This window comes from Aphelocoma coerulescens, chromosome 8 (assembly GCF_041296385.1).
Source record: "Aphelocoma coerulescens isolate FSJ_1873_10779 chromosome 8, UR_Acoe_1.0, whole genome shotgun sequence".
Classification (NCBI taxonomy): Eukaryota; Metazoa; Chordata; class Aves; order Passeriformes; family Corvidae; genus Aphelocoma; species Aphelocoma coerulescens.
In genome coordinates this window covers 1,252,505-1,393,130 of record NC_091022.1, presented here as the reverse complement: position 1 = coordinate 1,393,130, position 140,626 = coordinate 1,252,505, and the positions used below count along the sequence as shown (strand labels likewise).

Here is a 140,626-nt window from a genome sequence, read left to right as displayed (position 1 = left end):
TCCCTCTTGCCATCCTGTCTGCATAAAAGTGGCCAGGGAAGATATGAGTAAAATAGTTTATTCAAATAAAACAGTAGGGAAAAATTATTTATTAGGTCCAAGTATAAAAGGGAAAGTATGCAACTCTCTTAATTCAGCCCCATATTCTGGTGCTTTCCAAGAGTAAAAGGAGGTCACAAATCCTGCAAGGCTTACACATTTATTATTTTCTTGAACTCAGTGCTTTGTGTTGCCATTTGATCCCTGAAGTGCTGAATACAGTGGGGTTTTTTCCCTCCTACCATGCATGTAGGAAGAACTTCCAAAGGAGGCTTTTGGGGTGCATCAGACTGGTTCACCTTGAGCTCATCCAGTCCTTCAGTTAAGCAAGGGTTCTTTAATACATTGTTCTGCCTGTCACTTCTAGTTAGACAATGACATTGAATGCTCTGATAATATCAACCCAACATTTGTTCCTTCAGTGTCAAGGATATGCAAGGAAAATATAATAGGCAGTTTGAGTAAAGTAAAAATATGCTGCTGGCAAGGAAATAACAATTGGATTAAGTCAGCGCTGTTTTGAATGTTGGTAACTAGATGAATTTTAATTTCTCATGGTTCTTTAAAAAGAGCAATTTAGACACACAACACTTCATATTTTAAGGTTATGTTACTGTTTTAAATCTACTTCCTAATTCACTTTAGTATTTCAAAAATGTATTATTCCCACATTGCGAAACTTGAAGCTGCTCTTTACGCATATCCTGGAACACAAGAAATGGAAAAGAAACATCTAAAATAAGAGAATACTGTCACATGAGTAAATGTGTATAATGTGGCTGTAGATGAAAGGTCTCACACCATCAAGGAGGGCGAGATTCTGTTACAGCTCCTCAAAGGAACAGTGGGGAGCAAACACATAAGTGTGGGGGTTTTTGTGGGGCTCAGTCAGGCCATGACAGAAATGCCACTGCTGGTTAAGTGTCTGCAGCACCACGAGGCACAGCTTGGCCGTGGGCTCTTCTGAACAGCCTCACACTGTTAAATATTGAAGCAAAATCAATCTTCTAAAGGTACTTTTAAAAATTGTGTATTAGTGTGTGGGTTTTTCCGCAGTACAAAATACTGACTCCAGTTGTACTGCAGGGCCAAAATGGTGCAACTCTGAAACCTGCTGCTTACTGAGAGTAGCCCAGAGTTTCCTTTGGTTACACCTTCTATCAGAATCTGAATTTGCAAGAGGAGAATTCACATTGCGATGCCTGAACATCAAAGAATCTGAGGTTTAAAATACCTCTGAGCCTTTGTCCTGATTTAAATCATGGGGCTCTCAGCTACTCTGAAAATACAAGTTTAACTGATAGAGTTTCTCCAGAGCTGGACTCTGGCTCCTTTGTTGGTATTAAAGATTAATCAGGACAATGGAAAACAGATATTTTGTACTATTAACTTCATATAATTAGTTACAAGCTACAGAAAAATGTTCTTTTAATTTTCCCTAAAAGATCAGGCTGAAGATTTGAAGTCATAACACAGTTCTTGTGGTAACCCAAATTGAAGTCATGTGAATCGAGAGCTGTAAGGGTTCCATTAGCACACATGGAAAATGGGATTGGATCTGTAAAAGTATTGACAGTATGTCCTGTCCCTGTATTATTTTTTAAATTAAAAATTAAACAAAGCTTTCAAGTGGTTTACAGTTAGTTGACAGTGCCAACACACTTTAATTTCCATTAAGCTGAAGCTGCCACGCTCTTCATTTTAAATGGAAATCGTATTTTGCTGGTGTGACTAGTGAGCTTTTTTCCTTCTGCCACTAAAATATGCTTGTATTAGAGTGACTTTTGACAGGAAGTCCCTGTGAATATGTTTGTCCTCCTGATGTGCTGCTGCTTTAGATGAAAATTGCTATACCAGTCAACTTGTGGGAGGATAAAGCTTCTCTATTTCTGTCAACTTAAATCCAGTGTATGCTGCTAGATACAGGAATAAATGTGGCTTGTTTCTGCTTGGAAGCCTGGGCTAGGAAGAGGTGTCTCATCCCAATGCACAAAGGCTGTTTCTCATTTTGTTGTGTTTTTTTAAAGCAATATCCATCTTTCCTGCTGAAATGTGTCCAATAATACATGTGCATAAACAAATTTGGGAAATCCTCACTAGTACCTCAGACTTGTGCTTCTCGCTTTCCTTCCCCAGCCCACAAGGAAGCCACCTGTCTGTGCCAGGCTTCCCTCAGGGCTGCTTTTGGGCATCCTTCTGGTTGTTGTCTTCCAGCCTGCTTCAAAACCTGTCCTTTCCATCTGCTCCATAGCAGCTTTTTAGGCAGAACCTGTTCAGACATCCAGGGAACAGAATAAAGTCTATTTTGCTGTTGCCACGAGAATTAACTGCTTCATCAGCCTGCAGCAGTCCTCAGGAGCACCGTTGTTACCTGTGTTTTCCAGCATTGTAAGAAATGTTACTGATTCTAACTGGGGAAAAAAAATCAAGTTTAGCTAATGTGGGAGCACTTAGTTGATCTCAGCAGTCTCAGACTCCTGAGAGTCTGACACTTGACTACATAATGATTATTTTTTTCCTTGATACACCTTTCATCCAAAAGAGATTGCCAAATGCTGTCTGGATCACACAGAAAAAAAGAGAAATTGTTTCTGGCACCTACTTGGTCAGCCAACAATAAGCAACCAGTTTACCCAAGTCATAAAATACAGAACCTTATTTTCTTCGGACAACATCAAACAAAAAGCCCTATCCAGTTTAACCTGCTGCTTACCAAGTTTGCTTCTCTTCTTCCACAAATGGCCAGTGGGTTTTTAGTTATTTCAATGGGCATGACTTAATCATTTGTGCTTCTAGTGGAAGGTGGTGGTGCCCGTGGTGTGCATTTCCACCCTGACTCTGTGTCGGTGATTTAGAAGGCACCTCGCTAGCAGAGTGTTTGGAGAAGCAGGACATGTGTGAGAAAATCTTCCCTCACCCTGGAAGGGCTGGAAAGAATGAACTCCAGAACTGTATTTTCATAAAAGCCACTTGGGGTGTGTGTCTAAATTGGTGTAGGATTAAAACTCACACATGCTTTTTCTAGAGCTGTGCTTCTGTGGCAGATGGCAAAATTACCTCCTTTCTTTTTAATTTGAACCCTAGGAAAAAGTAGTGACGTAGTTCCAAGCGGGGCTCGTGCCAGCGAGGCGCAGCTTCTGTGGGATCTGCTAGCTCTTCTCCAGGGAAGGTTTTCTTTCTGCCTTCTGTTTGAGCACCATTTCTCTCCCACTGGGAGTTCCTGGTGGCCAAGCACAGTCTGCCACGTGTGGGGGGTGTAGCTGGGGCAGGGCAGTTGCCCAGGGTGGGCTGTGATAGTGAAGACCCTGAAAGCCCAGGCCGAACACGCTTCTGTTCCGTTATCTTCTCCAAGTTTTCTTCCTGCTCTTTTCCTTCTTGTTGTTTTTTTGAGGCTGGTTTGATGTTGTATCATTTCAGATTGACACAATTAAGCAAAATTCCACTTCAGATTGCTGGTGATCCCCCCCTCTGTTTTATATTAACACTGAGAATATGAGAATATATCTGTTTTGTTAGTGGTCAAGAGACCTTTTTCTTCCCCCTCTCTCCTGCCTGAGATTGTTCAAGAAATGTTGAACAGAGTGCTTAATGATTTCCAGGGCCTTCTCTTGACGTTTTAGTTTTGGAGAATGAGTGATGCCTCCGCTGGGGACTTCCCTGGCAGATCCATGTCTGAACAGCTAGGGCTGGCTTCCAAGAACATTAAATTCCAGCTGCTTTTCCATCCAAGGCAAGGTTAGTTTAGTATCCCCCTTCCTCCTGTGTCTTTACAGCAGGAGATATTCTAGCCAACGTATTCGTCATGTTTCTGAGCCTCCCTGCTGCTTGATTTATGCAGAGAGGACTGGGGAGAGAGACTGCAGGGCTGAGTGTGGAGTCCCTGCAGGTGTGCGGTGGGGCGGCCCAAGCCGCGGTGGCCGGCTGGGCTCGGCCGTGCTGCCCCTTCCCACATGGACACAGAGCTGGGCTTGTGCCCTGCGCCTCAGGCACACAAACACGGCAGGGCCCGTGCCATCCCGCTCCTGTGGGCCAGCGTTGGGGAATGCTGGAGGCCTCGCTGCTGGGAGCAGCCAGGAAGGGCTGAGGCGGGGGGAGAGGTGCTGAGGCAGGGTTGGTTCTCCCATCCGAGGTCGCTCTCCGCGTTTATGAACAGCAGTGTAGGGAAATACTGAGTTACAGGTAGATAACAGCACGTGAGGCTTTAAGAAAATTCGCATTTTCAGTGCTGTAATGGACTGCTTGAGTCTCTCTTGTCAACGGGGAGTTTGAGTATGTGGCACATTTGGAATTCCAGCCCATTCTGACCTAACAGCTGACAAAGTCGAAACCCAGAGCCATCGGTTGCTGTTTAAACCTGGGGTTTCTGCTTGCCTGTGTCTCATCTGAGCAGGGCAAGGTGTACCTCGTGTGATCTCTCAGAGCTGGTTTCACGTGTGCAGCTGCCTGATAAAAGGCACCACAGTGTTTCTGGGAACCCCGAATGCAGCCAGTCTCCAGCTGGTAAAATTGTCATCGTCCACAGCCTAATTGAGCTGGAAATTTACCCAAGTGGAGGATCAGGTCCAGTGTACACAGCTGGGCACCAAGCTGAGCTCAGTAACTATCTGTGCTCAGTCCTCAGTCCAAGCCAGCTGGGCTGTGCACAGATATTTCTCCCAGGTAGCAGCACATGGATCAATGTCCTCTTGTTTACTTGTATTCGTGTTGTCCCCTGCTCTCCTGACCCTTCTAGCTCAGCAATGCTCACACCAAAAGGAAAAGGCATTGAAGGTGAAAACTGATCACCTTTTCCTGATGATTCAGAGGAAAACTTTACTGCCTTTACACATTAAGTTCTCCAACAGTGGTCATCATTTGCTGCAGACCTTTTTGGTATTTGCACAGAATCCCAGAATGGTTTGTGTTGGAAGGGACCTTAGAACTCCTCTCCTTCCACCCCCTGCCATGGGCAGGGATGCCTTCCACTAGACCAGGTTGCTCTAAGCCCCATCCAACATTTCCAGGGATGGGGCAGCCACAGCTTCTCTGGGTACCCTGTGCCAGGGCCTCCCCACCCTCACAGGAAAGAATTTCTTCCTGATATCTAATCTAAACCTGCCCTCTGGCAGTGTGAAGCCATTCTCCCTTGGTCCTGTCACTCCATGCTCTTGTAAATAGTCCCTCTTTTCCTTGTTTCAGAAAGGAGTATGAGTTAAGCTTGATGTGAGTTGGGGAGAGAACGACAGCAGTAGATATTTAGGGGTGGTTATTCCTCATTGCTTCATCAATAGCACCATTACAGACCAAAAAACCTAAAGAAAGTTTTGCTTAGGTCTGTTTTTCCTCTGTGACTTTGTGGTCGTAATTTTTCCCCACACTTGTCTACAGATCTGTACTAGGACCCAGACCACTAAAATGCTTTCATTTTGGTTCTTTTCTGCCCCTGTGCATTCAGCTAGTATGGTAAAATGTTTTGTTTTTCTTTTCTATTTTTTTCCCAGAGTCTATGAGATCATTCAAGTACGGAGACTTGGCAGCTTCTCCATATGTACAGAGACGGCTGTTTGAATGTCTGAGTGTCTTTCTGGCTAAGGATAAATTATTTGGTGTATTAAATTAGGATTTGTTGCTTTATCTGGCATGAATAAGGTTCATTTATTATCAGTGTTCCATCATGATTTACACTGGACTGCATCTTTGGGGTTTTGCTTTTTCACATTTTATTACATAAAAACATAAGTATTTCTTTTAAACAATTTGCTTATAGAAAGGGTTGCAGGAGCAAGTTAATGTGGTTGTAAGGCCAAGAAAAGGCATTGCAAGACAGCAGATAAACAGGAGTAAATGTAACAGTGATGGTGGGATTGGAAAAACAAGGTGGATGTTTGCTTGGGCTTAACTGGTCATTTACATAGGGGTCTGTGTAGAATTTAATGGTCACTGTAAACAGTGTAATCCATGGAAAAGATGTACAGGCAGTTTTATAAACATGAAGAATTCTTGGTGAAGGTACCATTTACAAAAAGAAGGAAAAAAGAAGAAAAATAATTAGTACTTTAAAAATTCCATTTTGGTTCCCAAAATGCCCTGTAACTCTCTGTTGAGAGGAAAAAAAATGTATTTGGTTCTAAAAAGATGTATCTTTATGGTGCAGTACTTGTAGCTGTTGTCGTCTTAGAAACTGGGTGCATTTTACACACAGCAGTGCCTCCCGTGGCAGAGAGACACTGGTCTGGGAGCCTCAGTCTTGGCTGGATGGGCCACTTGCAGAGAGCCACTGCTGGGACTGTGTTTCCTTGCCAGGGTGAAGCGTGCCATGTGCAATCCCTGCTTAGGGTGGGTGCTCTGCCCTGCTGGAATGCTGAAGGGATGGAATAAATGCTTTTATTGAAAATGTATTTAATGAGCATTACAGCTTGATTTACACCATCTGGGTTTAACTTGAAATAGTGTTACAAAAAGTAAAACATCTGTGTATACAAGCTAGAAAAGATTAATAGAGCTTTATTTGCCTCTAAATCCTCCAGCACAGATGAACAGCATAGACCACCTCTCTCTCCCCGTTTTTGTTTAAGTTACACAGGCAGCCAGTCCATCTCTACTGATGCTGTAACATGTAACTGCCCTGGCCTGGGCCTCTTTTATTTTCACACAGGGCAAACAAGTGCCAGTCAATATTCACTTATATTTCTTAATTTTTTGTCTCCCACAGTGATTGTACGCGTGCCAATCACAGTGCAAGTCTGAACTTCTATTTTGGGCAGTGTTTGAAAAATGCTAAAAGCGGGAGGATATGGTAAATATACATCATTTCCAACTCTGTTTGGTCTTCGTGTCAGAAGAATCAAGAAACCAAGATATTAGTGTTAATCACAAGGTGGGACGTGGCATTAAAGCCCTGTGCTTACCAAAGGAGAATCATCCATGTTCATCCTTTGGCCATGTTTCAAACCAGAAAATAGGAACCTCAAAATCGGTGCAAAAAAGCTTTCTGCCTTTACTGGTGGCTCATTTAAAAGAACTCCAGAACTCATCTTCTGTTTGCCCAACCAGTGTTGTGATAAAGTGCTGGAGTAGCATCCTGGCCTCTGTGTGTGTCAGGAACTCGACCTGCTGCCTTTTTTCTTCTCTATTTTTCTTTTTTAGCAGCTGAATTTCTTACGCATTTGTACGGATTAATTTCCAACATGAAACTGAGTTCATATTGGAGACTGGAAGATGAAAGGTAAGTGAGTGGGAGGAGGAAAGAAAAACAGAGCAATAGCCTAGAGGGTTGCCAATAAGAACTAAAGGAGCAACACCAAACAGTTGGCAAAGTAGCCTGTGGCTTCTTTGATAGTCCCTCATCACAAGTAATAAAACACCTCTGGAGTTGTTCTTTACCTACTGGTTGTAAATCCTAGTGTAAAGCTGCCTGTGTTTCCCGGAGTCCTGGGGACCTCACAAAAGCTTCTGCTCTCCCGTAGTCCAGCCTGCCCTGCACATGGAGAAGCAGAAATATCGAGGTGGGAAAGGTGGGAATCACTGAGTTTCTCACTCTCCTTCAGGTTTCGGTGTTGAAGAGATTTCTCTGAATGTGAAGCCCGTATTTTAAAACAAAACACTAGCACATTCAACCTTCCTGACTTTTGCTGCGAATCACTGCAGCTGTGGTATGTATGAAGCTGGTACTGTCCTATCCTTTTTCATGTGTTTTAAAATGTGCCTGGAGGCTTGGGGAATTTCTCATTTCTTTTATTTGTATTTTTTTAATTCCGGCTGAAATGCTCTGCTGTTTATATTTAAGCAAAACCTCCAGCAGGAATGAATAAAATCAAAGAGCATCATGATGTTGAAAGGCAGGTCAGAGGCTGACAGATAGGTCTGGCTGAAGGGGCCTTTTCACGAGGGATGGGGCAGGCAGCAGTTTGGGAACAGAGCAGCCCCTTTCCCCTCCTATCTCTCTCCGTGCTCTTTTTCCCCGTCATCTCTCCTGCCCCACATCTGTCTCCTCTGCCTGAAGCTCATGTCAAAGTCAGGGTTTCACCAACAGTGGCAAGTTTCAGCAGCATCCAGCAAAGTGAGTCTTGTTCAGCCGGGCAGGCCTGCCCAGCCCCTTGGCTGCTCGCTCCCTCCCGCGCTCCAGGAGCAGCAGCGCTGTCTCGCGCTTGGAGAAGCCGCTCCTTCTGTTTTCCACTGGAATATCTGATGAGATTTCAGTTTCCACACTATAATGCCCTTTAATTCGAGTGCAGTTTTTAGCAGTCTGTTTTCAGCCAAGAGCACGAGTAAACTCTGAGGGCTTTTTCCCTTTGTTCAGCTCCCTGTGTCAAGTGACCTGGTGTCACATCCTTGGCTGGGGGAACCTTCTGGCCACAAACGTGTGGGGTTTGGTAGGAACTCCTGCCTTTATCCAGGAAGGAATCCAGCAAAGCGAGGCTCACTTTTCACTATGCCTTCTCTATGCCACTCTCTTCCAGAAAAATGCAAGCCAGGCTGGGCAGCGGTGCTGCAGCAGGCCAGTCTCACAACACACCCGTGATGGAAACATGATGGGGAAAGAAGTTTCATTGCAAGGAAAAGCAGCTGGCAAAGAGGAAATAATGAATTTGTGGTTTATTTTGCTTCCTGTATTGTGCATCGAAGACCCATGAGCATTTTGCAGAGAGCAGAATAAAGGAAATTATAAGGGCTTTTTTTGCGGTGTAAGATGCCAGGCTTCCTTGCCTTTTTAATCCTGGAAAACTAGGCCCTTAGCAATCCAAGGGAATCTTGGAAAACTTTCCAGCCAGTGTTACCCCAGGTGAGGGGTGGTACCAGCAGCAGTGGGGAGCCTGTGCTTAGGTGAGACCGTCCGTTTCTGGCATGTATTTACCATCTTGACAAATAGTTTTAACTGATCATAGAAAAACCTCCTGGGAGCTGCTGGGGCCTCATTTAAGGTCATCTGCTGGTGCAGTCTACCAAGTGATTTTTACAATAGGTATTTTCTCAAATTGAGTCTGGTAAATGAGGTCTGTGGGTGATTTAATAAACTAGTATATAATTCAGGGACTGGAAAGGTGCCCCTTCAGTTTTTCAATCTGCAAAGCAAAGGGAAAAAAAAGAGCCTTGCAAGGACAGTGGAGAGAAGAAGTCTTGATAGTCCTGGGTTTGGATAGGGAGATGGGAAAAGGGAACACTTACCCACCACACACACTATGTTTCTACCATCAGCCTGCTTGTGGTCTCTGCTCCTGTCCCTGGCCAAGCTCAAAGTATCCACCTGAAATCCTCTCTGGAGGAGATTTTCATCCATGCCTCTTTTGGCCCAAAACCAAGCTGTTCCAGGCATGGCTCAGTGTTGGCTTTCAGGCAGGTGCACAGGCAGCAGACACTGCTGATTTACACCATCATCATGGCACGGCCACAAAACAGGATTTAGTTGCATGTTGAACCCCTCTTGCTGCCAGGAGATGGACCACAGCTGGAGTTGGATCTTTGAGTCTTCTCCGTGGTATTTACATCTGGTCATTGCAGCTGATGTAGTGCTGCCTATGAACTGCTGAGGGTCTGTACAGAAATACTTCCCCACCTGCAGAGCTGCCTCCAGCTCCGGGGTCCCAGCTCAGGAAGGACATGGACCTGCTGGAGCGAGTCCAGAGGAGGCTCCAGGATGAGAAGAGGGATGGAGCAGCTCTGCTGGGAGGAAAGGCTGAGAGAGATGGGAACGTTCAGCCCAGAGAAGAGAAGGCTTTGGGGTGACCTAATTGTGGATTTTCGGTACCTGAAGGGAACCTATGGGAAAGATGGGGAGAGACTGTTTACAAGGGTGTGGAGTGACAGGACAACGGGGAACGGACTCAAACTGACAGAGAGTAAACTGGATATTAGGAATAAATTCTTCCCTGTGAGGGTGGGGAGGCCCTTGCACAGGCTGCCCAGAGAAGCTGTGGCTGCCCCATCCCTGGAAGTGTTCAAGGCCAGGTTGGATGGGGCTTGGAGGAACCTGGGATAGTGGAAGGTGTCCACTAGGATTGGGATGGCTTAGATTAGATCTTTAAGGTCCCTTCCAATCCAAACCACTCTGTGATTCTATGTCAGAATGCCTTTTCTCTTTGCTCTCCATATTTCTGGACATTAGATTAAGCAAGATGTGTCCCTTAAGCTTCAGTTTTTTTCATTGATTTTGAAGGTTAAGTATTTATATGAACAGCTGGTTTTATTGGCCTGGAGTTCTAAGCTGCTGAGGAGCTTTCCTACTGGTTTTAACTCTTGCAAGCATTAGTTATTTCAGCTTATTTATGGTTGGGCTTCTGTGCTTGGCTTTTTTCAGATAAGAAAAGGAAAAAACCTCCAAAACTGTGGGCCTGCCATATCCCTTTTTGCTCAAGCAGCAAAACCAATTGGGAATGTCTGGGTTATTTCTGAACTCCACTAACGTGGCCCTCCTTCAAGGAAGCAGCAGCAGGGTGATGTCATGCTCAGCAGTTCAGGAGAGGATCAGTGCATGCTCCATCCAGCTCAGCGCACCCCAGAGGTAACACCATGGGCTGGTGCCCCAGAATAAGGCAAAGAACTACCTGATGTTTGCTTTTTTGGTATATAAAAATGTATGTATGTATTTGAAGAACTGCTTTTACAGATTCTGAGAAGACGAGGATTTTTGAAAGGAGTTTTGGTTCCTTGGGATTTTTTTTTTTTAATCTTTAACAACTTCCCTTCATGTTTTGCTGCAGAAGGTGAGGCTTTGGCCACAGGCTTGTTCAGAAGCTTCATACTTTGCTTTACTTGGTATTTCTACTGTTTCAGCAGATTAAAAAAAAAAAAGGCCAAAACTAATATTTGACCTTTCAAATCTGGTAATGTCTTTTTGTTGTTGTTTTTCCTTCCCTCTTACCCTTTTCATGGTGAAGAAATAGTGTAAAACATTCAGCATTTGTTTCCAGGTGATCTGTTCTTTTTCATCCTTCTCCTTCTCTCCCTGGAGAAGGAGGCCCCTGCCATCCTTGGAGACGTCAGGAATTTTAGGAGATGATTTATGCAGCAGCATAAAATGGCATTGGAGCATGTAGCAGGGGTCAGACATATGGTAGCAATGATCATATACAATATATACATGCCCAGTAAAGCAGCTTCCCTGCCCGTATTTGAACACGTTATGGCAATCTTTCCTGGGGAGCAAAATGCTTAAAAATTCATTGTGCATTCTGATCTTACTCAGGTTTGCAGCGTGCAAAACAGGAACAGGAACAAACAAATAACTATTTTCCACACCAAAATAAATCATGTACATTTTGGTGTGGAACTGAGATTACAGTCCTCATTTTCTTTTTGACTTGACTGTAGCTGTTGAGAATAGCAGCCCCTCAGATCTCTGGTAATGTAGTCTTCAGCTCAAATAGGGATTTAAAAATATTTAAGCGTCTCTCTCGTGAGGCTTCTTGTTTCCTATTTGTTTTGTGTTGCTAAGCAATGCATTTAAACCCCCAAAGTTAAAATTTACAACTCTCAAATTGTCCTTCAGCCTTATTCTCCAAACCTCACATCTGTAATGGGTTTTCCATCTGCCAGTTTTCCCAGGTCGCCCCATCCATCCTCAAGTCTGCAGAGGAAAAAGCCATGTGGTTGGGGGGGGGGGGGGGTTCCCTTTTTTTTTTTTTTTTTGCCTCCATCTGTAATTAATTTCTTGCAAAGCCGCATCTGTCCATTTTGGGGCAGGGGAAGTGGGGAAGGGAAGGTAAAGAGTGAAGTCACTCTCTCCCTTTCCCTGTAAAATGTGGGATTTGGCACGTGTGATTGTAGTTCCTCGGGGCATTTTAGCATCTCCCTTCCACCCTGCAGCCCTTGCCACCCGCAGCTCCAGTGCACGCCTGGCAGAGGGCAAAGTGCTGTGTGGAGCTTGTGGGCTTGGTCTGTGCTGCTGCCCACATCTGACTCCGCAGTGTTTCGACTACCGGGGTTGCTGCAAAAGCTGCTGGCATCCTTTGGAAAACTTCCTTCTGTCAATATTTGAATTTTCAAAAACCATACTAAATAGCTGCCATGATGTTTCGTTTTTAAAGACTTAAGAAACAGCCGCAGCGGTCCCAGTCAATATTCCTTCTCTGCCATCATCCAGTGCAGCTGTTCCAAAATATTTTTATGTTCTGCAGACCACCAGGTAGCTTTGAGCAGGAGCTGGGCTTGCTGTGAGGCTGGTCCCCTGCCTGGTGCCCTGCCCTCTGTGGTGGGGGAAAGCAGAAAGAAGCAGCTGTCTTAGAATCATGGAATTGCTAAGGTTGGAAAAGACCTCTAAGATCATCAAGTCCAACCATTCCCCCGGCACCACCACAGTGTTCACCTCTGAGCTGTGTCCTCAAGTGCCACGTACACATGGTTTCTGAACAGTTTCAGGGATGGTGGTTCCATCACTTCCCTGGGCAGCCTGGTCCATGGCTTGAGAACCCTTTCCATGAAGAAATTTTTCCTAATACCCGATGGAAACCTCCCCTAGGCAACTTGAGGCCGTTCTTCTTGTCCCATCACTTATTACCTGGGAGAAGAGCCTGACCCCCCCATGGCTGTAACCGCCTGTCAGGTGCCAGTAGAGAGTAATAGGGTCTCCCCTGAGCCTCCTTTTCTCCAGACTCACCAGCCCCAGCTCCCTCGTGCTCCAGCCTTTCCCCAGCTCTGTTGCCCTTCTCTGGACATGTTGCTGTTCATCGCCCTTCTTTGCTTATGCAGGACATAAACATGAAAATGTTAGAACATGAAAATCCTGAAGTCTGGGAAGAAATTCCTCCCTGTGAGGGTGGGCAGGCCCTGGCACAGGGTGCCCAGAGAAGCTGTGGCTGCCCCTGGATCTCTGGAAGTGTCCAAGGGGCTTGGAGCAACCTGGTCTAGTGGAAGGTGTCCCTGTCCATGGCAGGGGGATGGAATGAGAGGATCTTTAAGGTCCCTTCCAACCCAAACCATTTTGTGATCTATGGGAAGTTGAATTCTTAGGCAATTTTGGAGATCTGGGCTTTCATCTCTGTTACTTTAACCCAAGTCAAACTCCAGGGGTATAAATTGAACAGCACTGATTTAAACATCCAGCACCTCCTTCCCACCCAGTGCTCCTCCCACACTTGGTCCTGGTGGCACAGCTACTGGGCAGTTGGTGATTTAGATGGGATCATTAATCTGGATTAAATAGATACTGGCTTACTTCGATGCCAGACTATTTTAAATTTAGGTCGGTTCTGCAGTTCAACGTATTGCCCAGCCTCGCAGGCCATGGTGTTGGCACATCTGAAGGGCTGGCAGAGGGGAGGGAGGATAAATGGCGAGGAGTATGGCAGGGGCAACTTAAATTGATGGTCCGGCTGAAAAACACCCCCCTTTGTCAAACTGCTGCCTGGTACCTGAGGCAGAAGGTGTTCTGTGCAGGGCTAACACCATGTGCTGCCTGTTTGCTGCCTCTTACAGGCACGCTCTTGAGCATTGCTTTCAGGAGAAGTTCTTCAGGATGATGTCCTTAGCACTGATAAGAAATGGCACATTTTAGAATAATATGATAAAGAACTGAAATGCTGAGTAGTTAAGAGTGGTAGAAACGTCCTCACTCAGGATTCATCCCTGCTGGACATCCAACCATCCAATAACTCTCATAATTACAGGTGAGAAGCGGAGCTGTTACATGAGTATTGCAGAAGGCTGGAGCACTGGAAGCTGAAGGAAGCTGCTGGGAAGAGGACTGTTGGATCAGAGGGCATCCCAGCAGAGCCCTGCAGAGGAACTGGAGCTGGCTCGTGCGGTCACTCGGGGCGCCCACGCCGCTGGGGATATTGTGTGTCACAGCACACATCTGCCACGGCTGCCAGAGCACAGTGGGACCTTGTTTCAGCACAGCCATGGTAGTAACGTGTCTGGAAAATAATTTTTGGCAAGGGTCGACTTAGACAGCTTTGTTCTGCCTCAGAGTCAGCTCTCAAACAGCTTTCAAGCACTGAGTGGGTTGTGGCAGACTCTCGAAGTACCAGACATGCTCGTGGTGGCCACGTACCTGTCAGGGAAAGGACATGGAGCCCTTCCACAGGGTGGGTGCCTGTGGAAGGGCTCTGGATCCCCTGCTGGAAGATCATTGCCCAGCAGCAACTGAGGATCCCACCAGCAAACTGGGAGCAAACCCCGTTGCAGATCCCTCTGAAATCTCCCATTGTCCCCAAACCCCCGTGACTCTGTGTTTCCATCTCCCCATTTTAAGATTTTAAGACATTTTGTTTTAATTAAATGAATTTAATTTAATTTGAATGAAAAATACGGGCACAACTCTGTGGTGGCAGCTGCTCTCTGAGGAACTGACTCATAAAAATAATGTGGTGAGAAAATTTCTGCTGCTTCCAGTGTAAAATGACCCAAATTTGAAATAACACTGACACCCTGTGGAGATGTTTGGAGGGACCTTCTCCAGCTCTTGCTGATCCTTGTTTCTGATCCTACAGGCAAGCGATTAGATTTGTTCATGTCGTATTTTAGCAAAACTTTTCTTTTTTCCTATGAAGGTTTTGTTGTCTTCAAAGTCAGATTAAAAAACAAAAATCCTTTGTATCTTTTCTATTAGAAATATTTTTTAAATCCTGTAGCTAAATCACAAAAGTTCATTCACCAAAAAGAGGATGATGAGGAATATCCTACAAGATCTGAAGAATGTGCCTGCAACGGGTTGAGTTTCCTGAAGGACTTTCTTCTGCACAGCTGGAAGCATTGGAGGGAGCTGCTCCATGCCAAGGTGAAGTCAGGATGCTAATCATTTCCTTTCCAGTCTGGACTCTTGTTTAAAAATGTAAGAGCTGAAAGGTTTAATGGCAAATGTGCGCTGTGAATATGCAGAGCAGCAGCTTTGTGTTTGTTCTTGCTGCAAGTCACTCAGAGGATGGCCTGGCCCTTTGGAGCATGCCCTGCGTGCTTTACCGTGCTTGTGTTCTGGATTGACTCTGGGCAGAGAGCAGCCCGGTTAAAAAGGGATCTGTTTCCCTTTGCACTCCAGTTGGAGCACAGGATCCCCTTTACGTGCAGGATTAAAGATCAGAAGGAAGAGGGAGGTTACTGAGGAGGCTCCTGGTGCTGTGAGTGCATCCAGGCACTGCAGGGGAGGGCACGGCAGACTGGGAGCTGTCCCGTTCCTCACGTGCTGCCTGGAACACCTGCGTGCTGGGAGTGCACTATCCACCTTGAGAGTTGCCTGGTCTCATTGATTTCCTCCAAGGGTGATAGGATGTTTAATTCTCAGATGTTTACACTGTTTGCAGAAGGGGAAACAGACAAACTGGGCTTAGCAGAGCCAGAATATGCAGCAGAAATGAGTTGTCATATAAACTCAGTTTGTGAGAGCTGGAGTTGTTGATCTTTGTGGGTGAGCAAGGTTGGATATCATTGGTCTTACAGTTCAGGAATCATTTTCCCACTGCAGGAATGGTGCTGGTTGATCAGCCTCAGTGCTAGACCCAGAGGAATTTCGAGTTCCAGTGTATCAATAACTATAGAGATACCATCTTCCATCTCAAAATCACGGCTATTCCAGGGCTGTGGCCAGACTGTGGTAAGGTTTTCCTTCACTAACCAGCCATGTCACCCCTCCCTCAAGCTCTGTGCTTTCATCCTGCTGAGATCAGTGAGCAGAGCTGCTGCCCCAGGAGCAGTGAGCTGGCCAAGCCATCCCCTCGTTTCCAGGCGTGAGCCCATCCCAGTGAACAAGGAAGAGATTTCTGCACAGAGCCAGTGTGTCCATTCATAAAAACCTTTGAGATTAAAAGTATTTACAGACACTTAAAAATTTCTTAGGGACAGATTCAGCTTCCAAGACAGGAGATGTTCGTGGAGATAGAATTAGACTTGACATGTGAATAGTTTAGCCCCCCAAAGACTGGGCTTGCTCTCTCCTTGTCCTTACCCCACTGAAACCTCTCCTGGCTGTGCTCCAGATGCAATATCCACAGCTTTGCCAGCTGTGGATGGGGGTCACACAGGCTGCCCCTCTGCCAAACCAGCTGGGATCCTGAGGATTGCTGTTCACAGAGGGGCATTTCCTTTCCGTTGTCTCTGGAATTTAGTGCCACTGAATGACACCACAACCCTCTGAACAAAAGGGAAATTCACCCTGCATTCTGCAGCAGTTGCCTACAGGCCTGAAGAGAAACCATCACAGGGGTTATCTGTAAGGAAGTGTCAGTTGGTAGCCACATAGGACACTCAGTGCCAATTGCTCCTTTAGTAAGGTTGGGTAAATTTGAGTGATGTCTTGAATCACCAGAAGAAGAATTAGAAGCCTTTTCCGTGAAAGCAGTTCTCATTCTGTAGCTGTTGCGTAAGCAGCCAAGTCGGGGTCAAGGTTAAACGATTTAAAAGTTCTCCAGGTGAGTTCTCAAGGCTGTGTTTAGGATCCTTGCTGTGACCTCTCTCCTTCACAAGGCTCACATGAAGAAGGAAGGATTTTCATACCAGGAATCTGATAAAGGTCACACATTAAAAAAAAATCCCCGTGATCTGGTGACAGCCTGAGAAAGTGACAGGAAGAACCATAAGAGTCTCTGCACAACTTGCTTGGTTTGCTCTAAAGTCAGCTAGTTGTGATTTAAGTATCTTGAGTTATTTTGGGCTAATACACATGTACAAGAGAAGGTGCACAACAGCCTGGCTGGCGTGTTGTCACAGCACAGTGTGACTTGCTTCAACCCTTCAGCTGAACAGAGCTTGATTTGTTGTGAGAAGTTTGAGAATTGCTTTAATCCAGTATCTCCAACACTTCTATTATTTCTAGAGAAAAAGGTACAATCTTGGTACCGTAGGTACTGCCCCTATTCCTTGGCACCATCTGTCCCTGTGGAGTTTGTTTTCCCAGCAAGGCAGCCTCTCTTCTCCCTTTCTTTTCCTAATGCTGTGCTGAACCCTAATATTTTAGAGAAGGCTCAGAACAATGCCCACTGCTTTTATCCACAGAATCACTGAATAGTTTCAGTTGGAAAAGGACCTAAAGGATCCTCTAGTTCCAACCCCTTGCCATGGGCAGGGATTCTACCTTCCAAAAGTTGATTTTGGGCACTGATGCTTCATGAAATTGCCAAACCAGACTTGAAGTTCAACTGAAAATTACTCTGAATTTAAAAATGAGATTTTCAAATTTATTTATTATTTTATCCAATCTCAGTCAGTTTGAAATGGCCACTCCAGTGCCCTTGTCAGGTTTCCAGTGTGTGCAGCTCTGATGAGATGTTATAATGATCCCCACGTTCTCTGTCTTCTCCTGGCACAGCCCCTGGTGAAAGGATGCAGAGGGTAGGAGTTGTCCTCCATGGGACCCCAACAGACATCTGGGCTTTGTTTACCTGCTCTTGGTTTTCTTCTCCCAAGGGACCAGGACTCCTCCCCTTCTCCACGAGGAGATTTGGTCTGTAGTGAGCTGGTGGCTGCTCCACCAGGAGCTCATGCAGGAAAACAGATAGGAGCAGGCACAGGGCCATCAAAGGTACACGGAGGTGCTGATGAGGAGGCAAGGAGAATAAAATCAGCTTGTGCAATGCAAATAAATGTGTGTTACTGTTCCCTTGCAGCCTTTGTGCTCAGGTGGAGAGGTGGCATCTTCGTGCTGCTGTCAATTAGACTGAGAATAAACACTGTTTAATTTGTGGTGACATTTAAAAGCAATTAAGGAAATTTAAATGTTAAATGTGTGGTTTTGTCTTTCCAGTTAAACACAGTTTTGGAGGAAAAAATATCCCAAATATTTAATTACACATGTACAACTGTATAAATAAGCCTGACAGTGCTATAAAAAGATTTTTAATCCCTTGCATATCTGCTTTATGTTCAGGGTGTGGTGCTCCATTAAAATACTGACCCATGTAGTTTCTTATTGTAATGCCTGTATCCAGCATTGTCTGGGAGCAGCTGGGGTATGCATTTCCTAATCTGCTCCAGGCAAAATCACCCAGGTAGCTCAAAGCACCTATACAAACTAACCCTGTTGATTTTTCCCTGAAACAGATTAAGGAGTTATGAGGCAGAACTTTTCAGCAGCAGACAGTTGGCACTGGTGACTCCATGTGCTGGTGGTGACCAGCAGCTGGAGGGTGTAGCGTCTCAGGCTGGATGTGCAAAGGGAAGTCTGTTGCTGCCCTTCCCTCTGGACAGGTCCAGGAGAGAGGAGCCAGGCCTCCCTGGCCTGGCTGCTCCTGGGTGCCAGCAACCCTGCTGTCAGCTGATTGCGAGGTCACCTGGACTGAGCTGTCACATGCCACACTCGGGGTTTTGTGCTTGGGAGACTCCTGAGGCTTTACACATTGTCCAGACCTGGGTTCCATCCATCTAACCCCAGTACTAAGGATCTGCCCTTTTGGACCATATTCTGAGGGACCCCTTTGCCACTCTGTAGTCCCAGTGAAAGCCTTCTTGTGGCACCTTTCCACTGAACCTTGTGGCCCTTCCTTTTCCCTACAGGTCACACTGCAGGGTAGGCATGGGGTGGTGGGCACTAAGCTGAGGTCTAAGCTCAGTTGACCACCACTGGTATGAGAAGTCTTTGTGCACATTAAGTGCTCCTCAGCTCACCTGCCCTGTCCTTCCCTAGTCTGTCTCACGTCTCTTGCGTTCTTTCACTGTTCCCATTTCATGGTATCCAAGAACTCCTCTTCGTGGCTAAGTCAAGGCAACGATCCCTGTTAGTCTCTCCACTGCCTGGCAGAGAGGCAGAGAGTTGGGGGTGGCACCTCTTTAGCTGAAGAGTTTCCATCCAAGAGTCAGTGCTTGACACCTGACCTCAGAGGCACCCTGCCTCAAATTATTTCTGTACCTTCAGCTTAAAGACATGTGGTAGTATAATATTATATTACATTATATCACTATATTATATCATTATATGATACATAATATAAAACATTATATATTTTATATGTCTGTATATAAATATAAATATAAATATAAATATAAATATAAATATAAATATATAATTTTTATATATGTATCTTCTGCAAAGCAATGCTTAACATGCTTTTCTAGGTCTAAGTGGCATCCCTGACTCAGGAATTTCTTTCATATTGTACAAATCTGATTTTAGCGTGTTGCCAGGATCACACAGCTCTTTGAATAGGAAGATCTGTGCAGCATCTGGTGACAGCATGTATGTTGATTCAAAGCTTTCTCCTTTTGAGCATGCAGAGGTTTTCCTGGAGCAGATAGAATTATTTAACAGCCTCTATGGCTTCCTTGCCACACCAGCCCCAGCTTTTGAGATGGCTCTTTGCTGCTGTTCTTCCCCAGTCTGAGACAGTCCTTATTCCCACGACCTGCAGATTTTTATAGGCAGCCCCAGCTCCATCAGCTCTTGATCTTCCTGGGATCTGCTGCACCCTTGGCAAGGGATAACAAAGCTCTTCTGCCTGTCAGCTTTGGAAGACGATGGCCCTTCATGACCACCCTGTGTCCTGCTGGTCCCCCAGCCATCCAGCATCCCCAGCTGATGCACTTGGCCACTTCTTAGCTCTTAATGTTTCTGTAGCTGTAAACAATTGCTCGGCACTTAAATATTAACGTGCTAATTAATAATGAAAGCCGAGATTGTAGTTAGGTTTAAAACTTTATTGGGTGAGGAGCTAGCAGAGGAGCAGTCCATAACAATGAAACTGTGCTATTTATATATATATATATTTAAGTATACTTCCCTCTAGCAATAGGAGATGTTGCCTGTGCTGTGTGTGGATGTCTGCAAAGATGTTTGCTTGAAGCACTTGGAACCTTGCAGCAGGAGGTCATAAAGCACTAGGTATGACTTTTTTTTTTTTTTTTCCCTTCTTCAAAGGGGTTTTAAAAAGTCCCATTAAAAGTTTTCGTTCCAAGTCCTAAAAATGGAGGAGGGAAAAGGAAAATTCCCGGAAAGAAATATACTTATTTTCCACTTCAGGCCAGTCTGCAAGTGCAGTATTTGTTGCAGTCTTAAAGTGGCCCAAGGTACTGCAGTCAACTATGCTGGACTCAGTGATCTCAGAGGTCTTTTCCAACCTAAATGATTCTGTGAAGAGGGACTAAAAAAGATGAGGAGCAGCAAGTGGAGCAGAAACAGTGGAGAAGATGCTCTGGGTAGTGAGGAGCCGTGGAGGAAGGGGATGCAGAGGCTGTAGCTGTGGACTGGGGTATCTGTCACCGCCTGCTTTTCCTGCCGCGGTGTTTTTGCGGGCGCGTTGCGGGCTGTGGGGGGTGGCTCCTGCTGAGCCAGGCTGGCATTGCGCCGGCTGCGCATTCCCTGCCAAACTTCCAGCGCTGCCTGCGAGATGGAATTGACACTGGAGCGTTAATTTAAATTGGGAGTGTGTGAACATGGGGGGGGGGGGGGGGGGGTTAAATTAATATGTTATTTGTAGTAGCACGGGGAGAGATAAAATTCTATTGATGTTATGGTTGACTAGCATCTGATTTATTGGTGCTAGATGATAAAAGGAGGTGGATTGCTCAGGACTGCATATAGTCACAATATGCAGTATAATAGGGCTGTATAGTATAATAATACTGTTTAAGAGGGTTGTAATTCTAAATTATACTTCTATCATTCCAAAGTCAGAGGAGCCCAGTGCCTCTGACGGCGGTACGTGTTGTCACAGGACCCGTTGCCACAACATCCTGCTCCCGCGGAGCGCAGCCACAGCTAAGTATTTTCCACGTGCATTTGAAAAATGTGTATGACAAGTGTGTATTCCCTTGCTTGCCCCCAGGGCTCTTCCCCGCAGCCCTGGAGCGGCACCGGCGGGGCCGGTGTTAACGCCGCCGCCGCCCCATTGGCGGGCGCCCCCCCGCCGCTCCCATTGGAGGCGCCCGGCCGCGTCCCCTCGGCCCGGGCAGCTCTGGCGGCTGATTGGCGGGCGGGAGGCGCGCGGCGGGCGGGGCGGGCGCCCATTGGCTGGGGGGCGGGCGCGGGGCGCCGGGCGGCACCATGTTGTGGTGGTGGCGGGGGCCGGCGGCGGCCGGGCCATGGCGGGCGGGCGGCGGGCGCGGTGAGTGCGGCGGGCGCGGCAGCGGGGCCGGGCCGGGCCGGCGGCGCCCGAGGGACGGGAGCGGGACGGGACGCGGGGCTGCTGCGGCCCGGGGCGGGTACAGCAGGGGCGCCCGGGCCTGGCGGCGGGAGGGAGGGGGCGGAGGGGCGGTTGCGCCCCTCAGAGCGCCAGAGGGGCCCCTGCGGCCGGACCGGCGGCGGGAGAAGCACAGGATCAGGGAATTAGTGAGGTTGGAAAAGACCTCCGAGATCGTCGAGTCCAAACGGTGACCCAGCAGCACCTTGTCAGCCAGACCGCGGCACCAAGTGCCACGTCCAGGCTTTCCTTGAACACCTCCAGGGATGGTGACTCCTGCGCCTCCCTGGGCAGCCCATTCCAATACATAATCACCCTTTATCGTGAAAAAATTCCTCCCTATATCCAGCCCGAACCTCCACTGGCGCAGCTTGAGGCTCCGTACTCATGTCCTATCGGTTTTTACCTGAGAGAAGAGCCCAGCCTCAGCTGGCCACAATCTCCTGTCAGGGACTTGAGGAGAGCGAGAAGGTCCCGAGTCTCCCTTTTTCCAGGCTGAGCCTCCTCAGCTCCCTCAGCCTCTCCTCACCAGACTTGTGCTCCAGACCCTCCCCCAGCGCTGTTCCTTTCTCTGGACTCGCTCCAGCACCTCCACGTCCGTCCCGACGGGTCCGGCCTGAGCCGCGGGTCCGACCCCCGGGCACCCCCCGGCTTCGCCCGTGGTCGGCGGGAGCTGCACGGACGCAGCTCTGGCAGATGGGAATTTTCATCTGCACTCCTGCGGTTCATTCCTCTTCGGGATGCTCGCTTTGAGCTGGGGACGGAGCCCCGTACAGCTGTGAAGCCTCTCTGGCTATCTCTTAACCCTCGGGAACAGCCGTCTGCGCCGTGGGCTCTCGCCGAGTGCCAGTCGCAGCTTGGCGAAGGTCATTGTCCACTGGTGGCAAAATACGACGTGTGTTCATAGAAGCGCTGACTGTGGTTGTCAAAGCCATGGGTTTAACCCTTTTTAAAGGACATATGTCTTTGGATCCTTTCTGGATACAGATGTGCATAAGCACTGCGGCTCTTTCGTTGTACCTTCTGTGGCACTACAACATACATAGTGCTCTAGGGGCTGAGCAAACAGCATAAACTGTAAAATGTAGATCCTAGGCTTGCAGTGGATTCATTGTGAGTGGATCCCACCTGGTACTCACTACAGAAAAGATATTCTTGTGTCTTGTTTTAATTTGAAAATAACTCTGTGCACCCCTTGTGTCCTTAAGTCTGACCTGCACAGTCAGCACAAGACTTGCCTCCGTTTGTGGTACAAAGTTTATTTTGTTTCTTCATACAAAGTTGTCAGCTTGGCTCTGACACCAGAATGCCACTGCTTCTCCTCGGGAGTGGGGGAGGCTGATTGGCACCTTCCTACAGCAGAGACAGGCTCCTTGCTGCTAAAAGCCGGATGGGTACATGGACCCTCATTAAATATTTAGTACCGGTCTTACGTAGGAGCTGAATAAACATAAGAATGTCAAGTGGAGAAGGGAAACTGCCGAATTTTCTCACTGCCTTGGCTTCATTTCCAAGTGGAACAAGGCTCCCTAAAGCATTTCCAGCTGGCTTTATTGACCTGCAGTGGTCAGGTGGAATGTCAGTAACTGGGATGGGGACAAGGGAGAGTTGTTCCGGCTGTCGTCTTACCAGGTCCCAGCCCCCTCTGTATCAGTGCCCTCGGCTCCTCCTGCCCCTGTGCTGTGCCATTCTCCATTTCAGTGCTCCCAATCCCTCCCTGCCCACATGGCATTCCCAGCTCCATGCCAGTCCCAGCTGTACGCCCGTGGGTTGCCCACATGGCCAAGGCAAGCAGACAGCTGTTGAGCCAACACCCCGGCCCTTCCTGCAGCACCCCCGGCTGCCAGCTTCCAATAAACGCGTAAACCCTGTCTTCAAAACATCTACTGTTCTGTCAGATGTGTTTGGAATTAGCTGGTGGGTCCAAGTGAAAAGTGTGATTATATAAACTTTGTTTCCATAGGAAACGGTGCTCGGTGGAAAGTCATTCTGCAAGGAGGATTAATGCAGCCTGGTTTCCTGAGGAGTTGTTTGCCACATCCTACCCCAGCAGCTCCTGCCTGGCTCCTACCAGCCTCAGTGCCTGGTAGCTTCTCCTTCCTCAGGGCTGCACCCAGGTGCTGCCTGTATCCCACTGCCCAATCCTTATTTGTGCAGCCAGCTGAGTCAGGTGTTCGTGTTTGCTGTGCTGGCAGCTGGGAAAGATTCAGGATATTTACCCAGTTGTCATTGGCTTCTCAAGGCTTCTGTCCTCTGTCTGGCCTGCGGTTTTTGTAAAGCTCGTACAAAGCTCTCTGACAAATTTGGCAAAAATGCAGGTGACAGATTCTAAAGTTACTATGGGATATAACGGGCCCAGGTGGGCAGACAGATGGACAAAATGATTTTGTTTCTTTCCAGAGCTGTGTGAGAATATTTCAGGCAGTTACTGATTGTTGCAGCTGCAGGCAGTGATATTGCAGTGGTTAAAATGCTTGTGGTCTTTCATATTTATCTGTATTGTAGCTCTCAACTGGGGCTGCAGTTGTGTTTGTGGAAAGTTTGAGTGTAGACTGTCACAGATTTTGCCTGTAGATAATGAGGGTTTTAACAGGAAAGGAGATGGAGAAACAGCAGACAAGTAAATATGTGGGAAGCCTTGAGCACTAGATGACTAAACTCGTACACAAGGCAGGCAGCACGCAGAGAGTGGAAGTGACAGAATGAGCCTGAGAAATCCAAGGAAAGGTCTGTGGGGGCCTGCCTGCGGAAACAGGAATAACAAGGCTCACACAGAGAGGGGAGGCATGAGCCACCAAGGAGCTGGCCAGAGAGGGGAGGATGGGAAGGAAGATTGATCTGGTGAGACTGAAGTACGTTTTGGGAAGAGGAAAATGTCACGACTGTGTACGATGTTTCTTCAAGGCGTTTTCCAGGATTTACTGGAGGACTTCTAAAGGCCTTTTGATAGGTGATCCCAAAAGGTATAGTGTGTATAAGAAAAACTCCATGCATTAAACAGGAATCCATATCCATTTCAGATCAGTGTCTGTTTGAGCTATGATTTTTGTGTACTTGTGCTGCCAAATTAAACCTTTGCCTGCCCCCGGACCTGATTTGTGACTTGGAGCATAATGAAATCCTGGCAAATTGTACACACAAGTATTTTTGAGATAGCATCTAAAAGGCTTTATGATATAAAAATAAGATTGTGATATGAGGCACGGCATTGATTTTGTGATGCCAGTAAAAAATGTCTTATGGGATTTTCCTGCTAAGTTTCTGCTTATAGTAGCTGTGATTTTTGTAACAGGCAAATTTCATGCTGTTTTTTGAACTGGGAGTGATCTAATGTTGGTATTTAATGCCTGAAGATATGTTTGAGTTCATGTGTTTGGGTGCACAGTGACCTCACCACAATACTGAGGAGATGCTATTATTTGTGTATTGAGTTGGAAGACTCACACTTGCTGAGAATACAGACCTGGTTGTAATAAGAGAAAGAATTGATTGGGAAGTACCCCAAAGAGGCAGTGAAAAACAAGAAGCATTTCTTATGCAAACCTTGCAGTTGACTACAGCATTGAAAAGCTGGTAGGGATGTTTATTTCTGGCTGTTTTCTCTTTTTAGCTGCATTTACTTTTGTTATTGTCCAAGACCCTTTTGCCCTTTGTTCCACTGAGTTCTGCTCACAGCTCACCTTATTTTTTCCTTTCTAAAATTTTGGTGGTGTATTATTATTTCACTTTTCTCATCTCTGACCTCATTCCAGGACCAGCTTGACACTTCTGGAGTTCTCAGAATCTTCCTTTCCAATCCAGGACTTTGCCAAAGACTTGGCTTTTTCAAATTACTTTCTTCCAAAACCGCATAAATGTTTTCTTACATCGCCTCAATGCTGTCACCCTTGCCATCTTCAATTTAAAACAGTAAACTCAAGTTCTGGCTGTCCATAGTAAACTTGTTCATGAAAGGCTTCAATTCCCTTGGCTTGTAGAGCAGAGACTGTAATGTTGGCACCAAGGAGCAAAGTGCAGGCTGTGCATGGAGCACTGGGAAATTGGTGGCATGGCAACCTCGGGGTGCTTTGGCGTTTGTTGGAGGAAAGCAGCCGATGACTCATGTCCTCAGATGTCACTAAGAAGTGAGAGCCAACTCACCAGCAAATAGTTAAATATTTAATTTTATTTATTTTTGTAAATTCTGTTTGCCTTATTGGAGGGTTACAGCCAAAATTAGTTTCAAAGCCGTCACAAAAGATAAACTGAGTAAATGACCTTTAATTTAAGTGACTATAGTTGTATTCTCCTCTCCATTCCCAAGAAGAATATCCCTAGAGAAACTCAGCATTCCCGGAAATCAGTCTGGAAAAGTGAGTGCTCGTGTTGAGCTCCAGACGTGTGGAACACCCTGCCCTGTGCTTTAGTCAGCCATGGCTGGGCTGTGAGGCTTTCTTTAAATGTATGTGTACACGTACACGTATCTCACAGCGAGGAGTAACTGCTCTGAAGTTACCTGTGTTCTTCTGCCTAACTCCTTACAAACGCTAACAGATTTTAAAAATGAATGGAAGCACATTTTGATAACAGCAGTGCTCAAAATGATTCAGAATTGTTAAAGAGGTGAATTACGCAGTTACAATGAGAGGGTACAGGTGCAGCCGATCTGCTTTGCTTGTCTGTTTAAGTTTAAGAATAATATGATTATTATTTAAGGGTCTCTTACTGGGTGAGTCTGTATCTGCAGGAATGAGAGCTTTTGGGTCAGGTGCATCTTCCTTGTCTGTGCTTCTCATTCTCGTGCTTGCAGTGGGTAATGTGCAGGTGGCAGTGCTGTCTGGAGAAGAACAGGCTGCCAAAACAGAACTAGATGAAGAGTAATAATACGCTCTAATTTCCATATAAACATCTGATTTGTTCTCTTTCAGTATGAGCACAAGTGCCTATTTTCCAATAGATTAAAATCAGTATTACACAGTTAACAGGGGACCACAGTTCTAGTTTGAAGCATCCCTGAGGATGCTCTGCGCTTCTTGGGGCCTCTGTCCTGCTGTGAGTGCTAGCAGGGACATGGGAGAGCCGTGTAGCTGGATGTGTCTGCTCTGGACCTCATGTAAATTTGTTGAAGGTGCTGTGGAGTCCTCTGTGGGTTTGCGTGTCCTTTTATACTAATGCTCTTACACTGTGCCAGCCTGATTCTGCGCTGATGGCTTGCTCTGAAGATGGCTGTGACCTGTGTGTGTCTCACCAGGCATGGCCTGGCTGTCCTGTGGTTGCTGCTGGTAAATGAGCCTGTGCAGCTCGTTTTTTCCAGTGACATGATTGATAATGGCTGGTTTATACACTTATTGTTAAATCGCATGAGAGAGCTTTTCTGTGTCAGTCCTCCCCCAGCTCAGGGTGCTGTTCAGGGTTTGCCTGATCAGCGTGGCTGGTGCAGAGAGAAATTCCTGCTGGCTCCCAGCTCTCCTCAGAGGTGTGCCTCATGTCCCCTTTCCATTTGGCTTTTGACTACATTCAGCTAATACTAGGAAGGTAATTTCTGTTCTTGTAACTGAATACAGTTGATGGTGCTGGTCCTTACGTGCGAACAGTGCCTTGGCCAAGGCTTATTGAGGGGCCAGATATGTCTTGCAGCCCACTATAAATATAGAAACGGATGTGGCTTTACCTCTTGTAGGTGAGGCTACGGAGAACAGGCAAGGATTAGTGGTCCGGGATGTTTTTTCTAGTTAATTTGGTTGAGATTGCAGTCACTTTGTATATTTTCTGTGGTTATGGGTTTTACAGTTGAGTGCGGAAGGTACTTAGTTAACCGCAGGGAAGTAAAGATGTCATCCCCCACCCCAGCTCATTTGTTTTTAAGAATGGAAAAAAAGCTGAGTAAATTACAGTGGCAGCAAATGAAAGGCAATAAACAATTAAGTCTATTCTGTCCTTATGTCTTGTACTTTCAGGAAAGTAGGCTGTGCAGCTGTTCTCACTGTTGTGAGCTGTCTTAAAATCTACCTGGGGGCTTTTCTGGAGGGACAGGTCTTTAGGACACCAGCAATCATGGGATCTCGTACTAGTGGAAGAGTGTGTGTGAAATTGGAGCAATCACATTAAACTACAGTTCTCTGCAAAAGCCTTGCCCGTGGTGGTTGCAGCTGCTATGATTTCAGCTGTGCAGAGATGCTATCTGGCAATTTCCCCTTCCGTGCAGATCACAGAAAGGCTGCAGGAAAGCAGCAAACCCAGTGTGTTGTAACAGACATTCAGGCTTTAAGGATACAAGCTTCCACGAATGCAGGCTTGTGTTCCAAGCATAAACTTAATTTTGAGTTCAGTGGGATCTGCAGGATTGTAAGTTTGTGCTTTGTTTATTTTTAGGGGTACCAGGAGATGCTTCAGCGGTGAGACATCTTTTACAATGCAAGTTAGGCATGAAATTCATCAGCTAACATCCCCTTCCTCACCCTGATCTCCAACAGACTTCCTGTAACGCTTGGAAGAAAGGGTCAGGGGAGAAGGGCTGAAGGGCACCATGAAGCTGAAGCAGCGAGTTGTGCTGTTGGCCATCCTCCTCGTCATCTTCATTTTCACCAAGGTTTTCCTCATCGACAACCTGGACACCTCGGCTGCCAACCGGGAGGACCAGCGCGCCTTCCAGCGGATGCTGGCGGGGCTGCGCGTGGCGCTGGACCCGCGCCTGGAGCACACGCTGCAGTCGCCCTGGGAGATCGCGGCGCAGTGGGTGGTGCCCCGCGAGGTGTACCCCGAGGACACCCCCGAGCTGGGGGCTGTCATGCACGCCATGACTACCAAGAAGATCATCAAAGCTGATGTGGGGTACAAAGGGACACAACTGAAAGCTTTGCTGATACTTGAAGGAGGACAGAAGGTTGTCTTCAAACCCAAGAGGTAAATACTGCTTTCAATGACTGCATTAATAGCTGCTTTATTTATATAAACTTTTTTCTCCATGTTGTTACATTAATGTTTAAGTTACAAATTTTTCTGTGGATGGAAAGGCCATCTTGTTATTTTTGAGACAGGCAGGATAGAGGCTTGCTGGTGCTCTAGTAACGTTAGGTTGCTGTGCCAGCTGTCTCAGGTTGTGCAGCCTTGATGCTCAGTACAGCCGGTCTTTACATTAAAAGAGTAATCACTGTGTTCAGTCCTCAGGGAATGCTGGTTACACCTCATGTTTCTGAGCCGTGCCTTCCTGACTGTGGAAGTGCAGCTTCTGGCAGTTTGGAGACAAGCTTTGCTTCCTTGTCGTGTCAGACTGCCAGGAGAGGGTGCAGTTCAAGAACAGGGAAGGAAGGAAAGTTGGCAGTGGCCTTAAAAGTAAATCTGTCTGTCTGGTGTAGTTGAATGTAGGCTGTAAAAATGGTTAGGGTAGGTCAGAGTGAGAGCCCCTGGACCTCCTGTCTGCCAACGGTGAGTACTGGAGGAGCAATGTAAGAATGGGAGGGTAGTGATGCTTCCTTGGCATGGCCTTGCTTTACAGTGATCCTCCGAAAAATTTAACGTGATCAGAGGTCTCTGAAGAGTCTTGGCTGTAAAGCTTTTTGAACTGTTTGTCTTTGGGGAAAAGGAGAAGGAAGAGGTTAAAAAGTAAGGCAGGAGATTTCACTGCAAATGAAAAGTGTCATCACAGAAAAAGATTTTGGGTTAAGCAGGCATTAAGGTTTCCTGTCCTGTCCATGAGTGAGTGCAGAGGCCACAAAGATGCTCTGAGGGCTGGAGCACCTCTGCTTGGAAACAGGCTGAGAGAGCTGGGGCTGTTCACCTGGAAAAGAGAAGGCTCCAGAGAGACTTTAGAGTCCCTTCCTGTGCCCAAAGGGACTCAAGAGAGATGGAGAGGGACCTGGGACAAGGGCCTGCAGTGACAGGACCAAGGGGAATGGCTTCACAGTGACAGAGGACGGGGACAGATGAGATACTGGGAAGAAATTCTTCCCTATGAGGGTGGGGAGGCCCTGCCACAGGTTGTCCAGAGAAGCTGTGGCTGCCCCATCCCTGTAAGTGTTCAAAGGCCGAGCTGGACAGGGCTTGGAACAGCGTGGTCTACTGGAAGGTGTCCCTGCCCATGGCAGCAGAATTGGAATGAAATGTTCTCCAACCCAAACAAGTCTGTGATTCTGTGATTAGAGAGTGAGAAAAAATCTGCCCTGCGCTTGAGTTCACAGTCCAGCCAATTCCTGCCCTGTGGGCCCAGGCAGTGTGGGCCTTGCACGTGGAAGTCCTGGTGGTACAGCAGGCATCTCCTGCAGTGAAGGCACCGAGGAGGCGCAGCATTCCCACAGTGCCTTCTGTGTCAGTGAGTGCGATCAGGGCATTCCACCAAGCGTTAAATTGCAGCCTGTAAAGCCCTGTCTGTGCAGGCAGACACAGGCACTGTGCTCCAGCAAGGACACGTGCAGCTGGGAATGCTTGTAGGAGCACTAGAGAGGATGGCCTTGGCCATCCTGGTAGACCCATGTTCTGGTCGTGACTGCTGAATAGCCAGGCTTGTGGGCAGAGTCCTGTTCTGGCACTGCAAGAGAGTCTGTTTAACCAGCTTTGGACCTGCTTGCTCTGTCAAAGTTGCTGCTAAAAACAGCTCTGAGCTCTGAGCAAACTGGCCGGCTGGGGAAGAAGGAATTCCCTCATTACTTTTGCTCTAGAAAGGACTAGATGCCTACTGTGCATGGAAACAAAGAGTTTGGTTCCGATTTACTAATAAATTTTAGCTCTTCAGCTTTCAAGATGTGACCATGCTTCCAGAAGCCTGCTGTAAGTACGTACCAAAGACCTGCCTTCGAGGACATGTTCTGAGGATTAGCGGTCTCACTGCAAAATTACTTGAAATTCAGCCTAATTTTCTAACAAATAGTAGTTGCTATCGTCACATCTGGTGGTATATGTGACATAAGATGGTGGTTTGGTGAAAGCTCCCATTTGGCAGGAATCCTGCACTGGTGAATTCTCTTTTGAGCTGCCTTGCAGAGAAGCTGAAGCATGTACTCAGGCTGGGGAAGTGGACTGTCATCTCGCCCCACATCCTCCCTGAGCAAGGCTAAAACATCAAAGTAGAGCTCTGTGCCTTCTCTTACACTGTTGCTACTGCTTGAACACAAATTCTGCTGGAAATAATCCAGTCTACACAATTTGATACATAGATGGAAATGAGAAAATAGGTGACCTAATTTGGCCTTATTTGATTTGAAAACATGGTGCATTTCACCCATTTGCTCAGTATTGATTGTGGTATTTCACACTCAGCTGCAGCATGGTGCTAAAGCAGTATCTACACTGATCCGAATGTCAGGAAACTGAGAAATCAGTGTTTGCCTTGACTAAGTAACATCTATTAAAAGATTAAAAAGGGAGCAAAAAGCCTCCCACTTCACCAAAATACACCATTGTTGTTGCAATGAGTGCCTAATTTCTATTTTTTGCTGTTCATTATGTCTTTTCTCTGCCAGAATAAAGGCTCTGTTTTTACCCAGTATTGTCCTCAGGTTCACGCTTGCTGATTTTCTATCTACTAAAGATTGCATTTGCCATCTCTTCCTCAATATAAGATTGTATTTTCATGTTAATGTACAATCCTTTCTAACCCCAAAATCATCTGTGGAATTGCTGCTTTCCAGTATAAATAGGCCCCTGTTCCATAGCAGGGTCTGTGCTCTTTGTTCTAAGATGTGACTTGGCATATGGTAGGATTAAAATTTATTAGTTGGAGTGTGAACTGCTTCCCAAGCTCTGGAGAGCACTGTACATCACTGACCTTTCCTCCTTATTTACCACTTCAACAGTCTGGACACTTTAATCTCATTGATGTTTTTCCCCTGTCCCACAGGCAATCACTTGGAAAGCGACCCAGAGACTTTTTAAAGTAGCACTGTTATTAAATTGTTACTCTGAACAGCAGAATTGACGGGAATCCTGCATAGACTCACTTCATTTGACTTATTTCAATTACAGATATGCCAGGGATTATATAGTGGAAGGAGAACCCTACGCTGGCTACGACAGACACAACGCAGAGGTGGCAGCCTTTCACTTGGATAGGTATGGAATTACTGCTTTAGCTGGTTTTATTGTCTTTGGAAAATACCAGAAAAAAAACGGAGTTCTTTGAAGAGTACACCTCAGATGTGAGCTACCTCTAACCTGCCAATATACCACATTGAAGCAAAAATAAGAATTAGCTTATTCTGTGAAACTTCATTTCTAAGATCTGTTCAAGAGTGTAACATTTTAGATATTTGTGAAAAGTTTCAAAAGGAGAATGAGCCCTAAAACCACTCTAGTGAATATTATAGGGGAGAAGGAGCTTAGCCAGATGCCGTGGAAGAGTCTGAAATATTAAATGCATGTGCTAAGTTCATGTCTAGTTCACTAAAAAGTCAAGACTAATGTCTAGACTAACAGTTTAGTCTAAATTAAATATGAATCAGTGCATCCTAGAGGAAAACCAGCTATTCATACACTAATTGTGCTTGGGGTACCCAGGTGGTTTTGTGGACCTGTGCTGGAGGTGCAGTTACAGGACAAACCAAAAGTTATAGGATGTACAAAGAATGGGACAGAAAACACCAGACACTGAATGTCAATAGTTATGAAATGCTGCTAGGGCTGCAATTTCACACAGAATAAATGAGCACAGTCTCTGTTGCCTCATTATAGGAAGATCTGGAGGTGAAGAGAAAATCTTGAGAAAAGGAATAAGGAGGGACAAATAAAACAAAGGACAGAATGGTTGAACTTAAACTGAGGTTTCTCAGTACATGAATAAGAGCCTTATCACTGTGACTAAACTCATAGGTGGTGACAGAGATGTCTGTTAGTCCTGATTCACCTGCGGAACTCATTGCACAGGCAGTGGAAATCAGTAGTTCTAGGAAAGGCTGATGATAACTAGCTGAGTGACACCCATTGCTGCTACAGCCATCTTGTGCTGGTGGGCCAAAATCAGGGCATATTGAGACCAAAAAGAGATAATGTAGCCAGATGTCAGTCCATTTGTGCTTTCAGGAAGCATACAGGCTTCAGTTTCCCTGTAAAAGCAGTCATTGAACATTCAATCAAAGCCTCTTTACAGTGTCGAAATCCCACTTAACTCTTCTTTGCTGTCCTTTTGGTCATGATTATGTATTTTTTCTCTGGCCTTTCTCTGGGGCTCTGCACCTCTTTATTCTTCAGGACTACCTTGCAGAACCTACCCGGCACAGAACTTTGATCTGTACCTTTGTGTTGAATGGTGACAGTTCTGTATTTTGTCCTAGGATGCCATTGTTTCAAGAAGGATCCTGGATCACTTGGTGTGTTTACCACTGATGGTGAGGCTGTGCCTTCCAGGATCATGGCCTCTCAGCTGTGGCTCTGAAAATACAGGGGCAGGTTTTCCACATCTAAGCTCTATGCTTGTTTTCTTGGAACACCTGCTTTTGCTCAGGCTGTGTGTAGCTCGGGATTGGCTGTGAATTTCATCCTTATGCACATGACTTGTTCAGACAGATGTCTTGTGCTGCCCTTTCTTAGAGTTATTTTGTACTTACAACGGGGATTTACTCATTGAATATCTAAAGCAAACCCTTTGCAGTTTTCGGAGTGACTCTCCCAATACCTCTGCAGAATGTCAATTGTCCCTTTTCCAGAAGAGCCTTTTCAGGCTTTTTTTCTGACATGCAGAGACTATCAAAAGGGTGTCAAAAGTGCATTAGGAGGGTTGGGGCTGACACTCTTTTGATCTTTGTACTTCTTTAAGCACTTTTAAAATTCCACTACAAATACCCAAGTCATTTGTGGTCAAAGAGCAAAGGCTGTGGCAGGCATGGGAGTGGAACCTGGATCTTCTAACTGCAAGTTTTATGGTTGTTCTTCCCACCTCTGTTTTTCCAGGCACTTCTCAGGCATTCACTTTTGTTCTGCCTTTTCTATTCCCTTCTCCGTCCTCATGCCAAACAAAACAACTCTTCGATTGGTTTCTCTCAAGTGTAATTGAACTGGGCTTAAGCATAATTTTAATAGATAGTGGTTCCCACAAATCATAAATGATCTTTCCAGGTGACCAGCCCACGGGCCATCTGGTTTTACTGCTTCAGCCTGCTTCAGACACATGATGGATATTTCTGGTGTGAGGTCTGAGTTCTGAGAGTTGGAGCATGGTGCATCCTCTTGCTCTGCTGCAAATGCTTTAATAAAGGAGTGTCACTGATGGCCTATAAAGCAAGTTTAACATCCAGGCACATATGAAAAATTAGTTTCCTTACTTTGCCTTGGAGAAGAAAGGAGGTTTCTGCAGGGCTTCAACTTTACTCTTTGGTCTCTGTCATCTCTGACAGAGACTGGGGGTTTTTTTTGTTTTCATTTTGAACTGCTTCCTATGTTGCAAATTCTCAGGTCGTGTTTTTTCACCCCCCATCAGAATCCTGGGTTTCCGCCGAGCCCCGCTGGTGGTTGGCAGGTTTGTGAATCTGCGCACAGAGATCAAACCAGTGGCCACGGAGCAGCTCCTGGGCACCTTCATGACTGTGGGTAAGTGGATTCTGTGCACTGTGCTGCCCAGGAAAGGAAAAATGCTTAATGGGAAAAAAGAGCCGTGGGAACCTGACACAGCTACAGAACAGTCAACCATGATGCAGGAAGCTCTTTCTGTGCCAGGACAGATCTTGGATAACCCCATTTGGCGGGGGAGGAGGACTTGGTTTTCTTCAAGTAGTTTTCCCTCTGTAACTGCTCTGTGTTCCCTCATGCTGCTGTTTCAGATGGGATTTTTATTTTTTGAGTTAAGAATTTTCTCTCTGCTGTCAGGGATGGTTAGAAAAGTCTGTGATTAGATCTGAAAGGAAAAAAATTAAAATTGTATTTAATATGAAGAGAGTGGTGATTTGGGATAATTTATAGGGCTGACACACTGTTTGGTATTAGATGTTGTTTGTGCTGCATCAGAGCCTGCAGAGCATTTACAACCAAACACAGCAGAACTTCCCTGTGTTGTTTACAGTAATAATGCTGTGAAGGGCACATAATAGAAGCTATTAATGTGAACTCCTACCAGCTGGTCATTAAGCACCAAGAAATTATTTGTGCTGTAGACTTAACTCCTTCAGGCTTTCATAAACCATCCAATTACTACACTTTTGTTTGTTTCATTTTCTAATCAGAAGGCTCCAGAGATGATTGTTCCTTACAGCTGGTACCTCTCCTGTTAGCAGCACTGCTGGCAGTCTCACCTGCTGCCTGACACTGCCACTTACAAGGTGGAACTTCCAGATGAAAGTTTCAGCTCAGCCTCACCAGGCTCCCCTGGCATTCACAGGGGGTGCTTGCCTCAGGCAGGCTTTACATTTTCCAATTTCAGCCAAGATAACTAAGCTGTTTTCTAGCTGCAGTGCTGACTTGAGAAGTACGGCTCCAGAAATTTTCATTGTTCCTCCTTAGATTCCTTGGAACTGCTGTTCTGCAAAGCAGGAACTAAAGAGATGGGTGGATCTGTGGAGGAGGTTAGGATCTTCTGTCAGGCCAAACTTGACCAAGTTCCTAAAGCTTTGAAGAAGAGAGAATTTGTGCGTATTCAGTGCAGGTTTGCTGGAGTTGCAGCTAGAATCTCAAAGAATTCTGTCTCTTGCTAGACCTGCTGCAGGCCCTGGATGGGAGGAGAGATCTTGCAGGCTTTCCAAATAAGAGATCTGGTCTGCAAGCTCTGTGTTGGTAATGATCTCTGACATCCTCGGGTTGTCTGATGGGATACTGGGAGCACAGGAGCTGGGTCTTCATGGAGGGCTCCAAAGGAGTGCTGGCTGAGAGGCGGGGATGTGTAAGGATGGAGAGGGAAAAACACGGCTTTCGGAGAGCTGGGCCTGGTCTGGGGAGGATACTGGATGTAGAACCAAAGGGAGGCAGGGCAGAGAGTAACCACAACCAAGTGAGACATAGTTGAGTATTTTGGAAGAATATCTGTGAGCACGGAACTGGATTTAACTTGGCGAGGATCAAGTGAAGGCGGGTTAAGAAGGGGAAGATAGAAAAGGGTAAACTAACAGTATTACTGTGGGCTGCTCCAGATTGCTTGATGCTACAGGATGCATCGGCGTTAGTGGACTGAAGGCTGCAGGGTTTTGTTGCTCCTCTCCTGTCAGAAGGCACTGATGAAGCTTTCACAGATCTGCATTCCTAGATCATGTGAGAATGATACAGGTTTCTGTCTCCTCTGCTGAGTCAGCTCAAGTAGCTGAGATGTGTGCCAGGTCCCAGGGCACCAAATCCCTTTGGGTTCTGCTGTGTCTCTTTTCACTTACCTCTTCTTGGACACTTTTTCAAATAAGTGGGAGATCTGACACACAAAGTATGAAATGTGAAAAACAAGCAGTGTTAACATTGCAAAGTCAAGGTCCTGGGGACTAAGAAAGGATCACAAAACTTTTTGATTGTGCAGTGTTGTATTAATTCTCAGAGTGATAAAGTCATTAGAAAATATAATTGCTCTCTCCTTTTTGTATTAGTTGTTAATTGCTCTGAATGAATGGATGTCTGTGTAATCTCCTTTGAGCCTCTCCCTCTCAGAGACAGGAAGCACGAAGACAAGTGCAGTGAAATCCTATTGTGGGGAAGACTGCTGCAACAACACGCTCCTGAATTTCAGTTGGATTCCTTGGATTAAGTTCTGCTGTTTTGATACCTCTTTGTTTTTCTTTTTAAGGCAATAACACTTGCTTCTATGGGAAGTGCTACTATTGTCGGGAAACAGAGCCAGCCTGTGCAGACGGGGACGTCATGGAGGGCTCAGTGACCCTGTGGCTGCCGGACGTTTGGCCCCTGCAGAAGCACCGGCACCCCTGGGGCAGGACGTACCGGGAGGGCAAACTCGCCAGGTACGAGAGCGTGGCAGGGTTGTTCTTTGGAGATGATCATTTGCACTGACTCTTGCAAATGCAGTGGTTAATTAAAGAGCACTAAGGGCTATCAAAACCTACAGTTGTGCCGACGGCTTTCTTAGCGCAACAGTGGAAGCCAAGAAGTCCAGAATAAAATTTAAATTTAAATGAGGAAGAAAAAAAAATCTTTGTTGTTTTCCTCAATATTAAGCACCGTCCTTTTCCTGCCTCTTGGCTGGAACAGAACTCCACATTGCAGTCACTCCAAGCTCTGAAAATCTTGTCTGTGGGCAAACGAAGACTCTTTTCTGGTGCCACTGGACCTCCTGTCGATGCTGTGCCCCTCTGTGCCCCCTGAAATGTGGTACCACTGTGCCAGACCCAATGTCATGGTCCTTGCAGTTTGTTTCCAGAGTTGTGGAACTGGTTTAACTTAAGCTAAGCCTGGGAAGTCCTTTGCTTTGAATGCCATCAATAGTTGGTGACCATGCTCAGGGTGTAAAGAATGCTAAATCCCACATTTGTCCTTCTTTAAGCAGCATTCTACAATAGATGGAACACATCTGAGTTCCTGAGTTGGGGATGTTTTTACCATGACCAGAACACATGGGTTTGAGCTTCGTAAATTTTTCCAAATCTGTCTTGAACTTGAAAGAGATTAGAAGAGTCTTTTAGTCCTTGATCTAAAGTATCCATTGATATCCACTGATGTGATTGTTCTCAGAAAGAATCTCATCCAAAGGTGCTCTTGAATTGTTTTGAGTATAAAATGCACAGATTGAATTTTGAGCAGCAGATGTTTTCTCTTTCCCAGCAGGTCAAAATCAGCTGTGTTCAGTATATGGTACATTGCAGTAATGAATGGGATGAATTTCATGGAGGTGTTCCTCCTAGTGAGAGGCTGCTTTTCATCATACCCTGCCTGCTTACACAGGGGTTTACCTTGATTCCTGTGCTGATTTGATATTTGGTGTATTTAAACTCATGCTTGCCTCCTTCAGATGACGTTACAAGGGTCTGGTGGTTTTCACCTTGTCATGCTGCACATTTCACTTTGAGGGATCAGAATTAAACATTCTTGGTGTCATGCCCTCCTTTTTCTGTGCCTTGTAATTGTGGAAAAATAACTGTAAGAATTTTTTCCTGCTCTAGCTGCTGTTCTGAGTTGACCTTTGGAACATAATTCACACAGGCACATTAGTGTACATAATTTTTAATGGAGGTGTAATAGATAAAATCCCTGACCTTCCAAGGCCTGTGCTAATACAATATAAATGATCAGAAATGCGTGTTGGATAAAAGCTTCTCTTGAAAGACTGCATGGAAAATGAGGAGAGAGAGCATAGTAATCTGAAAAATTGGGGCAAGGAGATTGAGTACCGCTCTGAAGGAAAGTGAGAGGAAAAGAAACACTTGAGGGGGAGAGTGGGATGGAGCATAAGAAATTTATCCAGCACAAAGAGAAGAGGTTCTGAGACTGTTGCTGTGTGGATTTGTGCTACAAGCTGAGTGTGAGCTGGACCTTGGTGCAAAGATCCCTCTTCCTAGGGGGATTTAGGCACAGAGTTTGAGGAACATGTGTGACCTGTTATCAAAAGCATTGAGAAGATAAATTTTTAACCTCTCTGATTTGGATCCCTGGAGGAAAGATGGGATATTGGGACCTCTGGCTCCAGACTACTAGAAGATGAAGTGGGATATGTGGCAGTTAACAGTAATTAAATTCTGACCTTTGTACTTTCATGATTATCTGCAGTTTTGAGCATGTCAGCAAGTCTCTCCAGCGTGTGTTTCCTCCATCTCTGTTTCCAAATCACAGATGATTTAGGGCATTTCCAATTTACTGCTGTTTTGTGAAGAATTGTTTTAGTCCTTACGTGGAAGATGTCCTTGTTATTTAGCTTGACAGATGGAAAGGATATACACCAGAGATTTGGCTGTTTTGGTCGTGGTGTTGAATAGCTTTGAAAGCTGTAAAGAAGAAAATGGGAAAATTTAAAATCCTAGCTTTGGAGAATTGAGACATGACATCCGTGTTACAAGGTTACGTGTAGAAGTAGAAGGAGATAAGAGGGAAGCTTGAAATCTTGTCAGTGGAGAAGGTGGTGAGACACTCTGCAGAGGAAGTGGGGAGGAAAGAGACAGCTGGGAGTAAAGGAGAATGAACACAGAGAAGCCCTTCTCCTGAGGGCAGAGGGGCTCACTACTAACCACAATGGGGATATTTGCCCTGGAAAGGAAAAAGAGGATGGCTGGGAAGCCAGATGGAAACAGACACAGTAGTGAAGTTGTTCCTTGGGAAGCTGAGGGAGGCAAGGCATGGCAGTAGTCTTCCCATAAGGCAGCCCGGCCACTGTGGAGTTGTGAGGAAGCAAACTCTGACTTTGTTTTCCATAGGAGGATGATCTCTGTGTGTCTTTAAACTGAAACTACAGGTTGCTCCATATGCTGGGATGTTAATGCAGGATGTTCATGGTTCCTCTTTCCATGAAACACTGTTGGCAAGCCCTTCCTTCTTTCCCTAGCCTGGGCTGCTCCCCTTTTCTCGGTGCACTCGAAGGTGACTGAAGGGCAGCTGTCACTGCTGTTGCTGTGCAGTGGTGGTTCCCTGAAGGGCTGCTGTTGCTCTGTGGCTGCAGGTGGGAGTATGACGAGAGCTACTGCGACGCCGTGAAGAAAACGTCCCCGTACGACTCGGGCCCGCGCCTGCTGGACATCATCGACACGGCCATCTTCGACTACTTGATCGGCAACGCCGACCGGCACCACTACGAGAGCTTCCAGGACGATGAGGGAGCCAGTATGCTCATCCTGCTGGACAATGCCAAAAGGTGAGCCTGGGGAGGGCCCTTTTGGCCTGGCAGTGGCAAGCACAAGGGCACACACTTACCTGCTCTGTCTCTCTCTTTTTTCTCTCTCTCACGAATGTATTCTTTAATGTCTTTTGTAATGTCTTTTCCTTTTTAGCAGAAATTGCTCACCAAATCTTAGGGTCCTTCAAAAGCTGTGGTGCTGACAGGACAAGGGGGAATGGATTCAAGGTGAAAGAAAGTGGGTTTAGATGGGGCATTAGGAAGCAATTCTTCCATGTGTGGGTGCTGAGGCCCTGGCACAGGGTGCCCAGAGAAGCTGTGGCTGCCCCATCCCTGGAAGTGTCCAAGGCCACCAGGTTGAATGGGGCTTGGAGCAATCTGGTCTAGTGGAAGGTGTCCCTGCCCATGGCAGGGGGTGGAACAAGATGAGCTTAAACCCAACTCTTCCAAACCAAACCACTCTAGGACTCCATGATTCCACTCTCTGCTCTAGATACTCTTCTGTCTTGGCAAAGTCTTAACTCAATCTACAGAAACTCCCCAATTAACACAGTATTTCCCAAAGCAGCTTCCAAAGGTTTGCTCAAGTCTCTCCTCCTATTCCCTGGAAAGCCCTTTCCTTCTAGGCTTTTAATTAGTGGAACATTGAAAATTTATGCTTTTTTTATTAATCACCAGTCAGTATTAGTGAGTGCTGTAATAAAAGCAGATCTTTTCAAAATGTGTTTCTGAATAATTTGGCATTCCCTGCCTTCTGAATATGCCTACTCTGGCTTTGAAAGGTTAAAAGTATAAAATGGAGGTAGAAGTGGTACCAAAAGCAAAATACAGTGATGTTCTAAATGTGGACATTAACTCTTACCTGGAAAAAATGTTTCAAAAATGTGTTTAGAATGTGAGTTCTTCTGTCTTTGCTATAGTTTCTTTGCATGTTGTCTGCTATAGTTTAGGTTAAAAATTGTATTGAAGACACAGCCTTGTTTAAATCATAAGAATTTGATTAATTTTTCTTAAAAACATAAAGATCATCTACTTGTCTTTCTCATTATTTAGTCCAGCAATTCAGGATTATTTCTTTATCTGGTGAGCACTCCTATGTGCAGTGGCAGTGATTTTCCCCTTCTGTGAAGGACCAGCAGTTCCTGTGGCAGATGTGCTCTGCCTTTGCACACCACTTGTACCAAGTGTACCCAGCACTTGAGACCTTGGAGATCCTTGGAAGGCTTGGGGTTACCTTCCTTTTCCCATTTATCTGTCGTATAGTGGATTCCGTCCTTCCTTCCGTCCTTCCTTGCTGTCATCAGCCTGTTCAGTAATACTCCAGTATGACAGCAGGATGCATTCCACCTCGGGACTGCTTCATTACTGCTGCTTTAGGTGAATTTGGCAAAAATGCTCATTCTGTTCCCCACTGGCAGTGTGCTAGGAGGAAAGAAGGTAACGGATCAGTCACTGAAAGTGAGTAGTGTTTGAAGGTCAAGTCCCTTTGTTATGATATGCTCCTATAACATTATGAAAATATTTTTGGTGAGGCTTTGCAGGCTCACAGTAAATTGTTTTCTTGAAAATGTGATTTATTTAATCACTTAATAAAATTTAAAATTTCTTTCAGCTCCTTTGAAATAATGGGTAGGGGGCAGTTTTTCGTAGAACCGTGGTAGATCGCAATTTGGAAGGGACCCATAAGGATCATCAACCCCAACTCCTTGTTTCTTACAGGACTACCTAAAACTAAACCCTATACATAAGAGCAGGTGCTCCTTGGTGCCATGACCACTTCCCTGGGAGCTTATTCCAGTTTTAAAGCTACTAATAACAGAATTATTTGGGCAGCATAATGCCAGGCCCCTACAGCAACTTATCTTTGTTGGGGGGAAAGTTCTTTGTTGAAAACTGTATTATGAGGAAGGTGAAACTATGAAAAATAAATCCAGCATGTGTTTAGATAAAGCTTGAAATACTGTGGAAACTTTCTGGCTTCCTCAGGAAGTGTAGGCATTACATGTTTAAGTTGATCACCTTGTTAGTGAACTGTTGCTCTAATGGTTGCTGCTGTTTGGTTCCTTCCCTGCTCAGCTGTGTCAGACAAAGCTCCCATCCTCCATGCCCAGAATACCAGTTATTCCTTACCCCTGCATCAGTCCTAAACTCCTCTGAAATGCCTTTCTAAAGTACCTTGGTCTGATAAAGAACTGTGTATGCTGGTCCTGCTTCTGTCTACCTGCTTAGCTGATGCTGTGGAGAGTTATATCTGTGATTGGTCATGGCCTGTTTATATTTTAATTGAAATGATTTGATCTCTTGGAGCATGAAATTGCCTAGTATTGATTTCTTTGAATTCTTTGCGAAGCTCTTTATGTTGAGAACAACCATAGCAGTTCAGCTGGTTCACTTGGTTTTAATTTTGCTTTTCAGCTTTGGAAACCCTGCCCTGGATGAAAGAAGCATCTTGGCTCCTCTCTATCAGTGCTGCATGTAAGTGAAACACGGGTGCTGTTCACTTTGCCTCTGTAATTGGTGTCCTTTGGTTCGCAATATCATTAACTTGGGAGCCTTCTGGCAACCTGAAAATGTTTGCTCGGGTCCACAGTGCTGTACTTTTTTGAGATATTGTCTGCTTGATGGATTGTCAGTGCCCAAGAAGCTGAGGAATCCATTTTCATGAAGGCAGTACATCGGAGGCTTAGCTGCAGAAAGTGGGCTTGCCTCCAGGTCACTGGTTCAGATCTGTCCATAGTCAGTGACAGGCACTTTGCATCTGCAGCTATCCCCATCCAGCGCCTGACAAATCAAAGTCCACATCCCAGCTTGAGTTCTCCCTGACAGAAGTGAAGGATCCAATTTGTCTGGCATTTAATAATTTCAGAGATGGTTTCTGAAGAAAACTGCAGCCCTGCTCAGGGGGCTTCTCTCAAGTGAAGTTTGTAGTTTCTTTGCAGAGAAGAAGAAAATAACAATTGCAGGGGCAAATAAAATAATGATTAGACTGAAGAGTTGTGCCACCCCCCCCAGGCTGGGATGTTCTTCTGGCTGTCTGAGGGGTGGGAGAGGGGACCTCTGCTGCTCACTTCTGCTTTGGCCTGTAAGCTCTGGTTTTATTTTCAGAGGCTGTGACTTTTTGATTTCTGTGTCCACTCTCTTACCAGGCCATTGCTACTTCTCATTAGGAAACAGGTGCTCCAAGGGCTGGAGCACCCCTCCTCTGGGAACAGCCTGAGAGAGCTGGGGGTGTTCAACCTGGAGAAAAGAAGGCCCTGGGGAGAGCTCAGAGCCCCTTCCAGTGCCTGAAGGGGCTCTAAGAGAGCTGGAGAGGGACTTGGGACAAGGGCCTGCAGTGACAGTACAGGGGGAATGGCTTCCCATGGATAGTGGGCAGAGTTAGATGGGGTATTGGGAAGGAATTGTTCCCTGCGAGGGTGGGCAGGCCCTGGCACAGGGTGCCCAGAGCTGCTGGGGCTGCCCCTGGATCCCTGGCAGTGCCCAAGGCCAGGTTGGACACTGGGGCTTGGAGCAACCTGGTCTAGTGGAAGGTGTCCCTGCCCATGGCAGGGGGGTGGAATGAGATGTTCTTTAAGGTCCCTTCCAGTCCAAGCCATTCTGGGATTCTATGAAAATTTCCAGAAAGAAAAATACTGATGTATCCATTTCGACATTAACTCCTTGAAGCCTTCCAAATGGAGCTTGTCCTTGAAGCTTGTCCTTGAAAGGTTCTATCTTCCAAAATCCGTGGGACCTTTGAAACCTGGGAACTTCGCAGAAAGCCTAAGCTCTCATCCTGCTTGCACTAAGCACAGCTCCCTGCGTGCTGCAGTACACCTGGCCTATGTTCTGCAAGATCCTTTTAAAAGTCATATGGAGAAGAGTTAAAGAATGTTCAAATTCTTTAGTTTTCCTACATTAATTTTAAATATATATTTAATTTTCTGCTTTACTGGGATTTTTCGGGAGTCTTTGTCGTCTGGATTCTCCCAAATGCAACCAGAGGAGAAGTTTCTCTCTGTAAGAGACTTTGCAACTTCGTGCTTTTCAGATATCCCTTCTTTCTGGCACCGATCAAATGCCACATAAGAATTCATATGCATAATTGTTCTAACTGTAAGTTTTTGTTACAACACTTACTTATTTTGCTGGTTTTATTAGAGGCCATCAAACCCAAGAGTTTAGACCAGGGGTGCTAAAGATTCGGCCCTGAAAGATTTGGGGGAGAATCCCAAGAGACTTCGCAGAACATGAGAGTTGAGATGGGCTGACACAAACAAGTTCAGTGGCCAGTGGAGAGGAAAGGTCACTGCTGTGTTCTCTTTCTTGGAAGTTTGGTCAGCCTTTTGTCCTCTGTGATTCATTATTGGTCAGTGATGCTCTTCCTGAGGTGACCTGAGTTTTGTTTGAATTTGTTGATTTTCCTTCCTTTTCTTTCCTTTCCAAACTGTCTGGGAGGCCTCAGGACTGAAGACCTTCTGTGCTCGCAGCTGGAAGTGTTCCTGTGTAACAGGAGTTACATCACACTGGATTGATTCTTCATCACCTTTGGTTTTCAAGTTTCATTAGATCCTGTCTGTGATGCAGTTTCACCTGGACCCTGCCATCCCAAACTCTGCAATGAGTCTCCATTCCTGATGTGCCGGGCTCCCTCAGGAGGCTGGCTCCGGTATTCCCAGTGGGATGCAGCAGGACCGTGGGATGGTGATGTGTGTTTGTTTCTTTTGCAGCATCCGGGTTTCTACCTGGAACAGGCTGAATTACCTGAAGAACGGAGTCCTGAAGTCTGCCTTAAAAACTGCCATGTCGCATGACCCCATCTCACCTGTGCTCTCCGACCCTCACCTGGACGCCCTGGACCAGCGGCTCCTCAGCATCCTGGCTACAGTGAAGCAGTGCACAGACCAGTTTGGGCCAGATGCTGTGCTGGTGGAAGACAGGATGACTCTGTCTCACTTGTAATTGTAGCGGAACACGAGATGAAACTCCTTTTTTTAAAAACAAACAAACAAAAAAGCGATAGAAAAACAGCACAATCAGTTCAGAAGGGCTGTGGCCAAGATGGACTGACATGAACAGGAAAGCTCCCTAGCCAGAGGAAGGGAGGTGACACTGGCTTTTTCCTTGGGCTGGCACAGTGAGAGGTGGGAAGGGCCTCGGATGGCTCAGCCCGCAGTGGATGGTGGCCGCTGTGGCGTGTCCATTGCCGGCAGTGGGCATCGCGCTGGATACAAACGGCTGCCGGCGCTGGTGCGGGCGTGCGCGGCACACACACTCCTCTGGGGACTGAATCTGGAGGGGACACACAGACGAACAGGACAGTCCTCTCCCCTTCTCTTTCCCCTGCACTCTGGCGAGTTTGTCTGATTCAGGGTTGTACACAATCAGCTCTGAGCTGGTTGGGCATTTTATTGCTTCTCTAGAGAACGAGCAAGGGGCGGATAAAATAACAATTAGACTGAAGAGCTGTGCCACCACCCCCCAGGCTGGGATGTTCTTCTGGTTGTCTGAGGGGTGGGAGAGGGGACCTCTGCTGCTCACTTGGCTTTTCCTTGATAAAAGGCCGGGAAAGGGGGTTGCCTCATGTGTGATAATGCTTCAGTGTTTTTGCTGAAGTCCTATCAAAGATTTATCCACAGGGTTGGAGATTTAGGAGAGGACAGGGTGGTTATACAGCACTTGATAATTAAGGGGTGATAGTAAGTTTCCATGTGTCTTGTCACTTGTTTCTTAAGGAATCTGGCAAGTCTGCGTAGAGAAAATACCCTTGCAGTCCTGTGTCCATTATAACCAAATTTTCATTGTCTTGTAGCTGAGGAGGACAGGATGTGTCCTTGGAAGCAGTTCTGTGTAGCGAGATCAGGCTGCCTTACTGTGAGCCCTAAGTGCTGTGGAGCCTCTGGGCACATGGGACTGGGGGAAGAGATGTTTGCTGGACTTCCCCAGTTACCAGCAGTAACCTGACATGTGCAGACAACCCTGAGCTGTGGTCTGTCTTCTTCATCTCACCTGAGCTTCCTGCTGCTCCCCATGCCCACAGCTCAGCACTGCTGCTCTTGGAACTCCAGTGTTTGGGTCCCGCATTCACCTGGTCTGGCTGTGGCTGAGCTCAGAAGCTGTGCCCACTTCCAGGAGGTTTTCTGCCTTCCCCAGCTGCTTCCTGCAACCACCACGGCGGTGTTCTGCCTGGGATGGTCATCCTGGGCTCCTCACTAATGCTTTTGCTATGGATAGAGAAGAGTTGGCTTTTCAGGGCAGGCTTGCAGCGCTCATCTTGTGCTAGTCCTGTTGTCCTTCAGCACTGCAGCCTGTGCTGCCAATGAGCTTGTGTCATAAAACTGATCACCTTGGGGCAGGTCTCAGTTTGTGTCTCCAGAAGAGAAGCAGCTTCATCACTGTTTCCAAATTGAACAGCTTTGCATCAGCGTTCAGCCAGCATGGTCCTTAATGTAAGGAAAGAGCTCCCTTCCCGAAGTGGTTATAGGTTACTGGACTTCAGAGCAAGAGCACCAAAATGTCATTTTGAGCCTTTTGCCTTGGTTTTCCTGTCAGGATTTCTCTAACTGCAGTGTGGCAGGCAGGTAAAGCTGCTGTTGCACCTTGGCCACACCTGATCCAGAAGGTGTCAGGGAGAGTTTATCTGAAAAATGCAGGTATTGGTTTATTTTGGAAGTCTTTTTCTCATTGCATGAGCAGAGTATCTTGAAAGTAGAATGTGGCTGTTTACCTGAGACTGAATTTTATGTTACTCTTGCTCTCTTTTGGACTTGGCCACGTCACAGATGCGCCCCAGAGCAATGAGGTGATGGGATCTGGAGTTATTTACTGGAGTTCCTAGTCAGGATGGTGACACACAGGCAGCTTTGAGGACACTGTGGAGCTTGTGCCTCTATCACCTGATAACAGAACACGCTTTAGAAGCTGTGGGTGGTGCCTGTGGGGCAGGAGCAAGTGCTGGTTTAAACTGTTTCCCAGGAAATTTCAGATGATTTACCCAAAGGGGAGATGGTGAAGCACATGGTGGTGGCTTGTAGCATTTCTAAAAGCATATTCTTCTCTTTGAGCTTAATCATGAGCTCTCAATATTTTGGGAGGGATCTACCAAAATTTAATTTTTGATTTCTGTATGATTGCTCTTGATATTTACAGTTGATTTAATAATGAGTTCAAAAAAAGGTCTTTCAGTCTTTGAAATTAAATTAGTGTTGAGGACTTACATGTTGCTCTAAGTTAAAGCTTTTGCTGTCAGATGGGACTTGGGGATAAGTTTTTCCCCAGTATAAAGGTCAAAGATTTAAAGCAGGGTATTGGTTTATTTTGGTTTACTTGTGGACAAAGGGCATGAAGTCCAGCATTGTCAGTTCAAGGAAGCAAGAAATGGTCGTTTTTTGGAGTTGGTTTTTTATTTGTGATATTGATGCTTCTGGTTGCTGTAAACATTACTGGAGGTTGGTGTTCTGCAGCAGGAAAGCAAAATAAATTCCTCTCTTAAACCAAAATCAGGAAGATCTGGTTTTGGCCTTGTGACAATTTCTGCCCTTTTGGCAGTGATGGTTGTTTTGCTTGAATACAGAACCGTGAGAGATTTTAAATTGTAACCATTGCAAAGGAAATGAGGAGCAGCATCCACGTGCCAACAGGGTCTGCTTGAACCTCTGAAAAATAACACTGCTTGCAAGGCAGGTGCTCTGTCGAGGAGGCTTTTGTGACACCTTCTGATTCTTGTTCACTGTGCACGTGTCACCCGCTGGCCCCAGATGTTACACACTGGTTGTGTCGAGGTCATCAGTGAGATCAGAGCGCTGGAAGCACAGAAGTCAAGAACTAGTTAAAGAGAGCCTCATCAGCCATCTGCTATTTACCTCCTGCCCGAGTCAGCCATCAGGGGGAGGAGACACTCGAATCAGCTCCCCTTCCAGCAGCTGATGAACTGGAGTGTGTCTTGCCAAACAAACTTCAACTCAGAAGTACTAATTTATTAAGAAGGTAATTTATTTACAGCAGCAGCTGGAGCAAGATGCTGGAAACAGACCCCCCTCAGATCTGCCAGAGGAGGCCCCTGGGAGCTGCTGCACAAATGGAGTTGCTAATAAGCAAACAGAATGCAATCATGACTTTCTACTCCTATCCCCCGGGGTCAGATCCCACATAAAGCAACATTGTGTGAATAAAGATTTTAATAAAGCAGCATTGATGGATTGCTTAAGTCTCTCTCTCCCTCCCTTGTCTGTCTCTCTCGAGTTCCAACATGTGGTGGGCTGAACGTGTGAAGTGTTTTTCTGCTGCTGCTGTCTCCCAGTCACTCCTCTGCTAATGGTTGTCAGTGGCATTTACTCCGCTCGTGTATATCCAGAAACGGGGTCAAACGTGCAGCTGGTTTGCAAGAGCCTTGTTGGTAAGGAGAGTGTCCCAAAGGGATACAGAAATAAAACACACCTAGACTGAAGTGGGCTGCTGCCCGTGCACCCCACGGCCCTGCATGGGCTGAGCCCTTGGCAGTGTCCCGGAGCCGGTTCCGAGGAGCGAGGGATGGATACCGGGTTGCAGGAGGTGTCTGTAGAGCTGCCAGGTGTTTGTGGCTGCCTTTGCTAAGCTTTTACTGAGATGGGACAGGTCACTCTGCTCCCCCTGAGAGCAGAGCTTTACTCAGGCTGTAGCAGTGTTTTTCTTGATGCTCCAGCAGTGAGTGTTTCAGAGGCAGGAGGTGAAGCAGTTCTGAATTCAGGGATCTTGAACCTGCTCTGTAGCATCAGCTGGTGCTGTGAAACCTGCTTCAAGCTAGAGTTTCTCACTCGAAACTTTGGGTTTCAGCATTGTTGAATTCTGTAAGAACTGCTTTCTGGGGGTTATTTTGAGGGGTTTGTGGGGGAGGACGTTCTGGGGTTTTTTGTTTCCTAGCACTGTGTAGTGACAGTAACTTTTTCTTTCCTCCATCTCTATTTTTGAGGTGCCAATTTGCTCAGGTAGCGGGACAGGATTCCTGCTTGTGTATGAGCAGTTCAACAGCTACAGATGCTTTTAAATTCTGACAGGCAGAATGTGGCAGTTTGGAGAGCTGTTCCAAGCACTGTTGTGCTGCTGCTGTGTATTTTTGGAGTGGTTGGCCATAGTAACAGAGTGAGAAGTTGTATAACTGGGAGATTTTAGTGTTTCTGATTATGTAATGAATGTATTTTTACAAGAGAATGAACACAACTTTGAGCCAATGGAGAAACAAAAGGGGTGAGAAATAAGCACTTCCCCTAAAGTCCTCCAATCCTTTCCCTACAATTTTTTTTACTGAATCTAAAAATGAGAGATGAAAATAAGTCCTTAGTTCTTATATCCCAAGTGTGGGACTGGTGATTTATTCTTTGTAGAATCTCAATATTTTCAAGAGACTGGGGATAGATAGGACTTCATGGGGAAAAAAATGAAGGAAGGAGGGGAAAGGACTCCTCTCTTACCCTTTATTCTAGATCTTTCTTTTATTTAGCGATCTAATCCATAGCTGTATTATACTGAGCTCTGGAGAGAGGCTGTTATCCCCCTGCCTTCTGTCAGAGTGCAGGGATGGATGTGCAGAAGGAATTGCTGTATGGAAATGGGGATGAAAACTAAAAGATAGGTGTGTGGCATTTCCCTGGACAGCCTGTAAATGAAATTCTGGGTTGTGAGGTTCCCTCTGAGTGTTTGCTTGTCCTGAGCTGCATTGGGGTGTGGAATAAGCCAGGCATAACCGTTTCTTGTGGTGCTGTTTTTTCTTCAGACAGCAGCTGAGCTGAGGTGGTGGACTTTGAACCAGGTGGTTGCTGCTCACCAGGACTGACTGTTTGGAGTAACCAGCCATGAGTGACAAGCTGAGCATCCTCCCATCATCTCGGGGGCTGTGCAGGTCCCTGCAGCTGCCTCTGCTGCCAGACTCACCTCAAGATTAGCAAACTGTAGTCAGGGCTTCAGCAGAGGAAGGAAAAAACCCATGTGCTTCCTAACCCACGGCAGGTATGAGCAAGGTCTACTCAGCAGAATGCACTGGGATCTCTTCCAGTCTCCTGCAGGTTCCCTTCTAATCATGAGGGTAATTTCCTCCCTGAGGGCCCACACAGGGAATTGAATTATTCAAGGGAGGTAATTCCTGCACTCGCAACACTCCAATGCCTTGGTACCTGCAGGGCCAGGTCAGACAGGGAATAGTTAGCATCACCGAATCCCAGAATTATTTGGGTTGGAAGGGACCTTAACAATCATCTTCTTTCAACCTCTGCCATGAGCAGGGACACCTTCCACCAGACCAGGTTGCTCCAAGCCCCATCCAACCTGGCCTTGGACACTTCCAGGGATCCAGGGGCAGCCACAGCTTCTCTGGGCACCCTGTGCCAGGGCCTCCTAAAGAACTCGTTCTGTTTTTCCTTCTGGCTCTTACCATGGGCTGCACTTGGGCAGGGCTGGCATCCCAGGAGCTATGCCATGAGCTGGTGCAGTGTTGGACAGTCAGTTTATCCTTCAGAATTTTCTTTCTTCCTTTGGAATACACAGGCATCTATTTTTTATGGCATCTGTCCCTTTTAATAAGCCCTTTTCAGCTAGAGCAGTTATCCCAGGTGGGTGAAGTTCAAATGTTCCAGCTATTAATGTTTTTATAAATCTGTATAAATGCTTCAGGTGCCTCAACTAGTTTTCAGAAAGGCTGACAGCAGTTTAATTTGCTATGGCTACAGAAAGTTTGATGTTTAATTTATTTCTTTGATGCACTGTTTTTAGTTCTGTTTAAGTTGTTGCAACTGGTGTTCAGATTTCAGCCTCACTGTTTTCGTAGCTGGAAGGGGCCGTTTTGTTAGTCCCAGTATTTGTAATGCTGCCGTGTAATATTTGCAGGCACCTGTAGATGGTGATGCACTCTGCTCCGTGCCTGGACTGCATTCCCCCCCCCCCCCATCCACCTGGACCAGGGAATTGCCAGGCTGGATTAATTGCATTTAGGATCCTTCTTGTTTTCTGAGCACGTGGAAAAACCTTGAAATCCTTTCAATTTCCAAAGCGTTTTGGCCTTGGTCTCAGTTAGGATATGCTGTGGGCGGACTTGTCCTTCTGCTCGGTAATTGTAGAGGTGCCACGCTCTTACAGTAAGCCACCAGTGGGCACAGCTTAAGGTAAAATGCAAGTTATATGGGAATTACCCACTCTTTAAATCTTTCCCCCTACAGCCGAACGTGTGTGTACCCCTTTCCAACATGAAAGCTAGGGATTGCGTGGGATTCTAGGATCCTGAACCAGCCCTAAGGGCTGCAGTTTCTGCTTCCCTGTCCTGGCAGGGGTTTACAACTGGTTGGAGAAAGTGGATGTCGGTGATGAGCTTAGTGGTGGCAGTGAGCTGTCCCTCAGTTCTCATGGGCGATTTTGGGGCGGTTCTGTGCCAATCCGGGTATTTCTGTTGCAGGCTGCTTGAGCAGAGCCCACCCTGCGTGTCCCCGTGTTTGGATGTCCTGGCGTGCGGAGATGCCCATCTCGGGTCGCTGAGGAATGACCCAGCCAGCGTCACCCAGCACAGCACGCCTGTCCCACAGCCAGCAGCGTGTCCCAGGGCCTGAGGGCAGAACTGAGCTGGGAGCAGCACACAGAGCCGGGACAGCCGCGCTGCTCCCTGGGCTGACCCCCGCACCGCTCCCTTGGAACGGACCCTGAGGAACAGCTGCCATTTCCTCTTGCGTTTGTGGCTGCAAAACCTCAGCCGAGCCGCTGGGCTACTTAAAAACCAGATTATTTGCCTTCCCCGGGCACTCGTCGCTGGTGCTGCGGCTCTGTGGGAGCACGGCGCTCCCTGGGATCTCTCCAGCTCCCCCGGCTCCCAGCCACGGCTGGCCGGGCCCGGGGCGGGGCCGGAGGGTGCCGGGTGCCTCCGCCCGGGCGCGGGGTTGGATTTTGCCGTGTCCTCGCGGCTGCGACGGCGACGGGAAAGCCGCGTCTGTCCGGGCCCGGCACCGCCCGCAGCCGTCCCCCAGCCACGCCCGTCGCGCCGGGAAGTGAGCTCGGCTGGGGCCGGGGCCCAGCGGAGCCGAGCCGGGCCCGCTCCCTTGCCGGACCCCGCTGCCATGGGCCCGGGCAGGCTGCCGGCCCGCCGGGGCCTCGGCTGCTGCGTCCTGGTGCTGCTGCTGCTCCTGGAGGGCTCGGGCAGCCCCGGGACACCGACACCGCCCCGGCGGCACTGGGCAGAGGAGCAGGGAGGCGTCCCGGAGGGGAAACCGTGGGGCACGGCGAGGTACGAAGCCGTGAAGAAGCATTTGGGAACTGTGAGTGCTCTCTCCAAGCAGTATTGGCAGTACGTGGCGTGCAAGGTGTGGCAGGAGGGCTGCGAGGAGGAGGAGAAGGAGCCGGAAGAACGACAGTCCAGTCCCATCCCAAGTAAGCGCCTTGCTCTGTTCTGTCCCTGTGCCTGCCCAGGAAGGAGCAGCAGGGCCGGACACGCTGCTCTGCTCCCGGCTCCTCTGGAGCTGCCTTCCCTTCCCGAGGCTCGCTGCCCCAGGCACCTCCTTCCTTGGCATAGCCGGGGATGAGGGCAGTGCACTTGCAGTTCTTGGGCACTCGGAGCCATCTGGAACCAGCTGCTGCCAGTTCTGAGCTCCCTGTCCCTCCCCACAGGCAGGGCTGCCCGCAGGGGCATGGCTGAGTCCGTGCACCTGGGAGAGGCCTGCCCGTAACAGGGGTCAGCTGAGCGTCTGCTCAGAATGCAAAAAAGCCACTTTCCTGGAACCTCTCTGCTCAGACTGCTGCCCTTTCCAGGCTGGGGCTTTTCTCTGGTGGGCCAGGATTACCTGGAGATCCTCTCTGCCTGGTACTGCAGCTTCGGCAAGTGCTGCGAGACAGGAGACTGCAGGATAATCAACAACATCACAGGTAGGGGCTGTGCTGCTTATTGGCTTGTTTCAAGGGGTTTTTCCTGTTAAAGTGTATTCTGAAAAGTGATGTGAGTAAAGGGCTTTTCTGTGCAGGGTGCTGAGCTGTGGGAGGGTGAGAGGCTGAGCTGAGGCCTGTGTCCCATGCGGAGTTCTGAGACCAAGGAGAGTTTGTTCCTTACTGCGCAGCATGTCTGCCCCAGCCTGCCATGAGCCCTGCCTGCATCTTATAGCTTCCAGGCACATGCAGTGGGATCCAGACTGGCCCAGGACCCTGCCCTAGGTCGGGAGGGGACACTGAGACCTGTGTGTAAGCCAGGAGTCAGTATATTTGTGTTTTGCTGTTCCTGAGACTCCTGGTTTGCAAACCCTGTGCTGGTAGCTTGGGAGGGCCTTTGGGCATCCACGCTCTCTGCAGCTGCCAAACACTTCCACCTCTTCCTAAAGGAAAAAAGGAGTCAGTGAAAGATGTGTGTCCTTTTGGAGCCAGAGGCTGATGTAGGCAGGGCACAGGCAGCCTGTGGCTTTAATGCCACTTCAGAGTCCTCTTGGCCAGGCAGCCCTGCCACATTTTCTCCCTCTTATTCCCACCTGCAGTAGCTGTGCTGGCAGTTTAAGGCTGAGCTCCTGCTCTCTCTGTGCAGGGCTGGAGGCAGATCTCAGTGCGCAGCTCCACGGGCAGCACTTGGCCAAGGAAGTGGTGGTCCGGGCACTGCAGGGGTTCCTGCAGAGCCCAGGGCCCCAGAAGGCGCTGGTCCTGTCCTTCCATGGCTGGTCCGGCACGGGGAAGAACTTTGTGGCTCGGCTGGTGGCCAGCCACCTGTACCGGGATGGGCTGAAGAGTGAGTGTGTCCGGGTGTTCATCTCCCTGCTCCACTTCCCGCACCACAACTACATGGACTCCTACAAGGTGAGAGCCACCAACACGGGATGGTGCAGTGTGCTGGGCTGGGCTGGAGTTCATATCCTTCCCAGCAGCCCACATGGGGCTGTGGTTGGTGTTTGTGAGTGACACTGTGGCTCACACAGCACTGTCCTGGTCACTGCTGAGCAGGGCTTGCATGGCCTCGAGGCTCCCCCCCTCTCCCACTCTGCCCCTGAGGTCCACAGGCTGGCGGTGTACAGGAAGTTTGGGACACGCCAAAGAGCTGAGCCCTAGTGACCCAAGGGATGTTCCGTGTCATTTACTGCCATGCTCGGGAATAAAAGCTGCAGGGAGGGGGTTTGGGGGCAGGAAGCCATTGCTCAGAGACTGGCTGGGCGTCAGCCGGTTTGTGGCAGGGTGGGTGGCTGCCTTTGCACCACTTGATTTCTTTCTTTCCTCTTTCCTTCACTTATTAAACTATTTTAACTTGCCTCACTCGTTTTCCTGCCTTTGCTCTCCCTGTTCTCTACCCTGTCCTGCTGGGTGGGAGCTGTGGTGCTTGGCTGGGTTATCCCAGGGCATCCCTGGGCTCCTGACGCTCCTCCCTGCTGCAGGCCCAGCTGCAGAGGCAGATCAGCGAGACCCTGCAGCGCTGCAGGCAGGCCCTGTTCATCTTCGATGAGGCCGAGAAGCTGCATTCGAGCCTTCTGGATGCCATCAGGCCCTTCATGGCTCACCACGACAGCAAGGGCCAGGTGGATCACCAGAGATCCATCTTCCTCTTCCTCAGGTGATTTCTGGGCCCCTGAAGGGATGGGGAGGAACCAGGTGATGGTATTTATCCCCTGAGGTGTGTGATACCAGGGGCTCAGGCTGCAGGGGAGGGCACAGATACCTCCTTCCCTCGTGGTGGTTGCCTCCCTGTTCAGTTTTACCTATGGATGCTGGGCATCCTCCCTGGGAGCAGGGCATTTGCAGGAGCTAATGTGGGACACCTGAGCCAGTGTCTAGACTTTGAGGCAAGGAAGCAGAGTCAGTTAACGTGCCCAGCTGAGCAGGAGATGTCACACTCCAGGGAGCAAAGCTGGGGCTGAAGGCCTTGGTGGGAAGTTGCTGTGCACTGTTAGGAGCTGGGGAGTTTCCACTGCCTGGCTGTGGCTGCAGACTGAAGCACTGTGAGACTGATCCTGGCATCAGCACAGCCTAGTTTAGTTGGTTCCTCTCCCAGGAGATGGGCACATGTGCACCCCAGCACTGTCTCTGGGTGGGATGCAGCTGGAGGGAGAAATGGGACATCTCAAAACCAAGATGTGAGGCAAGCACCTGTCTGAAGTAGCTCTTAAAGAATGAGAGACCCTTGGGCCCCTTGCAGTGTAGGAGTTGAAGCCTTCAGCTTGGCTCTGGCAGGAGCTGTTCCCACTGGTTGGGGGTGAGCAGAGCATTCCTCCTCCACCTCCCACCATCCAGGCAAGTGTTGTACCCTCCAAGCTTGGTCGTTCCCTCAGAGAGGTTTCCCTGCCTGTGGAGGACCTGTCTGTGTGCCCAGGGCCTATGGAACTGACCACAGTCCAGTCCCACCTGCGTGGGCCTCCAGCAGGGCCGTGGCAGAAGGGGCAGGTCCTGCCCTGTTGCTCAGCACGGGGTGGACGTGCTGCCAGCTGCACTGGGCTGACCTCATGTCCTGTCTGGAAAGCCAGCAAGGTCAGGAATGAACACCGTGTTGCCCCACCTTGTGCCACCAAGCAGAGGGGAGCAGGGTGCCTTGAACTGCAGCAGTGTGTAATCCCAGGGATTTCATCATTGCTGGTGGCAGTGTGACACTGACCTGCTTCAGGAGGGACAGCTCTGCTCCAGGGCTCCTGGGGACATGGGCACGGTGGTGCAGCTCTGCCCAGGTGTGGGAGCTGGGGCTGGCTGCCTGTCCCAGGTCAGAAGGGGCTGCTTGTCCTGTAGTTTGGGTTGGGAGCAGGATCAGTACAAGCTGTTTTCCCCTAACAAGGGGCGGGTAGGGTGGTGGTGGCAATCAGTGGTGGCTTTTTAATTTTCCCTCCCTTCCATTTGGGGTCCAGAGCCACTGACATGGGGATGGGGTGCACAGTCTATGTCTCCCACTGCCTCTCTGCCTCCCACCCACATGAGCTCTGCATCCAGCTGGTTCCCAGTTCACTGGGGCATTCAGGGCTGGGGGCAAACCCCTCACCAGCACTTGAGGGGGCTACTCTTCCAGGGTGAAGGGCTGTCCTTGGACCCTCAACGGCTGCCAGGACCTTGTAATCCCCACCACGGTGGGTGTCCAGAGGAGTCCTTAGGTGGGAACTGTGCTGCAGCTTTGTCCCATGGGCAGAGGATGCTTTGCCAAGTGCTGGGCTGCCACTTGAATCCCTGCCCTGGACCTTTTCTTCCAGCAGGACTCCTGCTGTGTGCTCTGCCCTTTAACTTGGACTTTGTGGTGGCTTATTCAGCATTTGGTGTGGAGCCAAGTGTCACCTGCAAGGTCGAGGGCTTCCCAAGCCAGGACAGGGGACTGAGGGAGGTGGAGGAATCTGCTGCCTCTGGGTCTGAGCTGGCAGGATGGCAAACACAGCTGGATCCATGCCTATGGAAAGGGGTTCTTTGGGAAGAAGGCTGGCTCTTCACGTGCTGATCCTAGACAGCAAATCCTCTGTTGCCAACAGAACTGCTGGGGCCTGTCTGAAGGGAAGCTGCTGGCAGCTCTCAGCAGCTCAGCTCTGGGGGAGATCTTGAGTGACTTCCCTCTGTGTCCTCAGCAATCTTGGTGGCAACACCATCAATGAGGTTGCCCTGGACTTCTGGCGAGCCGGCCGGGCACGGGAGGAGATCTCCATGGAGCTCCTGGAGCAGCGGCTGCGGCTGGAGCTGCAGGAGGCTGCAGGTAAGAGCTGGGCTCACTCGTGGGGGGCTGTGGGCAGCTGCCTGCAAAGCTGCCCCTCTGCACCTTCTCACCCTGCGTGCCACGCAGGCCTGTGCGTGGGGAAATGAGCCCTCACCCCACCCCAGCCCGGGCTTGTCAACGATCATCCCTGGTCCCTGTGAGCCAAGGCATGTGGGGAGGGAGCCAAGAGTCCTTCTGGCCCCCTTCAGCCCTGCAAATGGCCGGGGGCAGGAGGCAGCCCAGTGCCACAGGGCAGTACTGAGGCTTCTCTGGGGCTCCAGGCATCTCTTGGCGTGATTCCTGGAGATGCTCTGTGCTCAGGCTCAGTTCTGAGCAGCTCTGCACAAGTGGGCCCCACCACACACCGCTGGACGAGCCCCTCGCAGCCAAGCCTGGCCTCGCAGAGGGGCGGTGCTCTCAGGGGAAGCTGCTGAGTTTGCCTTGTCTTGTGTTTCTCTCCAGAGAACAGTTATGCCCACAGCCACCTCCTCCGAGAGAACCTCATTGATTTCGTGGTGCCCTTCCTGCCTCTGGAGTACCACCACGTGAAGCTCTGCGCGCGCGACGCCTTCCTGGCCCGCGGGCTTCCCTACACCGAGGCAATGCTCAACGAGGTGGCCCAGATGATGGTGTTTGTCCCCAAAGAGGAGAAGCTTTTCTCTGCACAGGGCTGCAAATCCGTGCCCCAGCGCATCAATTACTTCCTTCCTTGAACACCAGGTGGGACCACGTGTGCGGAAGGTGGTGCTGCACTCTGGGAGCTGCTCTCTTTGCTCAGGGTCAGGCAAGACCCAGCCAGGCACTTGCACAAGGACTTAACAGAGGCTGAACCTCCTGTTACTCCCAGAGCTGTTACAGGGAAGGAGGTGCATCCCTTACTCCTGGGATGTGGGGACAGCCTGTGCTTGGCTGCGTTTGGAGTCTGTCTGGTGTTTCAAGTCCCTTCTTTGAGCTGGCAGTAGCCTGATGTGGTTCTGCTGACAGATGCTGTTCCATGGGGGCGGGGACTGGGAATGTCCAAGTCCTTGGTTTGTTGCTGTGTGGTGAAGGGAGGCCTTGGGCAGGCTGGTCCTGTTGACACTGTGGCCAAAGCCATGTCCCGTCCCCAGTTTTCTCTGTCACTTTACAAGATCACCCAGAACTGTTCTGCTGGAGTTGAGTTTTTCCCTTCTTGCTCTCATGCCTTTCTAAGGTGTCTGCTGCTCAGGGACACACGGGCCAGGATCATAGTCTGCACAGGGAGAAAATGACTGAATAATCTCCTCTGGAGATGCCAGATCCATAGCTCTCACTTCAGAGTGTCCATCTCTCACTGGAGTCTTCCGTTGTATGGAAGCAGCTGCCGGGGTGAGGGGAACTTCTGCTGCCATTGTTTTTCTAAGCGGGTTGGTGAAGAGCCTGTTTCCTTCACTGCAAAACCAAAAAGGGGAGAGAATCCTTCTGCCAAGGGCAAAGGGCAGCTGAGGATGATGGTGGCTGAAGCATCAGGCTGCAGGTAAATGTGAGTTTTCATGGATGCAGTAAAAGCTTGTTTTTTTCATTTTTTTTTTTTTTTTCTCCTCAGTATATTTCATGCTGTGGTTTTTCGGCTGGTATCAGCATTGCTATTTTATTCCAAGGGGCTGTTTGCTGTCTGGGTACTCGCCAGGTGATAAGTGTGTTACAGCAGCTCCAAAAAATGTCAACAGTGTTACGGGAATGACTTTGTGACCTCTGGGTCAAAACTCCCTTCCAACAGGGCTGTGCTGCCGAGGGGTGAACAGCACGTGCCAAGGACAGGGCCTGGCTTCCCGGCCACCCCCACAGGGGACCTTTGATCTATTTTAAGCTTTGACCCATTTTGCAGTGCCAGCGCTGAGCAGCAGCCTCTGGGAAAGATTGACCAGACACGTCCTGGCCCTGCAGGCTTTGAGTCCCTGCGTCCCTCCGGGCACGCTGGCTCCGTTATCTAACGAGGCCTCGTAGTCCCAGGCAGAGGTGAGCCAGCTGCTTTCTGCTGCTCAGCCAGCTTGGCTGCTGCATGGGGTGGACCTCTGGGCTCTGCCAGCCTGTGTGAGCAGGCATTTCTGAGACTTGGTTTATGGTTAATCTCGGGTGTCAGAAGCCTGGGAAACATCGGGGGCAATGGACCCAGGGATGGCAGCTGGGGAAGAGGCTGCTGCCCCACAGGACACAACTCGGGTTGTGTTTGGCCACCTGGGCAGAAAGTTCAGCAAGCTGTTTGTTGAAGGTTGTGTGTAAGCCTGGATAAACTGGGATTTTTTTCTAAGTCTAAGAAAGTGTTGAGCTGTTTGGGTTAGGCTGACACAGGCTGGGGTGGCACCAACAACGGTGAGGCAAGAGCTGCGCTCTGCCAGGTCACAAGGGTGTGTGTCACACTGGGGTGAGCTTTGATCAGCCCCACGACAGCAAGAGCTGCTCTCTGACCACGTTGGGGCAACAATTTGGTTCTAAACAGATACCACATAAATAAAGATACTGCTTTTTTTTTGCAACCTGGTGGGACTAAATTATTTCTCTTTTTAAAACAGGTTTATAACAGTTTTTTCTACTCAAATGAACGAGCTTCTCGTTAGGACTGAGAAGCTTCAAATATTCATTAAGGAAAAGAAAAAGCAGCATCTACTCAAGTGGTTTTTGCCAATAAAATATTGCAACCTTTATTTAAAACAAAATGCAAATTGGCAAAACTTTGTGGAACGACAGGCAAAGAGGCCCTTCCAAGGGCCTTATTTACATCAAGTTTAACACTGTTCGCAGTTCACAGTCAGACGATAGTGAGAGAATTAAATTAGAAAAACAACCAAAATATATTACAATAACAATTAAAAAACAAAAACAGTTGACAACACTGCTAAGAGTGATCGGTGATTAACGTGTTTCATTTCAATCCATTCCTGCCCTCAACGAGTTCACTACCAATACAGTGAGTGCCATGTGAGCCGGGTGGGCTCCACCTCCCGTGCACAACAGACATGGGGAAGAACGACCTCCTTTGGTACAGACATTGCTGAGCGTGGAGCTGTGAGAAACAAGTCAGTCCCAGAACTTCTCGTTACCTGCCACCAGAGAATGGGCTGAGGGCTTTGTTCCCCACTCCAGAGATCTGCAGCATGATCCCAGCACCCAGCAGTGCTGGCCAGTGCCCTGGGAGCTTTCCACACGTGCAGCAGTCTCTGCCTTTCAGTCTCCCTGCCTGCTCCTGCTGGGCAGCAGGGCTGAGCTGAGTGTGTTACCCGAGGAGGCAGCAGCCTGATGGCTTTGTAACCACCACCTTCTGGAGTCCTTCTGGAGTCACTCGTGCCTGTCCGCGCTGCGGGTGCCCAGAGGAAGAGGCTGCCTCAGGTAAGCGGTAGCACACGAGGGTTGGGATTGCTCTGTGGCTGCACAGTGTAACCCACCCCCCACCTCTGCCTGCTGGGGAGGGGCTGCTCTGTCTCCACTGTGGGGGTTGGTTCCCTGTGCCCCACAACTCCTGCAAAAAGCACCCTGACAGATGTCAGCCTTGTGTTTGGCTGTCTCTCAGACACAAGGCCAGTGGCACCCAGGAGAAACGGCCTGAGGAGGACAGGCACAGCCCTCCCTCCCTCCCTGCTGTGTTCTGCATCAGCAACGCTGCTCCCTTCAATTCCCCTTTCCAAGTGGCTAAATTTGGTGCAGACCCAAGACCCAGACTCTTAGCTCAGCTCACCCCTGTGCACACTAATGAAGAACGTGACTGAATTGAGTGCACCACGTGGGGGTTAAGAAGAGTGTACAGTGCAGGAAGAAAAGAGAATTGCACCTGTGAGTCAGCGAATTCCCACAGTGGTAGGAAGAGAAAGTGCCCCACTGAGCTCACTCTGTGAGCACGTGCTTTGTGCTTGGCGTTACCAGGCCCGTGGGTGCCATCCCCGTGGCAAAGATGACTGCTTTAAATTCTGGCCCATAGTAGTGCAAGTGAGAGAGCCCAGCTCCAGCCATGCCCTCACGGCTGCCTGACAGTGCTGAGGAGCAGAGAGAACAGGATTTATGTCTTGTCCCCTGCCCCAAACCATGGAGCATGAAGTGCTCTTCGCTGGGACAAGTAATGGGTGTCACCCCATACACATTCCTTTTGCACATCCGGTGCCAGGCTGAAAGCAGAGAATTGGCCACAGTGGAGACCTTTAAGGCTGAAGAGAAAGCCAGGCTGAGCTAAAGGGAGAGGGAATGGTCAAAGTTTTAGGAGTAGCTGTGGAAGGAAGAACAACTGGATGGTGATTTACAGCAGAAGCAGCTTTCCTGGATAGCATCCTTTTGCTATCCTGCCACAGGGCAGGGGGCATTGCAGTTTGGGAATAAAACACTGTAGGGCAGCAGAAGTCCCAGCAATTCTGCAGCCTTCAATTTAGGGGAGAAAAAGCCTGTCAAGTCAGCACTATCTCTGCCACTATCTCCCTCCCTGGTGTTAGATGATAGGTAAGAGCAGAGAAAACACTTTCCAGGGGAGTGACAACAGGCTAATCCCCAAATTCCACTGCCTTTGTTTTTCCACCACAGGAGGGCTCAGAACTAAATGGGCTCCTGTGTTGGACACAGAGGTTGTAGAGTCTCTGTGCTTGGAGATGCCCAAAAGCTGCCTGGACATGATCCTCAGAGGTGGCTCTAGGTGGCCCTGCTTGGATAAAGTGTTTGGACCAGGTGGCCTCCAATGGCCCCTCCAACCTCAGCCATTCTGTGATTCTGTCCTGTCCCACTGCCCATCTCTGCTGCAGGGCCCAGGAGAAACCAGGGGGCATCTGAAAAGAAGTGGGGATGGCCAGTGTTCATTGGGACACAGCTGCTTTCTTCAGAAAGGGCTGGAAGGGGGGAGTTCTACCAGTTAGAAATTCCATACTGCTATTTTGTCACCTTTGCTGGAGCTTTTCTGGAAGACTGGCATTCAGGGGAGAAAAAAAAAAAGGCTTCTTTCAAAATTTCATCAGAATTGGGCTAAGCTTTAAAATGTTGTGGTTAGAATTCCCGTGGGACTCCCTTCAGTTCCAGCCTGTTTGTCCCAGGCTGAGCAGCAGTCCAAGGATGGAACCACGTGATTGTCTGCCAGGGCAAGCAAGACCTGCCCTTCTGCCCCAAAGAAAAGAGAGCCCCCACCTTCTAAACCCTTCTGATTGTTTGGCAGGCCATATGAAGCAATGCCACAAGCCACCTTCCCTTCGCAGGTCACCTTTCCAAAGGCAGTTAGTTTGGATGCACACCTTCCATAAAGATGACTGAAAGAGATAAGGTAAACCACAAAAGCCTTCAGTAAAGTCTACCAGATAAGGAGCTGGTAACTCTGCCTGACGTGGCTGTGGGGGGGGAGAGCCTTGGGACAGCCCCGAGGGCTGCAGGGGATCAGGACTTGCTAGCACAAGGGGCTGCTTCGTTCTTTTTTCCCCCCACCCTTTCACTTACTGGGCCATGGAAACTCACTGGTGCCTTGTACTTCCCTGCTGTGCCTCCACACACCCTGACACAACTTTGCTTAGCTCAGACCAGAATGAAATGAGGATTCTGAGACACCAGCCCATTTCTAAAGATTTTTCCAGGCCTGTCTTGCTATGCTCTGTGGAAAAAACAGCAACACTTGCTGACACCCCCAGCCTGCTTCCAAGCACCAAGATGTGCTTCTGAAGTCGCACCTGTGCCACAGCTCCACTCTAAATGCTCAGACTAAAAGCAGCACGGTCCCACTTGAAAAACAAGTTTTGAAAGTGTTTTAGCCAAAAAGAAAAGATTTAAGGTGCAAAGCAAGCGAGATCCTCTATCACCAGCAGTGTGAAGTGAGCAGCAGCATGCAGGTAATGTGTATTTGGAGCCAGGTTTCAGGCCTGTTTCCTTTCCTCTCACAAACCAGCAACTGAGCTCTTCCTACTCGCCAGTACATTTACACCTTGGGGAGTTGCACATAGACACAGACCAGCTTTTTGAGGCCCCAGCAGTCTGCAAACAGGACCAGGACCAAGGATGACAACGTCAACCACTCAGCTGCTCTCATTCTGGGATTGTTAGAAGGCATCAGAGACCCAGTGGAAGCCCTTCAAGGTAGAGCCACAGCTTTTGTTGCCATGCCTCAGGCAGAGGCGTGCACAGGTTATGTGCACGTTCCCTACAGCACAGCGTAGGATTCTGGTCTAGCCTTTGAAATACAGGAATAAGTACATGGGCATGCCTGTGGTGTTTCCCTGTGTGCTGCCATACTTTATCACCTTGGGATGCAGGGAAGCTGGAAGCCTGTGAGACAGGTAAGCACCAGAACAAATCCCAGGAATCTGGCAGTGTGAAGGGTCAGGGACAGGTCCAGGGAACCCTGCAGCAGTTAGGACATGTGGTGGGCAGGCTGGGCTGTACTTTCTGGCTCTCCAGCTGGCCCTGCAGCGCTTTGACTGCTAAAGGAATGTGGAGAAGAGCCAGGGGGGCAGAGGCTCTGCCTTACCTACCGTGGGTCCTCACGGTGATCAAACGGAAATGGGGAGTCAACCTGGTAACAAGTTAAAAACAATCTAGAGCTTAAAGAAAGAAAGAACCCACCCACCCCAACAACAACACTGGCAAGTTGTGCAAGAGCCCCAAACTACTCAAAAATGACCATCAAGCAGCACCTGTGCTAGACCACTAGAAATAGGTATCAGCTGAGTGAAGGCTGTGTGGTGGGAAGGGGGAATTCCAGTGGTCAGTCTGCCCAGCATCCCTGACGCTTCTAACACAATGATGATGAGAACGTGGCAGATGGGGTGGACAGGAGGGAAAAGGGACAGTTCCATATATTAACTAATCTTGCAGTTCTCATTACAGCAGCAACAGCGCTATGGAAGTTAAGCCATCCAGACCAGTGCATCCACCTCCAGCAGCTCTGAATACCGTCAGTGCATTAGACCTTCCCCCCTAGCGGCACACGACCCCCCTCTGGAGCCCCTCTGGCTCCAACTGCTCTGCTGCTGGTACCAGCAGAGCCCCAGTGCCTTTCCTGGGCCTCGTCAGGACAGCGAAGCACACGTGAGTGCAGCCAGGGCAGGGTCTGTAGAGCCGAGCAGCTGCAGCCAGCCCAGGGCTCCGGCTGCCACCACGTCCTGCCCAGAGGGAGAACCTGCCATCGGCTCTCCTGCCTCTCCAAGGGACGAGAAGGAACTTCCTTCCCTTGCCATACCAAGCAGATCAGCCTGACTAGGTAGGGACAGATCCTTGATGTCCTGCGCCTTACAGCTTTAATCTACCCTCTCCATCCCCAATTTTTTGAGATGAACCTGTAAACGTGAGGAGAACTCAGTGATCTGAGGTACTTCACATACTCAAGTATCAGTCTTTCCTTTTGAAAGCATCAGTACAGAAAAACAGTCCCCCCCTCCCCGTGTGTGTTTCTCTTACCCAGATTGACAGTAGCTACCTTTGCACCACATCACTGATTTCTTGGACACATGACAATAAGTTATTAAGGACGGGGTTTGCCCCAGGGACACCTGCAGCTGTCGAGGACACCTGCAGCTCCTGCAGGCTGAGTTCCAGTTTGCTCACGGCTTCCCGGAAGGCAAATTTGTTGCGCGTGTGCGGGATGCAGTCCACGTAGCCTGAGCAGTAATCCAGCAGCTGGTGCCCCGTGTCCACCAGCTGGCTGTTGGGCGTGGGCTCGGCGATGGCGCTCGAGAGCAGATCCGCGCACTCCAGCAGCGCCTCCTTGCTGATCTTGTCTGCGGAGATTTTCTCAGCCACCTGCTTGGTCTTTCTCAGCGCTACCTTGGTGCCAGCCGTGCCGTTGGCCATTTTCACTGGGGAGGTGGAAGACGATGACAGAGGCACTTGAGGCGGAGGCATCACGGGCCTCCCAGATTTTCCACCAACAGGTGCTGCTGCTGCTGCTGCCTTCTTACTCCCTTCGCTCGGTTCCAGTCCGTGCTGCGCTCCTGCCGCGCTGCTCAGCTCTTCTGCTGCATCCGAGCAGGCAGCTGGCTGTTGCAGGAGCCGCATCACTGGTGGTGGAGGTGGAGCACACTTTGGTTTTACCCGTCTGGGCCGGTCCCTGTCGCCGGAAGAAGTGACCTGATGCTCAGATAAGAGCTTAAATTTATTACCCTGAGAGTCTGTGCCAATGAGCTGCACGTCTGCTGGAGTGTGTTTTAGAGTGGGTGAGATTAGGACTGGCACTTTGTGGTTATGAGTGGTTGGAAGTATTGCTGCAGCCTTTACCGGAGATGACCACCCTGTCCTCTCGCCATCCTCAAGGGCCCCTTGTCGTGGGCCACTGTTTTTTTCTTTGCCCTTAGGAGCTGCCGCTAGCCCTGGACCCTCCTTTTCTTCCGCTGCGGAGGGAGTTCGGAAGGGGAGTGCTGTGGCACCCCTTGGCAAGAGTTTTGCTTTTGGTCTCTCTCTGGTCAAAGCAGGGCCTTCTTCAAACCTTTTGGGAATCAGGTCACTGGCCCTCGCCGTGCTCTCATCGGGCTGAGAGGAGGTGGACACAGTCCGTTCCAGCTGAATTTTTGACCTCTGGGAATTTCTGGGAAGGGTCATTGCCATCCTATCCTGCTCTGGAAGCCCTGAGGACATGGAAGATGTAGAGTTTGACCTTGGAAAAGGCTTTGAAGCTTCTTCATTGCCAGTGGGTTTTCCTGCTCGTAAACCCAGTGTCTTTTTAATCAAGCGTGGCGTAAAGAAGCCAGTGATGCCCGACCACCCTCCACCAGTGCTCACACCCCCAGCACTGCTGGGCCCAGTGCCGTCCTCGCTGTAGAAGGTCCTCTGCACAAAGCCCCCTCCGTAGCACTTGGGGGGTGCCAGGCTCGTGTCCTGCTGCGCGGGAGCAAAGGAGAACCCGTCCACGTGCTGCAAGGAGGCAACAGAGGAAAAGTTACCCGTCAGCTCGTATTTCTTGTGGGGCTGGTTTTCCATCTCCCGGAAGGAACTGCTGCGCTTGGGAGGCGTGGGAGCATTCCTCTTCTTCATAAAGGAGCTGAAGAAGCCCCCTTTCCTGTCCCTGGTGAATGTGGTCTCTTTGGCATCCTCCAGGAGGCTGCTGGGGGACTTGTCCCTCTGCTTGCGGGGCAGTGCGGGGGACCCGCCTGTCGGCTGTGTGCTTCTGATGAAACCTGGGCGGAAGAAACAGGTGTCAATGTGCACAATCTATTTCCACCTCCCTGTCCTGCACTGGTGCTGCAGAGACAGAGTGAGAGAAGAAGCGAGAACTTGTATTTTATTATTTTTTCTTTACTTTTTTCCATTTCTGCATGTGACTTGTCTGTTTTCTACACTGAGGAGGCCACTTCAGAGAGAGATCAGAAAAGAGTTGCTCTTTTCTTTTAGTTTATTACTCCCTTCCTGTTATTTTTTGCTCCTTTCCAAATACCCTAAGCATAGGAGAAAATCTCTTGCTGCACTGTTAACTTCAGTTTTGAAGCTGTCATTTAAAAAAAAGCAGCAAAACCGAATTTGAAAGAAAAAACACAATGGGATTTTCTAAAAGAACATTGAAAAAGCTAAAATGTCTTCTATTTGCTAGTAAATAACTGGGCCAACAGCACTCACGACACAACAGCACAAAGCTGCTGTCGTGTTGTTCTTTGTTTCTTGGGGAATTTACACCCAGAGCACGTGGCCTCACCGCCACTGTCCCAGTGCCCACACCTGGTGCTGAGCTGGACGCCGAGTGCTCCACAGTGTCCTGTGTTCCTTCAATGTTCTCCTTGTTCTCTGCCTGTTTCTTCAGGGTTCTCGTCTTGGAGGGAAGCATGGGTAAGCGGGGCAGGTAAGGAACTATGGATGAGGATGAGGCTGAGGCTGTTCTTCCAAGCTCCTCTGCTACCTCTGTAAGGAAAAAAAGGGAACAGTTGGAACAGAGACCAGCAAAGGAAGAGGGAAAAAAAACCTGGGTCTTTACTGCAAACACAGTCTGGCAGGAAGAGATCCATGACTGAGAAATACATAATTTATGGATTTAGTCTTTGTTCAAGTCTGGAGGTATTCAGGGTCAGATGTTTTTTGTAATGATTTCAAACTCATTTACATCCTTATAAATTCAGCCAAAAAATAACCAGTGGTAGGATGATCTGTGCAGGGGGTGTCTATTAAGGGCTGCTCAAGAGCTAAAGGCAGCACTGGATGCATTTGCCTGTTTTTAATCAAGGTGCCTCCTACTGATGCACCCCCAAAGTTGGTTCCTATCTGGATCTAAGCTGCTTTGCTTGATGCAAAGTACTGCGTCCCCCTATTAGAAATGAAGACTGCATGTCAACAATAGGTCAACAGAAGGAAAAAGAAAACACAGAAAAACCCCACAAGCTCCTGGCCACACCCAGCTTGGCATTTGTGTGGCTGCTGGATGTGCCTGTTATAGATCCTCACTGGTAAAATTCCATCTGGGCTGTCTTTTCTGTAGTAGGGAAGTTGGTGGATCAGTTGCATATTTAATTTAAAAACTGAGCAGAATGCTCTGACATTTCTGCTTGTCTGCTGAATAGTGTCACATTCCTCACCAGTATTTACCTCCTGGTAGATTATATTTCAGACTTGAGCTGCACAGATTTGCTCCTAGAAGGAGCTAAGCAGAAAATCCAGAGATTAAAGCATGCTTTTTTAAAAGTGAAGGCTGGTAGAATAATATTTCATGACCTAATTGCTGCAGTCAGCAAGGGACTGTGATAAGCATACATCTTTCTCTCTCTCCATCACTCATTATTCCTCCCTCCTCAGCCTGGAAAACATGAGTTTTCCTCTGATAGAGGAGACAATATTCTTTAAATCGGCTCTTGGGCATCTTAGTGTCAAATGAAATGACACTGTCCCCTGCACTGGAATGTGTCTGAAGTTTATTCAGTATTTGTGCAGCAAGTAAGAGAACATATTTACCCCAATTATGGCTAAAAGAATAAGTAAGGGATGGAGCTCCATCTCAACCCCACTGCCAGCAGATGAGCCCTAAGGGCCCATCCATGAGCCACAGCACTCTGGGGATAACCTCCAGTGCTGTTTCAGGAACAAAACAACAGCAGCTCTCACCCTCTGAGATGCTCGAGTCATGGAACATGGTTTCAAAGGCCTGGTGGGTCTCAGCAAAGGAAGGTCGGTCTGGTGGGTTCCACTTCCAGCCTGCAATGTCAGAAAGCAGAGTTAAGTCTCAGTACCTGAAACGAGGAGATTCATTTTTCTTCTGTCCAAGGAGACAGAAAGTAGTCAGACCCTGACCTACTGTTAAAGAGGCTTTAGAATCATTCACAGGTACTGATTCATGGCAGCAGCCAGTCACCCTACTGTATCCTAGCAAGCAAATCTTGAGAAAAAGGAACCAATTCTGAAAATCCTCGCTCTCTGCCAACTCTACAGCTTTTTCTGATCTCCCTATCCCCCTTTCTGATTTTTTTGGGCAAAGGACAATTCCCTATTTGCTACCCTGGCTGCTTGGACTGAACACATCTAGCCCAGTCAGAGATAACTGGGCATGTAAAGCTCCAGGCAACATCCTGCTCACATGCTCTTAACATTGAAATTCAGGCAGACCCTTCCAAAAGAAGGATGTGTGCACCCTGTGGGGGAAAGAGGAGGAGAGTGCCTTGATCCTAGATGGAGCTTGGAAAGTTACAGAAGAGTATCATGATGGAAAGTGTAATTTCTGTAGTTAGAAATCTGCACTAGAGGAATGTATTCTGGAAGCACTGTTTGCTGGTATCACCACAGGGTCTGGAAAGTGACTGGCAGTCTGCTTGTTTTGCATCAGGATCACATGAATTCCCAGCTTTTGGGAAGCTTTTTTTAAGCAGTAATATCCCTCATAATTCCCCACCTTCTTAGTTTCATAACCGAAGCCCACCCTGACTTTGACGTGCTGGGGATCAGGTATTGCTGGAGACTGATGGGCTCTTACTACAGATTCCTCCCACCTTCCCAGGCTTTGTCCCCGAAACTGGAAGAAGATACTCACATGCCCTCATCAGTTCATACACCTTGGGAGGGCACCCCTCTGGCTGCTCCATCCGATAGCCCTTTTCCAGCAGATCATACACCTGAGAGAGGTCAATGCCTGGGTACGGTGACATCCCATAGGTAGCAATTTCCCATAACAGCACCCCAAAGGCTGCAAAAGCAGGGAAACAAAACTCCTGTCATAACTCTGCCCTTGTGTTGTTCATTCCTCTGTGGCCTTCACTGCAGCTTGAGGCAGCATTGTTTCCTTGCAGATGTCAGGCCAGTCTAGGTGGAGACATCACATGCTAGAAATGCTATTGATTCATGACGCTGTGACCTGGCAAGTGACCGTCTTCACAAAGGTTTCTGCCCAGGCCAGAAAGCAAGTCATTGTGTGGGCTGGCAGAAAAAACCAAAATGAACAAGAGAAGGACACTGAAGGTGAGTTTTCTTACCCCACACATCTGATTTGATTGAAAAGGTGTTGTAGGCCAGGCTCTCGGGAGCTGTCCATTTGATTGGGAACTTGGCCCCAGCATGGGCTGTGTAGGTATCACCCGTCATGAGTCGACTTAAGCCAAAGTCAGCCACCTTCACCACGTGGTTTTCTCCAACTAAGCAGTTCCGTGCTGCCAGGTCCCTGTACAGAGGAAAAAAGGACACCACTGCAGCAGGAGCAGGGCTTTTGAATGCAGTTTTGGGGCCCCACTCTCCTGGACCGGGAAGCGCTCTCTGTATGCAGCAGGTAAAGGCAAGGTGAGCTTTGCCCTGAACAGTGTCAGAAACTGAGTGGACTTATTCTTAGGAGCAATGAGGTAAATCAGGATTAGGACTAACTCTTTAAATTCTATTAAGTTTTCAGCAATGATGGCTGTTACAGCACCAAGTTTATGTTTCTTGAGGATGGGATCAGCAACTCATCGCACACTGGTAACAGGTTTATGGCACAGCTTTATCTGGATTTAAACAGGACTTTAGGTGGACACTATCTGCACACCAGGGGTACAGGTCAACACCAGCTGTTGCCAGGCAGTTGGGCACAAGATTGCTATTAAAGTCCTTGGGAGAAGGTATTCCAAGACAGTACTGAAGTCAACACAGCCATGGGTAAGCCAGCGTGAATCTAACTCTGGAAGAAATATCCCCAAAAGCTGGAATTCCTGGCCCACCATGCTCGTGGCCTGTTAATCATTGCAATCTGAAACTGTACCAACTCCACATGACTTCACCCACCTGTGAATGAAGTTCTTCTTCTCCAGGTATTCCATGGCAGAGGAGATCTGGGTGGCCATGTAGAGCAGCACGACAGCACTGACCTCCTCGCGGTTGCACTCCCGCAGGTAGTCGAGCAGGTTCCCGTAGGGCATGTACTCTGTCACAATGTAGAAAGGGGGCTCCAGGGTGCACACACCTGCCAGGCAAAAAGGCAGCATGTGAATAAAGCTTCACTTTCTCACCTCCATTCCTGAGTTAACAGCCATTTAGTGCATTTTGTACCAGTGAGCGTTTCTCTGGGAAAATGAAGACTTCCATGTACAAGACCCAGGTCAGTGCAGCCCAACTTAAAATTCAGGGCTTCTGTCTATTTTTCTGTCCATCCACTTCATGGATAGAGAGAAACATCTCTATGAAAGCACTACTGTTCCTATAGAATATACATGAAGCAGTAGTTCTGTTCTTTGAAAGGTTACAGAATGTAAGAAGAGAACTTTGAACACACAATTTGCTTTTCTTCCCCTCCCTGCCTTCATAAAGCTGAAGAGTGGCCAACTGGAAGCAGGTACCTGTCAGCTGGCAAGATTTCCAGACTGAAATGTCACTACAGAGCCATGTGAAGCACTCCCATGTGCCGGGTAAGGAATCAGCACAGTGGGACCTGCTCCTGGAGCAGCATTCTCACACATTCCTGGGATGACTGCTTGCTGCAGTCACTGTGCAAAGCATGTAAAGGCGGAGGAGGAGAGCAACAGGATACTCTTGTCACAGCTCTGGGATCCCCCCTGCAGCTCTGCTGAGGGCCTTACACGCACACAGGAATAAAGCACAACTGCACTGTGCATCAGAAAGAGCAAAAATGCAGCTCTCTGATGACAAATCTCTAAGTCTGGGCTCCTGGAACCAGACAGGGCTGGAACACACTTCACCTGTGCCCATTTTTTAAATGGATACAGAACAGCTGCCATTAGCAAAAGCCTTCACATTCTTCACATTTCTTCTTTCATCCTAGGCTTGGCTTGCCAGCTCTGCTCCTGAAAGCGCCAGAAATCCAGAGGCAATTAAACACTAGTAAAGGTTTAGGGTGTCTCCTTAAGAATCCTTGTGCATGTAGATTTAACAGCTATGCCAACTATTTAATAATGATCATCATATCATGCATCTGCCAGTGAGACAACAGGGCAGAGCAAAGATGTAAAGCCTGTGGATTTCTTCCAGTCCTGAGTTGTTTGATCTCATGTACTTATTTGGTGATACACAGAGTCCCCTCACAGCAGCAGCCATCTGGTATCTTCTGCTTAATTATAGACTAATTTGTTCTCTTCAGTGCAGCCTTTTCTGTAAATGTCTCTGATTTGAGAAGTTTGGAGAATGGTATTTGTTGTGCTTCCAACAGTTTTTTTCCTTTCACTTAGAATTCTCTTACAATTTTGTTCTGTTCTCTCAGAAAAATAAGTAACGGAAAATGATTTTGTAAATCCAATTTAACACAGCAGAGAAGGAATCCAAACTTGATGACTGAACCCTGGAGCATTTCTAAGGCCAAGGACACAAACCAGCAGGAGGATGATATTGCAAACTTTTATGTAACAGTCGTGCCTCCACTGCAAAGTTGTCTACTAATGTAAGTGACTGTATTTGATGTTTTATTTAAAATTAGTGTCCCTTAGCTCCAATATTACATAAAGCTGTCAAAAATACCACCCCATAACCTGACCTGATTCATAAAGTTATATAAATACAGAAAAGCTGCCACTGCATTTAAACCAGGCAAGTTTCTGCCAAAATGATGACTAAGTAAGAACAGAAAGACCAAGGCATTTCACTGACCTAACAACTGCACTAGATTGGGGTGCTTGATCTCCTTCATCACAGCTGCTTCTTTCAAGAACTCCTCCACCTCCATGGTATCTTCCTAGATAGACAGAGAGGCAAAAGAAGAGAACATTTATCTTCATGATCAAGGTCTGGTTAACACCACACATCCAGGCTGAATATAAATGATGGCATCTTTGTCTCCATTCTGCTATTTTGGCTTTTACCAAAGCAAACTGTAGCAGCCCTGAACAGCTGCCTGGCTGTCCTGCAGGGACTGATCTGCAGCGCCCTGGCAGTGCCAGGCTTGCTCATTTGGTAGCTGTTGTGGCTGGTGAGAGGAAGACTCTCAGGATCACTGACTGAGTTCCCCTGTATAGCTATAAAAATTAAGTTACTCAGGGGACACTTAGAATTGCAGTTGTTAATGCTGAAACAAACCCAAGGTTTTGAAAAGAAAGAGAAACGGAGAAGCTGAATTTTTCCAGGAGTGGAGGACAGCTTATAGAAGGTTTTTTCTGACCTTTGATTTCTTAAAGCCTCCACAGCTCCTCTGGAGGAAGGGAAGTTGTGTTTGTAACCATTTCTACTGGTCTGACTTGGACATGCAGCTCCTGCTGGGCCAAAATTTCAATTTGTTTCCAAGCCACGTGCACTGGTGTAGGTTTGATAGGGTCACTTGGATCTGCAAGGCTGCTCCCAAGCATGGCTTTCATGCAGATCCATTTTCTGATGTTCGTATCATTAGGTGTAGCTGAGAGCGTTACAGTTTCCTTACTCGTGTCATAAACGGTGACCAAACAAGCAGTGCCTGCAATCTGAAACCTCACCTTTAATGTTTTCACAGCCACTGTGAGATTGTATTTCTTCCAGACCCCCACGTAGACCTCTCCATACTGTCCTCCCCCGAGCTTGTGCTTCATGGTGATGTCGGTGCGCTCCATCTCCCACTTGTCGTGGATGGGGGACACTCCGTACACCGTGGGCTTATTGCACTTGGGTGCTGGGTAGTGCAGAGTTGTCACCAGGCCATCTGCCACCGTCGAGTGATGGTGCACGAGCTCTGCCAGGGTGCTGAAACGGCTTTCTGCTGTCACATAGACCTGTGCAGCATGAAACAGGAGTCTGCTTAAATGAAGGCAGCTGGAAGTTTTCAGTAACATTGGAAAACAGATACAGTGCAAACACTTTAATGGTTTTTTAAAAAATTAATGGTTTTTTAAAAAATCAAAACCCAGGGATTTTAGAATATCTGTTCTCTTCCTGTTGGGCAAATAACTATTAATCTGTGGGATTTTTACCTGCAGAAGGCAACTACATATAAGCCATCACTTAAGAGCTCTGCTGTCTCCTGCCTTGTGCTTTACAGGACTAGAAACTGGAATTCTCAGTCAAGCACAAGGCCTATTTCTTCATCTCTCAACACAACATACCACTACTTGATCTTGGTTAAAAATGCTGACTTACCAAAGCTCTGCTGATTCTAAGGGGATCAGTGGAAGGCTATCACCACCTCCATCCACAGCTGCTTTGCTACCCAGCTACTTTCAGCCCAGACAAGAACTGTCTGCACTTCTTCCAAAGTGCTGTTTGGGGAGTTACCACCAAACCCTTGGCACACGTGTTCTTTTATATTAATACTGGACCTGTTTAGTCACACACCCCCCTCCCTTAACAGTCTGCAACTGGAGATTCTGCACCATCTCTTAATGAGCATCTTCACCTCCTCTCCCCACAGCATTGTCCAGAGGTCCTTACCTTGCCATCCGAGGTGGTGTTGATCCTGTAGTGGTAAACGCGTCCTTCGTACCGGAGCGAGATGGACAGCTGCCCCGGGCTGCTCTCGCTCTCCCGCACCAGGAAGCTGCCGTTGATGAGGCTGCTCAGCAGGTACTCGGCTGCGCTGCGGGACACCGGCCCGTGGTACCACGAGTGCTTCTCCAGGCTGTTCACTGGAGTGATGTAGTTGCTCGGTACCCAGCCCTGCCCATTCTTCGAACGTACCTCGCTCCATTCGCCATTCTGGTTGTAGCCCAGGACGCGCAACTTCTCACCTGTCCCCAGAAAGAAAGAAACAAAATGAGCACAGTGCAAGCTGTTGGGGCTCACTGAGGGAGAAACTCAGCATCAGCCGAGCCTGGGTTTGTAGCTTAACATTAAAATCATCTTACAATTAAACTGCTACATATAAAGTATTTATGAAGCAAAGGCTCAGACAGAATACCTAGGACACTGTTCACTGACTGATTTAGTGCCGTGAGAGTGACGAACTCAAAAAGCTTCTTGTACTTTATTAGACTAGGAAGACTTTATTTTCTTGGAGGGATGAGGTTTGTTTCCTTGAAGCCTTAAATGGCACATGATTTAACAGTTCTGACATATGTACTGACCAGAATCAGAAAGTGTCTGTGCCGTACTTAATTCTTGGTTCTGCCCCCGGCTGAAACTGCCGAGTTCTCTCACCATCTATGATGTACCCATTTCCCTCTGCCCTTCCTACAGCAGGTGTCTCAGAGGGCCAGTGCTGCGGGGAGCCTGGCACAGGAGTGGGCTGGACTGTGCCTGTCCCAGCAGAACTGCCCGGCAGGTGTCCCTCCAGCACCATAGGGACGGACCATCCGCTTCCCACCATCACTGCAGGGAATCACCTTCTCTAAGGACACTGCTCCCATTCCTGTCCGGGGAAGGATTCCACTTCCTGATTTCTGCTGCTGAGTTTTCAAGCTCGCAGCTGCTCTGCGCTCCCAGCCTTACCTTTGGTGATGCTGAGTGTGTTGTCACCACTTGCTACAAAATCATAAAGTGCAACAAAGAGATTGGGATCGCTCTCAGTGGCTCCAAGCAGATTCTCCTTGGAGCTCCATCTGATGGCTTCGTTCAGTGCCTGGGGCTCGACTTCACAACCATAGGGGCGGTGCAGGGCCTCTGAGGAAAGGACAGGAGAGGCAATTACTTTGTGTACAGCTGTAAATTACAGAGGCAGGGAATATCCTGAGTTGGAAGGAACCAACAAGGATCACCGAGTGCAACTCCTGGAGAAGGTGATTAACTACCTATATGCCAAGTAGCAAGCTATGTACGTAAAATTTCTATTTAGCATTTATTATATTATATATACTTTTATTTATCTACACCTCTACTTGAAATTATTTAAGCATTCATAGATAAAAAAATAGGTGCACAATAAAAATAACTTTTTTTAATTACATGAAGTAGTGAAGGAAACCTTTCAATCACAAAATGTTACGTTTTGTCCGCATGGTTTCTGTGGTGGACATAGACAGCCTGGATCTGAGACCAACATTACAAATACAGGTGAGACTGAATTATGAGACGTGTAAGTTGGGATAGTAACTTATTTAGTATTAACAGGAATGACAGTGATTTGTAATACATTTCAAGACTGTGTAAACAGAGTTGCAAAACCGACAGGGACAGAAGGTAGTACAGGTGATGCTGGGTATTTAGCAGCAGCATTTTTGTTTTGCTGTTCCAACAGAAAACTGATGCAAACTTGTCACTACAAGGGAGTGGGGGGAGGAATCAGACGTGTTTTATAAACAAAAGAAAGAAGTCCCTACAGTTCCTGTGGTGATTAAAACCAATCTAAATCCATAGGGTTTTAGGAAGAACTGCAGTAAGACGCAGAACTGTCTGAGCATTTCATGCTAGTGCTATGTCAAGACCATCACTGGCTTTCTAATTCACAGAGAAGTTTTCCAGGAACATGCAGTAGAGTAAATTTCAATATTAAGACAAGAAAAAGAGTGATGGTGTGGTTTCATACATGGGGGCTGCTCAAGGGAGCAAAAACATATGAAGGTGTAAAGGTATATACTTTTTCTCTGATGGCACAGATCTACATCCCTGTGCCAATATCTATTTCTGAATTCTCTTGTTGAACTTACTTAGGGAAATGTACACTGTAAAGAGATTTCATTAAATGCACTAAACATAAAAAGTTCTCTCTAAAAAATCTGAGGCTTTCTTTGCTTTACAGTCATTGGTTTGGCCCATTTCTCAGGGGCTGAGAAGTCAGGCTTGGGATGTTTTTAAGCAGACACTGCCAGAGAACGTGTGTGTGGCTACACCTCCCCTCTTCCCAACAGGACCCTGAGATTTACACTCATTAGTAAGAGCTGGTCTGTAAGGCACTTGAAAAAGGAACAAAGAGCTCAAATGAAACACAGGACAGGAAAACTGGGAAGTCAGCGAGACACAAAACAGGAAGAAGCCTGTGCCAAGTAACAGGCACAGTAATATGCCAAATCTGTGTCATAGGACAGAGCTCAAGCCTGGAAAATGAGAACTAAGGGGCGTTTCCAGCCTATAACATGCTTTTTAACTGTATTGTAGGCATATGAGAAAGGAAGCAGTAGAGGTTTGTTCTGTTTCCATTTTAAACATGTAGCTAAGTGGCTTTTGACTGCATTTCAGAGTTCTACTGCTTGCATAACCTGTTCATCTTGCTATTACTTAATAACCTAAAAGTAGCCTTCTGTCAAGGTTCTCCCAGCACAAAAAGAAGAGACTACAGACTAAGCCACCAAAATGTCAGTTCCTTGATTGCACTGCCTGCAGATGCAATATTTACATACACTTCTTATTCCTAACTCTCAACTGCAATTAGTTTTACAAGATGTTAACCCATCAGACTGGATGCTATCGTGGAAAATAAGAAATCCCAGTGCTCAGCCACCTACATTACTGCCAACATCCCACTGTATTTTCTTAGGGCTGTATGTGTGCATACATATGTCCGGTTGTTAAGCTCCAGGAAAGAACACCAGTTCCTAAACCCAGCTCTCTTTTATGGACTAAAAATACCTATTTAATTAAATAACACATTCTTTATGCTCCTACAGTGACTTGTGTTATGAGTGTTTCAATGCCTTAAGCAAAGCCAAATGTGCTGTACGAGAACCCTGACTTTCACATCTCTGCTAGAGAGCAAACACAAAAGTAGCCAGTTTCCAAAAAATACCCAACCTTTCAGCTCCAAAATACCTTAACGATGTTCACTACCTTCTTACTTTCAATTATGTATCTGCCAACCAGTGAAAGGCTTTAAACAAAATGATTACATTTATTCTAAATCAAAGCATCCTTTAAGTTTCTTTCTCCAGCCAGAAAAGCTCATGCACTGAACACCCTAGCCCCGCTCCACAGACAGCTCAAGGTTAAGTGTTTATCCATGCACCCACAGACAGCTTGAAGCAGCCCAGTGCCAGCCCAGCTCCAGAGCTGCTGCAGCAAGCAGTTCTCACCTGCCACCAGAAAGAAAAACCCAAAATAAGCACAGTGCAAGCTATTGGGTCTCACTGAGCCCAGCTGAGCCCACTGCAGGCAAGGCAAAGCCACCAGAAACACCACCTGATCAGCACCAGGAGTTCTGCCCACATGGAAACACGTGTGGGGCTGTGCTGGACTGGCAGCGGGGAGTCAAAGCAGATGTGGGACTCCTACCACTTTCCTGGGAACGCCTGGGAGGCTGGCACATGTTCTTAACACCCACTTGATGTACAAAAAAGCCAGCAGAAGTTAATGTTTGATGAGAAGCTTCAATCACTTAGCTACAGTGCTTACCTAAAAATCACATTACCTAAAAATCAAATGCTTTTAAGAGTTTATGTCTCACTAACTTCCCTCACTTTCATGTTAGAGTGACTTGAATGCTTAAATAACTGTAAAGGTTACCCAACACCTGAAGGGGTTTTTACCAGGATATAAAAGTATTTCTTGCAGGTTGTATTTCCCTAACAGCCCATGCTGTTCCATAAGGTGTGGGATCTACACCATCCATCACATAAGTGAAACAGGATCATCACAGAGATAACCAAAGCATGTCACCAATGATGCCCGTCCAGCTGAATAATTTGCAAGCTCTGTCCACAGCAAAAGTCAGGAAATGAGCTGGGAAATTCTGTTTTATATCAGCTCCTTTTCAAAGCTAACCATAAATCTTACATTATCACTTTCATTTCCTATGAAATGGAAAACTCACATCATCACTTAGTGAACAAATAATACACAGTCACACAAGGAGGTTACACTTCATCCATCTCCTTCCTTACTTTATTCCCGCAATACAATTTGCTCTCTCCGGATACGAATGCTTTCCTATCCAGCCAACATGTAAGGGGTGTTTTGTCCCTCACCCTTGCTGCCAACACTCCAATTACCAATCTCTTTGGTCTCAGAGCAGAAGGTAGAATATACTAAATTTTAATTTTAGAGTCATATTAAGTGCTGAAGTGGTCTCTATTTATGAAATACTGTGTAACTGCTTGTAGAAAAGAAGCATTTCAATAATCCTAAAATCCCAATAAAAGCTGGCAATCTCACAACTGCCTGTGGCTGGTCTCGTACCACAAGACAAAGACAGACTTGAAAGGACCCCATCCTCCTTGAAGCACTTGGAGAAAGCCAGGAAAGGGATAGGACAGGATTACACCCCCGAGCATCCTACCTGTGAAGCGCGTGTCAGGCTCGGAGGTGCCCTCGCCAAGGCAGCAGAGCAGTTTGCCCTCCTTACCATAGCTGCTGGACTGGAAGAGGACTGTCCCCACACTCATGCTGTGCTTCCAGCAAGCAAAGAGGCTGCTTGGCACCACAAGTCCTGGGCTGAGCACAAAGGCTCCACACACAGCAATCGCTGCTTGCGAGGCCGGGGGCCAAGGGGAAAGGAAGCGCTGCTGGGCGGGCGAAGGAGAGACTGGGAAAATCAGGCCCTGGGTTAAGGTGGTTATTAAATGGATGGGAGGGTGGAGCTTTGCAGGGACTGCTGAACACACGGAGGATGTGGGGACTGGACTGCAAGTTGAAACAACTTTGAGATGAGCTATAGAGACACAGTTTTGTTCCACTAAGAGTTAGGTAACACAGTGTTTGGGAAGAAAGCAAACAGTTTCCTTGGAGAAATTCCTCTGCACAAATTACAAAACAGATCACCCATTAAGGGGACCGCCCAGATTGATTCACTTTTCCACTCCACATAACCACTGCTGGAGCACTACTTACGTGAATCAACAGGAAAGGATGTTAGTGAAAACACACATCTCAGAGAGGTACAAACACTGAGCACGTGAATGCTCCTGGACATGTCAGGAATTCAGAAACACAGAAAGCAAGACCAGCACGGTGCACCCAGTCTGAGCTGCATACTTGCTGATTTAGTAACACTCAGGACAGCTTTCCACAAGGGCCCCATCAAATCACCTCTCAAAACCCCCAGATTTGTTTGATGAATTCTTTAGAAGCCCCAGTTTTCTAGTAGAGCTGCCCTGTACAGGACAGGCTCCTCCTGCCAGGTGGCCAAGGAAGGGTTAACAACAAACCAGCACTCACCGTGGCAGTCTCACACCTGGGAGGGTGGTGGGCCTACAGAGGGGTATAAAAGGGAGCAGGGAAAGGGATGGCAGTGGTTAAGGCCTTTGCAGGGTGAGAGAAGCTGCTGCAGCCCAGTGAGGCAAGAAAGCAGCACTTCTATAATCTGTGAACTTCACCATTCTGAGAGGGGCAGCTGCACTGTGTGATGATGACTCAAACCAGACTGAAGGTAGCCAGCCTGGCTTATTCCAAATGTTTGTGATTTGCAAGGCTGTGGATGTACAAAAAGTTTACAGAACTGTGGATATGCTGTGATGATGAGGAGTCACCTTTCCCATATGGCTTCTGACAAGAGTTACTTCCTCTGAGAGCAACACATTTGTGGAAAACTAACTTAGGACACCTGAATACTGTTGTTCTTAAAGTTCTGACAAGTGGGTGACCTCTTTTCTTCCTCTTCCAAAACCAAGCTCAGTGAATCCTGCAGTATACTACCCAGTGGTCAGAGGTTGAGATACCTTTACTTGAGAGTTCCTGGGCTTTTTTCTTTTACTTCTTGCAGTTTACTGTTTTCTCAGCTTGCATTTGCTCTAAGTACTGTGAATTACACTGGCCTCTGTACTAAGCGTATCTGTTAATACACAAAGAACAATCAGAACTTGTGGTGAAAGACAGCACAACTTCAGAAACACACTTGGATGAGCTTTGTGACAATCACCCTTACCTAAAATGGTACCAGGAAAGGGCAAGCTATGTATGGATGTGTGGCTAGATTAGTCTCAGCTGTGATATTTACTAACCTTAGCTACAGTAACACATTTACTTCTTAGTTAAAGTACAATGGATGAGTAATTGGTATTTGGAACAAAGAAGGATTAGCAGAAAGTTAAGTTGGATTAATAATGTATCGTGCACATATCCCTCCTTACCCCATCAATTTTAGCCTCTGTCAGCAGTCTGTAGCCAAAGCCTAATGGCTGGCTGGTGTGTTAAGAGCTCCTGATGGGGATCATGTAGTTAGTTGCCAGCACTGGCACTATGGGTGAGAAACATTTTGGCTGTAAGTCTCCTGCAACAGAGTAATTCTGTGCCTGCACCCTTTCCAGACACCCTCCTGAAGGTGTTCTCCAGTGGGAAGGACACAGAGTGCACAGCAGTTCATAAGGTCCTGTCAAATGCACCCAGGCAGAATAAAATCAAGCATCTTTCTGGCTTCTGGATGAGCATTATCTCTCTTAAAACTGATTTTCCTAGACAGTTATTTTACACTGCAGGCCTTGACATCTGCATCCACCACATCTGCATCCTGTTCCTGTGCCCTTCACAGTAAGTGCACAACATAAAATCTTAATTCTGGTACACTCAGCTTCCTCGGTGGAAGAATCCACCTTTCAGGCACAGCAGTTCTTCCCAGCTCTTTACCCTATTCCCTGTGGTGCCCTTCAAAGCTGTTTCCTGAGAGTGGTTACCCTTCCTGTACAACTTAAGTCATCCATTTAGAAGCATTTTTCTAGTTCTTCCAGCAGTGGGGAAAAGTTGAATAAAAGGAAATCTTGCTGACTATGCTACTTTGTAATGTGTAGGTCAGGGAGCTTATAAAAAATTTGCTATACTCTGAATTTCAATGCCTCTTAATGTCTCTTAATCAAAGAAAATAATGTATTAATGAAAATACAGTCCTGAAATGGATTTGGTGTTGGCCACAGGCCAAAGTGACTGGTTTGTCAATGGAAGGGAGAGAGACAAAGAAAGGTTTAGAGGGTAAATACTGGTTATTGCATACAGTCTCAATCTGATATATTGGTGTATTATAACAAAACCCACAGGGTGTAGACTTGTGTGTATTTTTTCACATAGGGACGACTCAAATACAAAGCCACCAAGATCCCTGCATATGTCACATATCTCACTTTATTTTCACTCTTGAGTCATTAAACTAAATATGCTGTCTTTAAACTACGACACTTTTTTACAGACAGACTCATTTTATTTGCTTGCTTTTAAGACCAACAAATAACAGGCATTGGTCATTAACTCATGGAAAGTAGACCATCAAGTACCTAATGAGTGCTGGTATAATTGGTATTTTCCACTGCACCTTCAAAACATATATTACACCACTGGACCTTCAGATCTCTAACTGGCTTGTTAGTGGGAGGATTTCTGCCTTAATGAATACAAGGAAACAAAACTGATAACACAGCAGCAAGTGGGTTTCCTATTTTGCTGACACCATTGGAACAGTATCAAGTCGTACAGCAGCTTTGCTTCTGAAGCCAAGTCTCAGTGCTTCCGGCTAACCAAAAATACTCAAGACAGGCTACACACTGAAAAGCAACCAGTGCTGAACAGGCCAAGTTTCTGCTGTCTAATAATGTGGTAGTATTGAAGCAGACCTATGAACTTCCTTTACCCTGTAACAGACTGCAGCCTTTACCTAAATAGACCACCTAGTCTTTCTGCTGACATCCATGTGGCCATGAAAAGCACCAGTTTAAAGGGGTCAGACAGCTCACATATGGCTTTGGTAAAGTGCAGGCACTAACTAAATGCCATTCCTAGGTGTTCCTCTCCTGCAAGCAACCAGACTCTTAATAACGTGGTTTGCTAGAGAGAAGCACAGACCCATAGTTAGTCCTTGGGCCTCCCACAGAGTGGGGCAAGGTTTAAGTATTGTAAACAATCCACTGAGGAAAGCCAAGAAATACAGCTCTGAGCCAAGAACTTGGGATGGGCAAGGAGTAGGTTTCTATTTATGGTACCAGGCTGGGAGAGACAAAAAGGGAGACTTCAGAGTCAGTAACAAAATTGCATCATGAACGGCTCACATCATATTAAAGGAAATACTTCAAGCCAAGCTGGCAGCACTGTCATGCCTCAATTACCAAAACATATTGGACATACATAAACGTGATCTTTGGTTTCAGAGTGAAAACACATGGAGGAAGAGCTCTCCACACACTTCATCTCTTGCAATCAGATTCACTTTGCAACAAGATGAAGTGCTGATATGATACAGGAGTTAAAGTGGTGGGTCTTTGCCTAGAAGAGGTGCTTCTTAGCTAGCTTGATATAAAAATCCAAGAGAAGACAAGTCACTGAATTGTAACTGGTAAAAGGAGAGAGACAAATTGATCTCAATTGATTTAGTTCCACCAAAGTATGAAGAATTCAAGACATTGTCTGTCTACCTGAACATTACAAGGAGATAGCTGTGCTAAGATTTTAGACAAATTGCCTGTCTTCTGTTTCCCTGGCACCAGTTGTCCTCTCCCTTTGTTATTAATGCAATCAAACAGATTCAGCCCATTTCTTTGCTCAGATGTCAGTGACACATTTCTCCCATTGTCAACATAATGCAGTGCTTCTCTATTTCTTCCTCAACTAATTTCTGGTGAATCCAGTCTGAAATAAATGAAGCTTAAACTCCCAAGCCTTCCTTCGAAAATTTTCATTCATTCCTTGAAAGCAAGATGCATAAATCTCTTCATAGATCAAAGTGTAGACTGTGACTGAGCCATCTACAGAAGCATTTGCTGTTTTAGAGAGAATTTCCAAGTAGATGAAGTATTGATCATGTTCAGTACAATCCTGTTAACCTAAAAGTCTGGCTCTCATTACCTCTAAGATTTTCACAGAACTCTGTCAGGAAGGCAATTCTGGCAAGTGCAGGCAGCAAAATGCTGCAGGGTTTTAAATGCATTTAAAATACACTTTAGGGTGAGGAACCCATGTGAGCACAAGAGAGCTGGACCCAACAGCTGTTAAAAGGTACAACAGATGTATCTCGTCACATGTACTGGGAATGGTCAGGAGCACAGGACCAGTCACAGTTCAAGTCTGACTTCTTTAAATGTGCCCTCTGGGTGAGGAACCAAAACCCAACAGCACAACAGACAAGGAAAAAACCACTTTCCTGAAGAGAGGTTTCAATGTAATTAAAATTAAGCACAAAAAGGTTTTTAGAACAAAAAAATTACAAATGTAACCCTCTTGCAAAATCCTGAATACTGTATCAAAGAGTCTGTTCCCTTAATTCCCAAGGATTTGCTCAACTCCTACAGAGCCAGTCAGCTTTGCAAATGCATCTGTGTAGAATCAAGCAGAGACCAGCAGCTGTAAATGCTCTGTATCACATACCTCTTTCCATCGAGTACTGAAGCTCCAATCTCTCTTCCTCTGAATGCTGCCTACAGTGGACAGCAACTACTCCCACAATGCCAGCCTTAGGGAAAGGAGGGCTATGAAGGGACACAGATTTCGAAGGTAACTGGGAAACTGTAGATCAAAAGTCTGTTTGACATTCTTCTTCTGTCCTGGCAAGTTCCAGTAAACCTCTCCACAGTGTGAAGGGTGAGGAGGATTAGGTCACCCAGTCCTGCTCCAGGAAAGGTGGGATGGCCAAACATATGACAGCTTACAGCAAGTCATTTAGCACTTTTTTAAATCGGTACTTTAGGAGAGAAGTTGCTTAATGGGGATTACACTTCAACAGAATTCCGGAGGAGTCACTAATGGCCACATCAAAGCCAGATATTATCTACTTCTAAGCAAATCACATGGGTAGGTATTTACTCACAGTGTTAACACAAACATTTGAAGTAAGAGCTCTTCCGCAAAAAGGCTACTTGAGAAATCATGGCTCAGCCAATCCCTGAAGAAGCCAGAAATGCCCACATTCACGAAGTCTAGCTGGAGAGAGGTTTATTTTGCAGATGTAAAGCACTAAGTGATCAGACCTTTGAGCTAACGTGATACAAATGTCCAAGCTGCTTTCCCAGTGACATAATTACATCTTCTTAGAAGCCTTACAGTATTAGGTATTCTCCTTAGACTCAGCACCTGGATCAATGACTACATTGAACTGTTTCTCAGCTGCCTTTTTGAAATTTATTTTTAGCCTTTTTAGTTAGAGGGAAAACATGGAAGGAAAGGGTAGAGATTAACTCACTGACTTGTAACCTCAGGAGAGAAAGAAAATGTCAATCTAATAGCCCAAATCGGAGTTGGCGTCACATCTTGAGGCCCAAATATTTTTGCAAGTGCCTTGGACAGGCAGCACTGCTTACCTTGTGGAGGATATTCGGAGGGCAGAGCTCCCCAGGTGAGCTGATACAGCTTCAGTTTCCAGTACATGAGTTTAATTTTTTAATGGAATCCCAAAACGCTTGTTAGCACAGATGCGATTTCTCAGTTCCATCCACCCACACCGAATATGCAGCAACTGCCAAGGCTACACAGTACTTCTGTTTTAAAAAAAAATTCTCCAGCTAAAAATAAATCACAAAACTGTCAACCTCATTTGTCAGCAACCAATATGCTGTTCAAACCATCGTCCACAGCCATTTTCCTCTCTTGAACAAAGAAGGGGGCTCCTTTTTAGAATATTTACTTCATTTGACTAAAATACCCTTGTGATCTTGCCTCCTTTGAAATACATTTGTCTTAGAAAATAAACAAGCGTTTCCTTTCCTCCAAGAAAAGCCGAGCTTTAGCATGAATACTTGCCCCAAAATTGCATGCCGTGCTGTTAAGTTCAGAACCAGGGAACACTCCTAACGTGGAAAGCCCCTGCCATCCAGCTGAGCCCTGTTTAGTTGTCTTATGCCTTCTCAGCCCTCTGGGCTGATTCCCTCTGGGGGGCAGCGAGAACGTGAAGTCAGAAGAACAAATCCATGGCACTAAACTTAGCTGTGGCTGCGGAGCCACTTCCTGTTGGCGAAGGGCAGACACTTGTCATTGGCTCCAGTGAGCAGACAAGGGGCTCCATTCACCAGCGCCGGCCAACAGCTGCCCAGGGAGCGGGGTAACTCGAGCCCCAGCCTCCCCAGAGGGAGGATTTTCAGGCTGTGTCACCACATTTGCTTTTCCAAATCTATCTGCAGTGTTCAGCCCTCGCGTGTCTGAATTCAGTATTAAGTCAAGAATGTACTCGCTGAAATAATGTCTCTGGAAAATCCTTTCTGGGTTATGGCAGAATTAATACAGCTTTGAAGGAAAAGAAGCTACTTTAAGACCGAGCATGTTCAATACTCCTAAAAGTACTTAAAGCTACAAAAGAGTCACTGTTTGACTTGCTGATGTAGAAATAAAATCAGTTTTGTTACAAAGAAATATAATGGCAAGCAAATGGACAAATTGTGAATAAGTTGAGCTGGATTAAAAATGTTTATATAATTTAGTAGGTTTGCAATGGATATTATTCAGTAGATCAGATATTTTAAGACAGAATAATAGAAGAAACCTTTTTTTTTAATTACTTGAAGAGAGGTAAGACTAGCCAATGTATTAAACTTGATGGAATTTTATGCAGTTAAGATACAAACATGCATTTCATCTGTCTGCTGCTAAAGATGCTTTACATCTACAGCAAAGTTGGGGATTATGTTTTAGAAGTACAGTACTTTTTGATCATTAACATCAAAACTATAGAATATTTAAAGGATGTATGATAGGAAAAACAAGTCCTGCCCCTTGGATTTAGCAGAACACTTAAGAACGTCAAAAGCAAGTCATCCAGCTGACAACTGGGATTCTTCAGGCACACAACAACCACCGTCCTGGGTCACTTAAAGCCCAGCGTCCTGCCTGGGGAAAGGGTCATCCTATTATTCCAGAATACTGTCCAAGCCTCCAACATACTGTAGCTTGAGGTGTTTCTGATCCAGAGCTCGTGTTGTTGCAGTTAAACTTCCTGACAGGCCTTATTTTGTCCAGTTGCTGTCTGAAGTACTGCAAACTAACCTCAGACATAAACAAAATCCTGCTGCCACGGCACCAAGAGCTCACAGCACCTTGCAGAACCAAGAGCAGGCTCTGGCTGGTTCTGGACAGGACACCTCCTAGTTTCACTCGATGGTCCTCAGTCTCTACAGGGCAAATCCCAAATCATCAGTACCTCTAGGTGCTTTCTCTGCTACTTGTGATTTTTATCAGCCCTTATCTCATTCTACCTCAGCCACCTCTCCTCCAGGCTGAAGAGTTTCTCTCAGGTCTGATGTTGCTGCCTTTGGGCACCTTTAAACATTCCTCCTTTGGGTTTTTCCAGCTCTACCACACACCCCTCCCCACAAGCAGATCAGAATAACATGCAGGATTCAAGCCACAGCTTTGTACAGCAGCAGAACTACAGATTTTTCTATTCCTAATGCTCTGGTTTTTGGACTGTAACTATAAATGTTGTCATGATGTATCTTATTACAGCCCAGAGATTGATTCCTACTGTTACAGGGGGCAGCTCAGAACTTAACACCTCACATGCAAAGGCAGAACCATTTTCCTCTGTGTCACACCTTCTACATGTTCACATTGAATCCTGCACTGCTTCTTCAACCTGCAAGCAAGTTTACCACTTGCCAGTTGCTTTCTTGTTCACATCATTTGTCATAGCTGCTTTTAATTAAAAAAAAACCCAAACCAAAGAGTTTAATTGAAAGGAAGTTAGAAAGCTCAGTAAATTACTTGACTCCTGCTTGAGAGTTGCTTCATTTCTAGACCCTATTCACTAAAAATAATTGAGGTCTTCTAACAAGTTACATACTACAACCAGTGGTTAGTCGTGTATGGTCTGGTTAAGCCAGCAGATATTGCTATCCTAAGGTGAGGAGCACTTAAAGACAAAAATTACCTTGCAAAGGAAACTAGAAGACTGCTGAACTAGAAGACTGGTCAAAGAAAGTAGAATTTGCTCTAGGGAGAAATAACCCAGGAGAAGGAAAACTTGATTTTGCCTGGATGCCAACAGAGCAAAAACATCCTGCAGATGATGTTTTTTCTACTAATTTGTTTTCAGAGCAGTAAAGAAAAGCAAACAAAGTACAGCAGTGTGGAAATGAGTGACTTAATTCCCCAGAAACATTAGGCCACATCTTTTGCCTGGGTTCATGATTGCCATTTCAAAAAGCAGAAATTGCATGGAAAATGCTTAGACTAACCTTCAATTTGGCTAGAAAGATCTGACTAGCAAGGACAGAATCTGATCTATAGACAAACATACATCATAAGGGAGGTAGCTACAATTTCAGATTTATCTAACTATTTGTCAAAAGACAAATCCCCAAAAGAGCTGAGATCCATTGCCAATATACGATGCTAACCTGAATACTAATGGTTTGTTTTTCCATACCACTGCAACATCCCCTCCTTGTGCTGGGGAAATATGAAAGAGGAAAACAGTTGTTTGGATTTATCTAGGATCATAAAGGGCTGTGAGGCAATGCTAACTAAATGAAATCTTATTTTATTGATTTGGCGCCACAACACCTGCTATTCACCTGGAATAAGAAGAGGCAGACAGTGTAAGGTACATTAAGAGCAAGGCTTTTCAAGACTGGATTCTGAACTGTAATTTAACCACATGCAAAGATTAACAGTGATGGGAAAGGGACCAGTGCTGCCTTAACCCCCTCAAAATGAAGGTTCTCCAAACGCAAAACCTCGGTAAGTGTTCTTTTGGAGTAGTCCGTGATGAAGTTCAGTAGAATGCTACTCCCCTGATTTTAGCCAAATCGATTCCTCTTTTGTTCTGGTTTTCATCCGCTGCTTGGAGGTTTTTTGAATAGAAATGCAAAATGGCAAGGGAAGTATCTGCTGTGTGCTAAAACAGATGCAGCAACTAGAAAAGGCAAAAAACATTATTTCGTTTCTGTCACTTGCTTACCACACAATTACTTGACTAATTTTTCCTGTTCAGAGAATAAAACAACAACTCAGTGTTGACACACTCAGGGAATAGGACCCACTGGTAGCTATTTACGGAGCCTTCCTCCCACTCAATACCAGCATAGCTGTCTGAGACACCTCCCTGCTGCCAGTACGGGTGGCATGACTGGGATGCTCAGAGGATTGGTCAGGGTATTGTCAGCTGCTTTTAACTAGGGCCACTCAGCCTCTGCTTCAGCTTCTGCCTTTGGGTGCCACCTCCCCCAGTGCTTAATTTAGTGTATTTACTATATATATATTCTGAGGGAGGAAGGAAGAGGGAAAGGGCTGGAAATTCCCAGTGGGAGGTGTAACACTGCGGCTCACTCAGCAGTTCGTTTCCTCTTGCTCTGGAAAGCACTGGTTAGTTCCTAAATTGCATGCAACCCCAACATCAGTTTGTGTGGATTTTACTGGGGACAGCAAGATGCTATTCCACAGAGCCAATAAGGTCTCTGACAAAAGGACATTGCTACATTCTGTTTTATGGCAAGACTTTTGCCAGTTGTGCCATACAGCTGGCTCCAGGGAACTATGTAAGACTGCTTCATTTAGGAGTGCTGTTTTCTGAAATGTAAATTTTGAGCTGAAATTGGGACCTAAGTCTGGCTGTGCCAGTTTGCAGTATCCCCATCTTCTGGTCTGAAAGGGCAAGAAAGGTCCCTTTCTCTTGTTCAATTAAGATATTTTCTTTTTTCTAATTTGACAGAGTTCCACCTCATTCCTTCTTCCTCCCACTCCACAGAAAAACATTCCCAGTTGTTGCTGGCCTATATTGGCTGTCAGACAGCTGACTGCTTGGATTACACAGGGCTGTATTGTATCCCTGAAGGAACCAGCCACACGAAGTGCTTCCTTTGGGATCAGGGCTCACTACTGGGCTGTAGCAGCACACCAGGTGCTGTCTTGGAGTCGGAAATCCCAAGACAACAGGCAGTCCTCCATATGCTCCTCTCAAAACACTCTCTCTTGAGCCTCTCAGAGTACAAACCTACTCCAAATCAGCTACCCAAGCAACCAAAACTCGTGGTGATCTTGTACTCAGCTCTGACTTAGCCTCTTGCAGCAAAGGGATCCTGTCTTCTGTCTTTTGTCCAGGTACTGGAAATTAAAGGCACTCCAGAGTTTTTGTGGCAGCTTGGGAGATCTTTCAGTTGCATTTCTACTATTAACAGCAGTCACCTATGGCAATCCTGTATTTTGAAGACATTTAAATGACCATAGTTCTCCTCAGTAGAGAAGTTAGAAAGCAGAACACTTACCATCCCATGTAGATCCTGTTTCCAGCCAAGGGCTCCTCTGTCCCATCCTTATGGACACCTCTTACTTAGCACTATTACAAGACAGTCAGTTGCTGCCAGCTTCTGGAGAAGCTAAACTAAACCTTCAGGGCATTTCTCTTTTGGAATTTCATCCTGCTGTGATGTGTTAGTTAACCTGCAAATTTCTTTGGAAAAAGTACCCTTGAGGCAAACTACAATTCATGCCTCAGCCCAAGAGCTGCTCCTTGGCAACCCATGGAGCATCCAGAGGCAGATCCCATTAACTCCTGACTGAAAGCTGCTCCACTTGAGGTTTCAAATGGGTTTTCAGCTTAGAAGGACTTAACAGAATCAGGAGATAATTAATATTTGAAAGTTATTTGAAGGGTCTTTAGAATTAATGACATGTTTCCTGCTCATCCACATCACTGCCAGAAACAGTCTCCTCACTACTTTCAAGCTACTTTAAGCACTTAACAGTCAATATACCAGAGCTGCTGCTTAGAAGTAACAACCTCCTGGATAGGTTACAGAACTGAGCAAGTGCCAAAACTGTCAAAACAGCGATGCAAAGAAATATGGACATGTTATAGCTTTGAGACCCAAGTCTCTTTAAGTCTAAAATAAACCGCACATGCATAACCATGTTAAATTTTTTAAAAGCCTGTATGGTCAGTCCCCGAAAAACTGACCCAAGAGCTGAAATCTGGAAGCACCCAGCACACTAAGTTCCTCCTGCAAGGATGCTGAAGTTCCAGCATGATGCATCAGCAGAGGTTGTGGAACCAACACCCCTTAAGGTCATGCCTTCATCATGAATAGTGCCCCAAAAAGGGAAAACCTCTGAACAGCACCCAAATCAATGACTGATATGCAAAAAATGAGAGCCTGGAGAACATCCAGCAGGGACCTGCATAGAACAAGATTTGAATTTTTTTTTTTTCCCACTATAAAGATCAGTAAATTAAACATGCAGGGTCACACCTTGGGTTCTGACGCCAGAGACTGAGTAATGGCAAACATCAGATTGTTGTGATCAAACACAGAATGTGGAATCAGCCCTCAGAAGCACTGACTAATCTGGGATGGCCTGTCCTCCTCCCGACAACATCAAACGTGACTGTTCAGTAAAACTTCTACATCTGAACTGGGTCTAATGAAAATGCAGTGAAAGATTACCAGGGTAAGAACTTCATTCCTAGTTACTAAAAAACCAGACGAAGAGATGCACTGGCAGAACTAGACTCTTTGGGCCTCTTTTGACAAATTTCCATCCATTCAGCCTTATCGCATTGCCATTCACATGACCAGGATACAAGTGGGCTATATCCTGTAAAAGCTTACTTCAAGATCAGGTATTTCCTAGATCAACTTATAACTGTCCCCCATCACAGGAAAAACAAAACAAAAAAAAACCAACAAAACAAAAGCTACTATTCTTACTTTGAAAACTCCTGGTGAATCTTTTGGAAATTATGTATTGTGAATACTGCAGGCAGATTATTTATAACAGACTTCATACCACTGGTATTGCTACTGTTGGCCTCGTTGAGGGGAAATCACTTTAGACACAAGAGATATGTGCTGCAGAAGCAGGGTTGAAACTAAATGACTCAAAATATATGGAGTCTAATGATTCTGTTTCGAAAGCAAGGGTAGGGCGTCCTACATAACAACAAGTAAAATAGAATAACAGGGACACCAACAATCCTGGCTTTGTTTTTAGTGCATGAAGGTGGCTGCTGTAATCTAAGACAAATACATAAAATCCAGGTTGTTCCTTAAAACTGGCGAGGAAAAATAATCAGGTCGGGGCGTGGAGGTCTCAAACCAGTTTTAGTGGGAGCTTTGCCAATGTTATAAGAGCAGTATATTATGTAAGGGTGGTACCCTCCTCTCAAAGAAAAAATACAACTGGAAAAATCAGCGTGTGCAAAAACCTGTGTAACTTGGGCAGGGGAAAAGAGGAAGGAGAACTAAGAGCACCCTGGTAGGGCACAGAAAAACACTATGGTCCATATAAGCATTACTTATTTTTAGAGGGATGTGGGATGTGGCACTAACACCACCAGATGTGGCTCAGACCACCAGAACTCCTCCCCTATAAAGACTTTAGCATTACCCTGACAGCCTGAACTGGGATATGGAGCCCTTACAACCACCACTAGAGAATTACGACAAGAAACACCTCCAACAACCCCTAACCCTAGTTAAGATTCATAAACAGAACCCTCTGCAGCTGTTGAGATTCATCTCCTGCTTTTGTCTGGAGCTCTGGGGTGGGGATCACTGAGCACAGACCCTGGCAGACACGCGTGCTGACTGTGCAGCTGTCTCTGGAGGCACGCTCCAAGGACCCGGCCTGCCTCTTCGGAATGAGGCGTGCAGACACATTTGTTTCAGATTCAAAGTTGCATGAGGGCTACCATACAAAGCTGAGATGGCACACATGCCACCCAGTGATGTGCCTGTTCTTTTCGTCAAGAGGCAGTCAGGAAACAGCAGCATGAGTATTTCATCCCAAACTGTGAGGTCTTCCTAAATCTGGATCATTGCTTTCCAGATTTGTGACAAGAGGCAATGATGTTTTTCCATTGAGGATATGAATTCTAGTAAGATTTATTTCTAAGCCCTCTAGTAGGTGACCATCTCCCCTGCTCAGGTAACTAAACAGTAAGATCCGCGATTTTTATTAGCAATTAAAGGATGGAAGAGCAAGAGGACGTCTCAAATCCCAGACTTCTGCTGACGACGTACCTGCCTTGTGGGTGACTCCCCTCACTGCTGCTAACCATGCTCTACCCAGCAGTAAATGCCTATTCTCAGACACATTAATTTCACAGCCTACACAACATTCTCAGTCAGGGCATGCTAATATTATGACTTGATACTACATATTTTTGTAGCACTTGATGTATCGAGTGTCTTGCGGTTTTGGTATTTTATTCTTTTGACAGCCCTACAGAGTAGTAGGATAAACTTGTGCTATGAAGAAGGTCTAAAGCAAAGCAAAAGTCATTTCCTAAATATCTGGAAGCTAGGGCAGAACAGGACTCAAAGTGGTGTTGATCAGTGATCCTTCCTAAAGCGCAATACTCAGAGCTTTCATTACAAAACTCTCACAGTATCTAACTAATAAATGACACTTTTAATCAGTCATACAAGAAAACAGCTGCTGTCCCAACTACTGATGTTCTCTGAATAAAAACTCCTACTCTTACTCACATTAATGAAGTAGGATTAAAATAAACAGCTTTGAGTTCAAGCATCAAAAAAGGCAAAAAACACCTCTCATAGGGCAAAGCATACTAGAAAGCCTCTACAGTCCAACTTGGAAAAGAGAGCATGGGCCTGTGGACAGGGTGCTTCATCCACAGTTCTGCTAGAGTCCTGTAGCATAAACCCTCTTGTGTGCTCATGCCTCACTTATTTGTATGACAAAACAGTCTTCCTTTTATAAACTTATTGCTCTGCCAGTGCAGAAAAAAAAATCAGATTAAGTAGCTAACTACTATGGAAAATAGTAGTTTTCCTAACTCCTAATTGCAGGGATTTTTACTCATGCCTATATATATATATATATATGTGTGTATATATATGTATATATGTATATATATGTGAGATGCTACCTTCACAGAGAAAAACTGTTTTCCCCAATTCCTGCATGTCTGTATTCCTGGTTCTAGAGCTGACATCCTTTGTCAGCAAAGGCAAAGAACTGGGAACAAACGGTCAGAGGGAAAGACATTGTGCATCACCTGTCTCATTTTCAGAACAGATATGGCTCCAAATAAGACACCAGCTGAGTGAGAATGCTAAATGAGCTGAGGAAAGGAAATTGTTCTTCCTGCTTAGTCACCAGCACCAATTTCTTGACATTCAATTCTGTTTCCCCTTAAGCCTCAGACACCCTCATTTCACACAGTATTGTCCACGGAATGACAATTGTTCCCAACACACAGGACCATTATCTAATTTCTAAAAGCACCTGAGCAATACTTGGAGTTGCAACCTTCACTTTGGAGTGCCATAACAGTTAATTCTATGTACTAAAGCCTACTTCTCTAGTAACAGAGAGAGATGATGTTTCTGTAACAGCTTTTATTAGGTTTCAAAAATCACAAGCCCACCTCCCTGCAGCTCAGGGGGTAGCCGTGTGATAAAGAGTGCTTTTCTGTGAGAGGAGAAACAGATGGGGGGATGTAACAAACCAGATGCCAAGACCTACGATCTCAACTTTGTAGCAAGTCAGGGAAGTTTGTGGGAGAATAAAAGGACGTCTACAGCATACCAGACGCCATGCCCTTTGCTTTGGCATGACAGCAGGCAAGACAGGAAGTCTGCCTTGGTTGTATTTTAAACAGGTTTTCGTATCTCCTTTCTAGGAGTCTGTTTTAGGACTGATTAATGTGTTTCTTTCAACATGGCCTTTCACTGGCTTGTATACAAGGGAATGGTAAGTGACTTTTAGAAAAACACACATGCAGCCCAATTTAGTGTAACAATTACCCCACGGCTCAGCAGTCAATGGCTAACTCCACTGTGTGAGTGTCAGGTGATCTTATTTTTTGGTAATTACATGCCCTTAACACCAGGTTTGGGATCTCTCTGCAGAGATCCTGTCTCCCAGACAACAGCCCAAGTGCATGAATGCTTACTGCAATTCCCTTTGTATTGCTCTACTGCTAAACAGCCAAAGACACTACTCTACAGTTCTCTCTGTTGTTAATTCACCGTAGCTTCAGTCTCTTTATGGATTTTTGAGAGATAACATTGAGCAAAGAGCAGTGCTTTGAGCTTCCTTTTCAAGTCCAACAATTAACACAAACATTACCCTTCCCTTGGACCTATTACCATGCCACAAGTGTTTTGAAATACAGGCTAGAGCCACAACAAACACATTTCTCCAAAGCCTACAGGATGAGACAAGAGTGTATGACTGAACATTTAATTTAGCCTGCAGACAGCTTTCCTGTGTTTGTTTATGCCAAAATCAAATCTAAATAGCTCCATAAACCAAGCAAGCATTATTGCAATTTTACAGATGAGGAGTGCACAGAAGCAATGAGAAGCGACTCTTAATTTGAGTGCTCAGATTACCTAGCAAAAGTATCAGATTTAATGTCCTTCCATGCACGAAGGCTGTCTGCATACTTGCACATAAACAAGTTGGGAAGCTGCCCTTGCTGGCAGATGAAGTTAACTAGGATAAAGCCCAACAGAAACAAAACAACTCAAAAGGAAGCAGTCCAGTTCTTAATGGCAAAAGCAAAGTAAACATCTATTGTTACATCTTAATACAGCCACATCTGCCTTTTGCTGTGTGGTTCCTGCCTGCTTTCATAACCCAACACTTACTTAAAACACTGCCCTGTAACACAGTAATGTTAAATAACACAGGGCACTTTTCCCAGGGGAAAAACCTTTTAGCAATGGATAAATGAAGGCATTGGAGCACCCTCTCGCGGCAGGCTGGAAACAAGTGTTCGGCATGAGCAGCTGCAATCGATCCTTTTACCTTGTTAGCTGAAAATTATGTAAAAGTATGAGCTGAAGGCTGTGAGTGCCCAGGCTCCCGAGGCACGGCAGCACCGGTGCCCTCCCCAGCTGGGCACGCAGGGTGCGGAGCCCGCTGGCCTCCCAGCAGAACAAGGTGAGCTTTGTGCGGAGAGCGGCAGCTGCACGGAGCGGAGAGGCAGCCCGGGAGAGGCTCCTCATGGCCAGGGCTGCCCCTGCTCAGGAACAAAGCCCTCCTGGCATGCACAGCCTCAGCGCAGCTGAGAAGCAGCTGATGCACAGCAGAAAGCAGCCCAGTAACCAGCACCTGGGGACACGGCCAGACCAGCACCTGGGGACACCATTCCCTCAGGTGGGACACAGCCACACCAGCACCTGGGGACACCATTCCCTCAGGTGGGACATAGCCACACCAGCACCTGGGGACACCATTCCCTCAGGTGGGACATAGCCACACCAGCACCTGGGGACACCATTCCCTCAGGTGGGACACGGCCACACCAGCACCTGGGGACACCATTCCCTCAGGTGGGACACGGCCACACCAGCACCTGGGGACACCATTCCCTCAGGTGGGACACGGCCACACCAGCACCTGGGGACACCATTCCCTCAGGTGGGACACGGCCACACCAGCACCTGGGGACACCATTCCCTCAGGTGGGACATAGCCACACCAGCACCTGGGGACACCATTCCCTCAGGTGGGACACGGCCACACCAGCACCTGGGGACAACTATTCCCTCAGGTGGGACACGGCCACACCAGCACCTGGGGACACCATTCCCTCAGGTGGGACACAGCCACACCAGCACCTGGGGACACCATTCCCTCAGGTGGGACACAGCCAGACCAGCACCTGGGGACACCATTCCCTCAGGTGGGACACGGCCACACCAGCACCTGGGGACACCATTCCCTCAGGTGGGACACGGCCAGACCAGCAGAGCTCACCTGAGCCCCCACAGCCTGCAGTTATTATGTTGCCTTGAGCATTCCACGTGCCACAGCCCCACAGGGAGTGTAAGAGCAGGGCTGAGTCCCCACCTGGGGCGGAGCAGGCACTGGGAGCCCAGCTGGGCATTATTCCAGAGCCAGGCTGCACCTAGGAGCAGTTCTAGGCTTTGCCACCAACCACTCGATGAGAAAAAGGTGTTTTATTTAGCAGAAATGCTCACATGGCACACAGAAAAGTCACGGCACCTCTGCTGTCACGGCGCAAGCTTGTGTGGGGATGGAAAGACACCTAGCAAGAGCCTTGTTCAAATGTAGCTTAACCCTTTAACAACAAGGTAGATGGAAGCTATACAGACATAGTCACAGCAAAATAAGATTCAAATTTCTGCACAAGACTACAGACCACTTCAGCTTTGACAGATGTAAGCCCTGTGGCCTATTTCACCCTTTCAAAGCACATCTGTATTTTTAACTGAGTGCAAGAACTACCACACAAACAATGAGTCTGATTTAGAGGACAGTGCCTTCTTTACATATATTTTACCCCTAAAGAATTCAAATACATTTATTTGTGATGACCTAGAAGTGAAAACATTCTCTAACTAAATGGATGTAACAAGGGTTAAACCTGCTAGATTTCTGTCTCACAGGATAGCTATGGCAGGCCAGGCCACTCCAATCATCCTCTGTGCACAATACTGAGTTTGCAAATCAATCCCAAGGCATGTAATGCACCTCTGTAAGAAAAAAAAATATGAAAAATGGGCTTGTTGTTCTTCTGTAGTTTGATATCAGAATCCAATTTATTAGATTAGTAAAAAAAAAAAAAAAACAAAACCAACCAAAACAGTTTCTTCTAACATGAAAAATCAGCTCCTTCCCCACATCTACGTTACAAACCTTATATCCACAGGGTTTAAGATCTTGAATTTTAGAAAAAGACTAAATATAACTTGAAACACCAGCACTACAAAACACTACCATTTTCCTATTTATTCTAAGGATCTTCTGTAGATAAAGCCTTTTTAATCTCATAAAGTACCTCTGCTTTCTCTGTTTGTTCTTAGGATTAAAAAATAAAAACAAACCAAGAAAAAACAACATAAATCAAAATTATGTAAACCCAACAAACATAACCCCAAACAATGAGCATACAATTGATGACTAGTGAAAGAGTATTTTGCCGTGCTTCACTGAGTAATTAGGCCAGAGCACAGGTTCCACACTGGTATTGATTACACAAGCTCTGTTCATCCCTCCCCAAGCTTAGGCATCTCCCTGCCGCAGAAAGAGATGACAAAACCTCCCAAAACTCCCCTCATCTTCCGAGGCAGGAGACAGCACAGGAATCCTCTGGGGCCTGCAGAGAGGTGGCTCTCACTATTTAGATATGTTACTGCCACAAATGATAAAGCTCATCAGGCTTACTCCATGCCCATCCAAGTCAGTGAAAAGCAGGTTTGAAAACAAACCAAAATTGAGTGATACCATCACAAAATGATCAAAGAAATCACTTTCAGAGCACCTGTTGAAGGTCTCACCTCTGCCCCAGCCTTTATGCCTTGATCAGGTTGCCACTGTGAGAGCAACTTTACCAAAACCCCACTTATTAAAATCAACAATATTCCAAAGAGCACACACAGGACACTCAGCAATTTACAGTTCAAGTTTTAAAAACTTGCTATTTTAACTTTAGTATCTAGGAACTGAGCCTGAGAGCTGCCACCTATTAGACTGAAATTTTTTGTCAGTTTATAGGTGAAAAAACTTAATTTACAAGAGAAAATGAACCACAAATCAGCTCTCAGACAATGGATGCTGGCTTTTTTTTCACTTGTGCTGAAGGGAATGGTGAACACAGAAAAAGCCTTACAATTCAAACCTGTCTTTTAAGAAAAAACTGCATTAAACACAAGCATTAAGTCTATGTTTATGCAAACCAGCTCAGGCCTGTTATAACCTTGAGTTCTGCTGCACCCAGTGACCTAATGGAGGAAGGAAGCTATGTCATTATTCAGAACATCTTCAAGGTTATTCAGATTTCTTAGAGTCCATTTCCTTCTTCCTAGATGACCCAATTTATATCAGTTTTTAAAGGATTTGCATAAACAGGCTTTTTTACTGCTAAACAGTCACTATACTTTCATTAATTGGCCGGTTTTGACAGATTGCTGGGCGGGAAACAACACTTTAAAATTTCTTCTTTTTAAAGCCCTTCAAGGGTAATCTAAATAATCTTTCCAGTTTCCTCCTATTATTAAGCAATTTTCAGAAATACCAGTGTAGCTGTACCTTGTCTCTACTTCTGCTCTTGGCTTTCCTAAGCAGCAACACAAAATTGATATTCTCATCAGCTGTGCAGCCTCCCACGGGGTTTTGAATAGCAGCAGCAGAACTGAACAGTCTTGTTAACTCTGTGACACTGCTGGTTAGCAAAACCAACCCTGAGCAGCAAAGGCTTGGAAATAATCTCGACAAACTGAGCTGACCCTGCAAGCTAAGGAAGGCCTCATTGTATCAATTTACACTCCAGCTTGGGTTTGAAGGGCTACCTTCACAATGCAGGGCCTATGAAATTAGAACGTACAAATATTTTGGGGTTTTGTCTTAGAAAACAGATCTGTGCTCCACAAACACCTTTTGGACCGCTGATATTCAGGGTTAATGTGGGAGGTAATACCAATCTACTTGGATATGACAATATTTATACAAGGTCCTACCCCAGGCCATTTTGGAGCATACACAGATTTGTGATGGGGGAATGTCTCTTCACTTTGCAATTCCTGTATGTTTTGGTGTGTTTACTGAGGCACACTACTCTCTGCAGCTAACTTTTGGAAAAAATATGAGTCTAATTGAACACAGAATCTGAAAAACAGGAACACTTCATGATCTATGCTTCATGCTACAATATGTATAATATTCATATAATTTAGCCACTATTCACACAATTCTTTCAATCAGAAACATGCTGACACCTGTTGCCAAATTAGCCATGGTGCTGATCTTAGCTGAGATGACAACAAATAGGAATAGCCAAGACATGCCTGATGCCTTGTTGTTGGGATTATCATAAGAGAAACAAAGGAGAAGTGGACAGGGAGGTGTAGAGGATCACAAATCCAGAATGTTCTCATCCTCTTATCCTGTAATTCAATTGCTAATTTGACCCAAAACAGCAGGAGATGGTTCCTATGCTTTTGCCATATATAGCTTATAACAAGAAGCTACTTCCGTTTCACTTCAACAGTAAATGATAAAAACAAGAAAACACCAAACAAACCAGGAAAGAGACCAAAATCCAGCCCAGTAGCATTATAAATTAAAGGATGAGGCACGCTGTCCTATAGAAAAATGAGTGTTCCTTCATTTAACAGCTACTTTTCTTACATAATTGTAGTCCCAATTCTTACATCACTATTGTCATAGAAAACTTCCAAATTAATGTAAGTGAAGCTCCAGTTTTATTAATACATGTAGTTGCTTTTAATTGAAGTATTTCAGTAATATTAAGATCCTAAGGACAAAGAAGAGGAAGGGAATTTCTTGAAAATGTGAGTCTTAAAAGAAGTATGTTTAACAGACCTCTAAAGAGCACCAGAAGATTGAAATAAAACTAACTTAATTTTTAGTGAAGTATTTCTGTACATCTTTGTCTGCCCCTCAAAAAAGGCAAAGTTATTTTAGGGCTGGTTTTTTTTCAATTCCTCTGCTGAATTAGCTGGTACTGAAAGCCACCTATTAAAAAGTTCATTTATACCCAGCTGCAGACAAGCAATCATACAGGGAGATGCACATGTCTCTACAGAGAGCCCTCAAAGCACAGGCAACTTCCGAAGCAGATACGAGTAATACAACTAAGGTTTGTTGTTGTGGTTTACAGCGTTACCAACAGGAAGCCTCAATGGTTTTGTAAGTGTCGCTTATTCTAGAGAGAATAATCTCTATGGGTAATACCAAAATCAGCCTTTAAAATAAAGTATTTCATAACCACAAAGCCAGAGAAATGTGAAGGATGATGCAGTAACGGTGAGAAAACCATGACCTCAGACCCAGCAAGTCAATGCTGTTACCCCGCAGCACAAGCTTTTCCTTCCTGCTGTGTGGAGGCAAAGAGGCTGCTAGTGGCCCAAACAACTACGAGAAATATTTCTTTACCGATAAATACTGCTCTGAATGCTGTTTAGAAGGAAACTCTCTGCCTACATTGCAGAATCACCTGCAAAGCCAGTCCTGGGGCCATATGCATGACAAGCCTTGCATCACTCGTAATTACACGCTGTTGAAAGCACTGCTAACGGTTTGGCAAACAGCGATTTGGGAGATCAGGCTGGAAACAGAATGCACGTGAGGCTTTGGTCTGTGGTCATCCAGCCCTGGCTTTCTGAAACATAACCAGGTGAAACCGAGCTCTGCAAGTCACCAAGCAAAACCCAACCGTATTACTTTTAACAACTTCCACGTGCATCCGCACTGGAGTAAGTACGAACTGCTGTTTCTTGGTTTGTATTTGCTGGATTTTGATCGTTTCTTAAGACTGTAAATTAGTCAGCTGTCAGCAGTACTTAGAAGGCAGTTTATGGATAGTAAGTATCCTGGAAACATTAAGTTGTGACAACTAAGAAAAATGAGCTAGAATAAATCATGCTAACGATCGTCTGGCTTCAGCCATAAAACAAAGATCTAGAAAGTACAGTTTGACTTCAGCAAGGACTGGCCTGCTTTAGGAACAAACAAACATGATATATGCTGAAGTGGGTCACCGAGCAGGTCACTCCTCCTGAACGCCAGAGAAAACATGATTTCAAGCTTACTGTCCCAGAATCCGTAATCAGTACCAGCCATAAAACACTCCTGAAGCCAACCAAGATGCTAGAGCATCTCCAGGAGATAGTCCAAGTCTCCCCACTCTAATTTTGTTGATCCTGCTAGATTAAAAAAAGATGGTTTAAGCCACTTGTAACAATTTGCTTGTGTGTCCACGTTCATTTCCCAATGATTTGTTCACTTGGCCATGTCCTTAATTCCAAAAAAAAATCCCACAATTTTTTTTTGCATAACATTGCACTTGCAAGCAATAGCAAGTTTGTGAAATATTGCTAGAACAACTTGTACCACACCATCTGGTACATGGGGAGAACTGAGAAGTTGGAGATACGTCTGGGCTTCGAAATTTGATTTTTAAGTCAGTTCTGAGTAAAACCTTTTGAAGTAACTTCATTTCAGTCTTACCTTCTTGAGACTGTGTTCCCTGACTATGTGAAAAGAATTACATCAGTAGTCAGTATTATATTGTCCCTTCCATCGAGCCGGTAGTCTCCTCTCATTTGCAAAATTCATTATGCAAAAATCCCAGCTTAACACAAGGTATAAAAATCAGTATTTAATGCAGTAAATCTGCAGGAATAATTTAGGTGTGATGGAAAAGGATGCAACAGAGAAGACGCCTATAAATTCATGTTCTACACGGGATGTTCCTCTAGACACTCAGCTGAACTATCCTTTATTCCCCAAATAATTAGTTAAGAGTTATTTATACATTGTGGTCCCACAAGATTTCTGATTTACAGTACAAAAAGCCAGGCACTGAATACAGTGATTATATTCCATCTGCATGGGGCATTTACTGACAGGAAAGTCTGTGGGCAAGTAGCTCTGGCTCGAGCTTGCTGCATTTCACTGGGATGAAAAATAAAGAACATTTTAGGCAGTCCACAAAGTGCAGTTGTTAAACTGACCCTATTTTCTCTCCTTCTTTCCATTTTCCTGCATCCAGCCCTTCAGTTTCACTGAATTTCAAAGGGACAGCGTTATTTATGCTTCTTCCTATTTTAGAATGTTTTTATCATGTGTCATAGCACTCTGACTGCCTTAGGGGAGCTTTAATGATAATTTTATTTTTAAAAGTATAGGCTTATCTTGCCTGACCTTGATGCACATAGTAAAAGGTTGCTAAACTCCTCCTCTAGAAAACAAAACAGGGAACAAATGTCCTGCGCCTGCTGGATCAAAAGCTCAAGTGTGGCAGAGCCTTCCACTACCCCAAAATATATCACCAAGGCAACTGTAGCAGTATTGCAAACAGGTATTGCAAAGGCTTCCCAGCCAGGATTTAAATAATCTGATTTTCCTGCAGTATGTGCTCTACAACACTCAGCAAATCTTTTTGGAGATGAAAAGCATGCTAACACCATTCCAAAGAGTATCTTGGTACACTAGGCTGTTATCAGTGCTCTTCTGAAAGAAAATTAGGAGTGCCTCTGTTCAAAGGTCATACGAGGAGCCGAGTAGAGTTTGTGCAACTTGGAAGTTGTTGGTTGCTGTTGCTTGTGCCCCTTTCCTCAAACAAATCTCTGAAAGGATCAGGAGATAACCCACTTCCCTCTTCTCTGCCCTGTTCCTCCTCTGGAAGGGAATGCTCATCCTGGAATGGCACCAAGTACTTCTTGTCTTTTCTGGCTGCACTGATCCGTAAGAATTTGACTGTAACTACTGCTCACTGCAGCTCTTGCCTCTCAAGTTGTTGTCCCTGGGGTACTGGCAAATTCCAATGGAGCGCACATGGGAACACCAGTGTTTGAACAATCCTTGTGTTCACACTCGTCCTTTCTACTACACTAACAGCAATCAACATGCTTATGATCCACTGCCTGCTTTTAGAAGTCACCGACGACATGCCAGGGATGCTCACAACGGGGTGTTTTGGAGGGCTAATTGCAGAAGACTGCAAATTCCGCTATTATCTTTTTGCATCCTGGAGAACTCTGCTCCACAACTAATGGATCACACCAGTGTATCAGCTTGCTTAAGACTTTTCTGCTCAACATCACAGCAGTGCTCACAGAACTCAATACCACAGTGAGCTGAAAGCCCCAGCAGCCTGGGTGTCTGCTCTCATGGTGGAATAGTGGGGTGCCACAATACAGATCTCCTTGTTCTTTCCATAAAACAGAAAACATCTTCAAATTCCTTGCTTGTTCCAAAAGTACATCCTGGTGTAGTGCTTCTCCTGTAGAGCTTCTGCCACAGAAACTTGTTTCTTGTGCAAACAAAGCATGGGACAAACTGGCTCTACTCAATCTCTGGATTTTTCAAGGACATCTATGGTTCAAGTTAGCTGGGTGAAAATGTTTGTCTCAGATTTCCAGTAGCTTAGCGAAAAGGGTTTTACACTTCACCGATTTGACTCAAACTGCTCTTCAAAATCCTGCAGCAAAATGGGTCTGAGGCCAAAAACATTGTTTATTTCCACTCTTTTCATAAAAAATACAGAACAAGCAACCCCTCAAAATTAACTTTGGCATGAGTACTCAGCAAGGTTTGCTGCTGGCACAATGTGGTAGGAAAGCTGCCAACACGAGGTAGGGATTTATACCTGCAAGGCTCTCACACAGTCAACAGGCTGTCTTCTTCACATCCATGACTGCATCAAGGAAAGCCAAGGAAGGGAGATAATCCAGCCTCATCCTGTGACTGACTGGTTTAGCCACTAGTGCAAGAGTGCTAACCCACAATCCTGTGCTTTTGCCATCACTTTTCATACACTGTGAATACATGTCCCAGAAACAGGATGGAAGGTCGAGCTCAGAAAGAAATTACTAGAAAAGAGGAATCTGGATCAAGTAATACCACCAGCAACCAGAGCATCTCAGCAGCAGAAGCATATGACTCACTGAAAGAAAACTTGGCTTGCTGCTGGCTAAGTAAAACAGGAGAGCAAGGTCATTAAATGAAAAATAAGAATACAAGTTGACGGTAAAAAAATTCCCTTGGACAAGGAGAGTCAGGATCACAGGAAACAGTTTCTCTGATGAAGGAAGTGAATTCCAGATTCAGGAACACTACACACATTTTAGTTTTTGCCCAAGACAAGTATTTTAAAAGGTACCCAACTTTTACCAGCATTTGCTACAGATTATTAATACTGACTTGTTCACTCATTCCTACTAAAATGTGAATGGAATTGGGGAACGATTTAACACAGCTGAGGTATTCACCAAGACAGAAGAGGAGTTTGAAGCCTGCTCTGAAACTCTCAAAAACTGGGTTGCCAAAAAGTCCCACCCCTTCTACATAATCTAACAGAATAAAAAGCTGTATCTTGTTTTTAAGACACACCCTCCTTTACAGTCTGCAAAGAAAATAACAGAAACAACAAGACCCTAAGTAAAGCTACATCCATTACCTTACCACTGAAACAGATAACCTAAGCAATATAAACAGTAGAGAAATTATTTTGAAAGATACCATCGCTCTTATCCCAGAGCAATGTTCTTTTTATGTGGCACTGAACAGTTTTATTCAGTGCGTTGGCCTTCCAGGCTCATTCTTGTTTCTAGTTCTATGGAAGACAGAGCAGAAGGGCTGGCAGGGCACATAATTTTTCTTCTTGGTCTGCATGCATGCTTCAGAAAGCTTTTCCTCTCCATTTCCCTGCCACTACATGTAAATAATTCTCCCTACCTTCTACCTCTGAAATTTAGTAGGGTGGGGGGAGGAGCTAGAAGGATTTGTTCAGGATGCTGAACTAAATTACTACCAAAACATGAAGCAATAACGAAAAGAAGCACTCGAGTCAGTGTCAACTGTGTTGTTGGGAAGTCACCACACATTCCCACATGCTGTACTGCACTTCCCACAAATGTCCTTGCTGTCCTTGCCTTGTGAGAGCAGGAACCAAAGAGTCATCTTGGTACCAAAACATGAAAACACATTTTGACATTAGCAGGAGTGTACGTAGCAGTCTCTACAGCATTCTTGCTCTGCTACTAAAGACTTAGACACACCCCACTGAAAGAAGTGGGGTACGTGCATAACTTCTGAGATCTCCCTAACACTGTGACTGTGCAGTCTATGATAGGAATGTTTAAGCCAAAGTGCCTTTTAACATACAAAAAATACAGACCAAAACGTGAAGGTGCAATAAAATAATTCTTAGTTTCAATTTTGGGTCAGGCACTCAGCAAGCATGTTTTGTTTTGGTTTTAAAGTTGATACTGCTCCCTGAACTCAAAAGCTGTGATAATGCTGAGATTTTTAAGAACCAGATTTAGTGTTGTGCTCTTATTTTGATAGATACTTACATGTCAGCATCACATCACAGCAGGTGATATTTGCTTTTAGACTGCTGGTTGCACATTCCCTAATCTTTTTGCCTGAGCTCATTCTATTGAGCAAAAGAAAATGTGTATTGTCAGAAGCAGCCTTGCTTTACAAACACTGTCATCTCTCTCTCCACCTAAAGCCAAGCCAGTCAAGCTCTCCAGAGCTGATTCAGGTCTTTAGGATTTGAGATGCATCCGCACATCTACTTTCAACATGCTTGTCAAGGCAGACACGTTTCAGTTGATTTTACCTTCCAAAACTTGGCAACATCTTAACATAACGCACGAATAGATACAAAAACAAAACAAAAAAGAAACATAGTTACAAAAGGGAGATTTGAAGTTGTGGGGGGTCCTTCTAAGAGAGGTTATAGAAACATGTGCGTGAAACATTTCCGGTATCGGTTTACAGCAACAAGAATAGAAGTGGACAGGCAAAAACTTCATCTGAGAATCAGATGGCAGCTCTAATACCCCAGTCAAAACCAAATTGTTTGCTCTGTCAGCAGCTATACAGAGTCTCACAGATTTAGAACGGCAAGTCACAAACGCCTCGGCAAACAGTCAGACATGGCACATGTTACCTTTACCTTTGTAAACAAAACCAGAGCTCGGAATCGCCACGGTGACAGCGACCGAACCCCGCAAGTCCTGATCCCCGGCGGTGCCACCTCGCTCCAGCTGCGGCTGGCGGGCGGTCCCGATCCCCAACTCCAGCGGGCGGGGGGGAAAAGCTCCTCCGAGGGCGAGCGTCCCCCGGGACGTGGCGGCCGGGGCGAGCATCCCCCGGGCCGTGGCCGCCCCGCTCCTCCCGTCTGCCCCTCCCCTCTCCCCGTAAACCCACCACAACAAAAGAGGGAGGGGAGGAAGGCCGATCGCGCCCCTTTCCCCTCGCCCCGGCCGCTCACCGTGCTGGGTGAAGACATTGAATCCTCCCTCTGCGGAGCGCCCCGCCGCCTCCCGCCGGCGGCCCGCCGGCCTGGCCGCGCTGCTCCCCCGCAGTCCCCGCGGCTGCGGCTGCTGCGGCGGCGGCTGGTGCTGGAGCCCCGCGCCCGGCTCCCCGACGCGGCCCACCTGCTGCCCCATGGCGGGCCGCGCTCACATCCCGCCGCTCCGCCGCTGCCGGCCCGGCAGGCGCGCCCCGGCCCTCCCGCGGCCGGTCCCGGCGGCTCCCGCGGAGCTCCGGGCTGCGGCTCACGGGCTCGCCCCCGCAGCCCTCGCCGCCATCTTAAACCACAGAGCGCCGGCGGAGCGGGGACGGAGCGGCTCCCGCAGCCGCCTCCGGTCCGCCCAGGGAGGGGAGGGAGCGAGGGAGGAAAGGAGGGAGCCAGGGAGGGAGGGAGGCTGGGATAGAGGCAGGGCGGGCGGCCGCTCCCCCACCCCGACCGCCCCGCCGGGGCACGCAGGATCCCAGAGCTGTTTGGGTGGATCACCCAGGCCCAAGGGAGGATCACCTGGAGCAGGTGACACAGGAACGCGTCCCGGCGGGTTTGGAATGTCTCCAGAGAGGGACACTCCACGGCTTCCCTGGGTAGCCTGTTCCAGTGCTCTGCCACCCTCAACGTAAAGAAGTTCTTACTCATGCTGAGGTCGAATGTCTTGTGTTTTAGTTTATGGCCATTGCTCCTCCTCCTGTCTCTGGGCACCACTGAAAAGAGTCTGTCACCATCCTCCTGGCACTGCCACGCGCGGGCACACCAGTGGGCACGGGCACACGAGGCAATGCACACGGACATGGGCTGAGGGGCAAGAGCCCACCCGGGTGACTCACCAGATCACGCTCCAGGAGAGGCCTCCCATCTTGGCCACGAGTGGCAGCCCAGGAGAATCACGGAGTATCCTGACTTGGAAGGGACCCATCGAGTCCATCTCTCGGCCCTGCACAGGACAGCCTCGAGAACCCCACTGTATGCCTGAGAGTGTTGTCCAAATACTTCGTGAACGCTGTTAAGCCATGGCCACAGCCTCAAGGCTGCCCCAGCCCAAGCAACACTCTCCCTGTAGGCTACAGCCGGGCTGGTTTGCCTACAAACCCGAGCAGGTGCAAAAGTGAAGCCAGGGCCGTGTGCCCGGCTGTGGAAGGGAGCGGCCGTGGGCTTTTCCCAAGCCGTGCACAAGGAAGTTGTTGTAGCCAGGTGAGGGTCAGCCTCTTCCCCCCAGCAACCAGGGACAGGGCGAGAAGACACAGTCTTAAAGCTGTGCCAACAGAAGGTTAGGTTGGACATTAGGATGAATTTCTTCACAGAAAGGATGATTAGACATCAGAATTGACTGCCCAGGGAGGTAGTGGAGTCACCGTCTGGAGGTGTTTAAGGAGATGTGGCACTCACCATAGTCTGGCTGACATGATGGTGTCAGGTCATAGGTTGAAATCTATCATCTCAGGGGTCTTTTAATTCTGAATTTGTTCTGTGATCTCCGTGGGTTACCAGGCTCCAGGTTGACTCCTTGGGCTCCTGCTAGGACCTGTTGTCCTGGCCAAGGGCATGGAGGAGGAGGAAAGCACTGCTGTGTGATAACACCAGGAGTGGTTGGCAACCGCATCTTGTTGTTGGGTGGCTGAACATACACTCAATTCTGTAACTAATTTGAAAACCATTTTATTTCGCCTTCTGTAATATTAGCGTAAGGCACTCCAATTCAAAGCAGAAGGCAGGAGGTTTCGTCCTGAAAGATAATGGTGCTTGTCACCGTTTAGAGGACTTGGGCAGCTGAAAGTATTTCTCTCTCCGTGCTAGCAACTATTTCAGCAATGTCTTGGTAATGCTGCTTCATCCTGGATGAGCCACAATGCCGCTCCCCTCAGATGCCTTTATCACTGAGAACTGATGTGACAGTGACAAATTGGCTTGGTAACACTCAGAGCCAACCAGCTTCCAACCTCTGTGTCACTGTCCTATGGTGGGAAGGTGAGGAGACATCCCTCTCAGAGCTTTGTGAAAGCCAGCTTTCAGTGACAGGAATTCTAGGCTCACGTTCTACCTTCCCAGGCTCACAAGGTGCTGTCCATACTGGTGCATGTACTCAAACCGTGCCCTGCTGCAATAATAATTCTGCCTAAAATGGGGATGGCTCATCCCACTGGACTGATGTGTGGTCTGACACAGGCTGGATGGAGTAAATGGGAATGAGGAGCACATGGAGCCAGAAATGCCTTCACTCACTAAATTAATGGACTAAGAACATTGGGGAGATCAGGAATTACAAACAGACCTAATAACACACAACAAAACAGTTCTTAAAATAGCGCTGGGAACATCCAGGGTGCAGCATGGGGTACATGGTGCCAAGTCCGGGACCTTGTACGGTGGATGTTATGCGGATGTGACCAGAGGGTGTTCCTGCAGAATGGACAGTCTCAGGCAGAACCAGCCCATGGTAAACTCTGCAGTGGAGCTATTTCCTGGTCTCGTTCCAGCTAGAATTTGCAGGATTTGGCATTTATAAATGGTTTGCCTTGTAAACAAAATAAATGTTCTCTGGAGACTGTAGAGACAACAAACACAGAACTCCCTCGTGCCATTTGCAGTTGCCACGTAGTGTAGAGCCACTCTTTAAAAATCAACAGAAATACTATTTTTCTTTCCTAATGCCTTTTACTTGCTGATCATGAAGAGCTATCCAGAGGAAGGCCATTAGTATTTTAAAAGAAGATGCAAGTGTCAAGAGACTGTTATGTGCAAGTGCACCAAGGAGAATTGGATTTTAAACACTGTTCTTATTCCTCAGATCTCATGAAATCTCTCATTTTCTCTCCCAGCACCTCTGCACATAGAACAGCTCACTGTGGGTTACATTAATGTCCAACTGCAGGAAACTTGTCTGACACAAAACCATCTTTTCTGGGGATGGGGTCAGGCAGGGGCTTTCTAAGAAGGCCTGTTTCAAGGAGAAGAGGGCAGAAGCATGGGGTTTTTGCTGTTCTATAATAGTTTTTTAAGATCATGCTGTACTCTGTAAAAAAAGCTCCAAACCCAGAGCCCCAGCCACTGCTTGTTGTGTGCTAAACAAGCCAGACCCTCAGACTGTGCCCCACTTGGTTCCCTCAGCAACATCATTTTTCTGGTGCCATATAAATAGGGGATGCCCTGCTGGTGACAGCTCTTCTAGAGTCCCTGCTAGAACAGCAATGGGGATATAAGCAGGAAGCTCCCCAAACTGAAAAGGACTCTGTGCTCTGAGCCTTTAACGTTCCATACTGTTAAAATGGAAGCCAATAAGTATTTACTTCACAGAGCTTCATGTTTATTAACCATGCAAAGCCAAGAGGTAAAACCTGCACCAATGCTATCTATTTTTGTCACTGTGATGTTATCAGCCTCATGAAGCATCAGGAACAGGTTGTTTCTCAAGGGTAATTTCTCGTGAAGAAGTCTGGTACCATGCGTTAATGAGCCATCAGTAACAGTTACTGTCCTGGCGATTTTGCATTTCCTGTCAATCTGCCATTCATGGGCTGTTCAAGTAAAGGATAAAAAGGACCAAGGAACTCAGGCAGCACTGAGGTTACAGTTATGTGCCTGACAAGAAATGTGATATTTCTAGAAACACTTCTGAACTGACTTTAAATATTAATGGTATATCCATTTCTTGAAGCTTCTTATAAGCACTGGCAATTTGCTCCCCATCCACAGTGGGCTCCAAAAATCACACACTCAATAAATTGCTGGCTGAGCAGTCTTACATCATACTGTGCATGACAGTCTCACTGTCATCTGCCTGAAGTATGGGTTCTGTGCCAGAAGGAGCCTGTGGACAAGCTGGGGACTCCTGATCCTGAATGTTAACTGGGCAGTTTCTATTTGTAACTTAGGAAAAATTAGATAGCAGTATGCTGGTGGCAGCTTAAAAAATAATTCTAGCAGTAATCTTTGCTCTTCTTCCAGATCATGTACCTTCTGTATACCAAAGCTATACAGAGAAACAGATGTTTGTGAAATATTTGACTGGTATTTAGGACACAAATGTATTAGTTAAGGTATTTGCTAAGTGTGGAGAACAGCAGAGGCCTGATTGAGGCATTTGGAGGGATACCTGTGTGAATGTTGGGATTTTTGTGCCTTTATTGCAGAGCCAGAACAAGTTGTGGAGCTCAGGACAGCTGTAGCTCCCCTGGGATGCCCACAAGGCAATGGGTACTGCCCACCACATGGCCCGGGGCTGTGTCCCTCCACCACTCCGGGCTGCACCTGCCTGATACCAGGCAGCCACCTGGTTTTGGGGGTTCAGCCACCCAGGGGTTCTGGGGAAAGGCTTTAAAACAAAAAAGATAGATTTAGGAAGGCTTTGTGACACAAGGTTAGTTACTGTGCAGAAAATGTTGAAAGCTTTTAAGCACTGAGCTGTATCAAAGGAGGACATTGTTTCTTGGTGTAACATGTTCCAACGCTGAGCCTTTCATCTCTGACTGACAGCTCTTCAAATGTCTGCACGGATCTGTCATGGCACAATAGGTAGTGTTCAGTGTTGCCTTAAAAGTTATTTTGAATCATTACTATGATTTAAATTAGAATTTATGTACAGTGCATGCAGGATAGCTTGGGGTACTTTCATGCCTGTTCAGTGAGAGTCTATGAAGGTAAAAGCTTTCTGGGGAAGTAAAAGTTTTTGCCCAAGAGCACAGAAGGGTTCACATGCAGCCCTTGGCAGACGAAATTTCCTCTGTCAATAACTCTTCTTTCTCCCACCATAGATAAAATAAAAACTATACATACACACTCCCACAACTGTTGCATCCCACCACCCAAATCATCCTTTTCCTCTGTGCAAGCAGCCTTTTGCTCTGTCTTTTCTTCTGCTTCAGCATTGTCCTCAGCCAAACCACTCTTCTGATGCTGCCACAAGTCTAAACACTGATGCCAGCCAGGAGAGCCAGCAAATGAAGGGCTCCATGCATAGGGGGAAAAGGGACTGGGCACATGGTGCTGTAGTGGAAAAGATGAGCATGTAGAGACAGCCAGCTCACCACAGCATCTCAGGCATCCCCATTCTTCTCTTATTTGGCCCTGTGTTTTGGGGTTAGGTATGCTGTGTAACTAAGCACCCTCACGGATCAGAGCTGTGTAGCTTGTGCATGTATCTGTCATCTGTCAGCAGCAGCACATTAACTGTGCTGAGGTTCTGCAGGAGCTGTACCCATCAGGGTATAACACATAACCTTGCACAGCCTCCAGCAGAGTGAAGCCAGAGGTGGGGAGAAATGGAATTAAGGAGATTATGGGACTTCTTTGGGAATTTCTTTCCTGTCCAATATATTTTTCTAAGTACTACAGCTGCACCACCCTTCCCAAGCATCTGTTCCAGGCACCAAAGGCTGTAGAAGAGTATGCTAGTAAGAACATCAAGAATATTGTTTGTTTGCCTTTTTCTGTGGAAAATGTTGCCTCTACCAAACAAAAATGATGACAAGTCTCTGCATCTGCTGGGAATTGCAAATTAGTACTAAGCTTGCACAATGATCACTGATAAAGTACATTTGCTGAGGTAATATGAGGTCCCTCGACAGCGCTGGTGATGATTCAGGCTTTTAGGCATTCAGCTGCAGGTGGGTCAATAGGAATGTTTTGCCACCAAAGTTCCAGGGTTGCCTTAATTTACGTTTAGGAGCCTAATTTTTATGATTCCTAATTTAAAATCTTAGTAGCTCATTGGATAGTGAGGGGGTTCTCTCAATTTGCAGATGGAAGCTTTTCTTCATGTGTTTTCTGTTTCCTCTCCCTCAGAGATTTGTATCCAGAGAGCTGACATTTAGTTAAGTGATAGCAAATGCTTCAGAGCACAAGGCTGTACTGCAGTTCCTCCACCAGTGCCTCGGAGAGCAGCCTCGTCCCAGCGCAGATTCCTCTGATGGCTGCTGTGCTGTGCGTGAATTAGCACAACCTCTGTGACAGTCCAAAACAAAATAAAGCTACGTTAAAAACAGGATGTGAAGCTAAAATAAGATGGAATTAGAATCATAGGCTATTTAGGCTGGAAAAGATCATTAGACTCTGGAATCAGCAGTGCTTCCTCTCCATGTTCTTTGCTTCTTGTTTCTCCCCTGATACCTCCTTCCCCTCCATCTTCCCCAGCACCTGCACTTCCCTTTTCTAAATCATGCTGAAAACTGTGTCTTCAGAAGATGCCTTTGTTACAATAATGAATCCCACAGTAACTGCACTCCTAGTATTGTTTTCAGTCATACACACTTCTGAATATAATCTTTGATCTCATAAGGAAGCCTGAGGATACAGCTTCTTGCAGGATTGCTGCTCTATGTTACATAAAGTTTAGGATGGTAGGATCCAGCCTTGCTCTGGACCACTTGTGCCCCAGTCACGGATGGTGTCATGCTCTATGAAATGTTCCTGAACAGTTAAATCACTTTAAAAGCCAGAGTTTGGTCTAAAATATTGTTATTGTTTCATTCCACAGTCTGGAGAGATTCTTCCTTGACAGGCTTTTTTATTTGATTATGCAAGAATTCTAAATGCTTACTTTATCCTTCAAATGACACTGTGTTCCTTCCTCACACAGTTGTTAAATAGCCATGCTCTGCAGTTTCCAACTTTAATGTTAATCCTGTACAAAATGCTTACTAGTGTGAAACTAAAAAAAAATGTAATAGTACAACTGAAGTAGGAGAGAGCACCAGAGTTTTGTAAGATGTTTCTGGGAACGCATTTGTGTTTGTGTGTACAGAATAGACTGGTACTCAAGAGAGCAGCATATACGTTTGTAATCAGAATTAAATTTAAAACTTGTTCCTTCTGTTAAACATGCAAATATTTCCATTCTCTTTGCAAATTCTGCCTCTCTGCTCATTACCAAACCTTTCAGAAAAGACGTAAGCCCAAATCTTCCTCTGATCAAGCTCTTAATGTGTTCTGTGTGGTCTTTATTTAGACTGTAAACTTGCTGAAATAGGAAATGTCTTATAAAAAACCCAACTACACTGTCTCATTTCACATCCAAATTCTTCTCCCATACCAGCTGTGTGTGTTTGCCTAGCAGCAAGTCTCCTGTTAATGAATTACTTGTTCTCATTAGCTTGTCAGGCTGGATGTGTAGCTTGTGGTTCCCACTCATACAGAGCAGCACTCCTTCCCTTGTAGCTTCTGGTAAATCAAACAATGGGATACACAAAGCCTTGTGTCTCTGAGTCTGACCTTTGTACTAGGAATCATTAACTACCACAGAATGCCAAAGTAAAGTAACTAGCTGCTGGTTAAATATATTTAACATAAGCAGAGCCTTATGGACCCCCTGGCGTGGGGATTGTCACAGGCTTTACCATGGGCTGCCGCTTCTAAACCTCCTTTAAAAGAGGGGGAAATGAATTCTCTGATCAGCAGAGCCAAAGGTGTTGCGCTCAGTATATTTGTTTTGTGCGGCTGAGGTCCAGAGTAGATTCCTGACACCTCGGAGGTTTTCAAAATGAGGTCCTGAGCAGCCTCATCTGACTTTGAAGCTGGCTGTGCTTTCAGCAGGAGACTGGACTAGCAACTGCTGCCAACTTAAATTCTTATTCCAAAAAAAGTTTCCTCCATTTGGGACATTAATTAAGACTCTGTCCTCTAACTAGGCTGAATTTTTCACAAAGGCCATTGGAACCGAGTATTTCTTGAACCTTCGTCTCTCCATCCGCTTTGCATAAAACTGGCCAAGAGATTCAAAAGTTACTGGGAAAAAAAGACAGCTGGGGCAGAGACAGACACTCCCTTCCTCACACACAGAGGACAACTGTATAAGCCTTGTTTTGTTAAGAAAACCTTTCTTCCCTTTATGTTGGTGCAGAAAACTTGTCAAGTGTGCATCTAATGAGGCCTGAAGTCATGCTACATACTCCCAGCTGCAGCCAACCTGAAATAATGTCTTCCCAGAGCCAACAGCACATCTCATGCAGGCGAGGCATTTACTGTGCAATCCGAACTATGCAGAGAAGTTGAGACATTCAGGAGTGAAACCCGGGCATGGTCTTTCTGATGGCAGAGATTACGTGGTTGTGCTCACACGAGCGTGTGTTTCAGCCTGCCTGGTGCCTCGCCCATCTCTGCCAGCAGACACGGGAGCGTGTCTGGTACCTCTCTGTCGTCCTCAACTTTCCCTTAGCCGAGAGTGACAGAAAGGGGAATTTGACCTCAGCGTGCTAGAGACTGCCTGGCTGTCTGCCTTTCCCTTTTTGTCTGCTCTTTCTGAGGATGCAGTCACACTACCAAATTACCTTGAGTCATCTGTCCTGGGAGTTTTTCCCATGGGTTGCCTGTGATAAAGGGTGGAGGTACTAGGAGCATTTTAATCTGTGCTGTGAGGGGAGGCACTGGTGTGGTGTGAATCCACTGCGGACCCTATGTGCTTCTGGGATTTCTGCCTACCTGAGCCAATGTCACGTGTCTCCCCAAAATCTTTCCTGCAAGGGACAGGTTCCATAGCTTCAGTCCACACAGCTTGCTGATCAACCCAGAGCCTCCTTTAGCAGCCACGGCAGCAGATTATTCTGTTTCCCTTTCTCCCAGATTGCAGAGAACACACCTATCTTCCTCTGCTTTTGATGGCTTTGGAAAACGTTACTTCTGTGTTCCTGGGAAAGAGCCTCAGAGCACTTCTATTTTCTGCCTCACAGGGAAGCAGAAACTGTGAAATTATCAGCATCCTCTGGTTGTACGTTCCCTGGAGCTGTTATACTGTGCAGTCTGAAATAGACATCCGGCCCCAGGGAATTGCTAATGATGCATTCAGTCTCAGCATGGCACATGCTCATTCCTGGGGAGTTACTGAGTTAGCATTTATAGTTCTACTCTTTTCCTCTGAGCAGATGAAACCCTCTGATTTTCCCTCAGCACTGAGGTCTTGGGTGTTGGATTCTCTTCTCATGACAGCTTACTTGGAATGTCACCAGAAAGCTTTCAGCCTGGATCCTTCCTCCAAAAATCATAGACTGCAGTAGCATCATGCCAGAGATTCTTCCATTACTTGGTGTCTGATCAGCAGGCAACAGGAAACTGAGGTCTTGCTAGACACAGTTGCAAAATAATAAACCCAAGACTTCCGTGCTGAAGATGGGTGATTGGTATTAGGGGGCATTGGGAGCCTTTTGCACCTGGGGGAATAAGCTCCCAAAAAGAAAGCAGAATCAGCAGCCACTAAGGAAAGCACAAGTGGAAAAACTGTGTGGAGTGAGCACTGCTGGATGTTTTGATGGTGGTCCCTAGTGTGGGTCCCTACTGTAGAGAAACAGCAGTGGCAAAGGATGCAGTGAATTCACTCAAGGTTTACCTTGTTCTCCGGTTGCTTTGTCAATTTATGTTTCTCCAGCCACTTTTTGCAATGAGGGATTTTTTTTGTGTGGGCAAGGGTTGAACTAGCAGGAACACTTTTACTATATTTCACATTAACTTGCTGGTGAAGACAAGACCTCTCTTGCATGACCTACATGCCTGAACTCAGAATCCCTCTCCTGGGCCTGCCATCTTCAGATTTAAATCCTTTAAACAAGCTCAAGTTTTCATCTCCTCATCCATATTTCCAAAGCATGTAAGCCTCAAGGCACTAGGCCAACAACGGAACAGGGCTGAGCACAAAGATGTTTTTGTAACCACATCAACTCAGCCCAAGGCAGATCAACTGCAGCAAACCCTGCAGATTGCTTCACCTCCCAGTGTAGTTCCATTAGAACCTCCCATTTCTGCTAGTCCTCAGCTGATAGCAAAAATGCCTCTTTCAGCTTTGTAACTCTGATTTCTATTTTCTCCACTTTCAGTGAAATGCTGCTGAGAGCTGCCAGAGACTCAGCTGTGACACAGATCTATCTGAATTCAGAGGTTTGGAAGTATTCCTTCACGTTTGCCATCTCCTTCAATAAGCACTGCATTGTACCAAGTCTGTACATTCTTTACTGCTCCATTTGTTGCTATGGCCAGTGGTGCCAAGTTTCAGTGTGATTCTTTTGAGAGACTAGACAGAACTCTGGATTTTCTTTCTTTCTGCTTTGTTTATGGTCCTGGCCCCCGCAGTATTCTCCCTTACCATCATCCAAAACTTCTTCCCAAACAGGAAAGCACTGCCCTCTCCAGTCCCTCCACTTGTACAACCAGCAGCAGTCCCTCCTTGGCCTGAATCATTGCAGTAGAGAAGCAATGGACAGATTCCCTCTCGGGCCAGGTGTTTCCAAAATCAGGGAGAAGCAAGAAGGAACAGATGGGACTGGCCCTGAGCAGAGAAAAGGGAAGTTTTTGGCAGGGGAGCTACAAACGTTGTTGTCAGTCCATGTCAAACTTGGGAAAGGTGCTCACAGAAGGGAGAGCAGCAGGATGTGCTGCCTCATTGCCATGGAGACAGCCAAAGAGCTGGCTGGGCAGATTTAGAAATGTCTCTGGCTTGGGATGGCTTTTGGTACATGTCATTTATTTTTGCAGAGATTAAAACAAGGTGAAAAAGAGGAAATGTCTGACACTGAGAGCAAAAACCTGTTTTCGTTCTTAGTTTACAGCAGAGAGTCAATCTTTTGTGGCTTAATGGAGATATTTGCTCTCCTCTGAGAAATATATCCTGGTTTTGATGGGGATTATTTTTTCCCCTGTCCTCATACTTTTTGGGGTCTCCCATCAATCACTTCTGGCATAATGATTCTAGCTGCCCTTTCAATGTTCTTGGACTTTTCCATGGTGCTCCCCATATGCCCACAGGACATTTCTCTGCAAGATCTCTCCTTGATGACCCCAAGGATCTCATACTTCTCCAAAGAGGCTGATCTGTTCTCACCATAGCACCTCAGGGGTTTTTTTCTCACATCTTTCCCACTTGATTACTGCACACAGAAAGTTATTAGTCCCCAGGACCTGCACTTTGCGAAGTACAGAACAGGTAGAACTGCATGATTACCTGCAAACAGCTGTCTTGGGAATCACCCTGGATCTGTCATTCCATAAGCACTAATTCTCTTCCATGTCCATCAGCAGTCAGCACATCTGTACTGTAGCAAATAAATGAGAGACAAGGAACTGGTAGAAAATACTGGCATACACTGTTTTCTCCCCCTCAGCAGCTGTGAGGAGAGCAATAGCAAACTGGTTTGTATTTATTTAGGAAAAAGAGAAAGGACACACATGCTTTTGAAATAGGGAGAGGCAGATATTACCACAAGAGGAGTGAGCCATCATTAAATTAGGCATAAAATGTGTGCCCTTCCACCTGCTGTTTCTTACCTTCACAAGGAAGGGCCCCAGGTGTGTAACACAGCTGGAAGTCTGTGGAGTCACAAGGAACACGTACAGTTGCTACTGTAGGAGTGGGAAGGAGATGCTGGCAAGTTCAGTGCTGTGTTTCCACAAAAATATTTGGAAAGTCATTATATGCAGGAGAGCCAATACTCGTAACTGGATCTGTTTGTTCTGGAAGGCATCTCTCTGAAGTCACTCTTCCAGGGTTGACTGCACATTTAATTCCATGTATTCCTGCTGAAACAACTTCAGAGACCCTCTCATTGAGGCAGTTCAGTATTTTCATGCATTTTTAATAAGCAGCAGAGTATGCTGCAGAATAAATCTGAGGTTGGTTTGAGCTGGTGTCACAAAGAGAACAGTGATATTATATAATGTGGTTGGGACCCAGGTGAAGTTGTTTCCGAGCCCTACAGAAAGAGAAAGATGATGTGTCAGAGAGGGTAAAGAACAGCTTCAGAAACACCGTTCAGCTTAGTGGGGTGAGGCAGTATTTATACAGGTTCAATACCTCTCCTGGTTTGATGTTTAGCCAGACTAGAAGGATCTCCTCCTTTTCAAACATACTGAAGAAATAACCTCCTCAACTTAAACAAATAAAGCCCCGACTATTACACCATCCCAGCTGGCAAGATCCATTCTATTACCTAAAATGGTAGGGAAAGGCAAAATTAATTACTCCTCAAAAAAATAATGCAAGTTTCCCTTTCAGCAATGGAATCACAGCAATTAAATTGGCTGTTGCACCTCCTGCTTGGTCGTGGCAAGAAGTTCATCACTTTTTCTGAGTTCATCACAGTTTCTGAGCTGGGAGAGGAAGCCAGGAACTCGCAGGTTGGCAGTAGGGCTTTTGTGTTTCAAGGACGATTTCAGTTCAGTAGCAAAGAGCGATGTGATGTCTGACTAAGGTTACCACTGCCCTCTGCCGAGAGGGATGGGGGCATTTCTTTCATCTGCCAGCAAAACCAGCGGCTTCATGGCTCAGAAAGGGAGCGTGACTGCTGCTGCGTCTGCCTTTTCTCCAAAGCTTGATGATCTGAGTCTCTCACGCCAAATATTCTGAAAACTCTATGCCTCATGCAGAGTAAAAAAGGAGCAAGGGTATTTATGCACAAAATCTTGACATGATGATAGCAGAAACTGTGAAAGCTTGAGCCGGAGTTTTTAAAAAGCAAACTTTATGATTTATAAACACTTCAGGCATCCTCAACAATGTGATATCTGCTGGAGCCTGTTTTTGGCTTTCCTGCCAAAATTCAGTCATGCATTATCAGATCAGGCTTAAGTCCTCCACAGTTTCTTCAATTATTTCCTTTTTAACTGTAGCACTTGCCTGACTGAGTTCTGGCCTCAGTCTGACATGCACGCCATTATTTCTGGTTATGCAAAAATGGAAGCTCATTCAATGCTACATTTATAACTTGCTTTACATTCTAAATCTGACATTGCTGTCCTTTTCTTAACGTTTTTAAGAGGAAAAATTAACGTGGAACACATAACAGTATTTTTCACCACTTGAGGGAGCTCCTTCATTTATCCATCAGAATGTTCCCATTGCGCCTGCACATAGGGAAATTCTAAACCACACTTTTTAAACAGTTAATTGTAGGATCTGCTGACATATGTGAAAGCACTGAGGCTCTCAAGTGACTGACTTTAAAGCTAAGATAGAAGTTTTAAAGGAATTAATCATCCTGGTCAATAAATGTGGGCATCAGAAAGAGCGACGGCTGCTCATTCCCTAGGCTGGCTGATATCAAAAATCTTAAAATAGAAAATAAATTAGTTACACAGAATTAGAAGTAGGCAGTGTTAATCACATCTATTTTACAGCAGTGCCAAAAATGACAGGAAGGAACAGGACCCAGCACAGAAATAAAGAGAAGGAAAGAAAGAATCATAGAATGTCCTGCGTTGGAAGGGACCCTCAAGGATCATCAAGTCCAGCTCCTGGACATGCACAGGAGACCCCCAAAAATCACCCCTTGTGCCTGAGAGCATTGTCCAAAGAAAGAAAGAAAGAAAGAAAGAGAAAGGAGGGAAACAAGCAGTGCTGCTGAAGTCAAGTTGCTGCCTGGCGCTGGGAAGGTGAAAGCGGGTGAAGCTGAGGCAAGAAATTGGGTATGGGGCCAAGGTTCCCACGTCAACAATGGGAATGGCCACGCGGTGATTCAGCCAGGAGTGCTCAGGAACAGCTGTGGTTGGGCAATCATTGAGCAATGCAACCGTAGGATAAATGTACAACACTCCAGAAAATCAGGATTACAAGCACCGTGGTGACAAGCGGGGTAAACGATGCTGCTGATGAAACAGTGCCGCAATTTAGAGTGGGAAAGACAAAGGGCGTGAGTGGCAGGAAGCAGAGGCGGCAGTGCCTTCTCCCAGTTGCTTGCAAATAATGGGAAGGAAGGTAATGAGAGCAGCCACTTTGTTTTTCGGTGAGCTGCAGGTAAACAGCCTCTAAAGAGAAGGGGAAGGAAGGCTGTGAAAAAGCTCCACCAGGGAAAAACCCAGAGACCGGGGAGGGAGCTCAGTGCTTGTCACACTGCGCTGCTTTGGCCTGAGAGGTTTGTCAAGAGCTGCTAATAAAATCTGGTGGCACCTCTGTGCAGCCTCTTTAGGGCAAAATAAGCAAAGCAAACTTGTTCTGAAGGTTAGCTGCACTTTTCTTTCTTTTAAAGGAATCTCATTTTCCTACCACCCAGAGTCGGGCTTTTACTAATTGGATGAAACAGTTTCAACAAGAAGTTGTTGAACTTTAGGATATTTTTGTACATTGTGCATTGAGTATTTTGCTGGTTTTTGATTTTTATTTTTTTTACACTTGCTCGCCCAGCCAGTGCTGGCCCCACAACTTCATTGTCAATAGCTGGCACAGCATTTTCAGCATGAGGGCACCACAGATCACATACAGCCTGACCTGAGAGCATCTCTAAGCAGCACTGTGTTAAAGTCGACTTCTTAAGAACAGGGACAAGTTTATGTGAAAATTCCTGCTGTTCTCACCCATTGCATTCCAGCAGCGATAAAGCTTTTCAGTTTTTCTTTTCATTTTTACAAGTTTTTTTTTATTAAGCAGCACGAAAGATGAGTGATGGGATAATAGTGTGAACACACATTGCAAAATAAATCCGTTTTGGACTTTTTCACTCAGTGGCTCTGCTCAGAGTCCCCAGTGATATTTAAAACAACTTCTGAAAGTTCCAGCAGTTACAATTTAAATGTGTGTCTGGGGTGTGTGCTGGTCAAAATAAATTTTAGTAACGGGTCTGATAGGTGAGAAGTGACAGAAATATTTTATTACCCCATTGTAACTTTGTACCTTGGTTTGGGGTGACCTTTCAAGCTGCACCTGGGGGACATATTGTGCATAGCACAGCCCTAATGTCGTGAGGAGGATGAGAGACCTGTACTTGCCGGTAAGAGATTAGTGGGTAAGTTCTCCTTTCCCGTTTGCAGTGTGAAATGCAGCTCACAGGAGGTTACTAGAGTTTGTTTGCTGGTGACGTGTTCTGTGACTCACCCTCCACCACGAGCCTGTGTCTGTCTGAGGAGAGAGAGAGAAGGCAAGGTACAAACCCCAGCCTTTGTCCCATTTTCAGCCCTCTGGAGCAGCCTTTGTCCCAGTTTTTGTCCCTGTGGAGCACAGCTGGGACAAAAAGGAGAGCCCGCCAGCCGGGCCCGTTCTCAGCTCCCCCGAACTGGTGATCTGAGCTCCCACTCCTCAGGGTAACATTTGTGAGGGAGAACACTCCCTTGACACAAAACACCACTTCTTGGGGGACTACTCGAGCTGGGGGACGCTCCATTTTTACTTCTCTAAAAACACCTACCCTGGCTACCGTTTGGAAGAACCTCAGGGGGTAGGACACACATCAGTGCTGAGCCCGAGTGCCGCGGGAAGCACTTGTTGGACAACCCGTGTGTTCCCACTGAAGGACGAAGACAGATAACGCCGCTGGGCCTTCTGGGCCTTGAATTCGGTGTCCTCCCAGTTCCTTTAAGTAAGATTTCCTTGTGCCGGGGATGCGGAGGGGGGTCCTCAGGGTGTAACTGAGCCCACCCGGACCTTGGACTGGGTGGTCACAGCTGGGATCGACACCCTTGAACCAGGACTGACATTCCGTCAGCTGGACTGAGGCTGGAACCAGGACTGGTGATCTCTTTTTCCTTCTTTTTTCCTCTCTTTCTCTCCCTGTTTCTCTCTTTCTCTCTCTCTCCCTCTTTAATTAATCTCTTTCTCTCTCTCTTCCCTTTCCCCCTACCCCTTTATCCGAAGCCCACTGCCGTGTTCTTACAGGAGATCAGCATACCAGTTTCCATGCCAAGTACGTGACTTACTGATAAAACTTCCATTGCTCGCGGCCCCTCTAACTTTCGAGCATTTACCAACCTTGGGTGCTCCCTCACCCTTAACGGAGGGCCATCACATTTGCCGTGCCGGGAGGAGGCGGCGGCAGCAGCGGGGGTGTGGGGGGCCCGCGGGGGGGAGGCGGCAAACTGAGGGGCGGGGGGGTGCGGGGGGGGGGGGCGCCCCACGTGCGCCTCACGTGCCGGCCCCTCCCCTCCGGCGCGCGCGCCCCGCCCCGCCCCCGCGGAGCCGCCTCCTCGGCCAATGGGCGGCGCCGCCGCTCGCCCCGCCCCCTGCGCCGTGACGTGCGCGAGCCCCGGCAGAGGCCGCGCGCGCGGCGGGAGGAGAGGAGCGGGCGGGAGCGGGGCAGAGCAGAGCAGAGCAGAGCAGAGCAGAGCGGGGCAGAGCAGAGCAGAGCAGAGCAGAGCAGAGCAGAGCAGAGCAGAGCAGAGCGGGGCAGAGCGGCGGCGGAGGCGGCAGAGGCGGCAGAGGCTCGGCCGGCCCTGAGGTGACGCTCCGCGGGGTGACGGCCGCCCTGGCCGCGGCAGCGGGAACGTGTCCGCGCCGTCCCGCCCCTTCCCCGGGGAAGCGGCTCCCGCCGCCGCTCGGGGCTGGGGCTCGGCGGGGGTGTGCGGGGAGGTAGCGGGGCAGGGGCTGGCTCGGAGCCTCGGCAGCGCTTTGGGCAGCTCCCAGCGGCGTCCGCAGGGTTCGGATAAAAAAAAAACCTTTCGTGGCGAGCGTTCTGCGCGTTGTGGATGGGCTGTGGAGTGACCTTAACTTTGGTTTGCGCAGTGACCTTAACTTTGTTTTGGTCCCTGTCTGGTTCGCTCTGCAGATCCTGAGGGTCCGGGACGCGAGGTGATGCTATGGCCGAGAGTCGCAGGAAAACTTTAGGGAGCTGAAAGTCTTTGGGGCAAGGTTGTTATTTACTGTGATTGGTGTTGCAGACAGGGGGTTGGAACTAGGTGGTCTTTAAGGTCCCTTCCAGCCTAAACCATTCCGTGATTCTTAGCTGTTCTTCACCGAGTCTTTTGAAATGCAGAGATGAACTTCCTATAAAGTGTTGCTTTTCTCCCAAGGCATCTTCTGATTAATTACCAGGGTGTCGAAAGGGAAGACGGAGAAGCTCAAGGTCTCTGAGCCCTTTTCCGAGTACCGTAAATCAGGTCCCAGTGAAAGCAGGGAGTTTCTGCTAGGGAATCTGTTAATGGCTTTGTGGCTCTACAAACATACCTCTGCAGTTGTGGATGCCCTCAGAGTGCGGTGAAAGGAGTGACTGTTTACTAATTGTGAGGAGCGATTTCCTCTTGTGAGGGGGGTGGTGAACATCTTGAAGTTATCCTAGCATTGTGTCAGGAGTGATTCGGTTCTAGCAGAGGTTGGAGGGAAGGGCCGATGCCCTCTTTAGGCTCTGATGTGCTGATAATTGCTTAGGTACTGTAATGCTGCATCTCTGTTCGTATGGGAACCTGACTAGGAAAATGTTTGTTTTCATAGGTTTTCTTTAGCAGGCTTCATGTTTCGGTGTGAAAAGGCTGTGCTGTGATAACGTAGCCTATCTGAATTATTAACTCTCTAGGTTAATTGTTTTCATTGTTATTTCACCCCACACATGACTTTTCCTTCCCCCATCCCAAGGCTGGTTATTTTTAACTCCTTTCTGTTAACCTTTCAGTGAGATACTATAACCACTCTGCACTGGTGAGGAAGGAGTGCTTTCTTAACCTCTTGAGGAAGGTAAAAAGTGTACTGAGACAAGAATTAAACTTGTGGTTCTCGGTTAGAGCTGGAAAACTCACCGAGTTAGTGATTTGTTGTTTGGTGGTGGGTGGTGTTTCTCCCCTGTATGCTGTGAAGCCTGAAATGAGAATAGGAGACTGCCCTACTAGCGGGACAAACACAGGAAGCTGAGTTCTGGAAGCCTCTGGTTATAGTTTTATTTCCCTATTGCAGATGTTCCAGCCTCCTTATTCTGAGGAAATCCCTCCTTAACTAGTTTTTTCACCAGTGCATGGGTTCTCCTGGCCTGCCTGTAACAGTTCATCTGTGCTGCTGCACGTATGCTGTTCACTAGCAGCTAAACACTGCTGTTTGTGCCGAGATGAAAAAATGTATCAGGTTTGAAAATGTGGTTGCATACATGCCTGGGAGGTTTTCTGGAAAAAATCTGCACATTGTCCCTGGTTGTAGCTACAGCTTCAAGAAATTCTTGGGCTGAATTTTACGGAGAGTGTTCTGGGATATCACTTTGTGACCAAGTTATAATCTCCTCGTCCACTTTTCATTAACTGAGAATTTTGTTTTCATCCTGCACGTGGTGCTTCAGGTGTTCCCTACTGGCAGCTCTGTCCCCAGCAGTGACCTTTGTCACTGGAACTGGTATAGTTCAAACCTGATTCTCTTCCTGTTTTTCCTTGGTTTGCACTGCAACCATTGTCTGGCAAGCAGAACTCAGGGATCCATTGAGGAAGCTGTTCCTGCTGTAACAACTGAGAACTTGACAAGGAAGGGGCTTGGCTCAGGCCAAATACTGCTGGTGATTCCGCAAAATAAACCTGCCACATCTCGTGGAGCACAAGTCTTGATGCCCACCTGGCTGTCAGAAAGGATTGCAAGGGCTTTTTGGCCTTGTAAAGATTTTGCAAAAGCTTAAGTTATTTTAGGTAGTTACAAAGTCTATAGGGAAAAGAGGGAGGTGTGGGGAGATGTTTTGGTTGTGGGAATGTACTTGGTTACTTTGTTCTTGTACTGCTTGTAGGAAGGGAAAGGAAGTGTGTTCAACAGTAAATGACTAATTCAATTGTGTGCTGAATTTTCTCTATCCTTGCTCTGAATTCATGATGAAGGGAAGAAAGTCTAACTTCAATGTAAAAAAGGCTATGTAAATATATTATTGAACAATAAATGAGGTTTTTGTCATTAATTATTTGCTCTCCTTTTCTGATCTAGCTAGGTAACCATGGCAGGTGATGACTGTGTAAGGAAACGCCAGTCTGGCTCCACTGCAACCTGCAAGAGCCCTGAGAATGAAGAGACACAGAGGAGACCTGAGAGCGAGAGGTCCTTTCAAAACTCGAGCAATGGTGAGACTCACTGGCTCGGCACTGGTTGCATCTCTGGCATGTGATCTCCTCTGAAGTGCCTTTTCTACTCATGGCTCTGCCTCTTTGCTCTTTCATTTCTATTTTTCTGTCTCTGGAAAGAAGGTGGAGCTCCCTGTGTACCAGCTGCACCCCTTCAGCAGGTGTGGGTTGTTTGGGGTGCTGTCCTGCAGAGCTTTCCCTCAGGAGCTGTGTACTGCAGTGCTTGCAGGGGTCTAAAACAGGGATTAATTGTCACAGGAGGAAGAGATGCATCAATGCTGTAAACAGTGCAAATGCCTCCTTGGCAACACTTTTGAGTAATCCTAGTAAATGCTTTTTCTGGGACTTCATCTCACTTGCTTTACAACCTGTAAGTATGTGACTTGTCAAGATGGCAGAAAATGGTCTTTAACGCACCAGGCTAAGGCGGTGCATCCACCTGACAGACAGGTGGAGGTGGGATGCCACAGAGAATGATTCTCTGCTGCTCTGGGATTCTGTTCATGTCAGGACAACTCCCTTTTATTTCAGACTTAACCTTGGCTGCCAGAATACAGAACAATAAACAGTTGTGTTTGTGTTCATTTGTTCTGTGGTCACCTTAAAAGTCACGTGGCCTAAAGTTGGCTTTGTGGAAGGGTCGCTGCTGTCGTGCCCTGTCCCTTGGGTTGCAGGGACAGTTGTGTGGCAGTGAGTGGTTTTGCCTGTGGACTCTGGGGCACTCTGTAATTCCTGGTTATGCTGTACCACATTCCAGCCCGGTGATAAGAAGGTTAGAGATGTAACTGCAGCTTGTTTCCTTTCCCTTTGTGAGACACATTAAGCAAAAAGCTGAAGTATTTTATCACAAGGTGCCACATGAGTACAAGATCCTAAACCCTGGTGCTGGTGACTCAAGGAGATAATTCTCACTGATACACTTCTGGACATCATCACTATTTCATAGTACTCCTTTCAACTGAAATGGAAGCTGGAGCAAGTTTAACTTTATGACAAGTCAGATTTCTTATTGAAAGTAAAATACATTGAAGAGAAAGCCATCCCACAAGCTGTTTGGAGAACTGGGATTTTAAGATGTTGGTGGCGCAGTAATTTTAATTGGATCAGATGTGACTGTATTAGGAAATTGCAGGGAGTTGGTGTCTACTGGAATCCAGTGATGCTGGGCTTGGGAGTAGACTTGTACCATTTTAACCTTTTCATGTGTGGAAACTCCTTAACTGCTGTGAGTGAAGGGTAAGTAATAAATAGAGCAGTGATAATTAGGACTCGATGGGTGGGTGTGTCTTTAAAGGCCGTTCATTTTAACACCTCTGAGATGTGGCAAAACATCACTGCAGGTGGGATACTGTGATCCTGTAGCAAATAAACATCCAGGGATAGATCTCTTGAAGGTGTCCATGTGCCTGGTGTGTTGGCTTGGAACAGTGCAGTGTGGTTTTAATCCCGTACAAACTGCAGTGAAGGACAGCAGGGAGGAATCCTGGTTAGTCAAGACTAAGTGCATCTTAACCTGCCAAGGTTGCTGCCAATTGAGCAGAGGTGTCACAAAGTGTTATTTTGGTCAGCTCAGTGTTGGTGACAACAGGAATAACACAGGGAGGTAGGAGGCATGAATCTGATGCCCTGAGGCATGGGAGAAAGATGCATCCCTCTGGTCAGGAATTCTTGTGTACAGGGGAGTTAAATCAGCAGCTCTGTGACCCAAAGGTTGAAGATTTATGGAGCTGAAGTGTTCACGAGTTGCAGAGAGCGGCCCCTTCACGTAGCCCAGGGTGCCTTTGTAACTAGGGAGGGCTTTCAAGGCTGAGGTGTCGGAACTTCTCAAAAGAAGTAGCCATAGATGTTTTTTCTTTCTTTTGTCCTGGCTATTCACTCCTGAATAGCTGTTTCTAAGGCATTAGTGCTGATGTGCACAAGGGCAGTGTGAGGCTAATGATCTGCTGCTGTCTGGCAACAGCCTTTTTGTACTGTAACAGCTTAATGCTGGGTGTTGTGAAGAGTTTCAGACAAGATGCATGTTTAGTTGCAGTCGAGGGATTCTAGCCAGGTCAAGAGTGTGTGGAAGTAAATACTGTAGCATGTTTGTGGTGGTTATTGCTGTAGAAAAACGAAACCATTAAGGATGACCCACTCTTGAGCCTCTCTGATGACGGCAAACACAGCCTGCTTTCTGCGGTAAGAGTTGATGTGGCAGGGCCAACTGACTTGTTTCCAGAAGTGTGTGAACTTTCTGTAGAAACTTTTGGGCCCTTAATCCTTTCTTCATTAAAACTCGGATGCATTGGCTGATCTGAAATTGCTTAGAGGAATACCTTTAATACATGTATTGGCTTTAGAGCTACAGTAGGTCTGACTCTTCCATTTGTACAGTTGAGGTTATTTTTTTTCTTGGCTCTTCAAATGCTTCTGAAGACTGTCTCATTGCTTGGGTTCTAAGATGAAATAGTTTTTACTCAGGTACACCCAATTTTATAGAAGTGTGGAAATACACTTTTGAGATTGCCAGAAGGAATCTTCTGTGCCTTGATTTGTTTCTATCTTGTGACTATTCAGCCTGTAATTTCACTTTGACAGAGTAGCTGAACTTCAGTCTTGCACATCATTTCTCCTCCTTGCATTGGCTCCAGTGTTGTAATTAAACAACTAATTTGGTCCTGGCTCAGAGTCAGCAGATGATCTAGGTGGCAATAATCCCCTGTCAAAAGCCAGGCTTCCTTAATAAGATAAGTCTTATATGTTTTCAGCAGGAGATACGAAGAGAAATATAAAACTGTTCTGCTTAATGGGATATTGGTATTAGACAGTACTGGTTGCAAGAAAACTCACCTGGAATGAGCATAATACAAACTGCATGGACAGATCTTAAAAGGCTAGAGAGGACATGGGTCATAAGTGTGCATACGAATGCCTCTAAAATGCTCAGATTAGTCCATTCAGAGCAGTAAAATGGTGGGTTTGGAGTCTGTTCTTGTTTCCCCAGAAATCAGGAAAGGCCTGGAAGTGTCTCTGGAGGCTGATCTGCAAACAAGCTGTGTGGCACATCTGTTTGGTGTGAGTAAGCCTGTTTGGTAATGCTGATCTTAGAAAGGGGCTGTTATCTTCCAGTGGAGAGGTTACTATCGATCATCCCTGGTGCAGAAGTTCATGGTGATGCACAAACTGTGTGTGCCTACAGAGAGATGGAGGAGGAGAGAGCTCTCCAACAGGGAGCAATTTGGAAAGATTTAGCCTTTGCTGTGTGACTCACAGCAGTGAGTGTTCAGGGTTTCAACAGGCTGTTCTTGCAGATTAAGCTGCTTGAATTGAGTATCTGGGATGTGTTTCTGAGGGATAGATCAAAAAGCTGTTTTGTCTAGGTGGATTCTGGCAATTCTAGGGGCTGTCATGTTTTGGAACCTGTGGGTTAGGTGAAGGCTCAGCAGTCTCTTGTGAAGAGCCTGTGGACATGGTAGCATAATGTAGAGAATGCTGGTGTTCCTTCCTGCTGGTGAAGAGGCTGTTTGGGTTCCATGTCCCTGCAGCACTGATTTTTTAAGCTACATACTCACCCAGCTGCAGTGCAGTGACCTCTGGCCTGTGAACTCTTTGAACAGATCAGCTGAGTCTAGTCATAACTTGCCTCTATTTGCTGAGTGGCCAAATAAATTATCCTAAGTAAGAATAACATTCATTAGCATCAAATTATTAACGTGTGTTGTGTTCTAGCAATATGGAACTCCTCCCCTCTTTTACAGTATCCTTGCACTAGATTGGCTTTAATATTGCTTTGCTTCTGATAACATCTTTGGTGTTTTTGGAGAGGGAGCCTTTAAATCCAGGTCACTCACCAGTAAATGAAGTCCTTCTGCTTGTGTTGCTTTAACCTCTTGGATGGGAAATTGTCTTATCAAGAAATAACAAAGCTGGGTTTTTTTGGATCCCAAGCTGCAGCACCAACATCATATGAGTGATTCTTTGCTCTACCCATCTCAAATGTCACTTATCTGTAACGTGCAAGAGTGGGTTGAAAAAGGGACAGCAAGATCCTTTAGAAAAGGTACGCTGTCAATCTTGTGAAACTTTAGTTGCTCAACTTTTCAACAATTAAGAAGCTTTCTCAATCTTCAGGTGATTTTTTTATTAGCTTGGTTTTCATAGGGAAACAAAACTTACAATTAAATTGCTTGTGCATTTTTTCTTCTGGCTTTTGAGCCTGCTTGGAATTTGGTCTGCACAGAGGAGTCACATTCTGAAAGGATCAAGCTCAAGTGGTCCTTTAAAGATCTTGTTAATGTCCTTGCTGATGGGAAAGGAACCCAATGCCATTGAGTAAAAACTTCTTCCTATGAACAAAGCTTTTCCAAAGCAAGCCCTGCTTAAGTCTTGTCTGAAAGTGCTCACTATTTCATATTCATCTTCAAGACAACTTTCTCATGACTTTAAATATATTTTCTGCCTTCTTAAGGCAGAATCTCAACTTCTTTTAAATGCAAAGATGTGCCTGCTTGTATAGTGCAGCCTTGAGTCCATTTTTATATAATACTGTGGCAATCCCAAAGTGATACAGAGGGATGCAGGCTTCATTTGCAGGGTCAAAGGAAAGGGAAGATTTGGACTTCTCGGCAGTGCACGTTTCCTTTTAGACTGAAAATCGTGTGCTGAATCTCTGCTCCAGTGACCTGACAGAACAGAAGTGGTGTCTTGTGCAAGGGAAGAGGAGTGATTAAAGATGATGTGCTTGTTCTCTGCTATCTGCCTTGTGACACAGCTGGGTTTATGGGGTGATGCAATCCAGCAGAATGGGATGCAAACCCCATAATGGGATGGTTCAGGGCAAGTTTTTTTCTGCACAAAGTTTTGTGTTGAAAAAGACAAGCTCACAGGTAAGTTGACTTTGTCATGTGAGATGGTTATACTGAAGCCACAGAGATGTTGATTTTAAAACCTATTAAAAGATGCTGTGTTTCTAATCTTTTCTGTGCATGCACACTAGGATGAGGGCAAAAAAAGTGACAGGAGGACGCTGCATACAATTTAGCAATTACAGCATCAGCAGGTCAGAGACTGGCCTCATTTCTTGTACAACCATTAAAGCTAGACATTTGGTGTATGTAACCTATACCCAATTTTAAGGCCCTGTAGTCTAAAAGGGTGTTTTATTTCCTGGGTAGTTTTTAATGTGAATTTTTAATGACTGAGGCTTCAAAGGCAAGATCTGACAGGAAATATATGGACAAAGAACTGGTTATTTTATTTTTAGCTTATCTTAAAAAGGAAATAATGCAATTCCTTAAGTCCCATGTGTCCTGTTCTCTTTGGCTGTGTTGGGTGGCTTCAAGCAAACTTGATATCATCTTGAAGACTGGCAGCTGGGTAAGAGACACAAATTCCTAGTTTTTTGAAGGGAAAGGTTAGTTGTTCTTTGAGCTCCTCTGTTCTGCTTTCTAGCAGGTCCGCGCAAGGTGGTTCTTCCCAGAGTAGTAATGGAAGGAGGGGGCTGGGAATACAGTTGTGGAGTGGCACAGTGAGGGAGTAGAGCCACTGAGAATATATGAAGGGGACACAGTTCTGCTGCTTGTGGAACAACTTTATTTATTTTTTTAATGTATTGGGGGAGTGTCTGTTTGAGATCAGCAAAGTGCCTGAGCTGAATGGGTCAAGGGTATGCTACATTCTTCTCAAATTGTTTTCCAGACTGCTGTTGTTCTGCAAATGTAACAGCACCATGAGCTTAAATACTGAAGTTTGGGGTTGGTGGGTTTTTTTGTCTTGGAGGTGAGATGCTTAGCAACCAGGAGTTCTATTTTTGTAAAAATGGATCTTTGCGTGCAGCCAAAATCAATGGTGTTAAGCAGTTTCCTTGTTTGTAGTTAACATTAGAAGTCTGCTAAGTAATAGGCAGTTGTTGCTGGTCTGTCCTTAATCTTACAGCCTGTGTAGCAGATAGGCAAAAACCAAAATCCCTCCAGACAGACAAAAATCAAAATTCCTGCTTGATTGGTGGGAAGGGGAATTAATGCTAACAACTGAGCTTAGCTGCACCAAAGTTTAAGTTTCTTGTGTTGTTGTACTCTTTTCCAGTACTGGAACAGGAGTCACCTCTGAAGCAGGGCTACCTAAAACACTTACAACCAGTTGCTCAAACAGGTTGACTGAGACTCCTGAGCATCACAGAAGCACTTCCTTCTCTGAAAACGAAACTGCATTTTGTGTGGAGGCTGTGCTCATGCAAGGAGGCCACGTTATGCACAGTGGTAGTGCTATCAGTCTGTCTTCTTGTCTCACAGCAGCACAACTTCGGCACCTCTACAGCAAATCTGTTAGCTCATGCTTCCCTGGAATCTTATTAGGGAATCAGCTCAGTACCTTCTTTTTCTAAAAGTGGTAATGTTGTCTGAGACACCAAACATGCAAGTTGTAATTCTGGCTGTGTGTTGGTGTGTAAGGTGGTGCTGTAGCTATAAATGCCAAAGGATATGCACAAGGCAAGGTTTATTGCTATCTTTTCACTCTGACTAGTATTTTAGGGGGGTGGATGCTGCTCCTTCAATCTTGATTTTCCTTCATGTGCAAGACTCTGTGTTTTAAGTAACTTTATCTTCTGTGTTGTTCTTTTTGGAGAAGTGAAACACCAGCTGGTGCTTGTCCTAAAACTCAGCTGGTCCGAAATGTCTGACCTGTGGGTGTTGTTCCTCTCCATGTCAAGAGGCATCTCAGATATGTGGTTTTTAATGCAGAAGAAAGGTGGCATTTCAGGCTTCACCTATTGGCCAATAGTGTTAGTAATGACAAAAGTCAGATTATATTGATGGCATGTTAGCCTGACTGTCTATTTAAACTGTGAAACACACTGAGGAATACAGTCACACTGATATCTAGCACTTCTGGGGGATTAAAGGAGTGGGAATAGCCAGATTTGACCACAGGATAACTGTCCAGCTTGCCATTCAGCCCGTCTTAGAGCTGATCATGGTGTTTTACTGACAGCTGTGACTGGCTGCCTTGTCTATTGGCAATGGAGAGACCTCCAGACAAACTAACCTTACATCTGGTTAAGATAAAACTGATAAAAAACCAGCACACTTGGATATGACCTTCTAAGGGTCGTTCTGATTGCTGCTTCAAGGCTGAATATGTTTAGGGACCTTGGAAAGATTTGCAGAGTTGCTGATGAAAAATAAAATCCAGCATGTTATCAGCTGTTGACTGCCTTACAGTGCTGTGATCCTAAAATACGTGGTCATAGTTTATGAACTTCCTGCAGCTTTGATTTGAGTTTAGTGGGACCCTGTTAGAAGTCAGAAATGCTATTGAAAAACTGTTGTCTGAGCTACTCTATGCTGTGCTTTCTGTGTTTTCAGATGTGCGACTAAAAATGTTCAATGTTTGCTTTCCTTCCTTAGGCTGGGTTGATGTTGACCACGTGATAACGAGGAAAATGCAGCTTATAGCAGAAGCTGAGGTAAATACAAGACTTGCTTGTGGTGGGGAGCAGGACAATTGACCCTGGATGTCTTCTGGAGAGTCACTAGCCCTGGAACACAAACAGCCCTATTCAGTCCTAGCTTGAGTGCAGTGACTTTTCCACAGCCCTCTCTCTCTCCCACTTTGCACAAGAGGGGTAGTGTTATATAATGAGGTTCTGTCTTACTTGACCCCAATAGGTTGAAGTCCAAAGATAAGAATGAACTTTGAGACCTGTAAATAAAATGGAAATTGCCTTACCACTGACTTTTGGCAGTGTGATGATTAGTCAGCCTGCTTGCATATTGAGCCTTTAAAATGTTCTGTGTCCTGCTATCCGTTGAATAAAGGGCAACATGGAGCCTCCATCCCACAGCTCACGGTAAGGAGATGACCTTCCTGAGCTTTGGTCTCATTCTTTGTCAGTCAACAATATCCTCAGAGAAAATAGCACTGGGTGTTTCTGGCATCATCTGCATCTGTGTGGGCTGCCATTTTCTTAGATCACATTAAGGTGATTTATGCTCAAATTACATTAAATTGGCTAAGGATGAGCTGCACCCTCCTTGTTAACCATTGTTTTGTGGCACCTGTGTTCTCCAGGGCGAATCGCCCAGCACTCTTGCATAATTTTATTGCAGAAAATTCTGTGGTAAATCTGAAGTGATCTAATTGTGCCAGCTTGACATGTATAGAAGGGAGTGGATACTTAGAAGACAGAGAAAAATACCTTGCACCTTTTGAGATATTTTCCTGTTTTTTTTTTCCCCCCACCGCTATAGGGGTTGTCTCATTTGTAACAGGTATAACTAAAGTGTATTTAAATGTCTTCCACAAAGCATGTGCTGCTTTTTTTTTGCTGAAACTCCTAAAATTCAGCCCATCAGAAGGATAGCCAGCTCAGAATTTTATTTTGGGTGTTGTCTTATCCTGTTTATCCTTGCTGAGAACAGGAGATCAAGCCTGGTAACTTCTCTGCAGACAAAACAGCCACTGTTAATTGCTGCGGTGGCAGTGGGTGTTTGCAGGAGAAAAAGCACAACTTTGGAAGTTCCAGGGAGCACTTGCAAGGGGACAGCTTGACCTTGGATTTCTTTTTTTCAGGAGTGTCTCTTGTTCCTTATTTTTTTTCCTGGTCACCAGCCTTGAGACACAGTTTGTAGACAAAGTGATTTCTTACCCACAAAGAGAATCCTAGAAAACCAGGAGGTCACTGGTGTTTTAATTGCTGAAGTTTCTCCCAAAACGTAGGGAGTTCAGATTCTAAGTCCTGAGCCATGCAGCTTGCAGATTTGTTTAAGGTGCTTCAAGGCTGAGAAAAAAACCACTCTACTGCAAAATACCTGAGAATTTCTGGAGTGCTGGGCCCTTTTGTTGTGGGAACCCCTGAACAGAGGCTTGGACTGCAGTTTATCTTTTCTGTATAGGTATCTGAATTCTAGGCATTCTAGACTTGTGGAAAGCCTGGTCACTGGCAGCTCCCACAGGTGTAAATGGGATTAGTAGGAGCTGGGTGTTGCTCACACAGAGGAGGCCTTCAAGCACCTGCACTCTAAAAGTCCAGTCCTTTGTCCATGCTAAGCAGAGCTGAGAATGGTGTGTTCTGTCTCCACGTCAGGGCTGGGTGTTGTCACGTGTCAGTGACCAAAATTACCGAATCTGGTAGAATGAGTAATGCTCTGGGGAACTGTTGCAACTTTATAAGGAAGGGTCACTCCCCTCAGTCTCTGACTTGTCATCAATTCTTATTATTGGCCAGCTTCTGCTTTTGACGGCATAGCATTCTTTTAATGGTTTTTGGTTTGTAATTGCAGTTAGTTACAATTACTGTAGGGTCTGTACTCTGATTTCTATTTTACTTAGTCTATTAAGAACTCATGGCCTGTTCTCCCAATCCAAACATGTGCACGTGTTGGTATCAGCCCTGGAGGGCTGTGTTAGGAGGAGGCAATCTCAGCAGAGTGCCAGCCAAAGGGAAGAGATATTTTAAGGAAATATCACCTGCTAAGCCTCAGGAGAGTTAGGCTAAAAAAGGGCAGACACTATTTAAAAAAAAAAAAAAGTTGGGAATGAATAGTGCTTTGTTTGGCATGGAAATTTGAGCAGTCCAAGAGAAATAGGAATTTCTATTTGACTTTTTGGTAGGGATATGTGCATGTGTGCTGTAAAATTAGGCCGTACCAGGGAGCACCAGTGTCTTCTGTTACAGGTTGTGTTCATAAGTAGTCAATATTTGTTGTTTATTTTTTTTCCTTTTAAAAGGAACAAGTTCCTATCTCTTGCAGAGACAATCCTCTGCCTCCCAGAAAAGCATCATCTAAAAGTAGCCAGATCCTAAGAACTTTGTTAAGCACTGGGGAAGCTTATTTAGTCTATTCTAGAGGCTGCTAAATAGGGGGGAAATGTTTTTTCAAGTTAAATATTAATGTGCTCCTTTTCCTACTGCAGCTTTTGTTTCAAGAGATCTCTCTGGATATGACCACTGTAAAACAGGAGGAATGTAGAGTTCTGATCCATCTTGACTTCAGGGTCTTCTCCTTGGATGTGGTCTGACTTCAGATAGTCGTGTATTTCCTGCCAGAGAGTTAACCTTGCTTGGCTGTTGTCACATTAAATAGGAGCATTTTGTAAGAATACATCATCTGTTCATGTATTTCATAGGATCATGGAATAGTTTGGGTTGGAAAGGACCTTAAAGATGATCCATTTCCCCCCTGTGCCATGGGCAGGGACACCTCCCACTAGACCAGATTGCTCAGAACCCTGTCCAAGCTGGCCTTGAACACTACCAGGGATGGGGCAGCCTCTGCCAGGGCCTCCCCACCCTCACAGGGAAGAATTTTTTCCTAACATCTGATTTAAACCTGCCCTCTGCCAGTTTGAAGCCATTGCCCCTGGTCCTGTCAGTACAGTTCCTCATGACAAGTCCCTCTCTGACTTCCCTGCAGGTCCCCTTCAGACACTGGCAGGTGCTGTGAGGTCTCCACACAACCCTCTCTTCTTCAGAAACCTCCTTGAAAACAGGCTTTTTTCTTTTTCAGCCTTCAAGATGAGACAGTAGATAGGAGTTGGGAGTTCTGGAAGTGATCAGGGAAACATATGTGTTTCTTGAGCAGCTGATCAGTAGCAAGACCAGATGAAATGATGATACATAGTCATCATGTAGGAGGACTCACACCTCAACTCTGGAGGCAAACTGGAAAAATCCCAGGCAAAGGATGGTCAGACAAATATGGCTAGTAAACACTTGCATAAAGAAAACAAAGCAGAATATGCAATTAGATTTTAAGTAATTTCTTCAGCCTTTTGCTGAAGGTGATGGCTGCCTGGCAGAGTGTTCAGGAGCTCGGGGGTTGGCTCTGAGCTGCGTTTCATCACTAGGCTGGTCACATTTGGTGTTTGAGGACTAAACATTAAGGAACTGAATTCCCACAAGTCTGATAAGTCTTCTAAAAGGCCAGAACGATTCTGTGTTGAATCTGATGGAGAAGATAAATGTTATTCAAAGCCCTCTGGCCTGAGGGCTTGTGAACCTCGTTCTTATCCAAGTAGGCTCCAACTGTTGGCAGATGGTACAGAAATGTTTTCTTGATGCCTTGCTCTGTCCTGCTCCAGATAAAAAGGAATATAATTATTGTATGAAAATGTACCCAGCAAGTTAAACAGTTTACTGCTGTGTTTTTACTCTCTCAGCAACTGAAGCCAGCTTTCATGAAGGAGGTGGACAGTCACTTCACAGAGTTTGTGAACAGTTTGGTGGCAAAATCAGCACTCCTGGACTCCTCATCTCCAGCCTCCCTTTTCCCAGCTTCCTGCGCCGAGAAGGAACTGCACAAAGCCAAGTAAGTCCCTTTTAAGCTGTTGCTATAACAAGGTTATGTTTCCTGGAAGCTTTATTTCCTTTTTTGTCTCAAACGTTCTCTTATTTCTTTGCAGGAATTTAAGGGCCCCTCCAGAACATGGGAAAATCTTTACTGCCAGGAGGTCCCTTTTGGAGTGAGTAACTTCATCAAATTAATTTCATCAAATTGACTGAGAATGCCCTTGATAGCAAAGTAATGAGCCTTTGCTTTGAGGTTCTTTTCCTGCCACTACCCATGGTCTTGTGTTCAAATCCATAGGGACTAATCTGTTCAACCTTCTCTCTTTCTATAATATCTGTACTACATCTTGCAAATATAAACCTTAATTACAGCCCTCTCAGTACCACTGGGATCATGGCTAATTATCCTTTGTCTGAGGATAAACTGAGGAAGTGTCTGTGTCTGTGGCACCCCAACTGTACCTTAACTCTGGTCTCTCCCTCAGTGAGCTGTTTGAAGTGAGTCACATCAGGACAATCTACCACATGTTCATCGCTCTTCTCATTGTCTTCATCCTCAGTACACTTCTAGTAGACTTCATTGATGAAGGAAGGTAAGAATGCTTTGGGAAGACAGGGATAAGGGCTGGGAATAGCTCTTCCAGAGTGCCAGAAACTGCAGAACGGTGCAGAAGGAAGGGGGAATCCTTCTTGGGATGTTGTTGGAAGTGTGGGTTTCAACTTGGCATACTTAGAATATATGCTGGAACTCCTGTTGAGAGGCTATGACCATTTCAAATCAGATAGCTGGATATTAGGAAAACACTGCTAACTGATGTGTTACATGAGAATTGTGGCCAGCAGAGTTCAGCCCAACGTGCTTAGTTCATCACGAGGCTGGCAAAAGGGAATGTGGAATACTTTGGTTGAATATCTTCAATGAGACTGTAGCTTTCAGCTGCTTGTGTTGCTTGAAGAAGGACTCTGCTTAGAAAAACTTTAAATACTTCAGCAGTCCTTCCTCTGTTTAAAAATGACAGTTCTGAAACACTCTACTTGTACTTAAATAAAAATAGAACTTTGTTTTTCCTGGGGAAAAATCTCAAGGATGTTGGCACAGCCTCTGCTGAGATAGTGCTTTGCAGGTAGCCAGTTGTGAACAAGATTGTGAAAGACTGCTTTCCTCACACTGACTTGTTGCTTAAGTACTATTTTGGCAAGCTGTATCTCATGTACACAAGTAGGATTACATGTTTATCTTGCTGATTGTTGGCTCTTCAGTGTACAAAACCAGAGCTGTATCTTGATTATAATCACTGTCCCTTTGGTCTGGGTATAAGAACAGGCTCATGTGCTGCTGAATGTTTTTTAGCTGATCCTAACTTACTAGTGCATGGACGCTGGGGGAGAATGGGTATTTACCTTACAATCAACCAGGGCTGGATTCTCCGATTACTTTTAAAATAATTTAAAAAATGGTATCTGTGGTTTTAGCTAGATCTGATAACTTGGATCCAGTTTGCAATTGAGCCTCCACCTGAGAAGAAAAAACTTTTGCTGGTGTACTCTGTACTGTCATCTTTAGTTTAGAAGAGTTGCTTATTGCAGGAGTAAGCTCTGATGACTGTGAGAGGCAGTAAAGTTGATCAGCCTTTTGTTGCTGTCCTCATGTTTTAAGCTTGATTAATGGACTAAAGTACCTGGTGCACACCAGTTGGTCATATTTGGCCTGACCTTCTAATGACCCTGAGCCTTTTGGGGAACTTCTAAACTGAGTCCATGTGGAATGCCCACAAAGAAGGATTAAACTAGGTTTGAGTGCTGGTTGTTAAAATACCCCATGCCTATAGAGGCAGGGAGAAAGCCTCTTTAGGCTTAAAGCCCTGGGAGGAACTGAGTCGCAGTGCAGTAGTGGTGGTGTCCTGGGAGAGTTCCCCAAAAGCTCTGGCAGACCCTGGTTTGGCAGTGGATTGTTCAGTCACGTGCTTGTTCTTAGCAGGGATGAGCTTGAGCCCACTCTTAAAGCACATGCTGATCTTAGAGATGTGCTTAAGCCCTGTGGGATTTGAAGGTAAGCTGTGCCAGACAGCACTCATGGCATCAGTCCTTCTCCTATTTTCTGGGATACTTGAGGGTGGCCACTTGGTGCTGCCACAGACAGCCCTCTGTTTCTGAGCTGAAATTGCCACGGTCACTTCTGGCCAGACTGTCAGACAACTGTGATCTGGCAGCTTTGTGTTTTGTAGCCACTTAGTGGAGCAGAAGTATTTCTAATCAAACAATGGACACTGAAAATTGTCTCTTTCCTTGTGCCTTCTAGGCTGGTCCTTGGATTTGATCTCCTGGTCTTTGTTTTTGGAAAGTTCCCTGTTGTCTTCTGTACTTGGCTGTGCATGTTCAGTGCCACAGTAGTTGTTCCATACAACCTTTTTGTCTGGTGGGCCCAAGGCTACTCCAGTTCCTCCCATCGTGCAATCCACTCTTTCTTCTACGGGATGCTGTTCACACTCTTCCAAATAGCTGGGCTTGGGTTTGGACCAACCTATGTTGCTGTATCCTATGCCCTGCCTCCAGCTTCCCGCTTCATTGTAATACTGGAACAGGTGAGTCCCTACCCTGCATCCTCTGTGTCCTAGGACACACTGACTTTTCTTTTCAAAGAAAAGTGGGAAGGGTCCTTCTTCCTAAAGGAGTCAAATGTTACTTTTATTCATTAAATTAAGCCAGGGCTGTGGATGCAGTATCTCTTGAGACTTGAGGACAGTTGCATGCAGCAAATCTAATAAGAGTAGAGAATAAACTTCATTTTGACCTGGAAACCACTTGTGGGTTTTTACCCTGTATTTAAGATTTTACTGTGGGCTTTTACTTCAGGGCTGAAATTCCATTTATTTCTGGTTGTCCTGTGGATGCTAAATGCTCAAAACCAATTTTAAGAACATGTTGTGCCACAGTGCACAAGGAAGCTGTAACATTCCTCTTTAAAAAACAAACCCCAAAAAGCAAGTACATAGTCAAGAAGTGGTTCCTGTTTGCATTTCTGTTCCCAAGAAGCCAGTGTCTTGGCTCTGTAGTCAGAACTTATTTGGAAGTGGAACTGGTTTTTGTGGCAGGGAGCAGGGGAAGAGTGCAAGAGTGGAGGTCTGGTCAGACCATCAGGTTAAAACAAGGATGGTCAGGGATGAGTGGAGTTTTAAGAATTAACTTTGGACTGGCCCTACTTTTGGTTCTTCAGTATTAAAACAAATTTTTTTTAAAAACCTGCTCAACAGCTGTGGACTTTTTATGTGGGGCACCACCTTGTAGTGGTAATTGCTGTACAACACATGTAACTTCAAGGAGTCATCTAGACTTTGAAACATCTAGCCCTGCTGAAATGGAGAGGGGTTTCCCTTCAATTTTAACTTACTGTTAGCTGATTAGTGACTTGCTGGTGTTATTCAGAGTCCCTGTGTATGTGGTGGTCCTGCAAGTATAGATGAGATGTGTTGGACTCTCCTGAGCCACGATTGCTGCTGCATGTTTCCCCTTGCAGAGTTTGAAATTCGTGCCAGTTAAACAGGCTTGTGGGCAGAGGAAGCAGCCCTTTCCTTGTAGAAGGGCTAAATTGGAAAGAAACCAAGATGCTGAAGGTGCTGCTGTAAAATGCTTGATCCAGTCTTCACTGGAAAGCTGGGAAAAGGAGAGCACTAAGCTGCTCTTCTCTTGGCCTTACAGGTTCGTCTTGTCATGAAGGGTCATTCCTTCATCCGGGAGAACGTACCCAGAGTGCTGTCCTCGGTAAAGGACAAGTCTGGTGAGTGACTGCTTCACGTGGCATAGCCAGCTCTAGTTTTCCCCCCATTGCTTTGAGCTGCCCTCATCAGCTGGAGAGGTGGGACTTGAATAGGTGTCTGTGGATGGGGAGGTCAAAGGTTTTGCATCATAATTTCAGCCTGAACCTTTTCATTTGTATTCAGTTGTATTAGACAACAAGCTAGACTGTTGTTCAGGTCCAAGTCCTCTCTGGATCGTAGGTCTTTGTTCTCCAGGATTCCTTATTTCTGCTTTTAGGAGTGAAAGGTGCTGCCTGCACACCTGCAGCTCAGTGCTCTAGATGAAGTGACAGCAATCATAGAACAAAAGGCCTTCTAAGCAAGGCATGCCAGAGCTGGCTGGATGTTTTGATACAGGCCTTGCAGCTTTATCCTCCCCAGGAGGAAAGGAAGCGTTAGGTGTTAGCAGACAGTTAGTTACCCTCGCTTGTGAACTGTGCTTCATGCACTCCATCTGAAAGGTTGAGTTTGTTTTATTCTCTGCAAATGCCATACCTTTAGTTCCAGACTGAGGTTTCTGAGGTGAGAAGGGTTCTGTTTTGTGAAAGGGTACTGGGGAAACTGAATTGTCAGTAAACAGATTGCAGAGTGTTCTTTTATTTCCCCCTCTTCCCAGGCACAGTACATATTCCCAGAATTTCTCAGTACCTGTACTTCCTCTTTGCTCCCACCCTCATCTACAGAGACAACTATCCCAGGTAATGTGAGCAACAACACAACATTAAAGTAGTCTGAAAACTGAAGCCAACATTAGGCACCCCTGGGTGTGATCAATTTATGCATTAGAGCATTCATGAAGATGTGGTTAAGCTGGCAAGGGCGAAACTTGCTCATGGAGTTCTGCTTTTATTTCTTTGGGAAACTCACTTGAAGTTCAACAAATTAAGAGCTTGCTACAGATTATGTAGTGATAGACAGTTCCTGCAATAGGAACCCGAGTGTTTTATGTGGTGCTAATAAGCAGCCCTGTCCCTGAGTTTGAGGCTGAAGCCTGTCAAAGTGGGAGCTCCCAAACTCCTGTGTACATGGCTGGGTTGCACTTTGGCAGTGTGAAATCAGCAGTCCTTTACACGACTGTCAGCAGCTCCCCACCTCCTATGGAACTGCACAGTGCTGCCCTCCAGATGCCTTCCCATTTATGGAATTGCTGCAGTTGAAAGTGGGGAACCAGCAATTTGGGCAGACATCCCTTGGATAGCAGGAGATTAAGAATTCTGGAATCCAATGATTTTTTTTCCAGCAAATACGTCAGTAAAATTGTACATTCCCTCAAGTAATGGAAGGGGAGGGATTTGCTGCTTTGAGGTCCTGTTCAGCTGGGATACCCTGTTCTTTTTCCTAGGAATCCCACAATAAGATGGGGCTATGTGGCTACCAAGTTTGCACAGGTGAGTAGTGCAGCTTTCTGCAGAATACACTCTTGGAGATATCTCAGATGCGTTGCTCAACAGCTCACTTTGGCATTGAATCACCCTGCTTGGCATGGGCTTACCAGTAAAGAATGCTTTTCAGTGACTAACAAATAAACTGTGATCTTGCTGCACTAATGGTTGTGCCAAAGAAAGAAAAACATTTAAAATCTTTGCTTAAACGACCCTCCAGATAGAAAAACCTCTGTATGTGTAGAGCAACACCCATGCCCTCTTCACCCTGATTGTAGTGCTCTGGCACAGCTTCCTCTGCAGATATTCAGAGCAGTTCTGAAATAATGAGGCCTGGAGTCCAAATCCTCAGCACTCATTTGAATTCAAGGTTGACTGGTTCTTCACATTTGTGGCCATGAGCTCCATAGCTTCTTGTGGATGTGTTTCCAAGTAATGGATTTGTGTGACTGAAACCTTCACTGTCACACAATGCATTTATGGTTTAAAGAGCAAAACAATTTTTAAAGAAAGGCAGCATGGACAGGCCTTTGGCTGCTTGCTGTTGGACAGAGGATGACAGAGCACACACCTGCCTTACATCAGGGTACTTAAACAGTGACTTGTATTTTGACCTCAACATCCACTACGTGGGTTCCTGAGCCAGAGAAAGCCTGAGGTGCTTTGGCCTGTTAACGTCTTCTTTGGGATAAAAGAAAAATAAGCTGTAATATTGGATTTAACTACAGTAAGTATTTTTCAATTATTTATGCCCTTATCCTGGATGTAGACCAAGGGTACTTTTCCCACTTTGGCAGTGGCATGGATTTTTTGTGTCAAGACTTTTGAGTTGATAGGACTGGGAAAAACTGACAGCTGCTGTAATAGAAAAGAGAAGCTGATTTTGCTGCTGGCTGTCAGCATGCTCCAGGGGTTGCTGTGGCTTACTTTCTGCCTGGATCCTTAGGTTTATTGGCAGCAGTGTAAAATAAATTCTTTTGGCTTGTGTTGGCAGCTGTTGTTCTCTCCTAGAGCTGGCAAGTGGTGATGTTTTAATTGTGTGTTTCTGTTATGAAGTCAGGTTTTGGGGTATTTTTGTTCCAGGTGCTTGGTTCACTTTTCTATGCCTACTACATCTTTGTGAGACTCTGCATTCCTCAGTTTCGCAACAGCAGTCAGGAAACCTTCAACCTCCGAGGGCTGGTTCTCTGCATCTTCAACTCCATCCTGCCAGGTAGGGCCCAGATCCACGAGTGACTTTTATCTTGGTGCAAGACGTGGAAGGGAGAAGTGCTTCATCTGAGATGTGTTCGTGACAGGCAGAGATCAGCAAAGGAGATCTTGTGGGCAGACTTCAGCATTGAGGGGTAAAACTTCAAAATCAGCAATACAAAATAAAAGCTGGGTTTGAATTTAACTGTCTTCCAATCAAGTTGCAGCTCTGGGGCAGCCTTGCTGTTGCCCTCTGGGGCGAGCAGGGCC

At 46.3% G+C, this 140,626-nt stretch overlaps 4 protein-coding genes and 1 long non-coding RNA gene across 10 annotated transcripts in view; 4 read left to right on the top strand and 1 right to left on the bottom strand.

Annotated features, from left to right (window-relative positions):
• Positions 1-20,942: 20,942 nt before the first annotated feature.
• Positions 20,943-46,882, top strand: FAM20B (FAM20B glycosaminoglycan xylosylkinase). Of its 2 annotated transcripts, none has more exons than XM_069022823.1 (8): positions 20,943-20,978; positions 27,405-27,935; positions 30,990-31,076; positions 33,436-33,545; positions 35,710-35,881; positions 38,524-38,715; positions 41,113-41,172; positions 43,407-46,882. In XM_069022823.1, the coding sequence occupies exons 2-8, from the start codon at positions 27,559-27,561 to the stop codon at positions 43,636-43,638; spliced, it is 1,230 nt and encodes a 409-aa protein (XP_068878924.1). In that variant the 5' UTR covers positions 20,943-20,978; positions 27,405-27,558; the 3' UTR covers positions 43,639-46,882. The 2 variants fall into 2 exon arrangements, with proteins under 2 accessions (XP_068878924.1, XP_068878925.1); XM_069022824.1 differs by lacking the exon at positions 20,943-20,978 and adding an exon at positions 23,293-23,371.
• Positions 46,883-49,639: 2,757 nt separating this feature from the next.
• Positions 49,640-56,841, top strand: TOR3A (torsin family 3 member A). 2 transcript variants are annotated; one of them, XM_069022933.1, is made up of 7 exons: positions 49,640-51,054; positions 51,433-51,546; positions 52,190-52,455; positions 53,025-53,200; positions 55,179-55,303; positions 55,766-56,023; positions 56,496-56,841. In XM_069022933.1, the coding sequence occupies exons 1-6, from the start codon at positions 50,745-50,747 to the stop codon at positions 56,014-56,016; spliced, it is 1,242 nt and encodes a 413-aa protein (XP_068879034.1). In that variant the 5' UTR covers positions 49,640-50,744; the 3' UTR covers positions 56,017-56,023; positions 56,496-56,841. The 2 variants fall into 2 exon arrangements, with proteins under 2 accessions (XP_068879034.1, XP_068879033.1); XM_069022932.1 differs by having other exon boundaries at positions 55,766-56,841.
• ABL2 (ABL proto-oncogene 2, non-receptor tyrosine kinase) lies at positions 56,832-104,175 on the bottom strand. 2 transcript variants are annotated; one of them, XM_069022931.1, is made up of 12 exons: positions 103,998-104,175; positions 72,974-73,144; positions 71,978-72,273; positions 71,050-71,322; positions 70,235-70,319; positions 68,423-68,600; positions 67,645-67,829; positions 67,206-67,358; positions 66,287-66,376; positions 64,916-65,095; positions 64,147-64,380; positions 56,832-63,831 (listed from the first exon to the last, which is right to left on the bottom strand). In XM_069022931.1, exons 1-12 carry the CDS (start codon positions 104,173-104,175, stop codon positions 62,684-62,686), a joined length of 3,171 nt encoding a protein of 1,056 aa, XP_068879032.1. In that variant the 3' UTR covers positions 56,832-62,683. The 2 variants fall into 2 exon arrangements, with proteins under 2 accessions (XP_068879032.1, XP_068879030.1); XM_069022929.1 differs by having other exon boundaries at positions 56,832-64,380.
• Positions 68,626-73,028, top strand: LOC138113977 (uncharacterized). 2 transcript variants are annotated; one of them, XR_011152427.1, is made up of 4 exons: positions 68,626-69,042; positions 69,901-70,028; positions 71,958-72,109; positions 72,722-73,028. It is a non-coding gene; the product is annotated as an uncharacterized lncRNA (long non-coding RNA). The 2 variants fall into 2 exon arrangements; XR_011152428.1 differs by having other exon boundaries at positions 69,898-70,028.
• Positions 104,176-120,010: 15,835 nt separating the features above from the next.
• Positions 120,011-140,626, top strand: part of SOAT1 (sterol O-acyltransferase 1) — a 25,628-nt gene continuing 5,012 nt past the window's right edge. The window contains exons 1-12 of one of the 2 annotated variants that reach the window (XM_069022395.1): positions 120,011-120,145; positions 121,313-121,374; positions 122,587-122,720; positions 130,106-130,164; positions 133,860-134,008; positions 134,103-134,162; positions 134,475-134,582; positions 136,289-136,571; positions 137,686-137,764; positions 138,400-138,481; positions 139,126-139,171; positions 140,249-140,378. In XM_069022395.1, coding sequence (XP_068878496.1) covers positions 122,597-122,720; positions 130,106-130,164; positions 133,860-134,008; positions 134,103-134,162; positions 134,475-134,582; positions 136,289-136,571; positions 137,686-137,764; positions 138,400-138,481; positions 139,126-139,171; positions 140,249-140,378 — 1,120 coding nt within the window. In that variant the 5' untranslated portion in view covers positions 120,011-120,145; positions 121,313-121,374; positions 122,587-122,596. The remainder of the gene's footprint in view (positions 120,146-121,312; positions 121,375-122,586; positions 122,721-130,105; positions 130,165-133,859; positions 134,009-134,102; positions 134,163-134,474; positions 134,583-136,288; positions 136,572-137,685; positions 137,765-138,399; positions 138,482-139,125; positions 139,172-140,248; positions 140,379-140,626) is intronic. The other variant, XM_069022394.1, reaches the window with a different exon arrangement.

What these genes read in the sequence shown, in the direction of transcription:
- TOR3A (XM_069022933.1), top strand. Translation starts at nt 50,745, where the DNA reads ATGGGCCCGGGCAGGCTGCCGGCCCGCCGGGGCCTCGGCTGCTGCGTC. An exon ending in ACTACATGGACTCCTACAAG is followed by an intron (nt 52,456 to 53,024) that starts GTGAGAGCCACC and finishes TCCCTGCTGCAG; the next exon opens with GCCCAGCTGCAGAGGCAGAT. An exon ending in GGAGCTGCAGGAGGCTGCAG is followed by an intron (nt 55,304 to 55,765) that starts GTAAGAGCTGGG and finishes GTTTCTCTCCAG; the next exon opens with AGAACAGTTATGCCCACAGC.
- FAM20B (XM_069022823.1), top strand. Translation starts at nt 27,559, where the DNA reads ATGAAGCTGAAGCAGCGAGTTGTGCTGTTGGCCATCCTCCTCGTCATC. An exon ending in GCAGCCTTTCACTTGGATAG is followed by an intron (nt 31,077 to 33,435) that starts GTATGGAATTAC and finishes ACCCCCCATCAG; the next exon opens with AATCCTGGGTTTCCGCCGAG. An exon ending in CCTCTCTATCAGTGCTGCAT is followed by an intron (nt 41,173 to 43,406) that starts GTAAGTGAAACA and finishes TTTCTTTTGCAG; the next exon opens with CATCCGGGTTTCTACCTGGA.
- ABL2 (XM_069022929.1), bottom strand. Translation starts at nt 104,175, where the DNA reads ATGGGGCAGCAGGTGGGCCGCGTCGGGGAGCCGGGCGCGGGGCTCCAG. An exon ending in ACACCACCTCGGATGGCAAG is followed by an intron (nt 71,323 to 71,977) that starts GTAAGGACCTCT and finishes CATGCTGCACAG; the next exon opens with GTCTATGTGACAGCAGAAAG. An exon ending in GGCGTCCAGCTCAGCACCAG is followed by an intron (nt 64,381 to 64,915) that starts GTGTGGGCACTG and finishes TCTTCCGCCCAG; the next exon opens with GTTTCATCAGAAGCACACAG.